The following is a 106,222-nucleotide window of genomic DNA, read 5'->3' as shown; positions in this document are numbered from 1 at the left end:
CTTAAAAGATTTACTGAAGGCTCTGTAATTACCTATCCTTTGCTCCAGTGAGGATATTACTCCACAGCAGAAACGCTTGTTGTGGAAGTACAGATGCGATCTGTGGCATCAGGAGGGATGGAGACCTTTCTTTGTCCTCCCACAGACAGAAATACACTGGAGCTGCCAAGAGGTGACACAAGCTGCCCTCATGTCACCACGGCTGCCGGGCTGTCAGCCTGGCTCCATCTCGGATGGTTTGTCTGTTGGAGGAGTGGGAATGGGAGGAACTGGTTGCCTTGTGCTCGAAGCGAAAAGGCTGTCAGGTTGCTAAGCAGTGGTTTTTAAGAACCGAAACGCAAGCAGACAGGAGTTGTAGCAGGGCAGGACGTGGGAGAGCACAAAGAGAAATTCAGGCAACGTTTCTAAATTTGCAGCTGCGGCTCTGGATATAGCAGTACGCAGTGCAGAGCCCTCCATCTTCGGCAGCACAAGTGACAGCACTGACAGCCCCAAGCTGCAGCCCACGTGGAGCTCGTGCTGGCTGCTCATCCTCTGAGATGAGGTAAGGACCAGTGCAAACCCACAGTTTGATTGAAGGCCCCTTTGGAAACATAGCTCTAAGATGGATGATGGCATATAGGTTTTTCTTTTTCTTTATCCCCCCAATAAAATGAGAACTGGATTTTTATTAACAATTGTCCCTTCCAGAGCCCAGTTTTATTTGGGGCAAATGCAATTCTTGGTGTGATTTCTGGTTCAGCAGCAGAAGCTGGCTTGTGGCAGGTAGCAAACTGGAGCCTTGAGTGTTCTCAGAACAGTAAATAGCTTTTTACGGGCACGGGACCACGCAGGCTGGAAAACAGGCAAGTGTTTGCAGAGACAAAGGGGGTCAGTTGAGTGTTCCTCCACTGCCTGGACAGCTAGCCACCAGCTGGGCCAGATCCTGGCCCTAAGTAACAAAAAGTGGAGCTGGTAATGGGGAACAGGTGGAGAAGGTTTGCAGCGGCTCGGCGTTAACCCTCAGGTGGCTCAGCAGCACATCTCAGGCCTGAAGTTGGAAGCAAAAAGGGACAGGAGCCGCTTGTTGGTTTGCACGTGTCCTGGGATATGGTTCAAGCTCTTCTGGAGCCACGGCTAAGCACAAAAGGCAATGTTTCCTTGCAAAGAAGTGGGGTATGTCATGGCCTTGTGCTGCAGCTGATGCAGTAGCTCCCACCCCATGCTCTGCTCACCTCTCCCTGCTGTCAGCCGGTGAGTGGGCTCTGGGGGAGCTCCCCGGAGCCCCTGCCCTGGGAACAGAGGGGTTAAGGGCACAGTGAGACTTAAGGAACAAACCAGCTAAATTAAAACAGCTGGCTGGCTTGGCCTGGCCATGCTGGATGACTTACCGCTTCATAATCAGCTTTCTAAGAAGGCACAAGTCCACTGGCAGGGAGGCTGGAGCAGGGAAGAACATCTCTGTTTAGGAATAAGGCTAATGAGTGACTGGCTTTTGTTCCTGGCTTGGCCGGCTCCTACCCCCAGGCTGGATGTGTGCTCTTAGCATGGACTTTGGACAGGTTGTTTGCAGGGATGCACCTTTCCTGGGAGCTGCCCTCTGCTGCCTGTGCAGGTAAAACACTGTTTGCTGACGTTTGGGCTGAGCTGCCTTGCTGGGGGAAGGTTTCCAGCTGATGGGATAAATTCTGTGGCTGGAGCCCTGTGGGAAAGGATGGGGGTGACGGTATCTGGTCAGCTGTGCCATTTTCTGTTGTTTGATCCAGGAACTGGGCAGTGGTACAGAAAGGGCTTCTCCTTCCCTGGAAAATCCACCCAGATAAAGCCTTTTTTTGGCTTACAAAGTATGTGGTGGGAGGGGGTGGAAATCAGACGTGCGATTTGATATCCACGGATCTGCGTTCACTTTTGGAAATGTTGGCTTGTCCCTGTGTATTACCAATTTCTCCCCAACTGCAGTTTTGCAGCTCCTTGTTAAGAGAGCCAAGCACCGCAGTCTGCTTCTCACCCCTTCCATGTCAGACCTTGGGTTGTTTGTGCAAACAACAGGCTCTGAAATGAAACTCCAGATGCCATTTAACTGGTCACGATGGGTCCCGACTGCCCTGTTGTTACCACCTGTGACGGTGCCATCGGGTCAGGCCAGGAGGAGAACCAGTGAGGTTTTTGAGAGTTGTTTTCAGGAATTTTGTTCAGGATGTGGGAACGTCACAAGGGGAATTGTGTTTTTAGCAGGAGAAGGGCTGCATAGATAACACGGTGGAAACTAGTTTGGCAACGCTCTGTAATAACCAGAGATCCTCTGGTGCACAGCTTTAGGGCTTAACTTTCATAAGCACCTGAAACCACCTCCAAGCCTATCTGAGTCAGTGGAGACTAGCCCTTCTGAAAAAAAAAGAAACCCAAAACAAAACCAGCTTTTCTCCCACTGTATCTAGTTCCTCACTGCATAGTGAAGTTCTCATGTAACTGGGTAATTTTGCTTTTTCCTGAAATATAATATTATCTGTTCCTTAGAATATTAACAGCTGTTGTATGAGCTGGGCATCATGTGTCCTGTTCAGCAAAGGATTTAACTCTGGAGCATTTGCTATGACAGCGAACTCCCCTGCAGGGTTTTCTGCTGACAAGCCTTGGACTTGTCCCAGTCAAACATCTCCGGGGGACTGGAAATGGAGGCTTTGGACTGGGTTGGCCACCCTGTGCCTGCTGTAGGATGCTGAACTTCCTCTCTCCTCTTACCTGCCCTGAGCAGTGTGCGGATTGCCTGGCCCTCAAGGCAGGAGCTTTCCTGTTACAGACTCGGGAATAACCAAGGTTTGAAACCAGCGCAAATCCATGGCTTTTTGAAAGCATCAGCAAACACCAAAGCAGAGGCAGAGCTGCTCTCTGCAAAGGAAACCCAGACAGCTGAAAAGCCAGAGTGCAAAAAGGCTATATTGGGGCTGAGCAATACAAGACCGTTGGCAGCTTGGGCATGAAAGGGAACACGAGGATGCGAACCCAGTTACTTCTCCATCATCTTCAGGGTGCTCCTTTTAGCTTCAGCAAAGGTGGCTGGTATTTGTGGGCCTTGTAATACTCCATGGGCATCCTGCAGCATCTTTGGGACCTCTGTGAAGCGATGACTTCCTGCACAAGGGAGTGTCACGCATCCAGGGATGCTGAGGGTGGCATCCCTGTGAGGAGCATTGCGTTTCCCTGGGTCACGAAGCCCCGGCTTTGTGGTGGGTTGTGAGCAGGGTGGGAAGCTGTTCTGAACCAAGTGACAGCAGGTTTTCTGCTGTAAATTTGTCAGGTTGATGACTAGCACCATCTAGGCCTCGTAGGCAAACTAGCAGCACTCATGCCCACTTTTTTGGTAGAGCTTCTGTAGGGGATGGGGGCGGTTGGCAGCCCCTGAGCCCAGAGCTGCGTGTCCGTGCTGCTGCGTGACTTGTGCTGCTCCTGCTGCTTGTATCCAGCAACCCATCCTTCCCCCAGGCTGCAAGTGAGCGGGGGGCTTGCCTTCCCCCCTTCTACCTCCAAGGATGTCTTGGGAGTTGTGGTTTAAGGTGCTAATATTGGTAACTGAAGCTTCAGTGAACCGACACTGTGTTGAACATTAAGCTTCCTGAGAGCATCTCTCTTGAGAGGCCAACGAGTGGGTTTTGGTTGTGAAACTTTAAAAACAAACAACTTTCCTTGATCTAAAGGCTTTTCCCTTGTGAGTGTAGCCTCTCACTAATGAGGCACAAAACCTCTCGTAGCTGTTCTGCTTATTTCACGACTTTTGGATTCCCAGAACTCTTGCAAAGCTCAGCCTTGGAGTTGGGAGCTGTATTAAAATAGCACCTCCATCTTCTGGAGCAAGGCCTTGTTGGGGTCTGATTAGCTGTTGCATAATTTCTGGCGTTCCTGGTGGTGCTTGTGTTTCCCCACTGTCTCAGGCCAAGGCCATGTGATGGTAAAGTCAGAACGTTGCAGTAAGATTTCTCTTTTTTGATAAGTCAGTGCTTTTAGAAGCCCCTGTGCTTTCCGAGAACTGGCAGTTGGGTATCACCTCATGACTTTGTCCTTGCCTCAGAACTCGCAAAATCTATTTCTAGGTGCTGCTGTCTAATTAACCTTCACCAGAAATCCCAACTGAAATGCATTTGTGTTTGAATTCCTTTGTCTGCTGCCTCTTTAAAATGCCTTTACATGTGAGCTGCCTTTTTTAAAAGGCCTTTGCATATGAGCTTTTTCCAAACCCTGCCTTGTTGCCTGCTTGATTTTTTATTCCATCCCTTTGTCTGTCCTGTATTTTTTCCCTTGTGATGTTGTCTAAGATAAGAACAAGCCCATGCTGGATTGCAAACCCACAGCAGGGGAAGCAGAACAAAATGAGAGTTGCACAAAGTCAGAAATTTATTATCCCTCTAAAAAAGATGCTTTGATTGTTTCTGAGCGGAGTTACCCTGGCTGATACAGCTGAAGCCCTTTAGGTCCTTTGGATGCTGGGGTGGAGTGGAGTTGATTTTTGTGTGCTGTCCCTCTTCCACAGCAGCTTGCACTGTCTTTTTGGGTTCAGCTCGTGCATTGTTTCTTACCTGAGTGCTAAGGAAATAGGAAAGTTTGGGGCGTGCTGGTAGATTTTGCTGTGGCAAGTGGAAACAAAGCCAGGGAATAGTCTGGAGTTGTGGTGGCGCGCTCGGAGATGGAGCTCTGCTGTTTGCCTTGGAAAACATGTTGGGACCCCACTGGAGTCTGGCGCGCGTGCTGAAACGCTGGGTTTGCGCGATCGTGTATCTTGTGAAATGTTCCTTTTCAGAGCCGTATTGTTCTCCCACTTTGCAAGTAAGTGATGCTCAGTGCCAAATGAGGAAAAGATACCCAAAGAAACGGCACGGTGTGTGCCAGTCCCGTAGGCTGTAGGAGCTCCTGGGGAAGCAGCTGATGTCAGGAGTGCTCCCCAAGCGAGTTGTGCAAACCCAGGTGCTGGTCCTTCCCCAAAGAAATGGATTTAGCTCTGTTTGAGGTACACACATGCAGATGTTGGCAAACCTCCCATGTGTGACTCTACAGGAAGAGTCTGAGAGCGCACAGGGGCTTTCCTTTATGTTCCTCTTTGTTTTTTGATTTGGTGTGGGAGAATGGAGCCCAAGCTCTAAACAGCGAGAGGTTAGGATGGAGCACAGCAGAAGAAAAGAGGGGATGGGTGCAGGGAGATGCTGGAGCAAAGGCTTGTGGTGTTTGTTAGTAAGTCTGGCTCACCCATGGAGCATTGGTTCTATTTGAGTCATCTGCAGTGCAGAAGATCAGGTAGAGGTGAGGAGGCAACTGCTCAGCACCAGGGGAACGGGGCCTCCTGGGCTCCAGGTCTTTGTTTCTGGGTCAGCGCTTCCTGGCCTGGCCATTCCTAAGGGAAAAGCAGCACCGATAAGGTGAAGTGCTCTATGGAAATAATGACCAATGCTTTCCATGGGGCAAAACAAAAGGAAAAGAGCACATGCTTTCATTTCAGAGGGGCTGTAATTATTTTTGAAAGCTGCAGAAACTGACTCTGGACTTCCGTGGAGGATTTTGCTGCCCTTTCTCCTTACCGTTTTCTTTTCTTCCTCTCCTTGCCCTGTCTCATCTCGCTTTTACTTTTTTTTGGGGTGTTTTTTTTTTTTGTTTGTTTGTCTGTTTGGTTTTTTTAAGTGCAGGGTGGGAAAACCAGAAACCATTCTCTTAATGTTGCTTTATAACGCGGTAGTTAACTTCTGTAAATAAATAAATAATGGTCAACTTGGTTAAAACCTTCCTCTCTCCCCGTGACAGAAAGCATGCTGTGGGGGAAACCCCTGTACTACTTCCCTGTAGTCAAAAGACATCTCGATTCCCTGAACTCCCCTACTTTCTCTGCTTTTGTCTCCCTTCTGATCCCCTGCAATAAGTGCTGATAAAGGTTTAAGGGTGTTGTCAAATGCCACACTGCCTTCCTGGCCTTGCTCCCAAGTTTAGAAACCTCCTTACACTTCCTCTGATTGTCATTTGGCTCTGTGAAATGGGACCAGCTGAAGGGGATGACCTAGTGATGATCTGGAATTTGCCTTTATAGCAATGGCATTAATGGCAGCTGGAGCTGCTCAGGCTTCCCCAGGGTCTGAGGATCCTTCTGCGTTGGGGGACGGCGGTGCTTCCCGAACGGCAGCATACCTGGCTGCGCGGTGCTTTGGCTCGTGCCCATGTACCGAGCAGGACTCACGCTTGTACGAAGGCGACGGATGAAACGCACCGAGCAGAGGTGGTGCTGGCGCAGCTAACCTTTTACCGGCATGTGCCTAGGAAACGGAAAGCTGCGTGTTTTGGCATGTGCCGTCATTGACAGTGCAGCGCTGTTTGTGTTTTGTTTTCTTCTCTGCCAATGGGTGGGAATCTAGTGGTGCAGCAGCGAGGGCTGTTTGCTCACGGGGGGGAAGCGCGGGAGCACTGCCTTCTCGGCGCTTCACCTCCTGCTCCCGATGCCTGATCCAATGGAACGCGCCTCGCTCTCCAGCGGGTAAGAGGAGTGATTTTTTTTCGGTAGGTGCCTCAGGACTGGGGCTGCTGGTCTGCAGGCCAAGGCAGCACCTTCCACCTGACCACGGATGAGCACTTTCCTGGGGACTTTGTGTGCAGGGGTCGCTGTGACGGGCTATGGTGGGGTGAAGGCAGCTGCTGCCTGTGTGGTGTCTGGCTGGTGGCGAGCCCGGAGTCACCTCACCTCCTGCCCAGCCTGGGCAGTGTGAAGGTGCTGTCCCTTTGCCACCAGCGTGCTGGGCGAGGGATGGGGATGGAGGGATGGGGATGGTGTGGGAAGGACCCAGTGATGTGGAGCTGCTGTAAGACTGCAGCCAAACCCTGCAGCTTTCCATGGGGAATACACCCAAGTGGGTGTCTTGAACTGACAGCGCAGTGCCACCTTGTTCCCCAGAAGGACATGAGCGTGTGGCAGTGCTGTTCTTCAGAGAAGGGATATTTTTATGTGCGAGTTGCTCGGCGTAGGAGGCACCTGCGAGGGTGCATCCAACCGTGGGCTTGTGCCCTGTTCCAGCCAGCCCCGACACCCTTGCCTTCACCTTGCCTGAAAACATCCCCGGTTTTCCAGGAGTTCTCATTTTGAATTTTGTTTTGTTGATGTTGTTTGTTTGTTTGTTTGTTTGTTTTGGGGGGGGGGGGGGCGATTTTAACAAATATTGTCACGTTCTGCAGCTCACTGCAGCCTAAGCCCCTTCCCCTCTCCCGAGGTGCCCCGCTGTGGCTGGGGGCCCCCGCCAGTGTGCAGCCCCGCTCACCCCACGGCCCCCCGTGCTCCGCAGGCCGAGGGGTGGGGGGGGTGTCCGTGTTGTTCGTGGCACCGACGCAAAGGCCCCCCCCCGGCGGCGCGCAGGGCTCGGGCTCCCGGCGGGGCCGGGCCGCGGGCACATGGCTGCGGGCGGGCGCTAGGCCCGGCGGACTACACTTCCCAGCGCGCCTTGCGGGCGGTGGGTGGGCAGCGCCGTCCCATTGGTCCGCGGCGCCCGCGTTCCGCGCGGGGATTGGCCGGCGGGCGCGATCGCCCCGCGCCCCTGCGGGGCCGTGGGCGGAAGTGTGGGGTACGGCGGCCGCGGAGGCTCGGCGGCGGAGGGACGGGCGCTCCGCGTCCCGCCATGTAACGCGCCGCTGCCACCGCCGCCTCCGCGCCGCTGCCCTGCGCTGCTCGCCCGGCTCCTCCCGCCCGGGATGGGGGCCCGGCGCCCGGCCCGCCGGGGGGGTGCCCGGCCATGAAGGGCGGCGGGGGAGCCGCTCCTAGCACCTGCCCGCCGCGAGGGGAACGCGACGCCCGGGGACCGGCGGGGCTCCTTCTCGGTGAGCGGGGCCGGCGCGGCGGGGGGGACGCCGGGTCCGGAGCGGCGGGGCTGAGGGGGTCCGGGCTGGGCCGGGGGGCCGCGGCCGGCGGTCACGGAGGGGCTGGGGGGCCGCCGTCTCCGGGCGGAGTGGGGGGTGCGGGCGGGGGCGGCCGGGGAGCGGGAGCGCCGGAGGGCGCAGCCCGCCTCGGGGCTTTGATCCGCGGGCGGCCCGGGCCCGGCTCCGGGGGCGGAGGGGGGGAAGCCAGGGCCGCCCCCCGTGTCCCGGGGCTCGGGGCTGAGCGGGCGGGTGTCCCCGCGCTCGGTGCTGCCTGCCCGGCCTCTCCGCCGGCGGGGGCCCGCGCCTGGCACCGAACGGCCGGGCTCTCTCCTTCCTGACTCTGCGCCTGTTTAATTATATTTATTTTATATACCTGTGCACTCAGTGCTTTGTGCGATGGGTGGGTGCCTGCCCACATCAATAAGCGCATCCACAGAGAAAGTATGCAAATGCCTGCTCTTAGGCTTTTATGATTTTTTTTTTTATGCCTGTTTACATGTACACACACCCCTCTGCGCGTACCTGTGCGTTACTTCCACCGTCCTTACCTTATTTTCACAAACTTCTCATCATCCCCACTGCGCTGCTCCCCGCGGGGGGGTGGAACCCAGAGTTCTGGCTCCGGTGGTGTCGCTTTGGAAGTGGCAGCTCCAGAGAAATACGGGAATGGCGTTGGTAGGCAAGTGCTCTTGCAGTGGGTGCGAAATCGAGGCGTTAACATTTCTTTATCTTCATCATATTCCCAACAAACACGATCCCCGCACCAGGCGCTGCCTGCCTGTCAGAGCTGCGTGTGCGTGATTTTTGTCGGCCTGTTTATTTTTAGGGTCTTCGTGCCTGTTTGTAGAGGGTAGCTGTTCCATTGTCATAGCAACCAGGCTGAGTGTATTATAAACATTATTAAAGGAAACCTTTTCTGTCTTAAATGGGACTTCCTTTTCATAATAAAGTTAGTTAGGATTGACATAAACTGTTTAACCTTTTGTTTGGGGTTTACTCCGTAGCGTGATGCAGAGACGTGACCCTTTACTTTTAAACGAGGATGCTTCTACTTTGAGCAGACGCGGTGTGTCTATTGAAGCTAATCTGATGTGCTGTTGGTAAACATTCCCCTCAGCCCTTTGTGGTGGCAGATAAGGAGGAAGCAAACGTAATCAGCTTAGAGGGGAGCTTCCACGGAAATAAGTATTTTTATGCCTTTGCTCGGAAACAATCGCATCAGTGTCAGAAAACAAGCAGGTTGCTGATCAAAGGCATTTTGCTTTTGAAGTTCACTCCCAGTTTGGCCTAAACCCTCCCATGTTCTCTTAGGTCTCATACCCTATAAAAAAAGAGGTAGAAAAGAGAGACTCTTCCTCAAATACGGAAAAGCAGGGAGATGAGGTCTGCTGTGCCTAAAACTGGCTGCACTGGGATGTCAGTCACCCTTAGCCAGGGGTGGAGGATCAGAACGCTTGTAGCAGCTGGAGGAAGAACGTGGTCTGTGCTTTGAAGTCCCCTTACTGGCTTGGTTCGAACAGGTTAAACGTTTTTCAGTGCCAGAGTGTGCTAGGCAAAACAGTGTTAGATAACAAAGGGGGCACCATCATCTCTGTGTCAAGATTCAAAAAGCCCAGAGAGCTGCTTGGCTCATCTGCCAGCTCGAGTCTTCAGCCGTGAGCACGATGGGCATCCCGATGCCGCTGTTCTCCTTCATGGCTTGTTTTCTAGTTGACTATTACTAGAGTAGAAGACATGAAGAAAGGGATATACTTATTTCTTAGATAGGAGTTGAAAAGCTGAAACTATTTGTTGTTAAAACCCAAAATATTTGCTCACACCTTAATTTCGTATAAAATGATTTTTGAGCCAAGAACCCAAAATTTATTGCAGTGTTTGTTTTAAGTAGATAAAACTGTCAAACTTGGAGTGGGATTAGGGAATGTAAACTGGAGCAGCTCTTATCATAAGGACATCCTCCAGCGTTTCCTTCCAAGGAGCTTCCTGCCTCGATAACCACGGCTTCTCCTTCAGAACAAGCTGATTTTCCTGGCTGGTTTGGAAACAACGGTGCAGTGAATGCCAGAGCCAAGAGGAAGGCAAGCATTTATTGGAGGCTAGCATGTGTTTTTCTTGTTCTTGCCTGATTTTAGTATTTACTAGGGAAGGTCTAATTCAGCGACTACTTGGAAAGCTGCCAGGGATCGGAATTTTTTAACGGTGGTGTTGCAGATGTAGAAGTCTGCATCGATAGTTAAATTCCTTGTAAGTAGTAACTTTATTTTACACGTGGAACAGGCTTTCAACAGGCAATTCACCTGTCTTTGGGAAGCATGCTAATAAGCAAGTGATAGTGACAGTAGTTATAAGTACTTTTACAATGCTCTGTGTGTTCTGGAAAAGGACTAAATACCCTTACATGCTTCCCACCACGTCGGAGTATGTGATGGGGCGATACTAGCACCCTGAACAGGCTGCTTTTGGGGCAGTAGGTTTCATATGCGTTGGGTGGCAGGCTCTTTCTAAAATAAATCAAAATGGGAAAAAATCCTAAAAGTATTAATTCAGGTGAATTGCAGCCCCAGGAGCTTGAAGATATTTCGTGAAAGGTTTATTAGTAATGGGATATTTTAAGTGCTGTGCTAATGAAATTGTTGCTTGGTTGTGTGTTGTTACTTAATTAGGTACTTCGTCAGCAGTGTTACACCTCTTTGTCCCTTGGCTAAAATAAAAAAGAATAGGGCGGCCATTTAGTTAGTTAGTTGCCTGGACAAAGACACTGAAAAACCTGATTTAACTTTGAAGTCAGCCCTGTTTTGAGCAAGGAGTTGGGCCTGTGACCTCCAGAAATCTCCTTCAACCAGAGTTATTCTGTTGTTTATTTTCTGGGAACAACTGTCAAGGCCTTGTGTCCACAGGAATATTGCACAATGCAGCGGGAGTTATTGTCTACGAATTCCTTCTGTTCACACACCATGGCCGTCTTAAACTATTAAGAAACCAGACAAATAGTTTTGCGTAGTAATGTCTAAACAGTTGGGCTTTGGTGCAGCGGTGCGGAGCGCCATGTGCTGTACGTGCAGCAAGCCCAGCTGTCCTGGAGCGGTGTGAAGGCTCGATCTGCTCGCCTGCTGAAGGTCTGACAAGCACCATGAAGTCTGAGGTCCCCAAGACCATCTCTTAAGTTACTGGTGCTGACTGTTTGTGGTTTGGTGGTGGTGTTTTTTTAACAAAGTGTTTGTGATCTGAGAAGTGGTTTCTTTGTCACCCTATGTGTTTACCTCTGCTCTGGGCTGCTTCCAAGGTCATCTTCTGAGGTGTCACTTCTGTGTAAATACCTGGGCAGCTGTAACCATGACACTTAAATACGTGGCAGTGGTGATTTTTGTCCTCCCTGTGTAACGTCTGTGTGACATCCTTTCTTTCCTTCGCACCATCCTTTGGTTCTGTGCGGGGTGTAGACCCGACGGCTTTATTCCGTCCATCTGCAGAAGTCCTCAGGCTGCAGATGTTTATAAGAGACTGTTGGAACAAACTGAGGTGACAGATTACTTGAGCTGTTCTTGGTGTTGAGTCAAAGCACAGGAAATCTGCCAGAAGACCTTGAAGACGGGGGTTAGGGCAGACCAGACCCCCCCGGTCCTGCCTCTGCTACCCTCAGGGGCTAGCTGGCTGCCGCCCCGCTGGGGCATAGTGAGGTGCCCTCTCCTTTTTGAGCACGAAGGGATGAACGCTCGAGTTTGTTTTGCAACAGTAAGTATAGCTGCTGGCCAGGGAGAGATTACCATATGCCACTTCCTAAACTGTTCCTCCTGTCTGCTGTGCCACCCAGTGATTGCGCACTCTCCTTCCACAGAAGGTGCAAAGCCTTGAGGCTCTGTAATCAAACGGATCGTGTGGAGCACGCTGTGGTGCAAGTGCGTGAGAAGGCGCTGGAAAAGATACATATCTCCTGTCCTGTGTTTTGGGGTTTTTTTTGTAAACTCAAAGCTTTGTAAAGTCAAGGCCTCAAACAGAGCTCCAGCAACCTCAAACGAAGCTGCAGCAACATGAGAAAGCTCAAGTTTGCAGCGCTTGTATTTAGAGTACTGCAGCCAAATTCTGTCAGCTACTCAGTATACTTCAAGGGTCATCCGTAGGCGTCAGAGAAGATCTCAAGACAATAATAGTGCTCTATTTTAGCATACTCATTACAAAGTATAACTGCCCTCTGCCTCTAGCAACTATTTTTTCCTTGTACTGAAATGGTGCAGAAGTGGAAGGGCCGTCGTTGCAAGCAGCAGTGTTGCCTCTCTGCCCCATTCCCTCGTCGTCTTTTCAAATGAGACCTTTTTCTTTCTCCAAGCAAGGAAAGTAACCTTCAGCAAAACGATGCTTTGCAGTGGTGTGTGCTTGTAATTATTGGCATATTCATCTTGAAGAAAAAGCAATCAAACTACCAGGCTTTTTTATGCTGACGGGGAGCTGTACTGGGAGATTGATGTCTTTTCATGAAAGGAGATGTAGTTTTGAAAGAAGTTGAAATAATGTTTATAAATCATGAAAGAAGCAATATCTCACCATTGTTAGTGTGGAGTGGGATGGTGTGCTCCTGTCCTTATCTTGATTTCTTTAGTTTCTCTAACACATGGGCCTGTAACATCTCTGGGGAGTGGGGGGTTTGGTGTATATCTCGGTAAAAAGGACAAGAGGGTCTTCTGAATTTCTTCCACTGTCAGTGCAGGAGGGGGATGCTTCTGAGTATGTGGCCCTGACCTGGTGTGGACGGGAGCCTCTGTAACAGCTGGTCCCCACGTGCCAGGGCAGCTGAAGGTGTTCTGGAAGATGTGGATAGCACAAGGAGCTTGAACCGCTGCTCGGTCCCTGCGGTTGCAAGGGAAAGGCTCGTGAAGGGCATCAGCTGCCTTCTGCCCCAGGTGCTGAAGAAGGGAGAACCTTTTTAGTGCGTTAGCCTGTTCTTAAACAAAGAGAAGTGCTCATCTTGCCTGTACTGGTTTTAATTTTACATCTTGTGTGATGGTTTTTTTTCATTCTCCTTTTTCCTGGAGAAGTAACAGTTCTTTGATGTATTCTTATGCCATATCAAAGCAACTTTAATAAAAAATGTTAAATGAGAAGCCTTGATTCATAACACAACATTATCTCCCATATACATATTATACTTTCCCAGTTACAGCTTACTTCCTGGACCCTGAAGGGGCAGTATCCACCTGTCATCCTGTTGCTTTGACCAGATTGGAGGGTTATTTTCTGCCCTTCCTCCTGTACATAATCTTCAGAAAAACTGTATACTCCTGGTTCCATTGAGGCAGCTCTCCATTGTTTCCTGTATAGGCATGCAATAAATATTTAATAGAGGGACATTTGTTCTCTCCTATGCAATATAACCTGTCCATTAACAATTCCAGAGTGCTCTCTGCTCCTTTTCTACAACAGCCAGGGAGTTAAGTAAAACTTCACCTTGTTCATGTGTCTAACGTAAGAAAGACTCTTTGAGGTAGAGGGTGCTGAGGGTATGCGATGTATCCTCCAGATGATGGACTGAATCATGACAACCCTAAAGCCTGTAAATACCAGAAGCATCAGTAGTAACTTGATCGGTCTAACACTCCAGTACGGTCTGTAACTGCCCCTGGGAGAAGGATCCTTCCAGCTGGAAAGGTGCAGTATTTGGGATTTAGGCAGCACGAACTCTTATTTTGGCAAGTGCTCCTCGGAACGTAGCTCATCACTGGGAAAGGTGATTTTTTTAAAAAAATAAAAATAATAATCTTGTGCCTTCCATCGTCTTGGTCACTCATGTGGACTGTGTCTTGTTGAACTCTGTGCTGTCAGAGTGTGGGTCTGTCAGCATTGTGCATCTCCAGCTTGATTCAAAACTGGCTTTGACCTAGGCAATAGCGCTTGACTGCGGTAGATGTTGGTGAGCTTTGAGATAAAGGGAAGCAGCCCAGTGAAATAATAGCATTTAAAGTCTGGGGTGAAATCTGCATGGATTTTCAGGAGGAGAAAAGAACCCCTTTGCCACTGTGAAATTCTGCTGCTAATCTAATTTCTATGTGATTGCCTCCCATTGCATCAGTCAGCGCTATTTGGTGCAGTGCTGCTTATGGATTTTGAAAGTGCTGTAGATAAATGTAGCGTGGGAATAATCACTCAACTTCATTTTCCTGCTCTTTCTCTGTTAACACATATCACTAGTATTGACAGCTCTGCAGAACGGTAGAATCAAGTCCTTATGTCTACACAACACCCCGTGCATGTGCATCATCCCGATGGGATAATGAGGAGGCTCCGCAGCACGTGTGCCCTCTGCGGAGCCAGTAGGCAGATGTGAAATGTTATTGGCAAATGTGAACACAAGTCCGAGGAGAAGTCCTGGAAGAGTTTGAGTGTGGTTGCCTGGCCCCGAGTTCCCGTACGGTTCAGCTGGCGTGCCACAGTACGGTGTGGGAAGAGTCTCAAAGCGCAGCATTCAGCAGCTGGTATTTTCTTAGAGTACTGTGCAATTAATTTGGGCAAGCATGGAGTTGTATGCATACAGTAATTAACGAGGAAAGCACCTTAGGCCAGCATAACAAGGTGGTGTGGGTGTCCTTCATTTTGAGATTGTTCTGTGTAATTGCAGCAATTTAGCTGACTTGATCAATGTAACATCCCTGTGTAGTCATGTAAGCATGCCATTAGGCAGGTATTCTTAAAAATAGGTTAAATGCAGTGGGCTGTGCCCAAAAAAGTACCTGCCCTAGGGCACCTTATTTAAATAAGAATGCATAGTCCTGTGTAAACTGTCAGCAGTAATCCTTTTACTGGGCTGACTAAATTCTGAAGCTCTGACTTGTAGATGTTCCCTTCCTTATATAGGGCTGGATAAATGCTGGACAGTAATGAGATTGAAATAAAAGGCTCTGGTAGCAAAGATGAACTGGCTGTCCCGACTGTATCTTAAAACTTATCCCTGCGTAGACGTGGACTTCAAACAATGTGGGCGTGGATCCTGCTTGCTGGAGTTGGACTTGATGCCTCGGGTTTGGACCTTCTGCTTGTGAATAGCGTTTGTTCGCTTGGGCTGCAGATTCACCCAGATGGAAATCCCTGTCCTCTTTAGGTTTGCCTTTACTGAGGTTTGACTGTGCGTGTGGGGGGGAAAACCAGCAAATTAGCAGTTAGTTACATTTTTAGTGTAATTCATCGTGATGGTTCTTATTGCAGGGTGTCTGGGTGTGGGGTTTTTTCATTGGAAGGAGTTTAAGTTTGCACTGATGGAACTGTTCTGTTCTGGAATAAGAGAATCCATATGGGATACTGAATTAATGTAGTTTTATCTGGTTTAATTCACAGTGTATCTTATACTTCCCTTGTGCAGACAGGATTATTAGTGTTCTGTTTAAAAATATCGGTGGAAGTACTGTAGTCAGATATGGGCAAGGAAAAACGTCATCTCTGCTGCTTGTCTGTCCTTGGATTTATACATCGACAGTTTCCCTGCAAGAAAACCACACTGGAAGTGCGTGAATCGGCTGCCAGGTACTAGCCCTAGGAAGTCTCAGCCTACATGACGGATGTAGGTAAGACATGGCAGGAGTCAAGGGAAAAGCAAAGGCAGCATTTGAAATAGTTGTATTTACTTTCATGTTTATTTTCTTAGGAGAGACAGGGACGATACCTGGAAAAGAAAGGAGATTTGGAAGAGAGGAGGTTGGTTGGTGATTGAGAGGGCTGCTTACAAAAGAGGCAGCAGAAATGTGAACTGAAGGAAAATTGGGTTGTTCTGCACTGGCATCTTCATGTAGTTTAAGCGGTTGTTTGATCTGCTCTATTTTCTTAAAGATACCGAGGTTGGAGGTGGGCGCAGGTAAGGAAAGGAGGGGGCGAGTGGGAGGTTTGATTTTTACCTGGGTGCACCTGAGCTGTTTCTCATAAAGCAGTACAAGTCAGAGTGGGTGAACATGGAACAACTTAGAAAAAAATTATTTTTTTTTTTGGGATAGTGACTCATTGCAACTTACCCAAAGTGACCTGATTTAGTTAAATGAGGCTAAATATAACCCATGTGAAAAGTACTGACATGTGGGAGGAGACGACAGCAGTTGGCTCTCAGCCTCTCTGTTCTGCAGGGAACATCTTTCACGACTGGTGACTAATAATTTTTACTCTTGCTGGCTTTGGAAATAACATCTCTGCTCCATTACCCCTTTCTAGGGAGATGAAGAAAATGCGCCGTTCCTAATCTGTTGCTTCTTGTCTGCCTTTCTGAATTTCAGCTTACTGCTATGGACAGTGCTATCACCCTGTGGCAGTTCCTCCTCCAACTCCTCCAAGAGCCTCAGAACAAGAATATCATCTGTTGGACCTCCAACGACGGGGAGTTCAAACTGCTGCAGGCAGAGGAGGTGGCCAGACTCTGGGGAATCCGCAAGAACAAGCCCAGTATGAACTATGATAAACTCAGCCGTGCTCTCAGATACTATTACGTGAAGGTAACAAAGTCCATAAATCCACCTCAAATCCTTATCCATCTTACAGCTTCTGCCTAATGAGCTTTGTTTCCTTTTCCATTCTCTTCAAGGGGATAGGTGTCACCAGGCTTAAGGTGTACCAGTTTATGTTTAAAGGTGTTTTTTTCTTCTGTTTATCATTTGTGCTGCATTTCCTCCCCGGCGGTTATTTTATAAGGCTCTAGATAGCTTTGCGCAATGTTACGTTCTTTGATTTAAGTCTTTGCTAATACCAGTCTGTCTTTGAATGATAATCCCCTTTCCAAAAGCACACACCCTTGCAAGTGTTAAAATCCTCAACACTCCAGTTTAAGCAACAGAATGATGCCGATGATTGAGAATAGTGAATATTGCACCACCTTGAGATCTTTTCTGCAGTTGCCTCTATGAAGGGGCCATCAAAATGAGGATTTTCAGTGAAGCAGCCCGAAGTATTTTCCTTTTTCTCCATGTATTCAGAATTGCACCTCTCCAGCAGAGTAAGGCGCTTTTCTTGTTTAGCTGTTGTCTTCGAATAACTTGCGAGGGCCTTTTGTAAGTGCACAGGTAACGTCAAAAAGCAGAACTAGAACCACCATGTGGGAGGCTCTCACCTTCGTTCCAATAAGCCGTTTATCCCACAGCTGTTATTGTGTGGGTGTACCAGCTAAAAAATAAAACACTGTTTCTGAGGAACCTGTCAGTTTGTAGCAGGTGGTGTGTTGCTGGGAGTTTATTATTGGGTAGCACAAATCTGACTTTTACTGAGGACTCAGTAATAATAATTGTATGATAAATTAGAATCTTCTTAGGTCCAAATTGCGTGTGGCATTTCACTTGGGAGCAAAACAAGTTCGACATGCTGGTTTGTGGTATTGAAATAGCTGATTAGCCTACATAGCCTGCTGACTAGTTCAGCTACTTACTTTCTTTTATTCTCATCTTATTAAGAATAAACGTGGTTTGATTTGAAGTCTTAGCTCTCAATTCTGCCCACTTGTAAGCTTGAATTCTGCAGGTTCTCTTGTTAGGTTATGCTTACTGCACCCGGGTCAGTGTTCTTTGATGGGGGTAATGGGTCATTTTTGTTTCATAGCTGCTCTTTTAAAACATGTTAAACAGAATTACTTGGCAGTTTTAAGGCTGCTTTTAGTGTACTTAACCTCAGGTTAAGCTCACCTGTTGTGGTGTTCTGTCTGGAGGTGATACTTTGAGAGCGTAACTGAACTGCGGGAATGCAGTGTGTTTTTAAAAAAGAAAAACCATTTTTGATGAAAGATTACGGACTATCCAATTCCTGTCTATTTTAGGCAGTGTTGGTAGGGAGAAAATTAATCCGAAGAAGGTCTAAACATGTGTATCTTCTTACCCACAGAATATCATTAAAAAAGTGAATGGTAAGAAGTTTGTGTACAAGTTTGTTTCTTATCCGGAGATTTTAAATATGGATCCACTTGTCGTGGGCCGTATAGAAGGAGACCCTGAAATGACTGGTTTTGCGGAAGTTAGCAGTGCTCCAAAGGATGTGGAAAACTGTGGGAAGGAGAAGGCTCAGTCATGTGCTAAATCCTCCAGCCGCAATGACTATATCCACTCAGGCTTGTACTCCTCTTTTACTCTGAACTCCCTGAACTCTTCCAGCGTAAAACTCTTCAGGTCCATCAAGATCGAGAATCCAGCTGAGAAACTGGCAGAGAAGAAACCCGCTCAGGATCCAACCCCCTCCGTCATCAAGTTTGTAACCATGCCCTCCAAAAAGCCTTCGTCTGCCCCCCTGGTCTCTACCCCTTCAACGCTCTCTGCCACTTCCACTGCTTCTCCCGCTTCGATCGCATCCTCTCTTCCCATGGGATCGGAAGAAACTCTCCAGACATTGGAGACGCTTGTTCTACCCAAGTTAACTGTCCCTGAAGCTCCAGCACCTTTGCCAAACTTAACCACCAGCTTTACCCCAACTCCACCCATATCCTCAGTTTCTCCCACTCTGCAAGTTCCTTCCACGCCCCCGTCGCCGCCCCTGAGCTCTAATCCTGACCTGGACATTGACACGGACATAGAGTCCGTGGCTTCTCAGCAGCTGGAGCAAGCTCAGAGCCTTCAGCATCAATCCCCAGAGTCCAAAGAGCAGGATTCATCTGTGCTGGAGAAGGAATTTGCCAATCACCTCTCCAGATCTAAAAAACCCAAAGGGCTGGAGTTGGCTCCTACTCTCGTCATTACAGGCAGCGATCCAAGTCCACTGGGAATTCTGAGTCCTTCTCTCCCCACTGCTTCTCTTACTCCAGCACTTTTCTCTCAGGTAACCTAATTCCCTTCCTGTTTTTTGTTGCTTTTTCTTAAAGTAACAATAGTGGTTATGTTATATTTTAAAACAGTAAGGGAAGGCGAGTGGAAAATGAATAGTCAGTAGATTGTGTTTGGAGCTCTGAAACTCAGGATGTCACTCCCTTTTTTTTTTTTTTTTTTTTAAATAAAACATAAATTTTATTCATAATCGGTATGAGCTTCCCCTTGCAAGTGTGCCCAAGCGGTGTGTCAGCCGTACGTGTCTGTACAGTGTTAGCATGTGGAGGCAAAACCCGGACCAGCACCAGCAGGATCCTTTGTACAGCTTGCCAGGGTGATACTGAATTATTTCAAAAACCCTAAACCCTGCCCTTCTCCTCCAGGCTGAATCTGAAAATACTTTAAAAATAGAGAACCACGGAGGTGTCTGTTTAGCAGCTTTTACTTGGTTCAGTAGGCATTTACTTAAGACCAGAGTATTGGGATTTAACAGGAGTAAGAACAGCTGCTTAATTTGGTTGTTATCTTTGTGTGGGAAAGGAAAGCTTTTATGCCTCATGGAAGATTTGGAAGAGAACTGAATCCAACCAGGCTGTTAAATTGTTCTGTATATATTTAATCTCTGTCCTGTAATAAATAGGAATTTGAGTGAAACTGTAGGGAAACTGCTGATTAAACACTGAAATGGCTGAAGACAGGGGAAAAAATCAAGTGGAGTCGCTTTTTTGGCACCCTTCAGAGTGCTTGGCCTGTGAACCCAGATCATCCCAAATACTCAGAAGCCAGATGGAAATGTCTTCTGGTGTGGCTTAGGTTGTCGGTGTCACCCAGGCCACGCGGGTGCCCGCTGTCTGCTCTTTTGAAATTCGTAGGCTGAGTTTTCCAAAGTCGTGTGCCGGATGGCAGGAGCAGCCGATCCGCTGTAGGTTACAGCGGGATGGGATCTGGCAGCCGTTGGGAAAAGAGGGCTGGTTGCTCAGCCAGAGCTGGATGGCTGCTGCTGGGGTTTGAAGGGAGGAGGAGGAGGAGGAGGTGGGAGGAGGCGGAAGGGGGGAATGGGAGTTGCTGAAATTGGGACCCAGCCCTCTGCAGCTGCAGGAGCTGGGATTGTTGGGGCCGGATTGACACGTGCTCTGCCTTACTGGCCACAGCTGACTCCTTGCGTGTTTTGCAGACTCCCATCTTGCTGACCCCGAGTCCCTTGCTCTCCAGTATTCACTTCTGGAGTACTCTGAGCCCGGTTGCTCCCCTCAGTCCTGCAAGGCTGCAAGGTGCTAATACACTCTTTCAGGTAAGTGCCAGCAGGTTTAGCCAGGCTCTCCGTGCTTTTCAGTGCCTTCCTCAGCAGACCCACAGGAATCAGCCCAGATATCTCACGTAGACACAAAACAGTGATCTTTCAGTTTTCTACCCCCTATATTAGCTTTTGAGAGCGTTGAATTTTAGTGTTTACCCAGATTTATTTAAGTATATTGTAAATATTGGTATTTCAGAAATGCGTTAAGTTAATAACAGGCTGTGTTGGAGTTAGACATTTTTATTTTAGGTTTGTCCTTCCCATAAAACTTGCCTTCCTGTAACTTCACTGGTTGAGATTTTCCTGGAAATTTCATTTTGCTACGGTATTGCTTGTTTTAATCATTTGGTAACAGTCTCTTCTGTTGAAAGACATTAAATCTTGCCACTAGTGAGAAGGAAGACACTGTGCGCAATCTGTGTGGCAATATATAGCACAGTTCTTTCAGATCTGTGTTCTGCTGTTTTCTGTTGTTTGGAAATTCTCAGCTTCACTCTTTTTATTAAATTTTTTTTGTTTAACTAATATATAAGAAAATAAGTCCCCTGTTTTTTAAAAAAATATATGTATCTTTTTAATTGTAATTACTCACGCTCTTCCTTCACCTTCCACTTTGGAACTGGGATACCCGCGTCTGTTGCCTGAGTTTGCTTAGGCAAAGGGTAAAATTTAACAAGTTGTCTTTTGGGTTTGTGTCTGTCATCTCTGTGGAGATGAAGGAAGGAGCTTATATGTGAGGATAGGAATTAAACAAGTAGGTCTGAAAATGCACTGGACATTTTTCTCTATAAATAGGTGATAATTAACTGAAGAACAATGTAGACCGTGGTTTCCCAACAGCCTGTTAAAGTCACCTACCGGTTCAGGATGCAGGCAGCGCTCAGTGCAGAGGTTACGGACTGGGTCCTCCTGGTGGCACTGGTTGTGACAGATGGATTGTTGCAGTCTGTTATACAGTGGCATTTAAGAAGTAAATTACTTGGGGGAAGCCAAGAAGTTTCTTTGAAAGTTTGGGGGTTTTTCTTTGTTGTGTGGTGGTGGTTGGTTGGTTTTCTTTTTGTTTCCCCGGGGGGGAGCGTCTACATGCAGAGATACGAGAGGAACAGTAAATTAATAACGGCCTCTTCCCTAATCATTTTTGTTTTGTCTCTTAGTTTCCATCCGTGCTGAACAGTCATGGCCCATTTACTCTGTCTGGACTGGATGGACCCTCTACCCCTGGCCCGTTTTCCCCTGACCTACAGAAGACATAGCACATGAACTCATGGAAAGGACATATTGGCAAGCAAGGGAAAGATATGACACTTGTATTTAACCATGTTTTTTAAACGAGCAATTTATAATTCTACAGAGATTATCAACAATCATAGTTTTTGCCATTCCCAAATGAAATGCCTTTTTTGCAAAATTCCCTTTTTTGAAGACCCAGGTTGGGAATGTATATGCAAACGCCTTAATAGGAGCTGAAGCTCCGGTCTCTTCTCTTCCCTCCTCGGTTTGGAAGACTTCGCTATGGTTAAAGGGAGTTTCGGTTGGTGTGGCAGTAACTGAGTCTGCACCGATGGCAGTAAACGGTATCAGAGAAGTCTTTTCTCTGTGACTCTTGGAAAAACCCTCTGTTCTGCTTCCTGTGCTTGGCAAGAAGAAATCTAACGGTGATCGAAGCTGGCATTCCAGGAAATGCTTGGGAAAGGGGTGTGTGCACTCAGCTTTGCCTTGGGGGCTAGTAACTTCTGCAGCGACAAAACAGCCCGCCTCTCTTCTGCTGTAAAAACATCTTGTCTTTTTGCAGGGAGAAATTTTCAAGGAATATTCAATGATTGTGTTACTGAGATAACGGACAATTTTTGAATGGCATTGTATACCGCCAGACCAGCCCCTCGGAGAAGCTGTCTGGCTAGCTTCTGGATGCTTCCCTGCCCTCCCTTCGGTGAGGAGGCGAGGTCTGGAGACAAATGAATGGTGGGATTAGTTCCTTTCAGTTCTCAGAAAGTTTTGAATGCTGAAGTCCAAACATTTCTTGTGCCAGAGACCTGTTACAAAGCCTGTAATCTCACTGCTAGAAGATTAGCAGGATGGTGGATTTGACGTGCGGTTTTGAGGGTGTGTCGTTTTGGTGAGGTTGCTGCCTGATGCTAGAGTTTCAGACCCAAACAGTGGGCGAGAACACTAACGTCCCACCGTTAACGTTACTGCTCTTTTCCCACAGTTGAAGTGGAGACGCTCCTCTTCTACCAGCTCTTATCTCAAGTTTCGCATTAGGTCTGTTGCTTTATTTTTTTAGTATCTGAGGAAGCACCGGACCCAAAATAAGTGAGGCTCAGCGTGAACAGCTAGCTGAGAGGGGTATCACGGCATATCAACCTTCTGGTAAATTTGCGCTTGCATTCCTGTTCTTGGTGGCCATGTTTGTATGGATTAACGCAAGGTTAGTTTCCCAAGCTGTTTGAAACGCTGACGAAATGAAATTTGTAGTTAGATTTTTATACCTCAGGAGGCCTTTTAAGAACACTGAGGAATGAAAGAAGAGAGACTCGCCTCTCACGGCCCCTCGGAGGCTGGATGTCTCGCTCTGGTGGCGCTGGATGGTGTGCCCCTCCACTTTGGGCATCTGACGTCAGGCAGCAGCTTCTGTTTGCTACTCTGTACATAGAGTCAATGACGTAAGATAATCTTCTCCATAAAATACCCACTAGAAAACAGGTGGAGACCGTCTCTTTCCTTTGGCATCCTCACTGGCTGTCTTCAAAGTTTTAATGAGCAGAGGAAGATTGTACCTTTACAGCAAGAGGAGCTGACAGTGTATGCTGTATATATTGCACCTGTCTTATGGGTAAGCGGTGAACTCGAGCTTTGCAGAGTTCTCCTTTTGCCACTTGTGCAGGCTCTGAATTCACTTTAAAGCGTATGACAATAACCCAAGACTTCATTCACTGCAGTGATGTCATCTTTCTATATTCTAGCATTGAAATATGTAAACCACTTAGTATGTATGTTCCTGACATGACACCTGAGGCAGGTGGGTGTGATGGAGTTGCTTTTTGGGCATTGTTCATCCAGAAAATCCCCTGCCAGGTGGGAGGTGGGAGAGTATGCCTTCTTTAGGTGGATGTAGCAGGGAGTAAGCTCACGTACTGAACCGTCTTCCTGCCCGGTTATGTCAGAGGCATAATTCTGCTTTGCATTTTAGACATCAGCAGATGCAGGATAAAAGTTCCTGTGCCAGCAGCTCTTAAAATGACAATGTGCAATATTGACCTTTTTATTATTATTTTTTTTAAAATGCAGGAAGAAAGCTGCAGATCATAATTAAGAGCAGGCATCTGGAATTTTCTGGTTTGCATGATGGCTTATGAGTCTGCTCTAGAAATATATATATAGCTATATATAAATAGCAGCACTTTTGATGGTTTTGATGGTTTTGATGGCCAATTTTATGCCCACCAAGTGCGTGGACTTGAGAGCAACATTGCAGACTAGGATTAGAATTTAAAAATAATTACTGAGCACTAAAGACTTGCAATTTAATTGCTTCCTTTTCCTTGTCCCCTATGGAGAAAAGCCAAGTTTATTTGTTTAAAAGTTGTGTATGTGCACACGTGCACTTAATTCTTTGTAAACTTTATCACTTTCAGCGTAGGTATGCAAGAGAACCAAATGCTAACGTAGCTTGTCACTTGTGCTTGGCCTGGTTTCATGCCTCTTCTCCAAGTAGCTTTGGAAGATTGCACGGCCGTAGTGGGCTGGGGAGATGCGCGTTCGCCACCGGGGATGCCTTCTTCAGAGAAAGCTGGTATGAAATGCAGCCTGTACGTGTTGGTTTCAGTCGGGTCATATCCAGCTTCCTGACAGGTAGCGCTGAGGAGATGGTTGCTTTTGCTTCTTGAGCACCTGGCTAGGAAAATAACAGTCCCGTGTAGGATTATAATCTCAGGAGGCACTTGGGAAAGCGAGTTGAAAGGGGAGGGGAGGTGGGAGAGGAGCGGCTTGCTGCCTTTTCTCCATTACAACTTTCAGGTCACTTAAGGTAATATTATCTTGTATATATGCTGCCTCATTAAACACGCATTTACTGACAAGTATATTACAGCCACCTTTTTTGGATCGCGTTCCTGACAGCACAGCGTCGCTGTGACTTCTTGGAGCTTGGTTCTGTGAATTGCTGGTACTCTACCAGCTCGCTGCAGAAGCAGTTTGCAGCTCGTTACAACTTGTTTTTAATTTAGTGTAGGGAAGTAGGGGTTAATATAGGCTCTTTTAATTGTCATGGTAGCAGTCTGTAATATGGGTATAGTACCGTGTTGGTTTGAAAAAAAAAAAACAAACCCGCAGCATTACAGAAACATTTTGTTACAATTTGTGTTGCTGAAGTAGCCATGGTATTGTTGAATGCTTGATAATATTTGCATCGGTTAATTCATAGATGGTGGTAGAATTAGACTGGATGAGCATGGAAGCTGAACATCTGTCTTGCTTCTGGAAATTTCTATGTCACTGCTGCTGTATAATAGTACTGCAGTTGGAAAGCTTGCACTGCTGGTGCTGCGTGTGCTACGTCTGGCTTTTTTTGACATCCTGAACTGTCAGGATGCCACTGGCAACACGTGCTGCTAGCAGAAGTAATCCACGGAAAGCAGAAACGTGTTAATAATACCTATGGTTGTAGAACCGTATTTGTTCTGTCTTACCTGTTTCCAGAGAATGTGATCCTAGTAACGAGGGTGATGGAGGAGAGTTGGGTTTTTTTTCTTAACAGCAGCTTAGGTCTAGATTCTTCTTTCAGAAATTGGTCTTCAGCAGCGATGGCTGAATGTAATTCCTATGCACTGTCTTTGGCACATTCAAGTTGCATTTTGCAATAGGTCAGGAAGTGATAAAGTTCCTTGAATTTGAGAATTCGTTGTTTCAACTTAGAGCATCCTAAGACATCAGTGTCCATGCAATCTCTGGTACAATGGAGCATGCGTTCTAATACGAGAGGCTTTGGCAGTTCAGTGGTTTGTTTGGGATAATTTCTCCCTCTGATATGTTTTCAAACCTCAGATACCTAGCAAATAGATTCTTCTTGGGTTTTTATAGTGTTTATTCTAACCACAGTGAAGGCTGCTTATGTGCGTATCTTCCTTTACACAGCTTTTCAAAGTGCAGTGAGGCACGTTAATGTCAGATTCCCTCATGAGTTCAACTTTCACGTGAGAACTTCTGCAGGTTGAGATGGGATGAAAGAGCTAGCCTAGCGCTTTGGTGCAGTTTCTCAGGTGAGCACAGGCACGCAGAGTTCTGATCCGCTTCTGTAGCGTTTTTCTAGTGCTGAGGTCAGAGCCCACAGTTCTGACAGTCTGCAGGCTACCCGTGGTTTATTCATGTATCTTTTAGTTACCTTTTGCTACTGTTTTATAGCATTTTTTGTATGTACTCATGTTTTACTATACGATTTAACCTCTTCCATTTTTAATGCATATTTGTTTACAAGACACATCTCAGTGTTGTATCAAGAGGCTATCTTGGTATTGCCAGTTATGAAAATAAACTACGTCAGTAGTTAAGGAACATTGTCAAAGTCGACAAGTGTTTTAAAACTTGATGCTTGAGTTTTGGGTGTCCATAACGATTTTGTTCTGTTTTGTTCCTTAGTTCTCCTGTGTAAGAAATAGACGTAACTTCTGGCCTCTGAGGTCATGGGTATGGATAATTTTATTTTCTCTTGGTAATCACGTAGCACGGCATTGCAAACAAACAGCCCCAGCCCCACAGGACCTTACGCTTGGCAGATAAGTTGAAAATCCATTAGATTTGCAATCGTGTTGCTTAGAAGCTGTTCAGAATGTTTTAATGAGGTATAGTGTGTCTTGCCTAAACAGGAATTTTTATGGTTTGATTTGAATTTAATTAAACAGTAATTGGCAATGGCTGCTGTTTAGTCTGAACAGTATTAGCAGATCTGCTTAACGTGGAAGCCTGTGGCTATTGCCGTCAAGTTGAGTGGTGGTTAATATGCGACATGCTAAAGTTGATCTGCTGAAATCAGAGGCTGTCAGATGAAGATTAAAAGATAAAATGCGGTGGTGGTTGTTTTACACAGTCCTTAGGGCTATTACTGCAAAAGGCTTTGTCGTGGATCAGCATCCGTGGATGTGGCATTAGTATGGACTGTGTAGGAGCCCTTCCTAAGAGCTGATTCAGGACAAAGAATTTTTGATGGTAGAACCACCCATCTTGTCTCCACAGCCTGCTTTTGGTCATAAGGATGTAATACAGGAGCTACCAAGCGGCAGTAACGGCAGCGCTACCGTATTTCTGCGATCCGTCGTTATCAACAGCCCTTCTGTTGCATGTCCCGACTGGCCGGGTCCCGTCTTAAGCAGAAGGGTTAAAGCTTTGGCTTTGGGTGTCTGGTGGATCCTGAACTGAGGGATAGTATTCTTGCTTTTATACAAAGAACAAACAAAAATAAGGGAGAATATGTTCACCGTGGAATGTTGATTCTTTTTGGAGGGATAGAGCATTGCTGGCCGTAACCATGCTTTGCCAAAAAAACGCCCGTGTGACCCGCAAGGTAAGAAAGCTGGGCAGGGCCCGGTGTTTCTTCTTGAATGTGTATGTTAATGTATTTCCCTTTGGAGATTGCAAGATGTCCGCTTCCTATAAATTATTCTACAAAAAAAAAAAAAAAGTTTTTTTTTTAAAAAAAAAAGTAAAACGGACTAGAATTTATTTTTATTTACCCCCTCCCAAAGAATGTAGTAGAAGACTTGGACTGTGGAGCTGTTCCAGACATCTGATAAAAAACATACTTGGAGAGCTGAGGACTTGGGTTTTCGATGCAGTGTTTGATGGAGGCTGGAATGGCTATCTCCACGTGAACATCCGTGTGTGCACACGCTCGCTGCCTCGGAGGATGTGTGTTCCTTACGTAGGCTGCCTTCTAGACGTGTATCAGTCACGCTTCCCGTGTACACTCAAAGCAAATGCTGCACTATGCAGTTGCCACTTTTAAATGTTTTGCACATGCTGGTGAGGTTTTGGGGGGCTTTTCTGTTTGTTTTTTTTATGTAGTACTTCAATCAGTTATACCACAGTGTGGACTAATTAATTGCCAAAGGTTATTTTTAAATGCATCTTTGACGTTGTTGTATGCCACATCTAAAAAAAAAAAAAAAAAAAGTCTTAAATGTGTCTGAATCGTTTTGTGTTCATGGAACAAAAGTTTGGACTTCTTTTTTTACTTTCAAACACTCTGTTGAGACCATGTGTTGCAGAAGGTTTTCATCTCAAAGTAGGGTTTTTTAGCAGGGGGTGTAACAGGATAACTTACGAACCTTTGGAAGACGGGGGTCTTTTAATGGAGACGGGGAATGAACTGTGAGCAGAGAGGGGAGGAGAGGCTGGAAGGCGTTGTGTTCGGAGCCCATTTCAGTCCTTGAGCAGTACACGCAGCAGTGCTGTACTAATAACTGGAAGCCGTTGGGGTTTATTTTTATTTTGTTTGGGGTTCTTTTTTCTTTTTTTTTCCTTTTTTTTTTTTTTTTTTTTTTTTTTTCCTTAACACAGGAAGGCTTTGAGGATGGCCTCTGCATGGTTCCTAGTGTGTGCTGTGTGCTGGGGGGGGGGGGGGGGGGGTTACGATACCTGGGTTTTGCTCTAGACTCCTTGAGATGTGTTGTGTTTTTTTGGCTAGCATGTCTTAAATCTTCAGGCTTTGAAACTGCTTTATAGAATTGTGTTGACTTTTTGTTCTGCTGTTGTTCAGTTGCACAGAGTTTTATATATATGATGTACTAGTTTTAACGTTAATTCTCTGTGAACAGGGTTGAGATTATTCATTGTAGTTAAAAAAAAAAAAAAAGTTGTATTCTAAAACTCCCTTTTAAAAATCTTGTTTGTATTCTGTTGCAGTGTTACCAGATGGCCTTATGTACGTCACAGTGTTTTGTGATAAGTACAGTAGCACATTTAATGCTTATCTCCTCCCCCCCCCCTCTGTTTTTATAGCTGAGAAGTATATTCTGAATAATAGAGGTGAATAAATGGGAAAATTCTAGCAGCATGTACGGTAAGGAGAGTGGTTGTCTCCACTAATGTATATTAGGGCAGCTGGAATTAATCTGGGACTGAAACGACTCTGAATAGGGATCGTTAACCAGCATGAGACTTTGTCTTGGGAATTCTGAGAATCTTTGCACGAGCTGATGGCAGATGTGAATCGTATGCCAGAAGCTTGTAAATCAGGATAGATCCGTTGGCTTCACTGCGACTGGTCTAACTTACAGCGGCTGAGAATCTGGTCTGTGCAGCGTCTTGCCTCTGGCTCAGATGGAGTCAAGGGAGGGAAGCTGAAGTTTAAATTTTAGAGAACTTAAGCAACCTAATCAGCTGTAGTAATGTGTGACAGTTGTTACTCTGTTTGTTTTTTAAAGTGCACATCTGTTCTGGAAAGTGACTTTCAGACGCCTTCAGTGTTTTACTCCTCGATTGAATTTTTAGGTTAACCTGGGTTCTTTGCAAATCAGCAAGAGGATGTCTGCAATGTTTTTTATACTACAGCAGCTCTGACCTCTCTGCTTGGGGCAGACGTTCGTGTCAACTAACTTACTCCTGACCTCTGGAATGGATTCCATTTTACTTTCCCGTGATTTTAGTAGAACTGTCAGTGGTAAAAATTACATTGAAAGCAGCAGAGAGAATGTTTTCAGTTACTCTTTCCAGAACAGAATTGCATTTTTATTTCTATATATACACATATATATATAGTACCAAGTTAAGAGACAAAGCAAGTTATGTTGTAGTGAGTGTCTTAACTTCCTACACTGGAGACTTTTTCTAGACACAGTCTTTTAGAGACAACTGTAATCTCACACCGCTTTGGTGCTCTCGTTACAGTTGGGTAAACTTGCCTGGGAGAGAATAGCTTCTCAGTCTAACTTTTTTTGAAAGTAATACCTTATAATAAGAGTATCTTAATGCCATTGTGTTAAAAAAAAAATAAATGCTGGTATGTAATGCAAGTACATAAATAGCCAAAGTTTTCAGTAATTGTTCAGTGTTACTAAATTTGCTTTTTGTTTAACCTTCCAAGATAACACACTAGGAAGACCTTCAGCATGTTGATAGCATTTTGAAAAAAAAGTCCGATCAACAAGATTCTAGCAGATATGCAGTTATTTGAGCACATTTCAGGTTTGAATACAATTTGGAGGCAAAACTTACTTTAGAGGAAGCGCACTGTAATGACACTTCAAAGCAACAAATGCTGCTTTTAAATAGTGGCGTATTGGCAGTTGTTATTCAAACATAGTGAAGGTCTTTCCTGAGAAATCAGGTGACTTTTCTATTGCTTCGATTTTTGTGCAAAAAAAAAAATTTAAAAAAAATCAATGTATTGCAATCTTTTTTAAAAATGGGGTGGGAATAGTTAAAGAAAACTATTTTATGTAAGAACTGACAGAGGGATTTGCTTTGTATAATGCAAGCTGGCTTTAAAAAAGCATTGTAGCAAATTATTCAAGTCGATCATATGTTAATAGTTATGTGCAACCAGACATGCAAAACAATTGTATTTTTTTAAATAAATATTTTTAACAAAGTTGCTGATCTTTTGACTGGTTTGGTTTTTTTAGTTGAGGAAATTGAAAGTTACAGCTGCAGGGCAGCTTGTTTTGTGATAATGAGGGAGTTCATCAGACCCTGAGCTAACCCTGTCCCTTCGCAGCATCACGGGCTCTCCCGCATCTTGCTTGCACCGAGACAGAGGTGGAGCTGCTCGTGCTAGCTGGCTGCACAATCTCGTCGCCAAACCAGGAACTATTCTCTTCTGGTGAAAACTGCCTTTGGTGAGTAGCTCTGTGTTATATATAGTGCCGACAGCAAAGTGGAGATCTGAATTGTCTAGTACGCTTCTAACGAGAAACGCTGTTCTGGCGATAGCGTTTAGCTCTGTATTACCAGTCTGCGAGGACATCATAAGAAGAGACTTGTTTTAATAGCGGACAGTCCCTGATGTGATACATACGTAATCTGAGCAGCCTTCTTTAAAAATAAACTCCCTTCTTGTATTGTTTCATGCTCATTTCCTCCGTAGAGGGATGGAGAGAATGGTGTCATGGTGGGAGGGGCTCTATTAGTGACAGATGGGGGGGTTATTGCTGCAAACGGGTTTTGCAGTATCCTTTTTTTTTTTTTTTTTTTTTTTTTTTTTTTTTTTTTTTGGTTTGGGTGTCTCAAGGAGAGTAACAGTGGCATCCTGTGGTGCTCGGCGAGAATTACAGCACGCGCTGCCCTGGGTGGGAGGCGGGGGGCCTCCTGCAGTCCAGGGATGAGTTAAGCCCAGAATTCAACTGCATTTACTCCCTTCTTGCATTGCACTCAGCTTTAGGTGCACACAGTAAATGCAACAAGTTCACTCCCTTGAGGCTTTCTACGGAACCGCCCGTGGGAGCTTGCGAAGATACGTTGTGGAAGGTAAGATCTACTGACATGCTAAAAGCAGTTTGAAGTTGAACAGCCCTTAGTCTGAGTTTGAAAGCTAGAACTGGTGAAGGGAGCAGCTGATAGTCTTGCCCAGAAACAGCTGAAGTTACCTCAGTCCAGTCGTGCCGAGAATCTAGCAACCAATCACCTTTAATTAAACACTGCTTTATATACACACGTACATATGTACATCCACATACAGCAGTTAAAGCAAAAAGTACATGTCCAATCAGTCACTGAAGAAATAGATGTATATAGCTTTACACTCTTCTAAAGCCAGTCCTTTCTTCATAGCTTGTAATAGGGCATGCGTGGGTTATGAGAGTACCTTAGGGAAGGCACCTGTTTATTAATAAAGTATTGCACAGATTAAAGCAGCTGGAGGCTGGCTCCCAAATACCTCTGGTTCAGCTTCAACTGGAAGCTAGAAATAAAACCACCCTAAAAGACACTGCAACTGTAGCAGCTAAACCGGTGACTGAAAGCAAAACAAACCGTCACAACTCATTCTTGACTCAAAAACAAACAAACAAAAAAGCTAATGATTTTAATAATCAAGAGGCCCTAGCATGCGGAATAAGACACTGGCTGTGTGAACGTCTGATACTGTGTCATATACAAGAATCAACTGTGCAAATATAGATAGGTCCTGCTACCACTGTGCACTCGGTGGGTTCTACTAATCGTGTATTTTTTTCCCCTTTGGAAGTATACGTGGAGGTGACATCTACTCATGGCAGTGTTGCACAAAAATGAATTCAAATCCTGTATTGTGCTGTAAATTGTAGGGGCTTCTGTACGTTACAGGCCAAACGAAAAAAAACCATTCAGTTCAACAATTGCGTTCCATATGTAAGACTGAGAGAACCTCTTCCTTCCCACCTTCCATCCTGGACCGGTAAGAAAGTTCCTTTGCAGGAGTAACTGTTCTCCCACCATCCCTGCCATACACCGTACCCTTTCGGACACGGGCAACAGTCATCTTTTTGGTACGTGTGCCACGGGCAACTTGTGCTTAGCTTGATGCAGTGTTTTAGGATGTTGTCTTGATTCTGACTTACCCAATCTAATGTGCTTTTGATTGCAGAAAACTTGCATGATTCAGTCATTAATTGTGAAATCATCCTTAACAGTAATGCTTTAATTGTGTGTTGTTTTATTGCTTGTCTAGGGCTTGGCCACTTCTTTAGCGCTGATACTGTCCGGTGTCATCCGTTACTGCTGGTTTGTCGGGCGAGGCATCATCCGGATCTGCAAAATTGATGTTAGATACTTCAGATGAAATTCTGCTGAGCTTTAAGGGAATGTGCATGAGCTCTCCCAGACGTGACTGTTGCTGTTCCGTCACCCACCACACCAGCTGGGTTATTTCGCTGGGCGTGGAGGAAGAGCTGCTATTCCCAGTAACCTGGACAAGTTTTTTACCTGTCACACAGTGCTCCTTTCGTAGAAGGTGCTTGTAAAACCAAATAGCCTATACGGACTGAGGTGGTAGATAAGATAAATCCTTTATCAGCAAGGCTTTTGTCTGCCTTTGGATGGCATGGCAGACCTGCTCATTCCTTGGATTTTAGCCAGGGAACAGGGAAGCCTGTGCAGTCGGTGCTGGGAGGACATAGCCCTGCAGCAGCACGCTGCTGCTTTCACAGCTCGCCTCGAATGTGGGCTGCAGTTTCCCTGTGATCCACAGACCATTCCTACTTTTTTCCCTTGCTTCTCCAACAGAAAAGAAAGCAAACCCTGAGCTGTGGCTGCCAAAGCTTTGTGGGTAAGTCAAAGCAGGAAGAGGGGACAGGAAGCAGCAGTAAAATAAACATTTCCTTGCATTTTGCTGAAGTCCTGCACCCTGGTTAGGTTTTGATGCATATGCCACTCTTCCTCTCATTATAAAGCGGGGCTGAGTGACGGTGCTTTCTTACCTGATGAGGGCTTGGGGTACATCCTGTGGAAAAACAAGAGGAAAGCGTAGAAGATAAAGGCCAAGCCTCCAAAGATCATCCCGCAGACCAGGAAACTGTAGCTGCCCTGATCGTGTATAATCTGCAGTTGGAAGAGGGGGGGAAAGGGAGCAGACGTGTCATCATAGCACTAAAATACCTAATTAACATTCAGTAAGAGCTTCACTGTTTGATAGCTCAAGGGTAATGCAGTGCTTCTTCCCAGCAGCTGTCCAAACCCAGGACTAAGGTTTCTACTGAGAAGTTCCAGGTTTTGGCATGCCTTGTCCGCACTCACCGATCCCACCAGCAGCTGTAGCACCATCTCACCAATTCCAGCTCCAGTCACTAACACGGTTGTGGCACAGCCTGCAAAGAAATAGTGCAAGTGATGTGGCACGGAACAGGTGAACCAGCCAGCAGGATCAGCCTGGAGCTCTTTTATGGATCTCTCCATACAAGATTTACAAATACTTAATGTATGTTCCCATCTAGTGTTGAGAACATCTCTTCTAACCTGCGATAGTGCAGAAAGGTTTAAGTTTAAGTCAAAAAGCCCTCTCCTGTCACTTTTCTCTGTTGGCAGAGGTGACGTTGCTTCTTGCTGGAAAGATTTTCATTCTTCAGTATCACTGCCCCAGAGACGGAGGTTAGCAGAGACTTCCTCCAAGAGCTGGCCAAACTCTGGGCTTTTCAGTTCCCTGATAATCTGGATGATGTTTTCAAAACTGGCTCTCTGTGAGCCTCTAAAGCAGACGTTTCTGTCAGTGCCCGAGAGCCCTAAAGGTGCAGGAAGCTAAGAACCAGTCTGGATCCCTGCCTGGAGAAATTTTTAGTACACCAAAGCTGGGATTTGTGCTGGTTTTCTGACCATAAGCTTGAATAAACATGGTATTCAAAGGTAGGTCTTTCTTCCCAGGCATCCCTGAAGAGGGAGGGAGGCGCTAGGTGTGACTGTATGCCAGCTCTAGTCTTGGAACACCCACCTGCTTCCAAAGGTTTGCCCAAATCCCTGCTCACCTTTGTACTGCAGGATGTCCTCGGTGTAGGCCAGCATGCTGGGGAACGTGCTGCTGAGGAACAGCCCCAGAGACGCTGTCCCCACAAACAAGAAGACGACGCTGTAGGAGAAAATCAGGAGCAGGAGGAAAGTTATCAGGACTCCAACCTGTGAACGACACACACAGAGTCAGTAGAAGGGTATAACGCCAAGCTGCGACAGGCTCTAGATTGTATTTTATCCTTTTTTTGCAGTAAATGGTCTGGAAAAGAAAATAAGTTATACTGGAAGAAAGACCACAATCTCTGAAAAGCTGAAGCAGCTAGCCAAATAAAATCCGTCTGCCCTGACAGTGAAGAATTTGGTACTTTTTAGAACAGGACTCGGTAACATAACTTGGTACTTAAGTCTCACGGTCATTAGGTAGAGACTTAAGATTATATCTGAAAAAAGTACTTTCTTCCTCTGCAGCTTTCATGCAAGAGTACTGCTACTTCCACAACATGTTCATGTCCCAGTCACTGCTCAGCCTTATCCAGCAGGCTCTGCCGTGCTGCAGTGAGTAAGCGACAGCAAATCCCCCCGGTGCCCCAGGCTCGCCAGGGCACCACGGCAGCGGAGGCAGCTCTGCAATACCGACCCCAGGTATTTTGTCTTAGTTGTTCAGGCCCTGATTGTGAGCATGTGCATGTACGCAAGAGCCATTTGGATTCTAAAGCAGCTGAATTCAAACGGCAGCTTGCTGCAACGACGCCAGGAGCCGGTGTATCTTGCCGTAAGTAGCAGCACCAACTAGCAAGCGTTTCAGAGAGCGTTCTGTGTCGGTCAAGTGAATTTTTATTCTCATGGTGCTACCCCCTTTGCATTTAAGGGGAAGCGAGAAGGTTTCCATGCAAGGCTGGAGGCTGTTCCTGCTTCTCTCCAAATATTAGCAGCAGCTAAAGCAAAACTCCTGTCCTCGGGTTTGTTAATGGTGCAGTTAGGACCAGGGATGAAGTCAGCAGCGTGCATCAAGGAGATGCATGGGCCTGTCCGTACGATCGATCTGCTGACGCTGAGCTTTCCTTGCTCCCCTGTCAGCAGTCGCTCTGTGCCGAAGGAAGAGATTGCACTCATTTTAAAAAAACAGTCGTGTTTTGTTCGGCTGTATCTTTTGGCATTCAAAGCTGGGTTCGTAAAGTGACCAGCAAGAAGGTTTGGAGCCGTCTGCCTCACCTGCTCTGGCCCGCAATGGACATGGGCTGAAATCCTCAAACCCATCCCAGTGGGAACCATCACTCCTGTTCTTTCACCACCCTGCTACCTATTCTTGGCCTCGCAATATTAACTGTGAAACTTGGTACCAAAATAACTTCTGGTTTAAATAAATGGTAAATCAACTGCCTTCTCGCTCATTTCTTTTCTTTTTGGTTTTTGTATGGTTTCCTTTTTTTGTAAGGACTGTGAATGGGAACAACTCCCTTCCTGTTGTCTGCCACATCCTTACATGCATCTTTCTTACATATCCTAAAAGGATTCCCTCCCCTTTCTTCACACGAATGTGTTTTATCAATTTAAGCAACCTCAGATCACATCAGTTTCTTTGACAGCTGCTACAGTCAAAGCAGAGAATTTACAGCACTACCTGCCTTCCCTTTCCGTGGCTAACACAGGCATTAATTTCCCTGTAGAGGCCGGAGAAGACAGCGTGCAAAGTAAATAAAGTTGGCAGACACTTGACTAGGCACTTTCACAAATGTAGCATTAGGTAACTGAGGAGCAAGCTCAGAAAAGCAGTGCAACCAGGTTGTAAGTCTTAGCAAGCTCCTGCATCGGAGCCAGCTGCAAACATGCAGCAACAGAGGTGCAGAGGTCTGCCCCAGGTCTGGCATGAGAGCAGCTGCAGCTCTGCACACCAGAGCTGGACAGCATCTTGGAGGCAAGCAGAAAGAAAAAAAGACCACGGAGTAAAACCCCAGCCTTACCACATTGATGAAGACCATAGTTGCCGGCTTCATTCGGTAGGACACGGGGATGGAGATGAGCCTGCCCAGTGTGATGAATCCCCAGAAGAGGCTGGGCAGGTAACCGGCCACTTTATGTACTACGGAGAGAGGCTCTTCCACGGCGTAGCTGTAAATGAAGCCCGAGTACTCTCCCTGCAGGGAAGACAAAACAGCACGTCACACCGACGGGATTGCCTGCAGGCTTTGCAGCTTCAGCCTGACCCTCAGTTATTCACAATATCGCAACAGTGCCGGAGAGCCCACCTATGGATTTGCTACCATGTCTCAATGAACCTCGTTCCCAAGGGTTGGCAGCTGGAGACAGGCTTCCACCAGAAGTAGATACACAGGACTTAAGCTCTCCTCACAGGGCAAGACTTCACAGCGTTGCTGGGTAAAACACGTGCTAAGCGCTTATCTGCAGAGATGCTCTCTTCCCTAGGGACTGTCTTATCCTTTTGGAATTGCATCCTCTCAAAACCTATCATCACATTAAGAACTTGGAGCTGATCATCCTTGAAGACGGAGGCCCTGGAAAGTTCCCATAGCTGACAGCTGCTCTGTGTAACCCCACTCGCCTCTCGGGACCCTATTGAATGCCCTAGCAAGACCCAGCAGTATTTTACCATGAGGGGACCGAGATAAAACTGTTGAAAGAAAAAGAACAGCAAGGTGCCAGCCAGGAGCGAGCCTTCCTCGCCCGGACAGAAGTGCTACCCACGGCGAAGCCCGTGTGACCGGCGGCTTCATCAAAGAGCCATGGTTTCTTATGAAATAAAATGAAGCTGTTCTTGGCTGAAGCGAGAAGAGACCTACAAGTAGACAATGTCACAACTCCAGCTGTACGCTGGCTAGGTGAGCAGCGATCTAGCTGCAACAACACGGAGCCTAGGAGAAGCCAGGGAACCCTCCCAAGAAGCAGGGCACACGCCAGCCTGACCACGCTTAGCTGTGAAGGAGCCACCTCGGGAAGCATCCTGCTGCACCGGCAGAGCCTCAGGACCAGCCCACTGCACGCAGAGGACACGGGCTGGGGTTTGGGCTGCTACAAGTGATTTGGAAGGAAGAAAGCTGTATAGCTTTGCTCAGACAAGATCCCTCTATCAGCTGAACTCACCACAATCCCATCAGTCATGAAGAGAACAAGAGCCCCAGTGATGTGGACTGCGAAGTAGGTGTAAGAAGCCCCTCTGAAGTTTTTGCTTTGGCAGCAGCTAAATAAGTCATCATGACCTGGTGAAAAACAATGCAAAGCAAACTTAGCTGGAACGTCCCCCTGGGGCTGGGTGGTTGCCAGCCCGCAATGGGGATTTGTTTTGCGCTCAGCTGCACGACAGAGATTCATAGAGGACCGTGAACAACGTGGAGCACTGCTAACCTCTGCTGGCACAGCCTCTCTCTTTACCTACCTCTAAACTTTCAGAAGGAAGATGGATATGCTTATGGGCTGCTGTCCACAGACTGGGATCCTAGCTGTCCAGGATACTTGTTACTTCTCCTACTGTAGCTGCTTGTGCTCCTCTTCCCATTTAGGAGCTCCAATTGCTGGCCCTGCTCTTACAGTCAACAGAAACAAGCCCATTCAACCATAGCACTGGTGCTCGGAGCCCCTCATCCTTGGTACCACCACACAGGAGAGTCCTGCCCAGGATAGCTCACATTCCTCGGATAAACGATAGTTAACCAAATAAGCCAGCTTTGGGAAAGAGAGTGATAACCACACAGCTAGCATTGCCTCCTCTGAACAGAGCGTTGGGAGCAACAGCCTGCCAAAGCTGGGGGTCAGGACCCCAGGAATTCCCTACTCTCCCATCCTCCTGCTTATATCCCACCACTCTGGGATGTACAAAGGGCTGGTGGCAGCACCTGGAGTCCTGTGCAGGTGAGACAGTTGCTCCTGCCTGGCAAAGATGAGATTCTCACTACTTCTATGGGGAAGAAGGGATTTTGCCAGCACAGACGTGCCTGCCGAAGATCACAGCAGTCAGCGTACAGCCTTCCTGATTCTCTATAAAGGATTAATCTCAACTGCGTTTAAGAGGAAGATGGAGAGCTGAAGAACATGAAGCTGCAGTGGGGTTGTATGAAAACGGGCAGCTGGGTTGAGGAAAGAAACCACCAGCACCTCAGCTAAGGGAAATGCTATCAGATGAGCACAACCTTATCAGACACTAGAGAACCCACTCCGTTAGGGACACCTATGATCCTTCCCTACAGCATCCTCCCCACATCCCAACTGCCTCCACCTTCAAGTAGTCCCTAAAATTTCTTTTATCGTTCAGGTAAAGCCATCTCTCCTGTAATAACACTACACACTCCTCTGATAACCCTAAAATACAATGACTTCCAAGATTCACTATTTAGCTGAAGAATTTGCTTTTTGATACGTCTCTCTTGGGTAGCAAAGAACAATGTTACTATTGTCCCCAAAACAGGGTGTAGTCACAAGTCCAAGAGCAAACTATTGCTGGTGTTTAACTTTTCCCTGCAAACAAGGGCACTGTCCTCATTCCTTTCAGATTTATTAGAAAAAAGAAAAAAAAAAAGGCAGCATTCCGCAGCACGACGACCACTTTTAAACTGAACAGTCAGCAGAGCCAGCTCAAAACCTGACTGAAAACCAGAAGGAAACTAAGGGGCACAACTTCCACGTGTGCTTAAATGACTCGGGAGCCCAGGTTTAGTTTTAGGACAGCCTGGAGAAAAGCAGCCCTGAGTGCCACCAGCAGGCTGCTAATCTCTGCTCAGGGATTACGGTCCCATCTAATTGGAGGGCAATTGGGCACCAAATTGTCTGTTTGGATTGTTTGGGTATTTCTGGATTACGTTCACGTGTGCCTCTTGGCAAGCTTCCTCCTTAGGCAATAGCGATGGATCTCGCTTGGTAAACTCAGCTCAGAAATAAAGCTCGGCTTTTTCTCCCCCTGCTCACCCCCCATTCCTCCAAGCCCGTGAGAGAGATGCCACCAGCTCACCTCCTGCTGCCTGGGGTCTCTGCACAGCAGCGCAGAGATCGTCCTTCTCCACGGGCCGCGTCTCCATTGCCAGCTCGTCAGCTGACAGCAGCGGGTGGCTGCTGCTGTTGAAGCACGGCACCATCCGCTCCTTGTAGAGCAAGAAAAACACCGCGATGGGCACCGGCAGCTGGGGAGGAACAGAGAAGGGCAGGTAAGCGTGACAAGCCTGGCACAACATACAGTCCAGCTCCCCAGTCACAACAGCCTTTTAGGAAGCTGCGCTCAGCATCTGCAATGGATGTGCCTGCACTGACCTCAAAGAGCAAGGACAGGTGCTGGCAGTGGGGTAAGGAGCCACTGCAGGAGGGATGGAGGCTTGTTAGGAGAGCTAGTGGGGAGGGGAAAAAAAAATAAATCAAGTTGAGAGCAAAGACCGCCGATCCGGAGTGCAGCTGGAGCATCCTGCCAGTCTCTGTGGGATGCCAGGTGGCCTGGGGACCATCACCTGGGGTGGGGGACAGGGACACTGGAACAGACGGCACCTAAATGCAAACCTCACAAAGCACCATACCAGCCCTTCAAAACCATAACTTTCTGGTTTCCAAGCATTTGGCCGCTTCTGTCTGAAGAGTAGAATAATAAAGCCTGCGGAGAGCAGGACGGTTTTAAAGGGAGAGCTTCTGTGGCCAAAATGCTGTGTGGGGGAAAGGCAAGCTGCTCCCAGACCAGCTTTGCCCATCTCCAGCCATTAGCAGAGGTTGCTCAGCATCTCGTAAGAGATGAGATGCTTCCCAGGCCAACTGCTACAGCCCAGCGACTTCAAAGAGCCCTTTGGTGCAGCCCCCACGGCGGCTACCAGGGGCTGCAGAGCAGCCTCCAGCTGTCAGTGCCTTGGAGAACCCCGTAGGTCCTCAGGCTCCCAGCACACACAGTCCCACCAGCACCGTTCCCCGCAGTCTGGGCTTTCTGCCTGCTGCTAATGCACACAGGGACCGTGGGCTCGTACCTGCCCACCGGATCCATCACGTGGCAGCCGCAGCATCAGGCCCCCTGGCACCGCGCTGCCACATGCCTGGGGACGAGCCCACTCCCCGCGCACACCCACGCTGCCGTGGTGCCTCCAAGCCCGGAGGGACTTGCTCTTTTTTGGGGAAAGAAAACAGAGGGAAGCAAATGAAGCTGGGTTTGCTCCTCGCCAGCCCTCCCTTCACCTCCCGCCGCAAGCAAGTGGTGTTTATTCTGCAGCAAACTGGGGGAGAAAGCCAGGAAATCCTAAGTGACAGCTCACTCTCCAGCCGCTGAGCGCTTGTTTTCTACATGTCTGTGAGCAAGTGCGAGCTCTAGTTCCCAATTTCCTGCCTTTTGTTGGCTCATGGCATGATTTAAATGTATGGAGAATTCCCCCCCCCCCCACCCCTGCTTCTCTTGCCTGAATTCATTTATGAGGACTTCATTGTTCTGGGAACAATGGGAATAGGAACAGTTAGTTCGGTCCCATGGAAGAAAAACGCATTTGCTTGATAGTTCTAATCCTTCCGGAGGTCAGGACCAGATTTTATTCTTCCAAATTGCAGATTTTGCAAAAAAAAGTCCCCAAAACCCAACAACAAACTGACGCAGAGGGACCGGCCGTACAGATAAACGTCTCTGGGCAATTCCAGTCTTAAGCAGCACTCGGTGCCTACGCAGCAAAGGGCCCCAGCTCCCGACTCCCGATTCCCAGTCAAACCACAGGCATACCCCTGCTCCCCAGATCCTCATCACTAAAGCAAGCAGGTCGCTTTGGCTTTATCCAGGCTGTACCGGCTTGAAGCTGGCAGCGCCTCAGGGGCACGAGTGCTCTGACCCCATCAGCTGCTCACCAGCCTTGGCTGTTTCTGGTAGGAAATGCCCAAAAGCTGGAGACTCACCCATGCCCAAGAGCAGCCCTCGCCCACAGGTTGCCACCATGCCAAAGCGAGCTCAGGGACGTGGGGAAGAGCAAAGGATCAAGCTCAAGAGAAAGCAGGTTCCCAGGACTCCATCCTGAGCCAGCCTCGTGTCCTGCACAGCAGCTGGCAAACCACCTGGGGGACGGTCACCTGTGGCCACCTGGCCCGCAGGAGGGGTGGCTGTAAATCTGGGGTGGGTGCAGGGGACGGAGCATCCACACAAGCAGATCAGTTATTACGTGGGTAGATGGAGAGGAGCAAACAGAGCCGAACACCAGAGCCCTGCCAGGGCATGTTTCACCAAGCAAAGGGACAAACCCATCCCAGAGGAGCAGCCTACCCCAACCACGGGACAAGGACAGCTCGAGGACTGTCCCTTCCACTTATTTCCTCATCAGCCAGAAAAAGCTACAAAAATTACTTTCAAGTATATGCAACTCCACTTACTAAAAAAAAAATAAATAAAAAAATTGCTAATTAATGTAAGTTAGCATTTACTACTTTCTGTGAAACCTGATCAAAAGTATGTTTTATAACATACCTTCAATGACTCACATAAGCAAAGGTGCACTTTGAACAGCTACAAAATAACTGGAAAAATGTCCCTTCCACTGCCCACGTGAGCACGGCTGGTGCCACGAGGTGCCAGGCAGGCGCTGAGCCCCTCTTCCTATCCACAGCCCCTACGTGTCCCAGCTGGAGAGGTCGGGTGGTGATGATGAGCCACGTGCCAAGACCCAGGGCCACCGTGCTTGTGGCAGAATCCTGCTGCTCGGCTCCCGGCACAGCCTCAGTGTTCTGGGGGCTGACGCCTCGGCTGCCCGGGCTGCTTGGCACGAGGCACAGAGCTGCCAGAGCCTTCCCGGAGCCGTCAGAGCTCCCCACCCTGGGGGAGCCCCCAGAACCAGAGCTGAGCAGCAGCCACAGCCCCTACACAAGGACCCGGGTGCTCACACACTGCCCTGCCCGGCCGAACTGACCCTGCCCCGCACCGTCCTGCCCGCGCCAAGCTGGAGGGGATCTGGATGGATCCCCACCTCCGAGCAGCCCTCCCTCTTGAGGGGGCAGAGATTTTGGTGTGATAACCATTTGCTCACGGGCTTTCTTACCAGGGCAACTCGGCTTTGCCTTTTGCGGGGGAAGGCTTTTCTTTTTGCAAGGGGGAAAGGGGCATCCGAGCATCCCCTGGGAGCCTGTGCAGGCAGCAAGAGCCTCCCCGCCTGGCCCCAGCGCTCCAGCTCTGCCCTTCTAATTGCCAGGGATGCTCCCCTTCCCCTGGCAGCTTTTAACCGTTATTATAAACTTAACGAGTTGCTGCATCACGCAGTTAAGTGTGGGTATAATCCAGGCTCCTTCCCTCCAGTTTCTATTTCGGTCTCTCCCCCCAGGAGCAGGGGACTGTTCCCTGCTATTGTATCCCAGCTACTTTTAAGCAACCTAAGCACAATGGAGCGTCCCGCACTTCCCCTGGGAAACCACCTTCCGGATAAACACATCTCTCTCAGAGGAACATTTTCCTGATTTCCAGCCCCTTGGAACAGGCTGCATGATGAAATTTCCGCTCTGTGGGAAACCAAATTTTAAAATATGTTTTTGTTCCAAATCTGGATGAAAAGCCAAAAATTTTCTCTTAGAATGAAAAATTTTGGCCGGGAGTCATCCAAGCACTTCATTTTGATAATGTTGAACCACTTAATCTTACTAAAGCAAAAAACATTCTGCTTCAATAACATTGAAACAACTATGTTTCTGTCAGCTTTACACATTGCATTTATGCCAAAGTTAAATTGAGACATCTCCACTTTAAACAAAGCAAGAAATTGAAATGAATCATTTCAGCTTGTGTCTTGTCAGAATACACACAGCTCTGCGAAAACCGGGATGGAAATGTGTCTTTGACCATTTTATAACAAAGCTGCTGGTCCTGGTTTCCACTTCTACAGCTTACTCGTTTCATCCACTTCCCTGGGGTTTTAAATATCAATTATCATCATCTATTCTCTGACATTTACACCTTGAAGAAAGGAGTTTGGGAGCTTTTTTTTTTTTTTTCGTTGAGCTGAGCTACTCTCAGTATCTCCAGACAGTGGGTTGAGTTATTTAATTTAAACAAGGAATCAAGTCAGCTCCCTCAGCAAGGCTTTGGGAAAGAGCAACCGCTCGGCTTTGGCAGGGGGACACGCTCCAAGAGCTGCCCCCTCCTCTCATGCTCATTACCTAACCCTCATCCCAAGCACCCAGCACCCCGGCACTCCCTGCCATATTCCTGCTGATCCCACGCAGCATGCACACACACGTGGCGAGCCACCCACATGTGCAAGCAGCACTGGAGCATGCAGTGATGCACGAGCCCAGCTCACGACCTGCTACGTATCAGCTGCTGGGACTCAGCCGAGGGTCCCATCCTGCTCCCAAAATGTCCGTGGGACACCGCTAGGCACAGAGAGGGGTCTGGCAGCCACCCTCCCATCAGTGTTCCAGATTTCAGGCACACGGTTGTATTCAAAGCAGATATGAGACGCCGCCTTCAAAACTCAATTAGTTTGCTCAGGATTGACTGGTAAAATAGGTAACGCTCGGGTGTAATTAAAAGCACATTTCCCATGGCATACGCAGAGGTAATTAAAGCTGCTTCTCCTCCTAGGCAGGGAACGTTCTTTTTGGTACTTCTGCAAAGAAACTCATTACAGCTCCTGCCCAGCTATTTCAGCTGCCCCTTCTCCTCGCCCCAGCGAGGTCCGAGGAGAGCCCCTGGATGAGGGGCACGGGGGGATGTTTCAGTTACTCGGCACACGGGAAGGCCAAAAGCAGAGAGAAACCTGTTCCCTTTGCCTAGGGCAGCCGGCGCGGTGGAAGACCAAGGGCTGCTCGCTGGCCTGGGACAGGGAGCACCGGCACATCCTCATGTTCGGGCAGAGGGGCAATGGCTCAACCTGCCCAGGGAAGGGCAGCAGGTACGGGGGCTGCAGGGCAGGGAGAGCTCCTGGCAGCATCACCCTTCACCCCTACCGCAGGAGGTCTCCTGGCGAGTGAAACGGGCACCAGCTCGCCAGCCCCTGCCCTGGCACGCGTCTTACAAACGGACACAGAGCCCCGTATGGCAAGGGCTGACAGGCTGGGCTTGGCTCTGCTCACAGCAGGGACCCCGGACCCCTGCCAGCAAGAGTTCCCACGCACAAAGCGCAGCCAGGCGCTCTACAGGTGCTGAGCAGAGCCTCAGCATCAACCCCAGCAGGAACAGCACCGCTCGCCAGGGCAGCCGCTCGCTGCCGCAACACGCTCTGCTCTTATCGCTCCGGATCTACACGGACAATTACACACACGCTCGCAGGGCTCCTGCCACTGGGAAGGGACAGCAGCAGCTTAGCCAGCTCTGCTGCAGGGGGACCAGGATGGGCACGATGATGGCACTGCCCAGGGAGGCTGCGCAGGGGAACAGCTGGACTTATCCACGCTGGGATTCGGGTTTTAACTGGGGGGGAAGGAACAGGGCTACATTTCCAAGAAAGCCCACAGCCTGCAGACAAGGGTGGCTTGCTGGAGATCAGCTCTGGGACTCAGCAGGGCAGAGAAAGAGGACGGGCACTAAACCCCAGCTCTCTCCCTCAACAGAAGGGCCACAGGGCTTTTACACCTGCTGCAAATCACCAGGGAAACATGACAAAGAGGAGACACACCCCGAACAAGCTTCCAGCCACAGTAACTCAGTTCACCGACGGGCACTTTCCTACGAGAATCACTGCAACTCGCCCTCCCGCACCGATCACAGAGGAACACCCTGTGGCTCTGAGTGCAGTTAGCTGGTGTAACTCCTGCCCAGGGGGTGCTGGAGATACAACCTGCTTCCAGAGAGATCAGACAAATCCCTGCAGGATGGTACATTGACCCTGTCACATCTGGCAGTGCAGGGACCACTGGCTCAGCTTTACAGGGTCCTGCCCTCCTTCCCCAGGCACCTGCTGGAAACGGGGCACTTGGCAAAGAATGAACCTTCCCCGTGGAGCAGCACAACCATCCTCATGCCTCCTTCCATCGCTGGGACCACCTAACAGGCACCAACGCCCCCCAGCCACCTGCAAAACCGAGAAGCAGGGATGTCCCCGGCAACCACGTGGGCCACGCCGGCTGCAGCACTTACATTGATGAGGGCCATGATCCAGAAGGCGTAGGAGACGCGTGTGACCACCATGCCTTTCATCGGCAAGTCATAATGGGACAGGTTGCCTGGATGGTGCGGGACCAGGGACTTGCGGATGTGAGGGAGGTTGCTGGAGGCATTGGCCGTGGTGTTTGAGAGGATGCAGTTGGTGTCCGAGAGGAAGGGGTCAGCTATCAGCGGGCTCAGCAGTGCTCCAAAGCCCACAAAGAAATGAAGAGCCTACAGGAGATGAGACATGCAAGCAGAGCAGAGGAGGTTACTGCTCTTCTCCCCAGGGAGGGTGGCTCAGCCCCTCTCTCCTCTTCCTCAGAGGAGGAAGCACAGCCAGAGGGGGGAGGTGGGCTCCATGCTCACCTGCAGGAAGATGGCCGAGTCCTTCTGGTAGATCTTCACCAGCTGCATGTTGGAGATTGTGTCGATGCAACCCATGGCCAGTCCTGCCACAGCCATGACCACAGCCAGGACCACCACATTGTGGCACAGGGGGATGATGGCAAAGACCAAGGAGATCGCCAGCGACGAGGCGAAGAGTGCAAACAAGGACTGAGACAACCTGAGACAGGGAAAGAGGAAAGACAGGATGGAATTACTACCACAAGAGCAGTATCCACACTGCAGCCCCGTCTCCTGTTCTCAGCCCCGGGTCAGTCGGTGGTGTAGGCACTAGCAGGAGATGCACCCACCGGCTGTAGCTCCAGCACATGCTCTTCTGACAAGACAAGGGGGATGCTACACACCCTGCACCCCCACGTCTCCACAGCCGTACAGCCCAGGGCACCGCCATCTCCTGTGTGGAGGGCGATGCCTCAGGGAGGCAGATCTTCCTTCCACCCAACTTTTGGGGAGAAGAGTAACCATCCCTTCAAACCAGCACCCTGCACGTTCCAAGGCAGAATAAAGCCCAGCAACCTTCCCTTGTTCATTGGGCAGACCTGGGGAACGGAAAGGGACACAGGTCCACACTGGCAAGGCCACATCACGACTTCCGAGCAGCTCCAGGGCATTTCTCACGCAGGGCTGGATCACACAAGCAGGCTGAGCAGGCACGAGAGCTGCTGCGCAATCCCAGCTCCCAGCAGGGACAGAGCTGCTGGCATCCACACCACCGTGTCATCCCGGACCTGCCTGCACGAGCCGTCCTGCCTCACAGGGAGCACTCCTGGCTCCCTCTCCATGCCCTGTGCTGCCTCTGTTCTGGCACCATCATCCCTTTCCCCAGCACACCAGGGTGGGATGCAGCACCGCTGCTGTTCTCCATGCGGCCAGCCGCTCTCCAACCCACATGGTCCATCGGAGAAGCCCAAGGGATGCGTGTGGTGGAGGTAAAGCTGGTGCAGCACATCTCGAGCCTGGCAGCAGCCCGGCTGAGCTCTCGGTGTGAGCCAGGCACTAGCCAGCTTGCTGGAGAACGGCGCCCAGGCTGGCACCGCGCTGTGCCGGGGCTGCCAAGCCCAAAGGCAGGAAGGAAGGAAGGAAACAGGGACCAGACAGCGAAGCACTGAAACTAGCAGAAAGACTATAAAGCAAGCCACAGCAGAGACTAAGTAGCACAGGCACGCTCCCCCCCACACCGGGGTTCCCAAACTGCAGTCGCAGCCCATTGCAGTGGCCAGCAGCTTGCTGTAATGAGTTGCTAATTAGCAATTGGGGTCTGCTGCTGGGTGATGTGGGGCAGCATCACCTGTCCATAGCGAAGGACTGGCAATGCACAGGTACATCCCCAGCACAGGCACATAACCAGCAAGCAAACCACCGACAGCTCTCTGCTTTGTGCTCTGCCCAGAGGCAGGAGAAGGCTCTGAGGTGGCACAGGCTGGCGGTGGAGCAGAGAGCGTCCGCAGCTGCTGGGCACCGTGCTGCCAGCCTTCCTGCCCTGCCTGCTCATCCAGAACGGCCTTGGGCATGTCACTGTGTTTCTGTGTGGCCCTCATTCATCTGCGAGCCCAGAGTGATTTGGCCCTCTGCATCCTGCTTGGTGCTTACACCGCACTTCAACAGCACCAGGGAGAAAAACGGGCCAAGGGCACGGCTCCTTTATTCTGCTGCCCGGTGGCACAAACCTGGCTGGACCAGAGCCTCGGTGTGCTCGCACCTCCCAGCCCAGCCTCGCTCACCCAGCAGCCAGACCATGTGGGAGAAGCCCGTGTTTTGCAAAGCCGTAACGACTGATCTGCTTCTGACAGCAAAACAGGGAGCCAGCGTGGGATTTCTGGGGGAGGGAGGGAGCAAAGCGAGATGTGCGCCGTCACGGCAGGAAAAACAACTAGCAAACGAGAGAGAAGCAGCTTCGAGCCTGGAGAGACAAGGCAGCACTCTCCAGGGTACAGCAGGAGCCCAGCAGGAGGAGAGGCAGAGGCACCAGCAGCTGGTGAATCCGAGGCCGGGAGCGACAGGGAAACACAACAAGACATCCCAGAACCGCCTCTTCTCTTCTGCAGCCCCAGCAAAACAACCACCTGTGCTCGGCTAGGGAGCATGTTCATTACTAGAGTTAAACATTAATTGCAGGTGATGTTACGTTCTAAAAAGGAGCACCTCACTTTTCCCCAATGAGCAAAAATTCCTGCTTCCAGGCACAACGTGTTAATAACACAATCACATCCCCCGCCAACACCAGCAGCCCACAGCCCAGGGTGACATGCAACACTGCTGCCCCCTCCTCTGGCTCTGGCGTTAGCGGGGGGCAAGAAATTGCTGGTTTCCAATGCCAGATCCCCAAGATCCAGCCAAAGGACACTGCTCAGCACCCAGGGAGGCACTGAACAACGACCTGAGGGATTTCTTCAGAAACAAACCTCTTTGAAAGCATCCTTAAATGAGGTACCCCATTAGTTCCAGGGGACTTCTTGACGATGTAAAACCAATGCACCCCTCCAAAGGGCTTCAAAAGCAACCCTGATGTTCTGCCACCGTCCGGTTTCTGACATCGCTGCCCTCCCCATCATGAACTGGTCCCCGTGTCCCCCGCTGAGCAGACGCACAGCACAGCTCTGTGCCAGCTGCAGCTAGGTCCAGGGCAGGCTCTGCTCCAGTAGCGTAGGAAACAAGTCTGGGAATGTCATGGATGCCGTCTTAGGACCAGCCAGAGCACGGCCGGGCTCCAACACAAGGCTTGAGGGAAGGTCTGCAGCTCCCCCAGAAGGTTTAGGCTGATCTCCCCTAGAGCATTAGGATGGTTAACGCTGCCCTGTAGTCACAGCCAGCAAAGCTGCCCCTCTCCTTCCCACCAACACATATAAACCCCCACCTCGACGTTCCTGTTGCAGCAGGCACTCTTCAACTATGTTTTTCCCCACCCCAGGGAGCATTTTCTAAGTCACTCACATCAAGAAGAAAAATGACAATCAGGCTAATTCAGACTTGCAAACCTGATAATTAAAACCCAAAGCCCTAAGGGGATGAGGTGAGGACACGGAGGAAGGAGGCGGCATGGATTATCCCACAGCTGCCTTCAGGTACCCTTGTCTCCTCCTGGCCAGGCTTGGGGAGCATCGCCTCCCCGGAGGTGCTCCTGCTCTAGCCACCGTGCTCTCTGCTCTCTCGGCAACAAAAAGCTTCTTTCCTTTGTGGTGAAAAGTGTCCTGCATGCACCAGCCACGTGTTTGAACAGAAACCTTCACAAGATGGGGATCTGAAGGGCCGGGAGAGAACAGGGTCATCCACCCTCAGCCGATGTGCTGCGATGTGCGCAGGTGCCCAGGGATAAAGACGAAAGAAAGATAAAAGGGTCCCATCTCATCAGCCCTCCAGGTCCCGGTGGGGGTCACTCCTTTGAGCAGAGCTTGCTCAGGGCTCCAACACAGCAACAGACCTACCAGCCCCCTCCTCCGCTCACACTGGCAGGACTAGCTCAGGGCTGACCCCAACGCTGGGAGCGAAAGCAAAAAATACAGGACACAAAAATGCGGTTTCTGAATTTTAAAAAAGGAAAAAGAAAAAAAAAAAGGCAACCTGGGGCATGGGTGCTCAGTTACTCTGGTGTTTCTGTCACAAACGTGTGTAGCACAGCAGCACAGAGGGAGCGTGGCTTTAACTTCAAGCTTAAAATCCAACAAAATGGGAAAAGGGAAGCAAGAGAGGGAGCGGCAGGGGATACGGGTGCGCAGAGCTCACCCCTGGAGTTTGCAGTGCCAGGCATCCAGGGGTGGATTTCAGAGCTTGTAATCCCAACCCAGCAAACCCCAAGCACGAGCGACCACAGCGCAGCAGCCTGTCGTGAACTTGAGCGTGAGCTTAAACAAGGCGCCGTGCAGCTCCGTGGGAGCCGCTTGTCCCCTGGCTCCAGCTCAGCACCTCCCGACAAGCCCAGGAAAGGACCACGCAGCAAACGTGGGTCTCCAGCGCAGAGCACTGCGGGCAACTATTGCATTTCTACATTACTTGCAACAACAAACTTTCTCCTCCCTTGCAATCTCACACGAGAGGGAATTCTGGAGCTCGTTCTGGCTCACACCGAGTTACGCAAGGGAGAGATGCCACCATTATGCTCTGTCCTCCCCGTGCTCCAGGACTCCAGCTGGGCTGACAGAGCAGAGACTATGACCCAGCATTCAACAACTCTGGTGAGAGGAACCAAACCATTATTTAGGTGTCACCACCCACTTCTGCTGCAGAATCCAGTAACAGCAGTGCTTTCCCTTGCGAGCCCATCACTCAGAGCAGACAGCTCAGACTAATACATATTTTAATCAGAAGCAAGCAACAAATTCTATGTTCCTCAGGCATTAGAAACGAAACGCAGCTCGCAGCCAAATCTTGGCTTGGCTGGCTTGCAGGAAGGCGACGCTTTGGGTTCCCCTACCAGCAGCTATCCATCTCCTAACTGGAAAAGATGACCTGTCCAGTGCTCCTCCCTGCCCAGCACTGGGGCCAGCATAATTTGATTTATAAATCCACAGCACGGCCCAGAAGCAGAAATCCTTGGCAGAACAGCTCAATCTGTCCGCCCCTGAAGAGTCTGAACAGTTAATATCCTCATCCAAAGCCACACGTTTTTACACCACACTGCTCCGAGTAACCCCCCACAATGCTCACAAGCTACAACTATCCGAAACATGCCCCCCTGCCTGGCAGGGCTGCTGCTCCTCAGTGGGGCTCGCAGGCGCTTTGCAAAAGCCCACTGCTCCGAGAGCCCACGATCACAAACCCATCCTGGTCCGTAACCACAGAGAGCAACAAACACGCTCCTTTCCCCAACGCGCTGCAGACGCCAAAGTTGGGGAGTCTCTGAGCACAAACCCCCAAACAAGTCTGTGTAACCCACTGGCCCAGGGCAGGAGCTTTGGGTAGGAAGCTGACAGCAGGAAACAATTCTGCATTTTCCTTCACTGCTCCTTCAAACATATGTGAAGCAGACCAGGGGCTGGCAAAGGCGCTGCTGCTGACCCAGCAGCCGCGGATCCGTGTCAGACCCAGAGTAAGATTCCCATGTGCCAGCCCCATTCCCGTGCATCCCACCTCTCCCGTGCCAGCCCCATTCCCGTGCATCCCACCTCTCCCGTGCCAGCCCCATTCCCGTGCATCCCACCTCTCCCGTGCCAGCCCCATTCCCGTGCATCCCACCTCTCCCATGCCAGCCCCATTCCTGTGCATCCCACCTCTCCCATGTGCCAGCCCCATTCCCGTGCATCCCACCTCTCCTGTGCCAGCCCCATTCCCGTGCATCCCACCTCTCCTGTGCCAGCCCCATTCCCGTGCATCCCACCTCTCCCATCACAGCCCGACAGACGGCAGCTCCTGCTGCTCCATGGAGCCTTCAGGCTCTGTCCGGACAGGGGGTCAGGACAGTTCAATGTACCAGGATGGCAATTAAACAGGTGCTCTAATGCCATCTTTGTTAGCCAACACTCTCTACAATTCACAAGACAAAGAGTTAAACAAACCATTTTAAAAAGGGCATTTGGAAGCAGTGAAGGATTCATGCAAAATTCTCTAATATGCATGTTAAAGGTATACATGACGTGTATGTCTGAGCCACACGTGGAACTGACACGTTACATCACTGCCTGAAGAATTAGTGACAATGTAAATAATCAGCTGATTCTTAGCAGAGCATGGCTGCCATCGAGCCTCAGATCAAACGCCTGTTTGGCAATCCTCAGGGTTGAGCCATTGTGTATTACTTATTTGAAACACATCCAGGACAGGAGGCTCAGCGCAAATCCCCATGGGGCTGTACCCAGCTTTCTGGCTGCCCCGTGAAGTGCGTGGCACGGCCGCCCCCCTCGCCCCTCACAGCGGCACGGCCACGAGGACCGCTCGCATCTCGCCTCGTGTTTGCCCAAACTCCCAGGGAGCACGGCAGTGCTGTGAGTTCTGACACCCAGGTTATTCAAACAGGCTTCCAATAATATTTTTGTGATGAACAATCGGGTGAAGGAAAATACCCTCCAGAAGTTCTGGCTGTAGCTTCATGCTAAGCCTCCCTCGGTCCTGAGCTCCGGGAGAAGCAGCAGCATCTCTCCAAGGGTACGAAGCCGTGCAGAAGGGAGCAGCAGCCCGCAGAGCCCCGCACCTCCTGGGAAGCCCCCCCTCTCCGAGCCGCTTGGGCAGGGGGGCTGCGGACCCCCTAGGACACGCGTGGAGCGCTCCCCTCGGGGAGGGTCTTCCCACGGGGACCACAGCATCCCACGGGGACCACAGCATCCCAGCTCAGCCATGCAAACCCGGCAGGAGAACGCGGCGCGGGGGGGGGGGGGGGAGGCTGGCGTCGCCCACCCCCACCCAGGGAGGTAAAGCGCGGGGGCGGGGGGGGGTTGCGGAGCGCTAAGCCCACCCGCGGGAGGTGCGCTGAGTTTGCCAGGCGCCTTACGTCCTCTTGAAGACCCCTCCGAGGCAGCTGCCGAGCAGGAGGCAGAACTGCTGGGAGAAGAAGACCCAGGTGATCTGGGAGAGGGAGCTCTGGGTCTGGCAGCGCAGGTCCAGCAGCGTGGGCCCCAGGAAGGCGATGCAGAGGCCGAAGCTGAAGAAGACGCTCCAGTAGGTGAGGGTGGGCTGCAGGTTCCTCCGGAACCGCGCCGACACCCGCTCGTCCCACCACATCCTGGGCGGCGCGGGGCGGCCCCGGCGATGCGGCTCCCCCCGCCGCCCGCTGCCCCGCTGCCGGCCGCGCCGCCGCCCCGCTCCGCTCCGCCCGCGCAGGATGTGGCTCCCGGGCCCGCGGCACCGCGCCGGGCGCTGGCTCCGCCTCCGGGGCCGGGGGCCGCCGCCGCCTCCCGGGGCCGGGGCTGCGGGGCCGGGGCGGAGCCCCCCGCATCGCCCCGCTCCGCCCGAGCCCGCCGCGCTCCGGCGCATCCCGCGGGGGCCCGGCCGAGAGCCCCGCCGCCCTCCCCGGCACCCCGCGGCGTTCGCATCGCCTTGCCAGAAGCGGGGCAGCCCCCCGCCGCGACCCCACCTCGCGGTGCTGAACCAGGGCCACCACAGCAAACGCCATGCGACAGACAGCAGGGCCAAGCAAGGGAGCCCAGAAATCCCCTTCCCAAAGGGAGCCCAGAAATCCCCTTCCCAAAGGGAGCCCAGAAATCCCCTTCCCAAAGGGAGCCCAGAATCCCCTTTTTCTGCTGCGGACCATCCCTGTGCTCTCCGGTAAATAGGTGTGACCGTTCCAGACAAATGCAATTAAAGTTGCCCCCTCTCTGGATGAGGAGCACAAGACGGCTCGGGGAGGGCATGTTTTAAAGTCGGAGTGGTTGATGCTTACGCAAAAGGTCTCCTCTAGAGGATGGATTTATAAATATTTCACCTACTTTAGCTAGGAAAGACAATTTTTAGAACACTCTTTCCAGGCAAAGCAGAATCGATGGAGCTCAGCCGTGGCAGGGGGCTGGCCCCGGGCCCACGCACCAGGTCCCTTCCCGTGCCAGCAGACCCCGCACAGGTACTCACGCGTCCTGTGACCCGTCCTTCAGGAATGCTGCTCCGGGGCTGTAGGCACCCATTTCCACCTGGACATGGCTTAATGTTTAGCTAATCCAAATTACATCTGAGTCCTTGTCCTTCCCTGTCTGTGGCATCTACTGGAGTCTTCCCACAGTAAGGAGAACAGGATCTTGGCCTCTTCCACCACCAAGTAAAGCAGCTGTGGGCAACAGCCCCAGGCAGGTGGGCAAAATAAACTCCCGATTGCCCTGAAGGAAAACTCTGGGGCGGTCAGGGACCTGCACCTGGAACCATTAAGCAACTGAAGAAACAGCTCAGCCGCCTGGGGGGACAGGGCAATGTTGTTATCCTGGTTTACTGATGGGGAAACTGAGGGCCAGAAAGGAATGAAGCACTTTGCTTATGGACATGGAGTGAGTCAACAGCACGGCCGGAAATTGGATTTTATCATTACATGATAGACTGTCTTCCTTAATAGCCAGAGGGGGAGGGGGAGGCTGATGCGGAGGCCTGGGTGCCTCGGGCTCTCCCTGCCAGGCAATCACTAGCTTTGAGATGTCATGCCACTGCAGGTGACCCCAGCGTCTCCATCCCCAGCCTTAAGCGGCGACAAAACAACAGGAGGGAGGAAGGATTGTGACAGAAAAGGCCTTTCCATCAAAATGCATCTCCTGAGCCTCTTCATCGATCCATCTTCTTGCGCATGGAGCTGGAGTTACCTGATGAAACAGCAGATCCTTATCTTCCACGCACCAGGAGCCATGCCCCAGGAAAAGGGCTTACAGGGCTCTACCGGTGGTTGCCCTCGACCACATTCTTGATCTCAGTTTTGATTGTAGTTCTCCCTTTACCAGACAGGGAGCCAGGAGACCTGTGTGCTCTACTAGCTCCCATTACTGCATCACCATCACTTGACAGCATCAGCCCTCTGGGCCCTGGCTTCCCCCAACTATAAAAAGGCTGAGCAATGCTTTCCCCATCTTTGCAGGTTTGCTGCATCCACCCCCAGATGAGAAAGCAGCATCCGGGCACCAGAGGTTACAGATGTTAGTGCTAACTCCTACCCAGCTACAACAGCTGACCCTGTTTGCTAAGCAATGGCCTAAACGCTAGAACACTTGCCTCCAGGAATATCTGGCCATTTTATCAGGGATAACATAAATCATGCAAGATCTGCTTGCAAATAAGAAACGAAGCGTAGGTGGGTTAGTCAGCATAAGAACACGCAGATCCTTTCTGGCTCCATGTACTGAAATCCAGATCCTTGGAGGTAGCTCATAAAAATGCAAGCCACAGGACTATGAGTATATGCAACACCAGAATTAGCTTCACGAGGAGGCACTTTAGGCTGTTTTCCAAACTGAAATCAATGTTGTACTTGCAATGAATTAAACACCCACATTTCTGCGCTTGCTGCAAACTGCAAAGTGAAACCATGAATGGAGGAATAGCAGAGCAGCGTGATTACAGACAGCAGCGTCAGCGTGTGCCATTGCTGCTCAGAAAGATCGCAAGCACCTGAAAAACACCTTCCCCTTGCTTCCTGTGCCCTCGCACGTTCCTGGGGCAGCAAGAGGCACAGCAGGGTTTTTGCACACTGTATCAGTTACACTTTTCAGCCAGTGGTGCAATTGCTTCTTTAACATAATTGGTCCTGCTCTGCAGCGACTACTCCGTAGAGCTTCAACCCAGAGGCCAGATGTCGCTCAGATCTGCTGTTGTGACGCTGGCATCACTTCCCTCAGCCCAGCCTCAACACAGTGGGGAAATTCAGTTCTAGTAATAGGTTTTCTAAAGGTTTCCTTGGGGTGGAACCAGCTGAGGCTCCACGGGTGGGCTGGGGACAGCAGGCACCTGGGGACAGGCTCTGTCAAGGGCTTTTGCCAGTGTTTGGGTTGGCCAAGAGCCTGGAGCTGAGATGCTGTCGGACAGTTTTCCCCGTCACCCTTTTGCCAAGGGCCTGCAAAGGGCAAATCTGGGCTGACACCCTCAGAAATCCCAACATGTTATCCCCGCAACCCCGTGTGCTGGTTTGATGGGGTGAAGACCTGCACGCGCATTTGGAGATGGGAGCACTGGTGCCTTTTAACAGCGGTAACTGCCCCCAAAAACCACCACCAATGAAGCTTGAGCAGATAAGGAAAGAACCGCCCTGAATCACCGAACCTTACTGAGAAAAGACGTGATGCTTCTCACAACACAGGTTAAACTCTTCATATTATGGGTTGAATTATTCTAGGCTGCACGTAAGAAGTTTGGCAATCCAGCATAAATGGGGCAGGCAGCTGGAACGGCAGCACACGAGAAAGGTGTTCACCTCATGTATTTTGGGGTCAAGAGTTTCAAAACACGCGTGTGATTTGGAATGCTCGGCTCCACTTCTAGGTCAAACATTAGCCTGAGATCTTGGCCCAGTTATTACAGATCCTGTAACACTTGTCAAAAAGAAGGAAGCACTCACCTACACGTTTTCCTACCACCCAACCGAAATAATTCACACACCCACTCCCATTTCGCTGGAATCAACCTGCTTCCTCCTTCACTGCACTAAAACAGCGGCAGAGGAGGGCGGGCTGCAACGAAACAATCAGGCTGAGCCTCCCGAAACACACCTGTAATTTAATGACACATAAATAATCTTGTTGAGGGCAGCAGGTATCACCCCCGCATTGCAGACAGGTCTGCTGAGAGACCCGGGGAGCAATTGGTGACCTGGCTGGAGCAGCCCTGTGAGGCAGGAGGAATACCTAATGGAGCGGGGAGGTCACGGCTATTTGGGCAGCTGGGAACATCTGGATGCTGGCTGGGTCCCCAGGCGGGGGATGCGGGCTGGGGCTGCTTGGCAGCATTCCCCTGGACCCAGTGCCGGCAGCTGCTGCTGCTGCGAGACTGGAGGAATGAGAGTGGCAGATGGAGGAACTGGTTTAGCAAACAGCTTGTTACTGGGGATCTGCCCATGCCAGTGCCTGAAGGTGACTCAGGCAGGCTGGGCGCTGCCTGGAGGTGCAGCCCCAGGAAGGGGATGAAGGGCATTGCCCCCTTCCCTAAACCAGCCACCCATTCGCCGTGGGCTCACACCTTGGGTCTGGCCCCAAAGATCCCACAGACACCCCACCCCGATCTCTGGCTCTTCCCAGGTCCCCTGGACCCTGGTGGCTGTAGCTTCTCTTCAGCACTGACGGGCCAAAGAGCAGGAATAGGGGATGGCAACTGCCGTGCTGAATAGCTCTGATCTCAGGGAGATTTTCAGCTGCTGGAGAGGTGGGAAGCAAGGCTCCCCTGTCCCTTTGCCAGTTCTGCCCTTCAGTTGCTTTGCAATCATGGGCTGGGCATGTCAGCTCTGTGCTTTATTTGCCTGATAGGCTTATGGCAATATTTGTTTAGGGCCTTAAGATCCACGCAAAGGACCACAGCAACATTTTCCTATTGCGCACAAGTTCCTGAGGTCTTGTGTTTCAACCCCCTGCAAAGGTCAGGTAGTGGAAAACTCCTTTTGCGCTACGTCCGTGCCTGGGAGTTTACTACAGCCGGCCAAAAAATGCCCTGCGAGCAGGAGTGAAAACAAAAGGCGCCCTGGAGCTGCACAGAAAGCAGCTGTGGGGAATGACCGCAGGAAAGCAGAGAGATGGCACAGCGTGGCATGGCACAGCACAGCATGGCACGCACAGCGCATGGCACGGCACACCGCCTGCCACGGCGCGGCAGCCCGCCTCCCCTGCACGCTGCCACGGAGCAACTCACCGCTCGGGAGCCTGCCAAGGGACCTGCACACCTGAGACGTCAGTCCTACCTACTAGCTGAAATTCAAAAACAAAGCAGATCCTTCTCCTATCAAAAAAAGAGAAAAGAGAAAAATTATGTCCTGTACAAAACTATCCTGTATTCAATAAAGTTTATTGTCCAATCTTGGCTTTGGAGCATTTGCAATACAACTGTAATATAAGCCTTAGCAATAAAGTGAGCACATCCACAAAATAGTCCATGTCACATCTGAAATACAAAAATTGAAATATTCTCATGAAACATTCAGACACAAGATTGATAGATGGATACAGTCTCCTATTTTTTATTTATTATTTTTTTTTGTACCGTTCCATTTGTTCCAGAAAAACTTTCTATTAAAAAATCATTGCCTCTTTTGGAATAAATCTTTAAAATCATTTCTTTTAAAATGCATCTTTCGTTTGTACAATACTAGTTAAATATATTATTGGTATTCTGCAAATGAATCACACCAGAGAACGTTCACAGTATGTGTATCCTGGCCGCTTGAATCTATTTTTCCTGCTGTAAGACAAGCATGATGCTGAGGATGAGAGAAGGCAATTAGAGAAACCAGAAAGTGGGTTTCGTCGGATCTGTGCCCAGACATCGCCGGTGGGAAGGGCCACGGGGACATCCAAATGCATTTCTTACAAGGCTCCGGCGTACGGAGACAGGACAGCGGTGCGGTACGCGCACGGTCAGAGAGCCACAGCTCTTGGCAGGTGAGATCATGTTGCTTTTCACCTCCTGTATTTCAGGATGGAGACGTGACGGCTCTCGCAGGGCCTGCTCAGCCATCGCTGAGCAGCTCTGAGCAAACCTGCCCTTGCGTGGCTTCAAGACACCAGACACGCGCTAGTGCAAGCGGTTTGGCCACGCAAAGCCAGGCAGGCGCCCACCCCCAGGTCCAGTCTCTTCCCCGTGCCCTGGGACACACACACTAAACCTTTTACATTGCTCAGTCCCATGGGTTAGACTCTTTCTCTAATGTTTTCCCATCTAATTGGTCCTAGCCTGCTCTGGGAGCTCCTTTTTTATGCTAGCCTAATTTCTGACTGAAGGTAAGTCATGGGAAAAAAACCAAAACAGAACATTTGAGAAGCTTGGGAAAATGGCCTTCTAATTACGGGGTTTTTTTTCATCGTGTGTAAGGGAGAGGGAAATCCACTTAACTTGTCCTTAGTCTCCAAGATACAATGTAGCTTTGTTATTCAAAATCTTAACATAGATCTGGCAATGGGCTAAGCCAGGAAAGGCGTGTGCATGTGTGTATGGAGACAGTGAAATTAAATAGCTCTCTGCCTGTAAGTTTTATTGTTGTCTCATATCGTGGACCTTGCTTTACACGTTACTTTACTTACATTTCTTTAAGTAGCTATCAGCAAGAAAGATGAAAGAACACAGCCTTTCCTGAGGGTACAGCCAAAAATCCCATCTTCCACCGGAACTGGTAAACAAACAAAAAAAAATTGCAAGAAAAATGTCTGGAAGACAAAGCAACAGTTTCCTTTTGTCAAAACTCCCCATCTGCGAGGAGTGCTAGCTACTCCGCAAAGCGGCGGATGGGAGAACCCACAAAATGAAAAAAATGCCGGAGAGCCACAGACATTCCCAGCATTTTCATGAGCACGACATTAAAAATCCAACTTGGGAGCTGGCTGGCACCCCAAAAGCTGGGGAAAGCCTGCCCGGGGATGAGCTGCCGGAGCAGGGAGCGATGCCATTGGCGGCAGAAGCCCCGCTGCAGAATTTGTCCCCTTGCGTGCTCGACTCATAAACGGGGGCATCCCAGAGCAATCTGTCCTCATCCACCCAGCTGGACCCCGCGGCCCTCAGGGGGGCTGTAACAGCATCCAGGAGATGGAGAAGGGGGGTTTGGCTCCAGGCTCTAATCCCTGCCATCCTGCTACTCCCTTCCCTCCGCAGGCGGGCAGCGCGCCGTGGGAGAGCAGGCGCTCGGGGCTCTGCCAGCCCACACGTGCAAGCACAACAGCGACGGGAGCTTGAAAATCAAATCTTGCTCAGCAGGACACCAAATATTTACACACGCTACTGCCCTCCTGAATAGGAATTAAATATCTACTAAAAGCAGTGGAACAAAAGGGGTTATCTTAGATGCGGGCTGTTAGTGGCACACAGGGCTAATAAATAATAGTGTCTCCTTTAGGGAGGATTTGTAGGAGGAAAGGCAAAGGCTACGAAAGAATAAACAACAGCCAACAGGCCCTTTGTCTTTGCTATCTGATCCCGGGTAAAGCAGTCCTGTCTACACGGTCACTGCTAGGTCTTTTCCCCAACACTTCTCCCCAGAAGTTTCTGTAGGTGACCCTGACCTTCAGCAGGAATCTCTCTCTTATGAGGGGAGCGCCGAGCCCACAGACCAGTCCGGTTGTCTGGTGTGGTCTGCCTCCATCCTCCCAGCGGGAAGCGGGACAGCTCAGCTAGGCGCCCTGTGCCCCAGCAAGCTTTACGCCCAAGACAACCTCAGTGCATGGTGATGGTTAACACCAAGCAAGAAAACTGCACAAAGCCCAGTGAAACACGTCCTGAACGGGCTTCCCAAGAGCGAGGGGAGGGGGTTCCTGCTCCCCCTGGCCCGATCTGAGCGCAGGGGCAGCTCTGCTCCCCTGGGCACGCCAGCACTCCTCGCCCCATGTACCTGAAAGTGCTGCTACAGGGGCGCAGGAGACCGTCCATCCATCCATCCGTGAGCTGGCCTGCCTGCTGAGCTAATTCCTGACGGGAGCTGGCTGCCCTGGGAAGTGCAAGTCTGCACCACAGACCCCTGCCATGCCAAGGAAATTCCTGCATAAAACGCCTTTGTGAAAGAAGAGAGTGTAAGAGTTCAGACTTACTCCAGCCAACACCTCCCCTTGTGAGCCTCCCTACTGAAAAGCCCCACGCAGCAGGAGCCGGGTGTAGGAAACAGGCAAAACACTACTCTGACATCAGGGTGAAATGCGTCACTGGTGGCTGATGGCTATTCATGCTCTTCCCTATCAAATGGAAACAATTAATGAGCTATTCAGCCTGCTGTATGCTGGACATACCGAGAAGGGAACGGAGCAGGGACGGGCAAACCTCAAACAATGCAGACGTCTGGATGCTTGTCTAGGACAAACCCGAATTAAGAGTTTTGGTCTGATGGGGGAAGCTCAGAGGGTGCATCGAGCACTGGCACGGGGAGGAGTCACCCCAGAAGCTCTGGGGAGCTCCGGGGTCTCCACGTTTATACCTCATGCTTTGTATTTTCCAAGGATCACAGACAGAATGCCACACGGCAAAGCAGAAAGCAGAGTCCTCGCTCTCTGCTCGATGGGGAAACCGCAGCACGGAGAGTTACTGGCCCCTGAACAATGCCTCCGGGCTGGGAGCGCGAGGGGTTAAGACATCAGCGTGCCCTGCCAGTCCCAGTGCCAGGTGACAGTCACAGCACCTGCCAAGTGCAGAGTCTCTGTGGCCACATCCATGGGCTAGAGGACCGGTGGGTGAGAGGACTAGTCATCTGGGACAGCCAAGAAAAGGATTTGAGTATTATACAGTAGAGAGACTTTTTGCAACGCTCACACGCTTGAAGACGTTTCAGGCTGTTTGCAGGCTGTGGGGGCGAGGTGCAGCAGGGCCTCTTCGCTCAGGATGCATTTGGCACGTTCCTGAAGTGTATGGAGGGGAAAACGCAGCAGGAGCAGTCCTCGGCCAGCAAAGCACGCTCAGATCTAAGCAGGCACCTCAGTCCTATGGCATTGATCTGAGTCAGGGCTGGCACGATCTGGCATCAGCTACAAACGTAGAGGCCAGGCAACGAGGTTTGAGGGATGATTTGCTTCTCTGCGGGTCTATTTCTGGTCCCCACAGCTGAGCTGTGGGAGGTTTGGCACCTCTCCCCCCTCCTCTGGGTACAAATGCACTGAGGTGGGTGTGCGCAACACTTTGGTACGGAGAGGCTGCGCGGCTCGGGCTCTGCCACATCGCGTGGGGCTCAGCGATGGGACTGGGGGAGATGCGCTCCTGAGACACCGGCTGAGAACCGTGTCCTGCCCTTGTGATGGTGGCAGAGAGGGTCACAGGCTGGGGGGATGGCAGGCTCGGCGACGAGAAAGGGGCTGCTCCATCGGCGTCTGGGGAAGGCTGGGCACCGCAGCGGGAGGCAGCACGGAGCCAGTGCTCATCTGGCCCCGCTTCTGCACAGCCCTACCAGCAGGTACCTGCACCCCTAAGCCAGCCCTTGGTCTCAGCTCAGGACATCCCTGGGGAGCAGCCGCCTGACCGAATTTGCAAACGCAATGGTGGCAAGGAGGGGGAGATGCTGCAGGAAGCAATGGGAAGCCCCCTCCTCCCAGCTGCTCTATCCTTGTCAGGACACAGGTACCAAAGATGGGGAGAGAAAAAGGGGTTATGTGGGCAGCGGCAAGGGCAAGTAATGGGGGGCTGCCCTGATTTTTGTGCTTCAGGTGCAGTCACTCCAGTGCCAGGCGGGGTCATACCCCTGACTTGTAACATCTCCCCAAGAAACAGGGGTACAGAGCAGGTTGTCTGAGCAAAGGTATGTTTCCAGAAATGCCTGCCTGGGCCACACGCTACGATCCACAGCCCAGCTTTGGAAATACCACTCCCTGCTCACAAACCCCCCCGAGGCTGGCTCGCCCACCGAGGGCAGCGAGTGCTCCCTGGGGCAGCACACGATCCTGCACTCTGGGCAATGCCCAGGGAAGCTCCTCGCTAGAGCACCTGCACAGGGGGTGGCAGCTCACAGCTGGTGGGGGGCAACATGAAAACAAGAGGGGAGAAAGGCCACAGGTCCATGAACTGCTAGGGGCTGTGGTTGTGGGGATGGGCAGGGGGGAGTCTGTGGCGAAGGGCGCTTCAGCATCGTCCTGCTCGAGTCAGTAATTCTGCGGTGGGTCAGGTGGAAGCGTGTTGCCGTCTCCTTTCTCAGTGCTTCGATCTCCATGGTGACAAGGGGAACATGAGATCCACGTTTAAAATATACTCTGCCTCCTGTTCTTGCCTCGGGCTGAGGAACAGAGAGAGAGGGGGGTCAGGAGAGGTCAGGTGGTGAGCAGCAGTTTGCAGAGGCTGAGCCCTGTGGTGCTCTGGGTTAGGAGGTTATGAGCCCATGGCATCCATGGAGAGGGGAGCTGTGCCTCACAACATCTAGATGTGACTTTGGTACCAGAGTAGGTGACAAGCAAGGATGCCCAGGGGTAATCTGGGGACTGAAGCAGGGAGCAGGTTTGGCTTTTTCCTACGTGGGACCCACTGGAGCAACCCCAGTGCCAGCATGGTCCATGGCACCATTCTGGGAGATGCCAGCAGGATTTTCCCTAGTCCTACCTGACTGCTGAAAGGCTGAGCCACGGTAGCCAGGGTCCTTTTGAAGCTGGATCTCCTTCAGGGAGAAGATGGAAGCATCTAGGCAGAGGGGGCAGAGAGAGAGGGGTCAGTCCAGCAGCCCGCAAACCCAGATCCAGGACGGATGGCAGTGCCCAAGTGCAGCGCTGCACCTCATCACAGCTTTCCTCTCCCACTCCTCCTCCTCCTCTACACTTCCTACCCAAGTTGTTTCTTGCTCCTGCAGCCGCCAAGCTCCCACCCCACCCTGCTGCGGGAGCACCTCTGAGTGAGCAAAGACAAGAGGCATCCAAGGAGACCTGGCTGCAACCCACCACCCTGGGGTTGCACAGAAGCTCTTTGCTCCACATCCCCCAGGCAAGAGGACGGCAGGCACTTACTGTCAGGCAGGAGATGCACCCGCTCTCCCAGGCTCTTGAAGTAAGCGTGCCGCAGGGCTGCCTCCGCCGAAATCCGGCCTTTGGCTTTGTACTGCACAAAGCCCCAGAGAAAGGCAATTACATACAGTCTGCACACGTGAGAGGGCATTCAGTGGACACAGAGGCCCCACACAAGGTGAGGGCACCTATGCACACCTAAGTGCCCCAACGACTTCATACGCTGCGTGGGTGACAGTGTGTCCAAACGCTGTGCACACCACAGGGGTGTGCAGGCAATTCCCGGTGCCATTTGCACGTGCACAAGGCACAGCACACACTGTGCGACCATAGCAGTGCACCGGCCACGTAGTACCTTACAGATCATCAGGTTTGTGTCCTCCCACTTGTGCGTGAGAGGACACAGGGTAGGGGATGGTTCACCATCCTTAATGGGAGGTGGTTTGGGATAGCATCTACATGGCCATGGCTTATTCTGTAGTCACAGCTCCTCTCCTGCCTGGCTCCAAAATCAGTGTGAGGGCAGCCAGAGTACCTTCACTTCAGAAAACCCCTTTGCCATGCCCCTGGACTGCTCTACCGCTCACCAGAAGGAGGTTTGTCAGCAAGTCAATGCCTTCCGAGTCCAGCCTGAGAGAAGGAGGAAATAAAAAATGGAGCATTATTGCACCCTGGAGATATTGCAATAGTCAATGCAAGGGACAAGCTTGCATTCACAAGCTGCCAGCACCACAAGGAGAAAATGAAACTGGTCTGCCCAGGCTCCCCTTTACAACCAGCACAAGCCCACCATGCCTTACATGTCCCTGCTCAAAGAGGTACCTTGGGGCGTGATTTATTAACGGCTGGGCTCGGTACTGTGTGAAATTGTAAGCCTTAAACTCCTCGTTGGATGTGATTCCAGGCCAGGTGTCTTCTGTTGGGGTTCCTGGGAAGGGGGAGAGATGGAAACCTGTCACGCTTATTCGGTGCAGAGGGAAGAGCCTCCTGCATGCGAGCGCCAGGTAGAGGTAAGTAGATACTTCCTTGTATCTGTTACAAGGGAGTAATCTTTGAGTTTGCAAACCCTTGAGTTTGGTGCTGTTTTGTGAGGATTTCAGAACTTGCTTCTGTCCTTAGTCTTAGTCCTGAGTTTCTCCCTGGATTTACGGGGAGAACTTACGGAGGTCTCAACAAGAACATTAGAGCAGTTCAGGGAAGGTCAGACATAACCAGAGGCTGCAGTGAGCTGTCTGCCACCGACACGGGCATGAAAAGCTCTGAGTCAGGTCATCTCTGCGTGCCTTAAATGACGCATGGAGTCAGAGACCCCTGAACACGGAGCCAACTGACGTTCCCCTTCCCTTTGTGCATCACCTAGGAGTGGTCAACCGGTGGGTGCCCAGCCCAGGAGAGAGGGCACGAATGTCCCCGCAGGCTGGGACCGCGCATCCCAGGGGCAGCTGGCGAGGACCCCTCACCCCTCTGCTGCCTGCCAGCCCGGCGGGGGCTGCGGGATCCTCTGCCCACGCCTGCCCACGCTGCCAAGGCTGTGCCAGCCAGCAGGCTGCCGCCGGGCTCCCGAGGCTGCTGCAGTCAGCCACTGCCCTCGCGTGGGGACCGGGGACACAGCAGAAGACTCACCCAGCAGCCTGAAGATCAAATGCAGCTCTTCTTTCACCGTGGAGCCCGGGAACATGGGCCGTCCCGTGACCATCTCGTAGTGGATGCACCCAACGCCCCTACAGCAGCGGCAGGGACCCTGGGATTAGTGAGGGAGAAGCCCTGTGGATGCTCCACCACCCCTTGGCCAGGGATGAGGTTCTGGGAGAAGGAAATGAGCTCCAGGAGCTGCAGCACTTCTCTGCCACGGGTAACCCTTTGCCCCGGTGTGGTCAGCACGCTCCAAAGACCCTGTGCCCCAGGGGACACAGAAAACAGCGTGGTCTCTGGGGGAGCCCACCACCCCCTGGTGTAACCAACTCTGTGTGGGCACGTCTGGTGCTGCACTGGCAGGCAGAAGGAAAACCCCAGCCCACCATCTCGGAGAGCCCAGGAAGCTCGGTTTGGAGTCGTGACTCACCACATGTCAATGGGTGTGGAATACTCGGTAGATCCCAGCAGGACGTCAGGGGGCCGGTACCACAGCGTGACCACCTCATTGGAATATGTTTTTGTAGGAACTGACTTGGCTCTGGCCAGTCCTGCGGACGAAAGGGACGGGCATCAAGAAGCTGCGCCTCCTTGCAATGCTGCATCTTCCCCAGACAGACCCACCTACCAAAGTCAGCCAGCTTGAGCTCTCCTCTCTCGTTGATGAGCAGGTTCTGGGGTTTGAGGTCTCGGTGCAGGATCTTTCTCCCATGACAATAAGCCAGGCCACGCAGCAACTGGAACATGAAGATCTGTGGGGCACAGGAGGGGGCTGCATTTAGCATGGGGACACAGGCACCAAAAGTGGGTTTGCCTCAAGGGCTCTCAAACTCATGGCCAGAAAAGACCCCTCGAAGTCGGCCTGGGGTGGGACACATGCAGACAAGTGTTCAGGCTCATTGCCAGCACTCCAGAAAAGGGGATGAACAAAGTCTGCATGCACAGTGATTTTATTTAGGGTGGCAATGACTGGAGAAATGCTGGCAGACCATAAAAGCAGGCTGAGAAAGGTCAAAGAAGAGTAACAAGGCTGAACTGAAGAGAGAAGGGGCATCCAGACTCACCCAGCCCTGCAAGACCCTAGACTGCACTCAAGGCGAGTGAGGGGCAGGGGTACAGGGTCCCAGGCAGCACCATCTCACCTTCACATTGTGCACGCTCATCAGGTTCCCACAGTTATCGAGGTACTGCTTGAGGTCGTTGTCCTGCAGCAGGAAGCAGCTGTCAGCCTGGCCTTCCCTTGGCCCCATCACCCACCCACAGCAAGCAGCCACCCCCCCATTCCTGCAGGACGGCAGCCGTCCCCCCCATGCCTGCAGGACAGCAGCCATCCCCCCGTTCCTGCAGGAGGGGAGCCATCCCCCTGTTCCTGCAGAAAGCCCCCCTAGACCCACCAGGTACTCGAAGACAAGGGTGAGGGAGCGCTCCGTGTGGATGATGTCATGCAGGGTCACGATGTTGGCGTGCTTCAGGTTCTTCAGCAGCGACACTGCAAGGAGAGGAGGCGGCAGGTTGGGGCAGCGGGACCTGGGGCTGCGTGACTGCGGGTACCACATCCACCCGCACGCCCATCCCAGATCTGCCTGTGACCCAGCACTGCGCACGAGGGCTGGGATGGGCAAAAGCCCCTCCTGCCCTCACCTTCCCGAATGGCCGTGCAAGGTGCCCCTTCCTCATGCTCCAGGCGGATTTCCTTCAGGGCAACGAGGTTTTCGGTCAGCTTGCTGCGTCCCTTGAAGACAGTGGCGTAAGTGCCCTGGGTGGGGAGAGAGAAAATACAAGCTGTGCAGACCATTTACCAGGGCTGTACAACACCGACCTGTTCCATAACATTTGGAGGAAGGATCACTGGAAGCTGCAGGGCCAAGTCTGAAGTTCACAGAAAGATGTGGTCTAAAAATTGCTGAATATTGAAGAAATTTGGCTACAGTCTGCCCTTTGCACTTCAGGCTGCCCTTCTAACTTAATTTAAATCCTTACAGGGGTTTCACAGTCTACTCACCTCTCCCAGTTTGTCCAGTTTGACATAGGTTTCCAGCTTTCCAAACCCAATATCTGACTGTAAGAAAGAAAGGAAAACATCACTGGGAAGGATCTCACCCAGGGATGGCTTCACCTGTGGGGGGAAGGTCAAGGACACTGGACAGTAGCAGCTGTGGTGGCAGATCAATCAAGGCAGGTGTCTGCACGAAGAAGCCCAGCTGGTCTAAGCACACAAAGCCCATTACTTTCCCGGAGAAACCCTGCGGGCCACCAGGCAATCGATCAGAAAAACCTTCACAACCCGCTGGCTGCTTAAGCAAAACGGATGGCACCTGCACCGCGTACCCCCGAGCGACCACAGCCTGCACCACTGCCCCTTCCCCTGCAGGTCCCTTCTCTCACCCACCACCCCGACACAACAGCAGCAGCAGTAGCAGTAGCAGTCGAGCTGAACAGCAGCAGTGATTTGCAAAAAGCAGATGCCCTCATTGTCGGAGAAGCCTTGCGGGATCCTACTGCTGATGCCCAGCATTTTCTTGAGCGCTTTCCTGCATCCTGGTCTTGACTGTGACTCTGTTCGTTTCTCTGTGTGCGGTTCAAATGAAGTGTGAGAGGGACATTTTCCCATTCGGAGCAGTAGCTCTTTAACGTACTGCTGAGACCTGCTCTCGTGTACCCAGTGAAGGAAGGGCAATCACTGCGAGGGCACAGGTCTAGGTGTCACTCCTAGAAGACCCCTGAAAGTGCAGTTTTCTGCGGGGACAGAGACACCTCCTTGGTTAGTCTGGATTACCTGTGTGCCGGGGCAGGGGATGGGTCCCAGCACGTAGCGCGCGCGGCCCGGGGCACGTGACCGCTCGTTAAGCTTAATAAACCGGTGTCATTGTCCCACAAGGTATGTTTGCATCAGCGTAGTCCCAGGCCAGCAGCCCAGCTAAAGCCTCCCCAGCCCAACAGCACTGGCCCCCATCCTGAGCCAAGGGCTCATGCCGTGCCGCTCACCAGCAGCAGATGGAGCTGGATGGACAGCTGTCAATCAGCAGGGCAAAGACGCGGGCCGTGCAAGGAAAGGGTACCCTGGGGGAGGCGCTGAAGGAGCCCCCTGCGCTTGTGCCCAGGGCTCTGCCTGGAGCACCAGCAGCCCCAGGTCTGGGGTGCTCTCGCAGCCTGCCCTGCTCACCAGATCTGCCCCACGGGAAGGCTTTGCCCTTGCACCAGGCACCGACCAGACCACCGAGCTCCCACAAGCTGCCACACACAGCGAGGAAGCTGCTTTCTTGCTCACGCAGGCTGGATCTGCCACCAGCAAATCCCAGGTGGGCACAGTATTTTTACTCCGTTTTGCCTTCCCAAACCCCTCTGTGTACCCTGCAAACAGACACGTCCCGAGCAGGGAAATGAAGCAGCCGCTGCAATCTGAGGTGCCGTACACCCCCCAGAGCACACTGCCAGTTTTGCAGGAGCATGTCTTATTCCAGGAGAGGATCATGAATATTAATTACACATTGCTCTGGCTGTATCTACTGCATTGATTGGACAGACCAGGCAGGTAAATGGAAGCTCTCCTTTTCTCCCCACTCTCCCTGAACAGGCATGCCAGATCCGAAGATGCCTGCTGAGACTTCACTGTTGTGTCTGTACAGCACGGAGCACCCTGGGCAGCGGGACACACGCTTGCACATTTGTAAACAGGGCATTGGTTTTTCGTTCCTACATATGCTGATGCTCCGCAGTAAAGAAACTGAAATGCCAAGACTAATGCAAAGGCTAATTCATTATTTATCGGCATTTGCATTTCAACTAGCAGAGAGGCTCCATCACTTGCTACACCGCAAGAGGCTTTCCACCTCCTCCCACTTGGAAGGAGCCAGGCTAAGAGGAAAGTCAGGTATGTGCAGAGGTGAGTGCAGGCGATCTGCACAGTCGTATGCAGACGTGCATGTGTAGGAGTGACCCAGGGAAGAGATGTGTATGTGCAGGTGAGGGGAACGTGTGCTGCGGGCAGCCTGCGGAAAGGGGTTCGCATGGGCAGGAATGGGGGGGTGTATCTCAGTGACACACAGGGGGTACAAGGGAGCTTGCACAGCAGGGCATGACTGCATGGGTGGGTGGCAAGCAGCACACGCATCTGCTGCCTGGGATATATATGCATGAAGTGAGATGCTGTGCCCGGCACTGCTTGCTCTGCATGCCGAGACTTACCAGAGAAGCCCGTCGGGACATCCTGCTGAGGGGCTTGGGGAACTCTGGGCTTTCCATCTGCAGCTTCTGCAAGAACTCAGGGGGCAGGCGGATGTCCATGGGCAGGGAGAGACGCTTGCTGACATCCTGCGGAGAGGGCCAGAAGAGCGGGTGATGAAGGCACCTGATGAAAGGAGGACTACACAGAGCTACTCGAGGGGAAGTGCTCTCTAACCAGAGCTGGTATCAATGGCAGAGCAATGGAGGCAGCATTTGTGGGACTGGGAAAGGGAAGGGGGAAAAGGGGGAAAAGGGGGAAAAGGGGGAAAAGGGGGAAAAGGGGGAAAAGGGGGAAAAGGGGGAAAAGGGGGAAAAGGGGGAAAAGGGGAAGGAGTGTGTCTATGCACAGGGATGTGCACCGGGCTTTGCCAGGGACCATGGCAGTCACGCCGAGCACAGCAAAAAGGACAACAGGGCTCCTGTCTGACACTGCCAGGTCCCCGTGAATCAAATACTGGTTCTTCCAGCCAGCAGGTAGGTGGCAGCCGGAACTTTCCACGTCCCTTCAGCTCACTCCAGCCTGCAGCAGTACCTACCTCCATGGAGAAGCGCCGCTGGCTGCTGTTGCGGTAGCGCACGGCCATCGGGGACTGCCCTTCCGCCTCGGAGGGGGAGATGGGGCTGGTGTCTGCTTGGAAGTCCCTGCCCAGGTGTCCCAGCTGTAGGTGGCCTTGAGCCAGGTCTGAGGACAAAGAGAAAGCAGAGCAAGCTGCTGGAGTGGTAGCAGAGCTGCTAAGGCCCAAGGCACTTGCTTTGGAGAAGAGAGTGAGAGTGGGGCAGGGAGGTCCAGAGGTGCTCTAGGGCCATGGGAAAGTCTTCTTCCTTCTCTGTATCCAGAGGCAGACGGAATACCTGCCTTTTGCTGCAGACTCCTGGTGCATCACCATCCACACAGGTCTGCTCAGCAGCACCCCCAAAGCCCCCTCAAGCAGCCCCCTGCAATGAAGGTCTCTTGACAGACAGAGAGGGGGATGCAGAGAGGGGAACTGCTTCACACCCAAGGTCCAGATCTCCCACATCCCAATCCAGTGCCCAGCCCACCAGGCAGCATTGCCAAGCAGCTCACCCTTCTGCAGCGGCAGCTCACCCTTCTGCAGCAGCACCACGAGTGCTGTTTGCATGAGTTTTGCACGGGTGAGTATTCATCTTAAGTTCCCAGGCTTATCTTCACTAATGTCACTTTAGACAAAACACGATTTGCATTTTAGGAACAATCAGGGGCCTGACCATGCCTCTGAATCCCTCTGTGCTAGGTCTGTACAAAAGCCAAACAGAAAGAGAGCCCTGCCTCTGGGGAGCTTACAAGCGCACACGTACCTCATCCGCCTCAGGAACCACCAAAACTAACAGACATCAGGGTACTCTTCCCTGAGGATGTGACTGTTGTGCAGGAGGTGTTTGGAATTAAAGGCTGCAGTCACTTACTGCAAAACAAAACACTTCAGGCTTTCCTGCCCCAGCCTGCCGCACTTAGCCAGAGTCACAGTCCCAAGAAGCACAAAAGCTCACTTGAAACCCAAAGCAGCTCAGAAAAACACCTCTTCTCTTGGGACCCCAGGTGTGAAGCCTCACTGAGCCCAAGAAACCCCGAAAGGAGCAAGAAGTCAGAACAAAATAAGCCATTGAGCTCTTTCTGGTCTCCAGTTTGAGGCTTGCACTTAAACCTCCTCACTCTGTAATTAACAGCTGGTCGGCAGGAATATTCTGGCACGCACAGACCCAGACAGCGGCACAGCAAGACGAGTTCAATGCAGGTCGCCTGGACCCCAGCGAAGAGGATTCTCTGATTCGCACAGATGCTGTTCCCAAGGGGAAGTTCAGGAGGAGGCAGTGCTGACCGCACGTGCTGGGACGGAGGAGGCAGGGCTAACTGGGTGTGCTGGGATGGAGGAGAACCACCTCCCCAAGGGAGGGACGGATCTCCCTCTGCAAAGGTGTGGGGCCAAGCAGGCACAACTGTTTTGTCCCCTTCCCAGTGGTCACGCAGCTCTCTCCCTTCTCCTCTAAACTCTGCAGCTATGCTCCAGGTCAGGAAGGTCTCCAGGGTCCAAGGGCCCTGCCATAAAGCACCGGTGTCCTCTGTGCATCCAGGCACCCTCCAGTTATTTCCCCAGAGCAAGGAGGAACGTTGCAGGAGGGAAACCCCCCCATGGAGGACCTGCGGTGTCCCAGGTTGAGCCACTGAGCCCTGTCCCTGGCCAAGCCCTTTCCCTGAGCTGCACAGAGACAATCCCCTGCTATGCCTAATGCAGATTTCAGCGCAGCGATCCCAACGTGCTCAGGCAGCCAGCGATGATCTCATTGCCGAAGACTGGAGAGGGAGGGCTGGCTTTCACGGGGTGGTGAGCAGGGCTGGGACCTGGCTGCAGTTTGCTCGTCTGATGGATGAGAGGTGGCAGGCAAGTGACCTGGGAAAAGATGCGGTTTCGTGCCATGGTCACTGGGGGAGCAGGGGAACTGCGAGCTAAGGAATGTAGGATGTCCTCGATAGACAGCCCACACCTAAGGGATGGGTTCAGCCCATGCCACTGGGCTCAGGAGCACCTGAAACGCTGCCAGGAGGTTTTGGGCAGACAGGCAAGAACAAGGCACAGAGTCGCCCCTTCTCCCAGGACCGCTGTAGGACTCCGGTCCCCGTCCCTTCCTGGCCATCTGTTTGTACAGGAACAGTTAGGAAAGTTACCCTGAATTAACCACAGGTATGAAATTAACGTGGATCAATTAAACTGGATCAAATCTTTTTAACTTGCTCACCTCCTAAGCAAATTATCTGAAAAAAAACCCAAAGGCCATTTAAAAATCTGACTGAACGGAGTTCAACTAATCCACTTTTAACAATAGTTTGGGTGAATTTATGCTGGTTCCCATAGGTAAACAAGCCCAAAGTCTTGGTCAAAGATGCAGCCTGCCCTGAAAGCTGCAAACCAGTAGCACAGTCTCTGAACCAGCAACCCACCAGTGTCAATCTCTCCTCATCTACAAAAGCATCAGATGTAAAGCCAGAGGTAAAATGACAACCTGGATGTTCTAGCGCATGCGAAGGGGAATGGGATACGCACAAGACGTAAACTACCACGGGGTGGAAAAAGCACAGAAAAATACACAGAAGACTTGCAGAGATGAGGGGAAAGATGTTTTGGCTGTCCTGTGGCCAGAGAGGGCAGGTGGGATGGGCCAGCCCAGTTCCTCCTGTGTTGTCATGAGATGCCCACAGCACCCAGGGGTACCCGGTCCTGCAGAGATGCTCTCGCGGGGCTGGGGCTGCCCCCAGGCAGGGAGGACCTTGTTGGGTGCTTGTGGGAGGAGATGTGAAGCTGTGGGTGTGCAAACGTGAGGGCCTGTTTGATTCTGCTCGGCATTTCATGTGGATTACGGTGAGCCCTGACACTGCAAATAATGAGGCTGCATGGGATATCAAAGCAAATTAAAGTGAGACCGCAGACACGGCGGCTGCCTTTGACGAGCCTCCTGCCTTTTTTTATAAATATATTTAAACACTGCCTCTGCCAAAGCAAGCTTTGATCTCCCAAGGAAAGGGGCCAGAACCCTTCACTGCTTGTCTGACTTACAACTTTTAATTACTTTGCTAAGTGTGAACTCTCCTCTCAAAGCTCTGGTACACTCACGAGGCAGGGCTGCATTCAGATCTTGGATTATTCATCCTCCTTCCTCCCCCTCATCATCACTTCTCTGTGGCCTTGCGCTCCAGAGGCCAGATCTGGCTCTGATTTACGCCACTGCAAACTGGGAGTCACGCAGGCTGTGCAGCCCGCAGCCCGAGAGCTTATCTGGGCTCGGAGGACAGAGCTGGTTTGGGGCAAGGTCTTGGCGTAGATACAAGCTGTTGGTGAACGCCATCGGCTCTTATCAAAGCAAATGGAAGACACCAAGACCTGATTCCTCAGAAAATCTGGAGTATGGAGAGGAATGTGTGACTGGGGAAGGCCAGGAGGAAAGGAAGGAGCCTCCCTGCCTTCAGCCTTAATGTGAGGCTGAAGCAGCCATGGAGAAGGTTCCCCGTTTCCAAAGATGTGGAGATAGTGCTGGCCTTTGTCAAGCACATCAGATATTGCACAGAGCCCAGCCTGGGCTCCTCTTAACTAAGGGGCTTTCCTCCACCTCTGCCTCTGCAGCCGAGCAGCTGCCATGGCTGAGCAAAGGCTGTGCTGCCCAGGGAAGGGATGCAGGCAGGGTACAGGGGCATCAGACACCCCGAGGCAGGCTGCAAATAAATCAGGCTCTGATCAACAGGCACCCCCTTTTCCTCTCTGCATTGTCAGATTCCACCAAGGTGACATTGTGTGACGGGATGTGTCCAGGCTGGAAAGCTGTTTGCTTTTCCATTTGCCAGCTCGGCTTCTCTCAGGCCTTGTTTTATCAGCCTCTGTGGGTGAAGTCGTGAGAATTACGGGATGAAGAGGACAGAGCTGGGGATTTCCCACCGCACAACCAACAGACGAGGCAGGTTTGTACCCATGAGAAAACCTTGCCCGGTCCCGTTGCAAGGGTCAGAGCAGCTCTGCACTTTCTCTTGGGGCATCCCACAAGAAGGTCTTCTGCCTTTCTGCATCACCCTCCTCCCCCAAGGACAGGCGGAGGCACTCGTAGCCACCGAAGTGTAGGGTTTGCAGGCTGCCACGACCTGTGAATGCTGGTAACCTGCGATTTCTGATGCTGGAGGGAAAGTAAAAACTGCAAGCAATTCCCTGAGGAGCTATATGAGGTGATGAAAGAAAAAAAAATTATGTGCTGATCTCTGCTGTGATTAGCACTCTTTTCGGGAGCGAGTGATCACAGTGCCTGAACTGTCATGGGTCATCTGCTCACCAGCAGAGCAAAGGTCACCGCAGGCAAGCCCACCTGCCACGCAGACAGCAGAGCCAGCCCCAGGGGCACAGTCAGAGGTCCTGAGCAAGGAAGGTGCCACCTGAAGCAAGGCTGTTTTGTGGGGAAGAGAAGCAGCACAAGCATGACTGCCATGGTTCTAGTCCCAGCTCTGCCACCAGCGTGCTGCACAACTGTAGCAAGGTCATTTTGCCTCTCTGCGCTTTGATTGCTCCATCTGTAAAACGGAGGAGACCAACACCTCAGGCAGAAATAAAGATGGAGCCTTTTCCAGACCAGGCATCTCCCACAAGGTCCGAACCTCACCACCAAACCCTGCGAGAGAGCAACTTGCACACAGACCCCCTTCTCATCCCCTCCAGCACCACCAAAACCATCCTCCCCCCCTACACATCTGAAGCATCACACTGTACCCGAATGCCACCTCCCCCCAGGGTGCTGGGGCTCCTGTCCCCCCCCAGCTCTGCCCCCTGGCACTGATGCTCCAGCTGCTCCCTGCTGAGCCCCCCAAGCCCTTCTGGCACAAGAGCTCCCAACCAGGAGGGGTTTATGAAGCAGCTGAAGAGATGCCTCAGACAAATGTGGCTGTTCGGGCTCTTCATAAACAACAGCCACAGCCGGAGATTAAGGGCACCGTGGAGGTGACTTCCCGGGGCTGTTTACAATCCCCAAGGGAAACTTAATCAAGATATCTCGGGCAGAAGGGAGCAGGCTCAGGGTGGTGGGTTGGGCGAGGGCAGGGTGTTTCGCCTGTGCTGTGTGGGAGAGGGCTCGGGTGCAAACGGGGACCCGTGCCCCAGGGAGCAGGGGGCACCAGGGAGGGAAGGCTGCGGTGGGGGGGCAGGACGTGCTACATCCCCGTGGGGAGGGAGGTATCCACCAGTGGGGGCTGGCACCAGCGTGACCTGCAGCAGCACATGAGGAGCCATAGCCCACGGCAGACCCTGAGCCCCTGATCCATTCCCACGTCCAGGCAGGAGGATCTCCTAACCCTACCATGGCACAGTCTAGTACTGGTCCAGCCTCTACCCACGGGGTCAGGAACACCCTCGGTCCTGGCCCCGGGCTCGGTCCGCTCTGACTTTGCTCTTATTCTTTCCCGGCTACTCCAGGAGCAAGACCAAAAGCCGGGAGGGGAATAGACAGACACTGCTTGAACTGCTTTTTCATTCAAGGGCAAAGGAAGAACTGTGACCAATGCTTCATTAAAGCAGAAGAATGGGGAAATCGCCTCTCCGACAAAGCCTCGGTTGCACAGTGGAGATAACGAGCCCAGGCTCAGACATCCCAGAGCAGAGGTCCCCCAAGGAAGGCAACAGCAGGAGCAGCTGTCAGTGCCCAGGACTTTCTTAGCCTTGCACCATTTTATCCCCACAGCTTCTGCACAACTAATTAAGGGCTCAAGTCTAATTATAGCCCTTGCTGCTTGCTAGGGTGTGAGGGGAGGGGTGTGTGTGTGTGTGGAGGAGCAGGGAAGGAGGCCATGAAGCGATGCTGTTCAGGGCACCCTGGGTATCTGGAGGGATAAAGAAGAGTGTCAGGATCTCCAGCAGTGAGGAAAGCCAGCTCTAAATTAGGTTACTGCATCTCATTTTTAAAGCAGGTTAGCTGGCAGGGAGACAATCCCTCCCTGCTGGGGCAGATGCGAGTGCCAGGCAATTACATCATGGCCTCAGCCCCTGCTTGCAGCAAACGTTTCTAGCAATTGTGGCTGCAGGGTGAGGGGGGAAAGAGCTTGAACGTGACCTGAGTGGAGCCGAGGGCACCGACACATGACCGGGCTGGCCTGTGGCAAAGGGAGCTGTTTTGGTAGGAGGCAGCAGCAAACGCATGACGTGATTGCCAGGAGCGGTTCAGCCTTGCACCCGCAGCAACAAATTCACCCCTGGACAAATCAAGCCTAACTTTATCAGGTTTCCAAACGCCTGCCTGTCAGCGGCTCTGCCTGCCTGCCCATGCACGGCCGCCTTGGCATGATCTGCTCCCAGTTTCTGCCTCGAGCATTGCCTCTCCCTCCATATGCCCATAGCCAGAGACAGCAGAGCCTGCCCCAGCCTGCTGAGAGGCGGCTGCTCTGTTTGCAGAAGGGATATGCTCTGTTCGGCGCATGGAGGTGTTAACCCTCAACTCCCTGGGACCTTGAAACCCGTACCCCAGGAAGCAGCTGTGGGTCCAGGGGCAAAGGATGGCCCAGCGAGCCCTGGATGCTCCCCTGAATGGAGAGAGCAGCCCTTTGGCTCGGTGTAAGTGTCAGCCTGTAGCCCTGGAGAGGGCTTAAACACCACCGTCGCTTTTGGGCAGGCAGGAGAAGACCCCACATTTTCCCACTCTCTACCATAACCACAGATGCGTCATTCCTCCCTGTTCTGTGCAAATACCTTTCCCTCATGCAAGTACAGATCTCTCTTTAATGACAAGGTGTTATTAATCCTGCTGGATAGACGGGAAAGCATCACAAAGGGGCAGTAACTTTTCACATGTCAACACACCCAGAGACAGGCCCGGGGGGGCTGGAGCGGAGATGCTTGCTGGCAGTGCTGACCCCAGATACTCCTGACCAGCCCCAGCACTGTGGCAGGGGCCCGGGGGCTCCTTACCTTCATTCCTCCGGTTGTTGAGCTGGTTGAACTGCTCCGTGAACTCCGTCAGTGACTCCTCGATGGTCTCCGTTCGCGGAACTGAGAGTGAAAACCTCCGCTTGAAGTTTTTCATCCTGTTCATTTTACCTTGTCCTGCGAGGGACGGCAGAGCCCTGCAGGGAAGGGGAGAGAGCAGGCTGAGAGGGCTGGATGATACATGGGACGGTCCCCCAGCCCCACAGCTCCTGCTCTTTGGGGCTGGCAGCACCCCAACCCGAATTTCCCCTGCTGGGGATCTGCAGGGGTCCCTGGGGGCACCCTCTTCTCCGAGGCACCACTGCTGTGTCAGAGCAAAAGAGGAGCCTTGTGGTCACCAGGGGAATTGGGCTCCTCATGTCTTGAAGGGCTGACTGTGGCCAAGAGGTGCAGGGGGCTTTTTCTGAGCTAGTTATCAGAGATGAGCCCAGGCCAGGGCTGTGCACATTGAATCACGAGTACCAACACAGGCTGCGTCTTGCAGCATCCTTGGAAACTCCAGGAATGTCTGGGACAGGGAAAAGCAGGGCAGAAATAGAAGGAAAGCAAGAAAGAGTAAACAGCGACAGAAAAGATTCAATACCACATTCTTCTCTGTACAAAGAGGCACCCCTGCCCTGGCACTTTGGTCTCTGCTTTGCCCTTGCAGGAAAGACTTCCTGAGCCAGCAGCAAAATCCTGAGCGGAGCCAGTACCAGCCGGGGGGATCCCCAAGAGCCACAGCGAGGGGAGATGCTTTGAGCTCACAGCTTGCTCATAAGCTCTTGAATGACTCATCCTGTATGGGCATTAGAATCGCCTTAGCCAGGGATCTGATTAAAGCAATAAACCCCTTAAACGAAGAAAACCCTCAAGGGGCACATGGCAAAGTGTGCTGAGTGTGAGCAGCCACGCGAGCAGGCTGAGGGACCTCGCTGTGGGCACCTCGGAGCCACACGCTGCTTTGCCTTCTTACCTGGGCTCTTGACGGGCCTGTCTGTAGCTCAGCGGTGCGGATGGCACCGGGCTGCAAGAGCTGTCTGTGCATCCTTTGGTCTTTAGCACCAGCCCTGCTGCCCTCAGGCGTTATTCCTCCTGCCCCTTCCAGTGCCAGGCGCCAGGAGGTTTGGGTCTGTCTCTCTCCCCTTCCCAGTCTGATGAGTGTAGGGCTGCTCATCCACCAGCCTTTACCCTCTCAACGCTAACCTCTCCGGCAGGGTTTTTCCATTAACAGCACTGGGTTCCTCTAGCACTACTCTCACCCACCAGCCCAAGGGGGAAAATCATCCCTTGGTACCAAACAGGCACCAAAAGCTGCACAGAACGGTTCTTTCCTGCACCAACACACACATCCTGCGACTGCTCCTGCATCCCTAGAGCAGGTCGGCCCTCCTACTCCTGGGTGTCCCTGCTACAGCTGAACAGCCCTCTCCTCTGGCTCTCCCCACTCCCCCCCACCCGGCCCCCTAGGGGGCTTATCAGCACAAACAAACGGTGATCACATTCCAGACTGATGCGATCAGACACAGCATCCGGGAGCTAATGCATCACGTCGCCAGGGCAACGGGAACACTTGGGTTGACATGCCTGCATCTGAAAGCTTAAAAGATTATCCGTCAGCAATATAAACACTCCGTTTGGGTGTCTGCCACGCTCTGCTGTGAGGTGTGGCACCCTGCTGTGGGTGCAATCCCCTGAAAATCCCTGGGATTCACCTGAATCCTGGGGACTCACACCCCTCAACCATCCCCACTGGTCTCCCACCTTTAATGCTGCAAAAACCTAAAGCTGAAGGCTTGCCGGTGATGATGCCTTCGTACCTGGAATCAGGGTTCCAGTACTTGGCTGCGGGTGGGAAGGGAGGCTGCTTTGAGTTGCAAATCAAGGCAGGAGGATGCAAGACACATCCACTTCGGCTTCAGACATTTAAATGTTTTCTCAGCACTACAGAAACATGCTTTGACAACAAAGATGCTGGCAGTAGTGGATGCTGCGTTAACAAAGTCTCCACGCTGGTGCTTTCCTCATGGCCAAGAATAAAATCTCCAAACAGTGCTGTTCTTTCTGAAGGGAAGGCAAAGCTTGACACTTGCTTTGGAGACCATTTTCCCAGCCATGGCTCTGATCTGGCTCCCTACCTTGCACGCTAAGCAAGTCTGAACTGAGGTACTGCTGGTGCGTGGAAATGCCGCTAGTGTTGCAGGCACCCAAGGAACCAACTCGACCTGAAGTGTTTCGCTCCAGCTGTGCACGCCGACACTGCTAAAGTGGCACTAATAAAAGTTCCAGAGGCTCCTGTGCTATGCACTGTTTTACTCCCCAACAGGAAACAGGAGCTCAGGGGAAATCCGTGATGCTCCCAGCAGGTACAATCAGAGGCTCAAACAAAAGGCAATCTTTCCACACTAATGTTCAGATAAGCCCTCGTGATTATTCTTTCAGATGAGAGCATAAGCAAGTTCCCACGCATCTCTGGTGAAGGTTAGAATAATGAACTGCACCCTGGTAGCATCCCGAGCGATGCTTGCACATGTCCATACCACAGCAAGTGCAAGGACACGCTGGCAGCAGCAAGTGCTGCAATTATCTGACTTCAAATCCACTTGAAGGCATCAGGCTGCCCTCACCAGAAACTGGCAGGGAAGGGAGAAAGAGTCGCATGAGATTGCCCCTCGCCAGTCCCCCCAGATGCTTAAATCACAGCTTGGAGAGGAAGGCTCGTGTTTCAAGAGAGATTCAGCAATGCTGTGCACCCCTAACAGTGGATGAAAGAAGCGTATCTAACTCCTGGTAACACACGTGCAGCACCAAGGAGGACAGATCCCAACATGAGCACCATCCCCTTCCCTGCCCTTTTGGAATGGCACCCTGCCTGGGACCGGGAGGGACTGGGCTGGAGGGCTGAGGGCTGCTGCAGAGCCGCTCAGCCCCACACACCCCCCCATCCTGCCATGCCCAAAGGACAGCAGTCACCCCACTGTGCTGGGGACAAAGTCCCACCCTGGTAGGGAGCGGTACATGATGGTCAGGACAGCAAGCCACACCGCAGGACCAGAAGGTCACAGGAATTGCTCAGCATGAGCTGCTGAGCAATTCCTGCTCTGACAATCTCCCACCAAGCCAGCCCATAACCTCCAGAAGCGCCCTTGACTCCAGGACGGGGAAAGATACAGGGAATGTAGAATAAACTCCATCTTCAGGTGAGTGAGGCAGCAGATCAGGGGAAGCGGTCTTTCCATCTCCCTCCCTGTCCACTCACCCTCCTCAAAACAGGGCAGATGGTTTGTTTAGAAGGCAAACAGCTTTGCAGTGACAAAAATTTGTGCTCCACAAATTGCAGTCCAAATCCTTCCCTCCCTTGCTACCTACCGGAGTGCCAGCAGCTACAGGCTGCTAAATATAAACGCTCTCGGAGAGGAAGTGGGGTGGGGGTAAAAATAGCACCGACATCGCCAGCTACCTCGCCTGCTATGCACAAGCCTGCCCTGTACTCGTTATCTTTATGGATCCCTGCAATTGTGGCTGTTTTTTCCAGTTAGACATAGACCTACTTGGCATCTGGTGATGGAGTTCACGTTAAAGTGTTTGTCAGCTGGAATTTATGGGACTGTTCTTGTCCTCAGCCCTACACTCCTCCCAGAGAGGCATTTTTCCTGCCCTGACTGGCCATTTGGATCCAGGTGCCCTTAAAGGTGGGATTTGCTCCCCTCCTGCAAGGACAGCATCCAGCAACCCGCATGCTGGAAGGCTGCGGCACATCACCTGGGGCAGAAGCATGGGGTCCCTGGCGGGCACCCCTCCCTGCACACTGCTCTGGGCAGCACCCCGGAGTGCGGGGGGCTTTGTCCACCCTCCGGCTGCATTTCTTCTGAGAGAAGGTGCTCCCTTTTACAGCTAAACACAGCAGCCCAGCCCTCTCCCCTGGCAGGGATTTCAAAGGAAGAATTGCTAGCGACTGCCTTTTGTTTTCTACCACGTTTAGTGTACTAAAGGAAGTGGAGGCATTTATTGACATTCTGAGAGAAGGTGACACTTGCTAAGCAAAGCAATGACATCACTTGTTTTACAACCTGAAGGATCTTGAAGGGAACCACAGCAACCCCTGAACTGCAGTCATCCCTGGGATGGAAGCAGTCGGCTGATTAACAACATGCAGAAACATGACGCTGCACGGTAGGACATGAAGGGGAAGAAGCAGTCTAAAATGGCAATAAAGAATTTAGGCATCAACAGGCAAAAATGAAATCACTCAGGCTGGAATTTGGCCAAGGAACAGGGATTAAAGCCAGCAGTGTGAATGATCTGCATTTACTGTCAGATAGTAAATACTTGGCTAAAACACTTCAAAGAGCCCAAAGCTGAATCCCGTCAGGAAAGCTCATCACATGATCAAGACAAGATGTTAACGATTCTTTAAACACTGCATTCAAAGCTGTATGTGCTGCACTAGCAATAACTGCGCTCACTCTTTTTCAGTGAAGTATTCCCACAGGCATCTGGGCTGTGACTATCCACATTAATCTCTTGCATTTGTACAGCAAAACCCACTGGCTCTCTGCTGTGGAATTCGGAGACAGGTATTTTAGGCACAGACAAGCCATCATCAACGTATGAAACTGTCCCCTTTCTCCTTCAGCATACTGCACGGGCTTGGAAGCAAGGCTTTCCAGCAATAACCACTTCATTGCTTTTCACAAATGATAAGTGGCTCCATTTTTTTCTTACCATTTTAACAGACTCCTGTCCCCATTTCCCAGCTGAAAGGGTAGAAGGGCTGGGAGGGAAGAGTATGCTTTTTTTAAGCCTTTTTTTTTTTTTTTTTATCCCCAGAGAGATTAACAGTTGTGTTTACAAGGCAAAATGAACAGTCCTATTCAGCAGTTAGGGCTCATGCTTCTGGCTATTAGGTGGCATTGATTCACTCCTGCAAGTATCAGAAAAATGGTGAATTCCACTTGTAAAGCCTTATTTGCTCCACAAACGCAGCTATCATGCAACGCCGCATGTGGCTACAGGGCTAAACAAAAAACCAATGGAGGCGCCAGTTGAATACATCGCAAGGCACGGAGGCAGAAGTCAGACCCGCCAGGAGCTCACCAGTGCAGCCCGTGTGCCGAGGCAAAGTTGCACCAGCTGCCAAGACCAGGGCGTGCAGGTGACGGGAGAGACTTCGGCCCCTCCACGGCGCACGCTCCTGTGCAACCCTGAGCCCAGCACGACCCGAGTTCCTCCTCCACTCTGCATTTCCTCAGCAGGGCCACCGCCGGGTCCTCAGGGGGCATACAGAGGGGGGCAGGGATGACCCTAACATACACCAGGGGCAATGCTGACTTTTCTGCAGCAGCTGGGAATCCTACCAGGGCAAGGGCGGAGGGGCAGGGAAGGATATCAGCCCCTGACCACCAAATGAACGTCTCCCCCGCTGCTCAGCTGTTGGCATGAAATCCTCCCCGGGGTAACAAGCCCCCAGCCGCTCCCTCCCCATGGCAGATGCTGCAAAGCCGCCTGGGCGATTAGTTCAGACAGACAGAGGCTGCTCCGAGCTGCGGTGAGGACCGGCATGGCCCCGCAGAGCTGGGGCTGCATACCGCTCAGCCCTGGGACGGGCAGCCGGTCCTGCCCATCAGACAGAGTGGTTTGCAGCAATTACTCTCCCCGAAAGGTGAGAGTGATAAAGGGAGAGGGCAAGTGGCCTCTCCTCCCTCCACGTTTGCCTCCTGCCACGCTCAGCCCTGCTGTTCAGGGGGGCTGGCATTTCCCTGCTACCGAGGGAGCAAAGCCCCTGCCAGGAGGCCAAGATCCTGCAGGGAAGGGAGCGCAATCAATTCCCATTAATCTACAGGAGCCCTGTAGCAAACAGCAAGATCATCATCCCAGGGCAGTGGCTGTGCTAGGCGTGATTGAAAAGAGAACTTGGGGTCCCCAGGGAGTCGGTCCATCCTCACGTTGCAGATTTTTTTCTCCTGTACTACTGGCTTCTATGATTACAACAAATGCAGTGCACCAGGAACGTGATTATGGCAGCCAGGAGACTGCTGTCCTCCCTTCTCATGTCTGCAGTTCAGAGAAGGCTTGGGAGGAAAGATGATCCCGTAGCAAATGTGTAAGACTGGCTCCCGCTCCGGTTCTGACCCTCTCAGCATGCCTCAGTTTCCCCAGCTATAAATCAAGAACGATGACGCATCCTTCCTCTCTTCCAGTTTGTTTGTATTTTCCTCAGCTGTGAGATCCTTGCAGGCAGAAGCCTGGTTTGTGGGGTGTAGAACCCTCAGTGGGAGCGTTGCAATTACTTTGGCCCGTTGTTGTTAAGAGACGATGACACAGGTAAAGCACAAGCCACACTGGGCACATACAGATCACTCAGACAGACATGAAGATAGCCTGGGAAGGGTGAACGCTGTGGAAAACTTCCTGCAAGCCCAGCCTTTGGGGACTACATAACCTGTATTTGATGCATGGATGACAGTGGGAAGGAAAGCCGTTTTGCTGGATGCGCCTTTCTACTCTCGTTTGTCCCAACCCTGACAATGAGCCCAGTAACAAGAGCACACAAAGAAGGTTTGTTCTGCCTTTGTATATTTTGCCTTTCTCTGTGTCCACAGCCCTGTGCGGTGCAGTCAGCAGTTCTCACTTGGCTCTTCTCTTCCCAGCCCTTGGTGAGATCAGGGCAGCACCAAGGAAGGCATTAAAATGACGGTCATTATTCCAGCAGCCTCAAAACACTAGGCACTTATTCCTCAGCCGATGCTAACCTGAGAAAAGTGTCCAGTGTTCAGCTGGAACAACAACTGACTGCTAATAGCCAGTTTGTCCACCACAGACACGCCAGTCATGGGTGGGAGCTCAGTGCTCACACTGTCTGCTGTGCCGAGCTGCCCTGAAGGTGGTCGTGTCAGTGCTTCTATGGTACGTTCATCATTTTCAGCGGATGCACGGTCCAGACTCGCAGCCGCTGTAGATCAGTGGATCCCCTGCTCCAACCCATCCATCACGGCTGGTTTGCACCAGGAGGGCAGGCAGCAGGAAATGAGTCTCAGCAAAAGTGCACGACTCTTTCCCCCTGCAGCCCAACACAACCGCTTTTGGCTCCAAGACAGACACTCCCTTTGATACTCAATTTTGCTATGGCAGCTATCTAAGATTGAGACTTAATTTACAGTCGCTCGGGAGTTCAGGGCACGTGTCCCGCTGGCAGTGCTCATCGTGACGATAGCGCTGCCTCGCTTATACGGCGCTGCTAGACCATGATCCAGGAGACCTGGGCTGTAGTGTGATGCCTGGGAACAAAGAGCCGTGCTGGGGCTGCCGAGGCAGCAGCCCTTTACAGCTCAGGTATGCTCCCAGAGGTGCTGCCGATGGGCTGTGTGATATTTAGACATTCTCCCCCCTTTTCCATGACTCACTTTCTCCTTGCATCCTTTTATTACACCGTGGGCATGTCCTTCACAACAAGCATTGCACGATGTGCATACCGAGCTTCCAGCACAGCAAGCAGCTACTGCAATATCAACACAAGTAATTACTGAAGAGGAACATTACTAGCAAAAGCCAGCCTGGTCCTCGCCTTTTATGACACTCAACTGATTGTTGATTGACAATTAACTAACACAATCCAAGCCACATCCCAAAACAGATTGGCAATTCCTGCCACAGGGACCTTGCTGCAAAGCCTGCCTGCTCCTCTCGAGCCCCCTGGAGACCTGATGTCCTGTGCTGCCCTCTCCCAGCATCACCTCCCTGTCACCTGGCTGTCATGTCACACCCCAAAAGTGCCAGAGGCTCTTGAATATACAAGCACAACCAAGAAAGTGTTCATGGAACCTGCCGAATTGAAGACACTCCAAAAAGACAAACCAGACCCCGTCATCCCCGCAGCTGGTGGCCAGCGTTCCCAGGTGGCTGGGAGAGACAGCGAAGAGGGTGCCAGCTTCCAGCTGCCAAAGAAAGTCATTCTCAGTAACACAATGCCTCTTACTTTCTCTCCCAGGAGTGTTTAACATGTGGCTGAGGCTGTCAGCACCTGCCCTTCCCTTTGCTACGGGGTGGGAAGGATGATCCACGTTACAGGAGAAGACCCCTGGTGCAGGAGAGACCAAGTCCCACCGAGCCTCTCCCTCAGCACATCTGCAGCTCCATCCCGCCGGATAAAGCTGTGCAATGCTGTCATCCAAACCCTCACGCAGCATGGGGTATGTAGGGTCTGCTGCCTTCTTAATTGCTATTTTCTTTCCTCCTTTTCCTTTTTTTTTTTTTCTTTTTTTCTTTTTAAATTAGAGCTTTTGTTCTTTCCCCAGCCCACACAGAGCTCCCAGAGCTGCAAGCTTGCCTGCGACTGCTGCACAGACAAGAGCTTACCGAAAGCCAGGATCCACTTTCCCTGCAGTGGTCAGGAGGCGCCAGGAGAGGTTGTTTCCCTCTCTCTTTAACAGAAAATACTGGAATTTTCCTCCTGTGACCCATGATTTCGTCTTCCACCCAAGGGCTCTCTTTCTGGCGTGTGAGATCAAGGCTGAAAGGAAGGTATCAGTGCGAAATGAGGACTGGGGGTAATAATTTCTTCAGCAGTGTGGAAGGCAGACACAGGAGTCAGCCTTGACCTGCTGCCCAGGGGTATGATCACAGCTCAGCTGGCATCACGATGCCTCAGCTCCGCAGGGACAGCTGAGCAGAGGGATCACACAGCCCTGCTGCCCGGGTCCCCTTTCTGAAAGCATTCCCAGGGAGGGTATTTAAAGAAACAGAAAATACACCCTGTACACCCGATAGTCGTGTGGAATTTGTGAAATGCAGCTACCTCTGGTGCAAAAAAAAGGAGAGGGGCAGCAACCAGTGCACAACAAAAAGGTGAAGGGAACAAATGAAATCCAGATCCTCATGAAAAGTCTTACCAGAGGGACCCTGGTATCAAAGGATCTTGACAGGACCAAATTTCCCAGAAAAAACAGAAAACAGTTTTAATATAAACAGAAGCACAACATTTATAAGAAGTAGCACCACCACAAGCACTCAAAGCAATTTAGAGCTCGGCTCTTTGCCACACATTTTCTAGGAGACTAGAAATGCAAGGAGTCCAGCTTGCCTTGTCCTACCCAGATAGAACACACTTAAAACAGAGACCTCTGCCAGTTATGCTCCACAACCTGTAGATACCTGGATTCCCATGCCACCCAGCCCTGGCAATGGGAGTAGGAACTGGAGCGACTGTACAAACAACACCACCATACGGGATTCATGCTCCTTCCTCCCCCAGCAAGCTCCCAGTTCAGATCCAGCAGCTCCTCGGAGCTGACACAGCTGCTAAACCAGCCCCCACTGCCCTCGGACAGATCCTTCTGCAGCAACTGGAAAAGCCCAGAATGAAAGGGGACGGTGTTCCTGACCTACTTCTCCCCACTCCAGCAGAGTTTACAGTACCAGCTACGGACTGGGTTTCTCCCCAGGACCGCGCTCTGGAGCAGCAGTACCACTGCTTGGCATTAGGCACATAAAACTCTTTGCAGCAGGGTTTCAAATCTGTTTTATTTAAAGCTCTGGAATAGTCACATGGTAGGAAGGTGGTGAGCAAACACTACAAGTCTATTTCCCTGCCAAGGATTGCACTAATCTGGTATTTAATCTTAAACCAGTTGTGCACCCATCCTTGGAGGGCTTTGCGCACGTGTGTGTGTGTATTTTTCCCTCAGATGTGAGGGAAATGCAGCCACACAGGCAGGGAGCTGCCACACAGGTAGGGAGCATGACAAGCCAACGCTTGAGGAATCAGAGGATTTCAAAGCACAGCACAAACTGTAATTACTTTTGGCATCCCCCTCTCCCCCACAATGCAAAGAGCAACGCTGCGATATCTTTTATCCAGACCCTTCCTTATCACGATTAGCGCAGCGGGGCTTAGAGCCCCAGCCAGGGGTGAGATGTGCAGGTGGGCATCCATGTGATCTTTCTGGCTTGGCTTTGCTTCCCAGATCCAGAGCCCACACCTCATCCTCACGATGAGAGAAAGGATTGCTCCAGTAAGCTGCTGTCAAGGCTGGAGGAAGGCAGAAGATTTAAAAAGCCTCCTGAGCCAAGAGGTGGCTGCCAGGGATCCCAGTGTGATAAGAGCACTGTTTTGAGGCAGCGAACTTGGCAAGGGCTCTGTGCTGCTGCCTAGTAGATGCCAGGCTTTGAGACACCCTTGCATCAGCACGAGCAGTCTGCAGCGATCGTTCTCCCTCGCCCCTGGCCCGCGCACATGCTGCACCTCGAAGGCTGAGAGCACTTTGCCTCCCCCGGGGGGACGCACGGTTTGTGCCCTGCTGCTGCAAACTCTTCAAGCTGTTCCTGCACAGACGGATTTCACCTGCTCTCCTGTCCCCCACGCTCTCTCCCCTCTCAACGTTCAAGTTTTTCTCCCTAATCTGAAGGGAGCCAAGTGCCCCGGCCATTCCTTCCCTGGCTTCTCAGATCTCAGCGCCGATACCGCTGCCGGTAACACTACACGCCGTATTTCTGCACATGAAGCATTTCCACTTTGCAAAGACCCAGGGGCTGGGCAACACAGTGAAAACCAGACATTGTCTGGGCCACCTGTGGGGAAGGAATAATGCAGAAACAAACAGCAAAAGGGATTTTCACAGTAGCAAATGCCTCAGAGAGCAAGTAGTGAAAGCAAATGAAGCAGATTCTCAAACAGTCCTTCTCCACTTAGGATTCGACTAGCACAACCGACATTAACTGTGGGGTTCCCCTTGTATACAGCAGCTCCTGAGATCTGGGGGTTGCCAACCAGCTTGGGCATGTGCCCTATACAGCAAAAACTTCCTCCGTAACTGTCCTGCCTCATCCATCAGCTTCCTTAGAAAAAGCTGGGAGAGCAGAAAGACAGGAGGCTAGCCTGAGATGCAGAGACATTTCTTCCCCTTTACTCCTGACATCCTCTGGTGTACCTCCATCCCCCTGGGCTGCCCAGGACACGGATGTGCTTGCACATCAGACTGTCCCATGTCCGTGCTGAATCTCCTCTTCTCAGAAAGCTGTTTATCAGGTATTTTGTACCAGCAGCACCATTTTCCTTAAGTACAGGGATGCTACAAGGAGGCTGTGGGATTGCCCAAGAGCCCAGCCCAGGCACTGTGATGGTGCAAGCTCTCCAGGATCCAAAACCTAGTGAGATGCTGCCTTCCAGGAAACCTCTGTTCCCGAGAGAGCAGCACATGCTTGCAGGGCATCCTCAGCCATCCTTCCGCGCTGCCTGGGGACGCCTACCTCCCTAATAGCCTCACCCCACCACAGCTAAGCACCACCGCGACTATGACATTTTCATGTTAAACCAAACACAGACACAACCGGCTATCAAATAGAGATATCCCAGACGAAACATGTATAAACAGATTAAGCACGCCTCAGTGCCTGCAAAGCTCTGCTCACTTCCCTATGGAGGGCAACATTTCATGCATATCTGGGAACTCGGCAAGCGCACACTGTTTAGATAAACCTTGTTCCTTGTTAAACTGTAAATAACATCTGTTTCACCAAGCCAAACCAAGCCCCAGCTCACTGCTCAGGGTCCTGAAAGTTGCAATGTCAGTCATGGGAATGGCAGACAAAGCAAGTCTATTTGGTGGGTTTAAAGTATTTACCTCTTTTTTTAAAAAAAAACAACTCATTTTTCCATTTCTCTCTTCCCTCCCAACCCACCTTCCCCCCTACACTTTAAAAACTATCACAACTCTCCTGGCACACTGGTTGAGTCCCCCACACAGCTGCCGGCAGCTCTGGCGTCCTTGACAAGCTAGATGGTTTCTGCCCAAGCCCTGGGAACTGGGGGAGATAACAGAGCCCAGCACGAGATAACCAGAGTGAAAGAGAGCAAGGGAGAGCGATCTCTCACAGGAAAACACATGGTCGGACTCACCAGCCCTTGGACACGGTCAGGAAGAGATAGATGCTGGGCTGCATCACGCATTGACCCGTAGCCTGCAGTCCACTGCCCTTTTGTAAGACATCAGAAGCACGTCTGGAAATAATTTCAAATATAACACCCCACCCCCCCAATCAAAACACAGATGTATTTCCATGTGGTTTTCAGTAACAGGCCACGAGAGTCAAGGAGACTTAAAGCTCAGAAAGCGAGATGAAAAGGGACTACATCAAGCAGGGCTGTTCAAAGCTCGCTGGGTTGCATTCAATTCTGCTCCTCTCCTGCCTCGCGAGCCGATAAGCTGTATGCTTCATAGGAAACACTCAAGATAAGAAAGGATTATAATCCTGAGACCCAAAGAGACGAGAGATTTGGCCTATGTTCACACAGCAGAGCATCAGTTGAGCCCAGGTTCCCCCCCCCGCCCCGAAATTCTTATCTGGTTTAATACTGGTGGGGTTGCTTGCACACACTGCAACTAGCTGCACTCGCAATGGTACTATCATAGTGCAATTAGTTGCACAATTAATCATTAATAAGGAGGGACTGAAAGGGATTAAGTACTTAAATAGAACACATGCTGTTAATGGTAATTTATAAAAACACGCCTTCTCCCCCCCATACGGTGTGGTGTTTTCCTGGAATTAAAATTACGCAGTCGGACCTTTTCTCTGCACCCCCTGCACAGAGGAAGCACCCGCTCCCGGCTGAGAGGAATCCAACGGCACCTCTGCACGCCCCAGCCATGGCTCTCCAGGGGCAGGGCAGCAACAAGCGATGGGAAAGGTCCTCGCTGCCACTGCTCTTTCCAGGGGCTTTGAGAGCTACTGCTAAAGCAGGAGGATCTCGGTGGAAAGGAGGAACGTGAAGGTGGTACTGGGAGGTGTGTGCTTTGTTTACATTAAACGAAGTAGGATGCTTCGTTTAATGGAGAGAGAAGTTTGGGGACACAGAGGCACTCTTTACATTTTTAATTGTCTTTTGGACGAGACACAAAATAACGCCTGGCTATGATGAAAAAGAGCATTAAAACCACTAGTCCTGCCTCCTCCTCAGACTCCCAGGCAGCAAATGTTGCTTCTCTGTCCCACACGCACCGATTTACACTGCAAGTGGTGTTTGCAAATCCCTGTCTAAAAGCCCAGGTGCCACCAGACCATCCGCAGCCTTTCCAGAGCTTTCCAAAGAGCAGAAATGGCTCTGAGGTGCCTGGTCAATGCAAGGGCTGCGGGGCTCATGCTACCACTCCGGCAGCTTCAGGTCCCTGTGTCCCTGTCTCCAGCTACAGGCATAGCAGCAGCTCTCGATGCTGACGATGATGTCTGATGGCCCCAACAGCCCATCCTCCCCCACCTCAGACCCACGTCAGAGAAGTTTTCTGCCTTGAATCCAAAACCAAACCGGCAGAAAAACAAACCCCTCGGCTCCTCTGACCAGGGCAGTCTGAGGTATCCCTTAGAGGTTTCTTGCCTCGACCACACAAGCCTACAGTGAGACTTGGCCCCGCGGAGGTTTCCTCTGCACTGGGCAGCATTTCAGATTCCAGTTCTTCCTCGAAAAAGAAAATATGCCAGCTGACGTACTAAGGCACTGCACAGGTTCTTTCCCTGCTCTGTCTGAAGCTGCTGTGAGGGGTGACGTGGGCTTTGCGCTGTCCCCCAGCTCCCACAGACCCCTAATGACATGCAGCTCTGCTCAGCACACCCATCCCTGGTGGGCCATGGGGACCAACCCCATCGCATCCTGCGCTGGAGGCGCCTGCAGCCCGTGGCACTCCAGTCTGGCACTGCCGGCAGATCAGCTCCTCGCTTGTGCCGAACCTGCTCCCGGGACAAACAGAGGCTTTCAGTCTCCAGACTTTCTAATTCACCTCCTCTGGCCAGTGCCTTGCTCAGGAAACACCCAATCTCAATGCCTTTATTGTAGGGGCAGATTGCGAGGGCTCCAAAGGCTCGCCCCTAGATGTGGTCTTCTTCAAGCAGGACAGGGAACATTGGCAGACCTGCAAAAGAGGTCCTCCTCACAGCCACAGTTCGGGATGTAGCTGTTCCCTGTTCTGGGCTAACACTGGCCTTCAGTCCCCTAACTGCAAGCACGAAAAGCAAACAGCACGCAGAGGTGTCCGGCCACAGGCTGACTGCGAGCCTGATGGGCAGGGCTGTAGTCAGATACCACCATGACGAGCAAAATACAAAGGACAGATAAGAAAAGGCTGCTATTTGTGGGACATGGTTTGTTCCTGACTGCCTGTGCTTCCTGCATCCTGTGGCACGGTGATTACTGTGCAGTAATCGGTTAATAATTACAAGCTGACCAACCCTCGGGAATGTCTGTAGCAGGAGCAATATACACTTTAGGCTGAATGCAGATTTTCCTTACTGCTTCTTCCCCCTTGCGCTTCAATTGCTGCTCCAATCTGAGGCATGGAGAACAGATGCCAGGAAGGTTATTGTGCCTACAGTAACACAGAATCAGTTCCTCGCCCTTCTGTGATCGCTGTTCGCTCAAGGATAGCCAAGCATCTCACGAAGACCAACCGTACTTCAGCCTAGCTGTGAATTTGGCTATTATCCCCCCAGTTCCAAGATGGGAAGTACAGAATTGCAGAGACGGGATGGGACTAGCCCAAGGTCAAACAGCGAGCCAACGGCACGGCCAGGAAAACTCCAGGAGATCTCGCCCTGGATCCTACCTCCAGATCACTACCGCAGCACCTCGTCCTGTGGTCTGTCATTTACAGATCGCTGCTGCCCAGATCTACTGTATCAGGACTGGATCTTGAATTTCTGAAGCTCTCTAGCAGGCCACTGGCGATGCTGGTACAGCAGAAATGAGTGGCAGTTTCTAGTTCTCTGTGTTTTCTTGGGTGGCAGCAGAGATGAGACAAGCACACATTACAGAAGAGATCCTACTACAAAACTAGAGAGGATCTGTGGCACTCACAGCCTTGGCTGGTGACAAAACTGCCGTGTATGGGGCTGCTGACTTCAGCCAAGCAATGCTGATTTACACCACTTGAGAATCTGGTAAAGTAAGGCAGAAAGTAGGATTTAACCCACCTACCAACAGGGGCAGATACAATAGCAGGATGCGTTTTCTGGGTGAAAAGCGATCGCTTCAGCTGCTATTATACTCTTCAAACCAGATTTTTAGAACCCAAAATAAATTAAAAAAAAAAAAACACAAACCCAACCCAAAGTGCTACTGAAGATCTCCATAGGTCCCTGGTTGCATCTTTAGGTATCTATAAATTAGCAGCACATGCTGCAGCACAGGCTTGGTACATGAGCTGCCAGCCTAAGAGGCTTTCCACCAAATAATTCAAGGCATGCTAGAAGGCGTAAAACCAAGCTCCAGGTGATGTTCCATGCTGGAATACAGAAAAAATCCAACACTGATGAATTTATATGCCTGTGCATGTTCACAAACACAGAGTTAAAGCTCCCGTTCATAAACCTTGTCAGATTTAGCAACTAAAAAAAGATACAGCTTCAAGTGTGGGCAATGCTGGGGAAAAGTGGGTGTGCAGAAAAAGCAACAGCCCGGGGGGAGATTGCAGCTAAATCTAACTGGGATCATGAATCCTAACCCCCGAGTGACCAGCACATTAACACTTCCCAAATAATCAAATAGACCGAGTAAAACTATTTAAATCAAAATAGAGAAATAACAGAAATAAACGGAACGTTTGGAATGTTTCTGCTTCCCAAAAAAGGCACATTCTGATTTCTTCAGAGGTTTCAGTGTTTATGGCCAGCTTCAACAGCCTCTCCCTTTTAATTTAGCAATTCAATTAAAAGTCACCAAAAGAACAGCAGCACCCCAGGAAACTGGTCAAACCCAGCCTCCCGTCCCACCCCAGAGCCCCCAGCTGGGGAAATTTGCGTTGTTTTGAAGGAAACAGCTGAGCATTTCAGAGGTTGGGGATGAAAGAGGGGAAGAGGGTTCACGTAGAAGTCTTCAGTAATAAAAACATTACCACATGGCAAGGCACGAGCCAAAACTGAAAGGGTGCCCACAAGACAAGTAAAATTCACGTCACCCCCAACCACAGCAAGAGACGGGCTACAAACAGCACAAAACAGCACATGTTGGAGAGAGTCTCAGACCTCAGGTTTAAGATCCAGTGCCACCAGTGACAGAAGCTTGCTAACACCAGGAATACGCTCCTTGCCTCAGTTTCCCACCTGATAAATGAAGATGATGGCACTAGCTCACGGGTGGCGCGAGGGTGGATTGTTTGGGTGTAATTAACAAAACTGAGAAAGTCACAAAATAACTGGATTGAATGCACCATTAACTGGCAATGAAGTGTCTTCATTAGCAGCACTCGTCCTTCCAGGTGCACACAGAAGCTGTGCACTTTCCCTTCCTTGTGCAATAACGGCAGGGCAGTAAACCCAACACCACACCATCCTGTTTGCTTCCTCCTCTGCGCATCACAAGCGGTAACGGCTCTGATGATACCATGTGTTCCTGCAATGCTGGCTGGCAGAGGTGACTGGCACCGGGCACTGACAGCTCTGTATCAGGATCTGCTACTCAAATGATTTGGTTTTGTTACGGTAGTGCCTGCTGGCCTCAGAGACTGAGGATCGCCGTGCAAAAGGCAGCAGTAAGAGATTGTCCCTGCTCCAAAATGACCAGGCTCACAGCGGGTCAGCGTCTGATCCAGCCTGTCTGTGCACAGCCTGAGATGTTCTGAAATGTCTCCACCTGAGCTGCTCTGGAAGGCCTGGTTCCCAAAAAGCAATGAGCATCCATCTTTGAAAATAGCAGGTCAAACACCCCTCTGTTCCACCGTGTGAACACTTTTAAGAGTTATTTATCCTCCCAGCACCCTGGCATGGCAGGGACAGTACCTGACGTAAGACAGGAGCGCAGAAAAGCCACAAGCAAAACCAGAAGAGCTGGTGCTGGCATCTGAATCCAACTCTCTGAAGCAAGTGCCCCAAAGCCTTGAGCATCCTTCCACTTCACAAGCTGTATTCCCGCAGGTCTTGCCTGCACTCGAAACTGTGGTGCATTATGGATTTAGCACGAGTGAGAATTTTAACAAGAGCCCAGCTGCTGCTCAGGTGTGAAAAGAAATGGTCAGATTTTCAACAGAAATCAGCCCAGTGGGCAGGCACGCTGTGCTGAATATATGTGGATATTTTGCAGCGGGAACGCGGTGTGCCTAGCCTGCCTGCAAAAATCTAGCCTTAATTGTGGTGGCTTGGAGCTCATTCCTAAAACAGCAAGCAAACCCAGAAGGCAAGAGAATACAGATCTCAAGTTGTGATTGGAGATACAGCAAGAATAAGAGGCACGAAAGGAGGGAGGCAAAGAAAGAACAAGACAAATGAGAGATTGCAGCAGTGTCAGAAGCCCAGATGAACCCCAGCCATCTCTCAAGCCTTGCTAGTTCTGCTCTGTGGCTTGAAAATAATTTCACACCAGCTTCTTTTCCAGCCAGGCTGCCTCGACAAAGATACAAGCTAAGATTGTGAGCAATGAGCAAACAAGCTGATGAGCAACACTGGCTGCAGGCAAAATGCTACCTGAAAAGAAATCTTGATTAGAAACGTAAAGAGAGAGCAAAAGATGCTCCCTCTGCTTACAGATCGACTCTGCAAAGTTAATTGTTCACCAGATTGTAATCTGGGCTTTCGCATCTACATTAATCAACAGGTTGCTTCTGCTATCAGTTTTCCCTTTACAAACAGCAGAAGCAAGTGAATTTAGAGAAAAGCAAACCCAGCAGGTTGAACCTTTGCATGGACAAAGTTTGCTGAAAGCAGTTGAAGGGCCTTTTTTAAATAGAGACCTTCTATTGTTTTTCTACCTGTAAAGATGTAAACTGAGGCCATGTCATGGAGCAGAGCTGAGCTTTCAGGGTTTCAGTACGCTAATTATGCAGAGCGGAACTCACGCCAGGTTGGGTTGGGATATTTTCTGAGTTCTGTAGCTGGTCCCAGAGTCAAGACCCCCTGTCCTGTTGCCTGGAGAAACTGCTTTAAGTTTGCCTCAATTTCCCTGAGCATGGACGGAGAGTTTGGGAGGCTCTTATTGAATATAAACTCTCCTGGAAACTCTTACTACTATTTGGACATGACTCCAAACATGTGTCCCAGATTTTCTGGAAATTCTCAGACCTCCTGGCCCAAACCTCAGGTCTGTATGGAAGCCAGAGGAATGTCTCAGGGTTTACAAGGATTGACCAAACATTCATTTCTCTCCACAAGGCCAGACCAAGGGGATGGTCCCAGTGGAAACTGCAATGTGGATATTTTAATGCATACAGGACATAGGGAAAGTGCATATATACAGGTTCCCGTCTCACCAAGTGGCAGGGCGCAGGACAGAGAGAACTGAGGGATCCTCATGGACTTGGGAGGTCAAAACTCAACTCCCCGCGCGACCACAGGCTACAGGCTCCCTGTAGCACCCTGAAAAAGCCATTTTGTCTCTTCACCTTCCCGTACGCAAAATGCAGCTGCCTTCATCTATCTTGCCTAGCTACCGTGCCAGCAGCAGAAGGTAAAAACGGTCTCCTCCTGCCCCCGTGCTCTTGGCACAGCAGGGCTGAACCCCAGCCCGTGCCTGTGATAAACGAGACGGCAACAATGGCAATAAATGCACACGCAAGGCAGCAGCTAAAGATTTAAAGCAGCTAGTTTGGAAGCCAGTAAAAGGCAGCCGGGCATGTCAGCTGCATTTCAGTCACCTGTAACATACAAATACGTGACACCATCACTTCGCTCTTTGTCACTCGCTTGCCAGTGAAGCCTGTCTGAAGGGTCCATTCAGGGGACCACAAAGACTGCTTGTTTAGTGAAAGGGGCCCTCACAGCATTGAGACAAGGATTTTCGTGCTTCCACGCCTATCTCTGCCAGCATCCCAAAGCTCTATAGATCTCAGGGAGCAAATCTCAGAGAACAAAGCAAGGTCAAGTGTTAACAGATGGGGGAACTCAGACATGGGGATACGGTGGCATGTCCAAGGTCAGACAGAATCCATAGCAAGGCCAGGGACAGGGTCAGATCTCGAGAGTCCTGCTCTTGAGTTACAAAATTTCCTCTCTTTTCCAAGCAGGATAAGACAGGAGGAACTCCCAGCCATTGCTGGAGAGGTTGTTCCACTGGTCATTTACTAATTGCCCTCATCTGGACAAGGTCCCAATACGTTCCTGCATTAGTGAATAAGTCTGGGCCCTTGGAAACAAATTTATGAAATCTATCGTCCAAAGTGGTCCCACCCAGAGAACGGGCACCGAAACTTGCACAGAAGTCCCCTGACATGACAAAGAGAGTCTGAAAACCAGTAAACAGCGAGTGGAATGCCTCAGATATACACACAGAGATGAAGTTTCACGGGCAAGGTGCCAGCTGGTGAACCAGGTGCCCTCCCTTCTGTTCCTGCCTCTGCTCCTTCTTTACGTCAGGCTCTTGGACACATCATGTCACATCCCATCGACGTACTTGTACCTTCTCCAGGGAGGAGAGGATGCTCTCGACTACAAAAGCAATTTGGGATCTCAGCGCGCCACCACTGATGTGTTCCCGCTGACACCAACTGACCAATTATCTAATGGGCTGGTGCCTGCATAAAGGGAATCTTTTCAGGATCGTGGGAACTGGTTTTCGTGACCTCTCCACAGACGGGGTGACCCAGATGCCCTGTCAATGCCTCGTGAGGCTGGAAAACAAGACTCTGCTTGCGTTCACCACATTTCAGCTCTGTGTGTTAGCACATGTTGCAGATCTACACGCTGCCCCATTACCACTGAGGAGGAAATTAATCCTGTTTCCTTGCAGGAAGAAGGTCCTGTCCGAAGGCACTTGCCCTTTCACAGATCTCATCCAGAGGCACTAACTTTCTGCCTGCCGCCTGAGCAAAGCGCTTCCCCTCCAGGCGCCTTCTCCGATCCTCAGCACGCACACATCGCACCATTCATTCGCTTGATGCTGAGCACTAAAAAACCCAACGCCAGCAGCCCCAGGCCTGACCCTGATGCTTTTCTTCTTTTCACAGCTAATGCCACCATTGTGCCCACCAGCCAGCATGCTCATCCCGGTTTGTTTTCATGGAGAGAAGAGCCAAGTTATTAAAGCCCGGCTGGGCAGGAGCTAGTGCTGGGGCGGCAGGGAGAGCAGCTCTCCGCGGGCGGCCTGGGGAGCTCCCTGCCAGGACAGGTGTTCTCTGGGGTGAGTTCTTCACGCCCCTGGGAAACTGTCGGAGCAACAGGCGTGTTGGGAGAGATGCAGCTGATACAGCCAGCTGCAAAAACGCAGCGCAAGGAGAATGCCATGCTGCCGGCCATCCAGCAGCAGGACTCCAGCCTGAGCAGGGGAAACCCCCCAGACAGACCGACCCCGCGTGTCAGCCCCCCTGCAAGCCCCCCAACTTTCACACTGCAGACAGAAGACCCCCTGCAGGTCCTTCACAGGGAGACCATGCCGGGGTGTCTGGTGCTGGAGAAGTCAGCAGCGAGCGAAGGACTGCCCAGGGCTCCCTGAACTACGTTTAGGAGCAAAGCAGGCGCAGGGATCTCCTCCGCCGGGGCGCAGGCAGGTATTATTTCTCGCTGTGCTTGGCGCAGAGCTGAGCCCTCCCTCGCCGCCCGTCCAACTTCAGCCATCCCCTCCCCGGGCACTCCTGCCCAAAGCGTCCCAAAGGCGGCGGGGGTCCCGGCGGGGGTCCCGGCCCGCCGCGGTGCGCAGCCCGCACTCACCGGCCGCCGCGCAGGTCGCTCTCCCTCCTTCCTCCTTCCTGCCGCCGCCACGCCGGGTCCCGGGCAGGGCAGGGGCGGTGCTGCGGGGCCGCACCGGGCACGGGGCGGGCGCGGCGCCGCTGCCGCTGCCGGGGGAGAAGCGGGGCCGGTGCTGCCGCCGGAAGGGGCTGGAGCGGTGCGGGCGCGGTGCGGGACCCGGCGCGGTGCCGGCGCTCCGCTCGGTGCGGCGCTGGCTCCTCCCCGCCGCAGCCCCGGGATAAGGAGCCCCGGCGGGGCCGCGCCGGGACGGCCGGGAGCGCGGCGGGGGCTGCGGGCGGGGGGCGCTGCGGGCGGGGGGCGCGCACCCCCCGCACGGATCCCGCCCCGGCGCCCCGTGCCCCCCGCGGCGCTTCCCGCTGTCCTGCGGGCTCTCGTGGGACCGGGGGCGCGCCCGGGACCCGAACGCCTCGGGAATTTCAGCCTCCGTCACCCCGGTGGCGTTATGTATTTAGCAGCAGCTTTGCCACCCGTTCCAGCTATTTCTCTTCTTATATTTAGCCAAACATTCTCAGTTTGCCAAAAATAGACCAGCCGTGGAAATAAATCAGGCTGACTGGAGGTGCCAACATTGTCTGTCTGAAACTAATTAATTTCTTATATCCCCAGCTATATTAATCCTTGTCTTCCCTCTACAGAGCATCCCTCCTGTCAGTAGAGGTTTTGCAATTAGCGGGTATTATGCCTAAATCTGGGGGATGTGCGGGAGGTTTAAGTGGCGGGGGAAGGCAGAGGGAGGCCAGCAGGAGACCTGGCCAGGGAAGGAACAACATCCATCTACACAGAGTACGGAGAGCGTGAACCCAGAGGATGCAGCAGAGCTGGTGAGAAGGAGGAAAGGGGGTGCAAGCTCTCTGGGGGAAAATCCTATCGCAGGGAAGCATACAGGATCTTCTCCTTTCCAGATACCTGAGATTCCACAAAGAAGACTGTCCAGAACATACACATTCAGGCCTCCCGAGTTCTGCTGCTGACAGCACTCCCTTTTCCCTTTTCCTTTTTCAGTGTGGGAGTTTCGGGGGACTTGCTGACTCTCATATCTTATATTAGAACCATCGAGCTTGCTGGGAGACGCTTCAAGGAACAGGGAAGAGGTTCACAGATGGCATTGCAGAAGTGTAAAAGCTGAGCCCCCATGGAGGAAAGGGATGTTTTACCAGGATCCATTTTGTTTGTTCACTTTAGCCTGCCCCATGGCAACACCCTGCTGAGACCTGAAGCCCTTAGTAATGCTTGTCTGCTCTGTGAGTGGGGTAAAACATTCGACGCCAGCACTTCCATCAGTTTGTTTAGTGAGCACAGGAGCTCAGAGCCATCTGAGCACCCAGGGCTGAACCACAGGCTGGGAACTGGAACTGCCCCTCCAGAAGCAGATGCGGAGTTCAAGCTTGAGGCACGTTGCCCCGGTTGGGGTGCGATGACTGATGTGACACAGGGCAAGCAGCTTGTTTCTTGCTGCCCCGAGCAGCTTGTTTCCCACCCGCATCATGGAGATTCGCATCCTTTGCTCTGCAGGGCTCAGGGAGGAGCAGCAAAGGATAGGACCCAGAGGCACGATGCGCAGGCTGGCTCTTGGCTCACGTGAACGACTGCCCTCCCCTAACCCCTGGTCAATGAGTACCTGGTCATGTGGGCTGCAAAGTCAGCGGCAGCTCCATGTGACGATAGCCATCACGCTCCCTTGATGCCACTGGCTGCAGAAACTGGAACGTTTCCTGCAGCCCAGCAGTCCAGCCAGGCGCTGGCATGCCTCTGACTTCCACGCTCACCCGTCTCCTCTATTTAAAGGGGGGATATCTCCGGAGGGGGAGATGTCTCAAACACTTCTGTGCCATTCCCAGCCCAGTGCAGCCCTTGGCATAACAACTGCTGCCACATGCTCCATACCACAGCCATGAGACCACCTGGCACTGCAAGTCCATCTTAAGACAGAAAAAAAAAGGAGATCCCCAGCAAAAGCTCTGGCTAATTAAGGAGAGGAAGCCCCCAAACTGGAGACGGACAGACAAACCAGCTCTAAAAGAAAGCGAGGTGCGAGGGAAAAGAACGTTACAAGCAATTAGTGGACGGAGACATTAGCTCGGTGGCAGCGTCAGACAGGCTGCTTATTGGCGCATAACATTCCTCATAAACATAAATTACAATAATCAACATGCTGAGGAAGGGATTGCTGTAAGCGTGACAGGGATGGCTTTGGGAGGAGGATGTGGAGAGGGAAAGCACCCAGCTGCTGCAGCCAGCAGGGATTCCTAGACATGCATGTTCAAAGACTGGATGGGAGGGGAGCTGCATTATGGTGTGGTGGATGTTCACCAGCACGTGGGACAAGAACGCAGTACATCTCCCTGGCAGACTGATGTGGTGCTAATGAGACTCTACACTGTGTAGCGGGGCTGGGTCCGTTCCACCAATAATAGCCCAAAGCAAACTGTCCCTTAATGTGTGCTCTGTGAAGGGCAACATGGGCTGAGGTCGCCGCTGTTGAACTTGGCACCCACCAACGGATGCCTCTGCAATACCGAGCAGTGCGTTTGCAAGGCAGTGCCTGCAGGGTGTTTTTCAAACATGCCAACTTAATGGATGAGCAAGAGGCAGGCATGCTTGGTTTTTGTGAATTTGTTCTAAAATTACTTTGGGTTCTGGGGTTGCTTTTTCGCTTTTGTATTGTCACAGTGAAATCACATAGCCTCATGGAGTTCCAGGGGAAATCAGGTGTGAAAATGGGCTCATTGTAGTTAGGAGTATTTCATTAAAAAAATGGGTCTGGCTGGGAAGCTACAAGACTTTGTGTAAGTCCATTGTTGTGATCACCTCAGCTCATGGTGGGGGAGACTTTGTTCAACAAATCCTTCTCCTCCTACTACTCCAGTTGTGCAATTCCTAGTGTGTCCCTGGCCTGGTCCCCTTGCCAGGGGCGTGCTGGGCTGCAGCCCACAGTTGCTCTCCCCTTTGATATAAATTGCATCTTTTGAAGATACACAGGCTGTGCTTCCTCACCCCGGGGCCCGTCTGCTGTCACCTTCCTGCAAACAGCACCTCAGCCCAGCTGTGCATTTGGCTGGAGAGAGGAAGGAAGGGGGAGGTGTGAAGGAGAGAAGGCTGCAGCCAGCAGAGTCAGGCACGCTCACGTCTGTCTCCATCCAGAGGGGCACAGCTGGCGCGGTGCTGCGGCCGAGCAGGGCTGCCATGTGTATAACCCGCGCTGATGGCTCTGAGCTGTTCATGCCGTCGGCACAGTCCTAGGACTTCCTCCAGGTAGAAGCAATCCTGCTTCTGCTGTACACCAGGAGATCACTCACCCTCTTCACCCCTCCTGAAAAGCTACCCCCAGAGAGAGAGCAGCCAGAGCTGCTGAGCTGGGCTCCTTTGCTAAGCAAGGCAAGAACGGTACCTCTGTTTCACAGGCTGCAAGTGGCATGCAGGCTGGAATGATTTTCAGGAGCAGCAGGGAAGGCTGCAGCATCCTGAGCAGCATTTTAATCACAGACCCAAGGGGTTTGCTTGGGCTGCTCCTCTCCAGAACCTTCCTTGTCAGCAAACACCACTGCAGAGATGTAAGAGAGGGACCAGGGATGCCGAGAAGTCAGCACAGCCTCGGGGCAATGGGAGCAGCAGTTCCAGCCCCACAGCCCATGCACGGGCAAATGCAGGGTGTGAGACTCCACTGTGCACCCCTTGTCCCTGTGCAAACCTGCCTGAGAAGAGGGCTACGGGAGCACCGTATGGGCTGACACGGAGCTAGAGCCCAGGCAGTGCCTGTCTTGTAAAACTGCGCCCTGCCCCAGGCATGCTCCCGGCGTGGCTCCTGGCCAGACACATTAAATCCTCCATCTCTTCCCTCACATGGTGAGGCCCCAGCGGGGACACTCCATCCAGTTCGGCACCTGCTTATGGGGAGAGGAGGGAGAGTGCCCAGAGCTTGTGGGGGACAAGCAGAGGGCTGGCAGACCGGCCTTAGGAGGAAACCAAGGCAGCTCAGGTGTTTAGTCTTAAGAGCAAAAAGCTGAGCAGAGGTGATGGCAGTCTCTAAATGAAATCCTTTGACTGGAGTTAAAACTGAAGTGGGAGTCATGTGGATGTGCTTAGCAGGGAGCTGAATGGGACAAAGATGTCAAAATGCAATGAAGAGCCAAGCCCAGGAAGAGCCAGCTAAGAAAGGTACGGACCTCTGAACACTGGTCTGTCGACCCCATAGGCATCTCTGTCTCCCTAGAGAGAGATCCGGGGCTCCAGTCTGCACCCAGCGCTCACACATAAGAGTCCTGGCAATCCCAGTAAATGTAGGAAGTATATTAAACCTGACAGCTGAGACTGGGGCATTAGAGAAACAGCAGCAACGCGAATGTGCTTCACTTCTTAAGGAAACGCAGGTCAGCTCCAGGGGGGGTTCACCTGTTTTCTTCCTGCAGCTCCTCTGCCTGCATTCCCCTGCCACACAGAGCAGCGCCTGAGTTGCAGATCCCTCCAGATCCCCAGCAGCTCGCAGGCACGTTTTCTCCACTATTAAACTCACATGGACATGCATGTGTGCTGCTCTAAGGCAAGCGGCTCTGTGTAGGTCTGCAGGGAATATTTTACAGTCACTGCATCCAGGCAGCAGTTCCCTTCCCCACTGCCCTGACATTCAATAGTAATGCAGGCACCGAGTCATGGAAAGAAAATTTGTTCAATGCCTCCCAAGCTCATGGACCGTTCTCCCTTGTGCACATGCAGGCATGTGGAAATCATTGCCCGGAGACCAGCGCTGCATTTCAGCAACAGTCCGAGCGCTTTAGTGAAAAGGCTGGCTGCTAAGTCAAGGAAAACTGGCAAATGGGCCCCGTGCTTAACTGCCCAGCCTGGTGTGTCAGGATTGCTCCCGGAGAGTGCTGGAGAGGCCAAATGCACCCACTGCTGTTACTGGGAGGGTGGCTGCTGCTGCATCACAAGGCTCAGTGTGTGCCTGTGCCTGTGCACGGTGCAAACAAGGGATGCAATAGCTGTAGATCACCCTCATTTAATAACCCCCTCCCCTCAAGTTACATCTCTGGTGGGCGCCTGCAACTCCACTGACTCCAAAAATGTAAATGGGCAAGACAACAGGAATATAATTATTCCTGTTTTACTGGCCGGTGAACTGAAGAGCAGGAGAAATGGAGGCAAGTTCAGATATCCTTGCTGATGCAGACAAGTGCTTGTTCCCAGAGCTGAGGGAGTTCCTCAAAGTCTCACTGCAAACCTCCAACAACATATATAACCGAGCCCCGATGACATGCAGTCTACTCTTGTCCCACACAAGAATTGACTCTCTGTGAACACCAACCACCCTGAAACTAAACTCAGTGTAAATCACTGTATAAGCCATCATGCTGCACGACAAAATAAAGTCACCATCCACAGCGTACAGTTGGCCAAAGCATGGCTGACCATGGCAACCATCAGGCCAATTGCAAACCGCTGAATCCAGCAGCATCTCCTCTCAATTTTGCCCATGGAGCATCGCCATAACAACATATCCACCAATCCACACCAGAGATTCATGCACTTAGCAACCAGGAGCTGCCAAATTATAAAAAATTAAGGATTATACACAAAGTATTTCCTCCACAATTCTACTATAAGCGTACAAAACTCTAGCAGCACAATGGGCAAAGCAGAAAAATGCATGAAATACGACGGATACCAAAACTTCTCCCCTGGCAAGCAGCTCTGGAACAAAAGCATCCATTGCCCTGCCAGTGGTATCACTGGAAGGTGAGTTTGGCCTTTGTTTTTGGCATTTCACTCACGGCTGTGTGCACCCTCCTCTCTGTTACACAGCAGAGAGAGGAAGCCTCAACGCAAAGGTGAGGCTGGCACGCAGAACCAGGGCTGACACCCCCTAACAACAGTGATCTTCATGCCGCCATGGGACCTGGAGAAACTGAGCAAGATTGCTCCGCTTGAAGGTTTCCAGCTGGGTTCAGCAGTTGCCTCACAGGGGTTAAAGCACATCAGCTCTGCCGAGAGGAGCCCAGGCGCCGGCGCTGCAGTTCAAAAGTAACAGAACGCCGTCCCCAAAGGAGTTTGCTCCTGTGAGCGGACCTTGTCCCTCATCACCCTGTGTGAAGCAAGTGTGGGGATGAGATAAGTTATTTTTTCAGAGAACAATCCATCTGTCTCTGAGTGACTCACTGACAAGCTTCCCCTTTCCAAGGCAGTTCACGGGGTGAGCTGTAGGCTGAACAGTCAGTCCTCTCCACTGGAAAGAGGTGAGTAAGTGCACCAAGGGCTTAAATCTCTGCTTCCTCTTGGGAGCAAGGAGCATCAGGGTTAAAGTACTGTAGGAGAATGTGCCCAGGCAAACGTAACACACCAGACTCTTCTCTTTGCCAGCCTACACCAGGAACACCAGCAAAGTGTCTGGTGCTTTCCTGCTGACAGAAAGTGGGAGTCCCTGCTCGGACTGAGACCCGCCATACAAGAAATACCCTGTGATGAAGAACAGAGCATCAGACATGGTTTTCCAGCCCAAACCAGTAAGACCCCTATTAGCAGGATGCAATCCTTTGGCCTAGGCAGTGCAGGAGGTCTGGCTGGAGGATAAGGACTCTTCTGAGCCTTTGGCCACATGGATGGATGGATGGAAAGGGAGGAGCCGTGGCAGCGGGCTGGCACTATTCAGCAGGAACAGCTTGGGTGGCACCAGAAAGGGACTTCCTCACTGCTGGCTATGACAGCGTCAGGATGCTAAGCCAGGATTTGCTGCTTGCCTCACAGTCTGTTAGCTATTTTCAGCCCAAATGAGGAATCCAACCCAGCTTTGGCTTCCCAAAACACTGATGCAGGCAGAAACTTCAGCAGGCATTAGAGGGATGATAAATGCGAGAACATTTCCAAAAAAGAGAGCCAAGAAAGGGCTTGAACTGCAGTGGCAGACACATGCACGGTGGAGCACAGGGCAAAGCATCCCTGAGAGGGCAGGAATGGTGGGGATATGCCCAAGAAAGATACTTGGCTTAGCTGGGAGTGGAGTGGGTGCAGTCCCACCTTCATGCATATGCCAGCACTTGTGCCAGCCAAGCCTGCGGTGTCTGGGAGCCTCTCCGGCCCACATGGATCTATCGAGGCTGCTGGAGCTGATGTTCACCCCACACCGCCTGCTAACCAGTCTGACATCCCCCACCTCTGCTGTTATAATTAGGGAATTGGAGCAGATGGCAGCAGAGTTAGCTAAAAAGAGGAAAATCTCATACACAGCTGCCACTTGCTGTGTGCAAGTCCTTCCTCTTGGGCAGGTCAGGAGGATGACAGCTCCCATGATCAGAGGGGGAGCTGCCGGGGCAGGGTGCTGCAGCAACAGCATCCCCAAAATTCTCCCAGCTCTGGGCTGGGGGCTGCTGGAAGGGCACCCACCAACACCGCGGGCACAGGGTGTGAACCGCAGCGTGGTCAGTGACGAGGCAGCAGTGGCACCACAGGACCCCTGGGCTCGCTCCCTCTTCCCTGCCGCCCCTGAGGGGCTGTGCGAGCTCCTGCAAGTCCGTGCGCCTCAGTGTCAGCTCCTGTCTTCATCCCAGCAGGCTTTATGGAAACGTGCACTCGAATACAACACTGCTCCAGTCGTCTGCCTCCACAATAAACATTTGCATGCTGCTTTGTGCTGCTTCTTCCCTGGGCAAAAACAAAACTGGCTGGCACAGGCAGGGCAGACAAGGACCTTGTCCCCTCCTTCCCAGCTAGCAAACATACATGCATCAGCAGCAAAGGTTGTGATGGGCAGAGAGAAATTTTTGGAGGTAAGACTCAGTGGCAAAGCCTTGCAGGACAGCCTGCACCCCAGGGAAAACCCCAGGCACCCCAGGGACAGCATACAGCACTGTGCAGGCACAGCACAGGTCCTGCTCCAGGCTGTGCAGGGGAGGGGAGATGGGCTGCTTTCCCCCACTGGGGAAGGGCTTTCAGGGGGTGGCCCAGAACGTGCTTTAACTGGTGCTGAAGGCATCTGCCCAGGAGAAAACCACCAGCAGTCTCTGGGGAGAATCTACAGCACAAGCCTCTTCCTAGCTGAATACACCTATTATTTTATTAGCACTGTAATTCCCCAGCCAATACGTCTCTAATGGCATGTTGAGTTCCCTCTTCTGCTCGCATGCTGCACACCTGTGCTATAAACACAGCCTGAAATTGTCTTCCCTGACATGCTGCGGAGAAACTTTCTTGCTGACTTCTGGCTGGAAGAGGCTCAAAATCCATTCTGACAGGTGCTGAGTGCTCTGTGGATGGGGTGGTCACAGCCCAGCACACTCTACTGGTCTTGGCCTGATCTTGCCCTCGGTTGGTCTAGTTTTCTGAGCGCTGAGCCTCCACAGTGTAGCGAAATCCCCGGTGTCTCCACAGCAGACTGGGAGCCAGGGCTCCTCACCTCAGCATCCCGTCCACAGCATCACCAAAGGGCTCCCAGCACTGTTGACGCTCTGCCTATAGCTGTAGGGAAACACTGTCTTTGCAGTCGTTCCTAGCTCTGGGGAAAAGCACGGGGTCGTTCCATCGTGTACCATCCTTGCGTACCATATAACTTGACCAGAAGCCTTTCCAAATCCTGAAGCTCAGAAAAGGGACTCTGGAGGCTCAATCTAGTCATGGTGCTTCATACAACCTAAACGCTCTGAACCAGAGCAGGATGCCTTAGGGCTGGAGGCTGCACTTGGCCATCTAAAGCCCCTCCATACAGGCAGAGAGCCCACCTCTCCCCAGGCTCCAGCAGCATCTAAGAGGCCTCACAGCAGGACTTCAAAGGGCTCGACATCTCCTCTGCCAGGCGGAGCGGGCTGAAGTGCTGGGTGGGATGGTACATGCATGACCTTGTAAGGGTGCACTGGCAGCACAGCCCTCAAGAGGTTTCAGAAATCACAGTAACCCCAGTGCTGTGCTTTGCCGCTCTCCTCCCCCGTGCCATGCCCTGGGGAGGTCCAGCACCCACCCACCATCTGCCAGCACAGGCATTCCTGTAGGCCAGCCACTGGTGCCACTACTTTTGACTACGTAAGGCACGTCCAGGGGAAAAAAAAAAAAAAAAAAAAAAAAGAAGCAAAATACAGGTTTAAGGCAGGACTGTTCTGGATAAATCTGCTCTCTTGTTTTCTCACAGATTAAATCAATTAGCACCACAGAAGAGATCTGCATTTGCAGATGATGAGGCTGATCCTCCCTGTGCTCATGCTGAGTCAAGTCAGGAATAAAGTCCATAAAACTACTTTGATGTAGAACTGAGAGTGAGAGCAAAATACCAGTTCTGTTACCCAGCATACAGCCTTCAGTCTCTTGGTTTAGTGCCACTCAAAAGCCCCTTGGGTATAACCAACTTATTTTTAGCTGTTTACTTAGTAAACAAACACAGGGGAAGGCTAAACGTCAAGGCATTTTTACATACTGAGCTGGACTCTGCACATTTATTCTGTCACATACAGGGATGCTGGACCAAACTACTTCTCTGCTCTGGAGCTGGGGGTGGAGCGGAGCCAGCCAAGGAATGTGGGTCCTGCCTAGAAGTTGGTGCTGCTGTAACCTCCTCCTCCCCCTGCCCCAAACATCTGGAAGCCAAGCACCTCCTGACTGTGGGATCATCTGTAAAAGGAGTGCAGTACCCATTTAGCTGGCTCTAGATACGATCTCCTCCCTGGATTTCATCATAATTAACCCCTCCACAGCTATCAAGGAAATGTCCGACTGGTGAAGAGGTGAAGGGACTTGCCCGAGGTTGGTAGGATGGTGTGGTGGAGCGGAGCACTGAACAGGAGCTCTCCACAGCAGAGGTGAACCTGGGTGACGTTTCACTGCTGTCAAGTCCTTTTTCCTCTCCGTGCCTCACTTATAAAATATTTCAGGGAAATGAGCGCAGTACCATTGATAGGCTGATGGTGGTAGGGATGGTGGTAAGGAATGGTATTTATGGGGCTCTGTCCCCAGCCCGCTTTGTGCTGGAGCCTGGCTGACAGGGGCTGAGCTCTCTTGGCTGGGAAGCACCAGCCGGCATCTCCCATGGGCTGAGACAACCTTCCAGCAGGCTGGTGCCTGGCATTCAGCCGCATGCCAGTGATTCCTGCCCGGCTGGGAGGGCTGAGCGGACCGAGCAGCTGTCTGCTCACCCGGCTAGATAAGGCACAGCTGATCGGCCGTGACTCAGCACCCCGAGCCCCAGTCAAGCATGAGGAACAAGGGCTGAGTGCCATGCCATGCCAAGTGGCCAGCGCTGCTCCTGGCTGTGTTACCTGGCCACTGCCGAGCCCACAGGGAAGCACTGGTCCTCCCAGGCAGGCAGAGGCAGGTCCTGCTGGGCTCGCAGCCTCGGGGCCACTGGTTGGACTTTTTGGCTCTGAGCAGCAGGACGTGGTGTGTGGGGAGGCATCTGGATACCAACGTTGGCCCTCTCGGGAAAGGGGAGTGGGCTGCACTGAGCTGCCGCAAACCCAGGTGTCCAAGAGTTCTGTTTAGAGGAGGAAAAAGAGGAACGCAGTCATCTCTCCAGGATGTCTGGGCTCAGCACCTGGGGTCCAGGAGTTACACACAAATAACTACTGGGCGGGCCATCTGCATGGAGCAGGCATGGGGGGGCCAGA

At 51.5% G+C, this 106,222-nt stretch overlaps 3 protein-coding genes and 1 long non-coding RNA gene across 12 annotated transcripts; 2 read left to right on the top strand and 2 right to left on the bottom strand.

Annotated features, from left to right (window-relative positions):
• Positions 1-6,442: 6,442 nt before the first annotated feature.
• Positions 6,443-30,382, top strand: ELK4 (ETS transcription factor ELK4). 6 transcript variants are annotated; one of them, XR_008735327.1, is made up of 7 exons: positions 7,554-7,812; positions 16,095-16,310; positions 17,683-18,606; positions 19,768-19,884; positions 21,045-22,723; positions 29,600-29,720; positions 30,257-30,382. XR_008735327.1 is itself a non-coding variant. In XM_055727859.1 (6 exons), the coding sequence occupies exons 3-6, from the start codon at positions 16,104-16,106 to the stop codon at positions 21,141-21,143; spliced, it is 1,347 nt and encodes a 448-aa protein (XP_055583834.1). In that variant the 5' UTR covers positions 14,836-14,938; positions 15,172-15,357; positions 16,095-16,103; the 3' UTR covers positions 21,144-29,481. The 6 variants fall into 6 exon arrangements, 4 of the variants coding, with proteins under 4 accessions (XP_055583832.1, XP_055583831.1, XP_055583833.1 ...); XR_008735328.1 differs by lacking the exons at positions 29,600-29,720; positions 30,257-30,382 and adding an exon at positions 22,854-29,481; XM_055727859.1 differs by lacking the exons at positions 7,554-7,812; positions 29,600-29,720; positions 30,257-30,382 and adding exons at positions 14,836-14,938; positions 15,172-15,357 and having other exon boundaries at positions 21,045-29,481.
• A 107-nt stretch (positions 30,383-30,489) lies between these two features.
• MFSD4A (major facilitator superfamily domain containing 4A) lies at positions 30,490-51,481 on the bottom strand. Its single transcript, XM_027816457.2, has 10 exons — positions 51,138-51,481; positions 44,681-44,879; positions 44,306-44,545; positions 38,255-38,423; positions 36,397-36,512; positions 35,259-35,432; positions 33,315-33,462; positions 32,593-32,663; positions 32,277-32,397; positions 30,490-31,608 (listed from the first exon to the last, which is right to left on the bottom strand). Exons 1-10 carry the CDS (start codon positions 51,365-51,367, stop codon positions 31,544-31,546), a joined length of 1,533 nt encoding a protein of 510 aa, XP_027672258.2. The 5' UTR covers positions 51,368-51,481; the 3' UTR covers positions 30,490-31,543.
• Positions 31,608-34,677, top strand: LOC129737453 (uncharacterized). Of its 3 annotated transcripts, none has more exons than XR_008735331.1 (4): positions 31,608-31,810; positions 32,524-32,773; positions 32,881-33,195; positions 33,328-34,677. It is a non-coding gene; the product is annotated as an uncharacterized LOC129737453 (long non-coding RNA). The 3 variants fall into 3 exon arrangements; XR_008735330.1 differs by having other exon boundaries at positions 32,524-33,195; positions 33,328-34,069; positions 34,166-34,677; XR_008735329.1 differs by having other exon boundaries at positions 32,524-33,195.
• Positions 51,482-56,079: 4,598 nt separating the features above from the next.
• CDK18 (cyclin dependent kinase 18) lies at positions 56,080-96,037 on the bottom strand. 2 transcript variants are annotated; one of them, XM_055728230.1, is made up of 16 exons: positions 95,610-96,037; positions 74,997-75,151; positions 68,091-68,236; positions 67,516-67,641; positions 65,333-65,389; positions 64,972-65,086; positions 64,725-64,819; positions 64,473-64,535; positions 63,959-64,082; positions 63,761-63,881; positions 63,322-63,419; positions 62,521-62,626; positions 62,286-62,328; positions 61,702-61,792; positions 61,304-61,381; positions 56,080-60,983 (listed from the first exon to the last, which is right to left on the bottom strand). In XM_055728230.1, exons 2-16 carry the CDS (start codon positions 75,118-75,120, stop codon positions 60,949-60,951), a joined length of 1,422 nt encoding a protein of 473 aa, XP_055584205.1. In that variant the 5' UTR covers positions 75,121-75,151; positions 95,610-96,037; the 3' UTR covers positions 56,080-60,948. The 2 variants fall into 2 exon arrangements, with proteins under 2 accessions (XP_055584205.1, XP_027672353.1); XM_027816552.2 differs by lacking the exon at positions 95,610-96,037 and adding an exon at positions 86,887-87,137.
• Between the last annotated feature and the right edge of the window lie 10,185 nt (positions 96,038-106,222).

Source organism: Falco cherrug, chromosome 16, assembly GCF_023634085.1.
Source record: "Falco cherrug isolate bFalChe1 chromosome 16, bFalChe1.pri, whole genome shotgun sequence".
Classification (NCBI taxonomy): domain Eukaryota; kingdom Metazoa; phylum Chordata; class Aves; order Falconiformes; family Falconidae; genus Falco; species Falco cherrug.
Note: the sequence above shows the minus strand (reverse complement) of the source record. Positions and strands in the feature narration are given on the sequence as shown.

What these genes read in the sequence shown, in the direction of transcription:
- ELK4 (XM_055727857.1), top strand. Translation starts at nt 16,104, where the DNA reads ATGGACAGTGCTATCACCCTGTGGCAGTTCCTCCTCCAACTCCTCCAA. An exon ending in TCAGATACTATTACGTGAAG is followed by an intron (nt 16,311 to 17,682) that starts GTAACAAAGTCC and finishes TCTTACCCACAG; the next exon opens with AATATCATTAAAAAAGTGAA. An exon ending in CTCCAGCACTTTTCTCTCAG is followed by an intron (nt 18,607 to 19,767) that starts GTAACCTAATTC and finishes CGTGTTTTGCAG; the next exon opens with ACTCCCATCTTGCTGACCCC.
- MFSD4A (XM_027816457.2), bottom strand. Translation starts at nt 51,367, where the DNA reads ATGTGGTGGGACGAGCGGGTGTCGGCGCGGTTCCGGAGGAACCTGCAG. An exon ending in TCATGACTGATGGGATTGTG is followed by an intron (nt 35,433 to 36,396) that starts GTGAGTTCAGCT and finishes TCTTCCCTGCAG; the next exon opens with GGAGAGTACTCGGGCTTCAT. An exon ending in TACAGCTGCTGGTGGGATCG is followed by an intron (nt 32,398 to 32,592) that starts GTGAGTGCGGAC and finishes TTCCAACTGCAG; the next exon opens with ATTATACACGATCAGGGCAG.
- CDK18 (XM_027816552.2), bottom strand. Translation starts at nt 86,930, where the DNA reads ATGCAGCCCAGCATCTATCTCTTCCTGACCGTGTCCAAGGGCTG. An exon ending in AACTGGACAAACTGGGAGAG is followed by an intron (nt 65,087 to 65,332) that starts GTGAGTAGACTG and finishes CTCCCCACCCAG; the next exon opens with GGCACTTACGCCACTGTCTT. An exon ending in TTGCACGGCCATTCGGGAAG is followed by an intron (nt 64,820 to 64,971) that starts GTGAGGGCAGGA and finishes CTCTCCTTGCAG; the next exon opens with TGTCGCTGCTGAAGAACCTG.